Below are 124,619 nucleotides of genomic sequence, written 5' to 3' on the forward strand. Positions count from 1 at the left end.
GGTGGCAGCCTTACATCCAGCTGACATGAAAGACATTATCAGTGGTTATATTTATCATTCAAATCAGATGGTGACACAATCAGGGTCAGATTATTGGTCCACCGGACTACCGACCGGTTTCTCTCCATTGGATGGAGATGTAACAATTGGGTGTGCGTTCATTGTTTGCCAGAGTTTAAACTAAGGTGAGGTGTCAGGGTGAGGCAAGCAGCATGGAAACACTGGAAGAGAAAAAGAGGTTTGTGGCATTCTGACTATGCAGGAGGGGGTGAGGTTATGCTTTTCATCTATCCATCGTCTGCAGAGATCCTTCTGCAATATGTGTGGCTCATTATCCATTGTTAGCAGTGATCCTACTGGTATGTCTGGGTAATTATGGCTACAGGAGTGGCAGAATGCCGCCTCCCACTCCCTGTAGTCACATTATCCAGACATGCCAGTAGGTTATGGCAAAATAACCTATTATGGCAAAATTATAAATAGTTTTCAAAGAAAATGTTCTGATAAATGTAATAAAGGTTTAATTTCTGGGGTCAGTAATCTAACTGTGAACTTCAATAACATAAACCAGAGCACTGAAAAAAAAGAAAAAGAACGAAGTAATGGAAAGTAAGGCAACATTTTTATTAGAAAACCATATTTAGACAGTTGTAACTAAGAAGAAATACTTTAAATAGCAAACTCTGGTTCAGTTGCTAGGGTACAGAAGAAAGCTCAGCTGAAAGGACATATCTTCAAACTATACGTGGAAAAAGTGTGGGCAGTAGAGCTGGTCACTAACAGCACAATAAACCTATTGCTAGAAATGGAGGTATTTATTGAAATCACAGGTAGAGGGCGCTGATGAGATTTTACCACTCCATAAACAATCATTGGGAGGACATACAAGCTCAGAGCAGACAACTGTACACTGAACACATCTAATCAGATTTAGTGGTCTTTTGCATTCACCAATTCAGCTGGACTTTATGAAAAGGAATTAGGAGTCCGTCTGCGGAGAACAGCCAGACAGAGTGACTGATTGTCAGACAGGTGCCTTCTCTTTAGAAACACACAGAAATCAATAGATGTCAATACAGGACCAGCACTGGGAGGTATTTTATCTATAGAAAGATATTTGGATCTTTATTTCTCGGACAGATTCCTTCAACATGATTCACACATATAGTGTGGCATCCTGGGTCTGCCTACTTTATCATTCTACCCAGGGTGCCTTGTACTAAATGGAGATACCTATCTATGAGCACTTTAACACAATGACAAATTACATGGTTATGGATTGTACACTCTTTTTTCTATTAAAGGAGAACTAAAGCTAAAGAAGTAGCTAAAAATGTTGTACATTATGTTTTGGGCTTCTGTACCAGCCCAAGGCAACCACAACCCTTTAGCAGTAAAGATCTTTGTCTCCAAAAATGCCCCAGTAGCTCCCCATCTTCTTTTCTGCTGATTCACTGCACATGCTCTGTGCTGCTGTCACTTACTGAGCTTAGGGACCCACTCACAATATACAGTACACGTGGATTAGAAATGTCACAATATAAGGCTGATTAGTAAGTAATACAGATAATTATTACATGGCAGCAGTGCAATTAGCATCAGAATTTAATAATCAGCCCTGTAGCATCTTATATTACAGGCCAATCTCATCTTTTGCTGGATAATTAGTGACGACCCCTAAGCTTAACTTCTTAACAGCTGCTCAGAGCCCACTGAGCATGTGAGAGTCACAGACACTTTCCAAGATGGTGAGCCCCTGTGACAAGTTTGAAGTCCTGGATCATTGCTGCAATTGACAAGCTGAAACTTTTGGCTGTAACAATAAGTTCAGTATATAAAACATGCCATTTTTAGTCCTATTAATTTTTAGGGTTTCCTTCTCCTTTAAACTACATTATTTCCCTAACTTATAAACAGGCCCTTGTGTATCATTATTTTGGCCTAAGAATATCCAACCTGCAGCCTTCCAGCTACACCCCTAGCACCCCCTACTGTTTACACTTGTAATGCTGCAGGCTGGACACAACATTTGTAGGTGAATTTACACTAGGTCCGATGCCAGAACTGCTTTGCATGATATCATTATCATTTTATATGAAGGAATATGGACTACAGAACACAGAATCAAAAGGAAGACATTAAGAAAAATCATTGTTTGTAAACAAAGAAAAAATAATAGGCAACTGTTTGTTTACTCTGGATTTCTCAAGCCTGTTAATGCAGAGTTGTGATCTGAATGATCTTCGTAACAAACCATCAAACTTATAATGAATATCCATGTACTCTATAGAAAGAGGACATTCATCAGACAAGTCCTGCTTATCAGAAAACAGTGATCAGGTGAGAGAAGGTTAATGCACATCATTATTTCGAATCTCTTGAACAAGTAAAAATGCACCTATAGAGACACACACACAAACACACACGTAAAAGCTGCGCTGGTTAAGACTTCACAGGTCGGACAATATTGTTGAGTTTCACGTGATTCTAAACCAAGAGGCTTCCATTGACCTGGTGCTCCTGAGACACCCAATACCCTGTAGTGCTTTGTAAACAAGAGCAGTTAAACTGCACGCAGAAAGGTATTCATCTTAATTGTGTCCAGAAATTCAGGAAAAAGGATGGGTTTAAAGGGGAAACTACATTTTAGTCTAGTTATTAAATATACTCGTTTCCGCTAATATTTATAGTTAACCCTGCAATGCATCTAGCACAGACAAAGATCACTTGCAGATGACTCCCTGTAAATCAAACCTTGGGCTGGAAGCGTTTTCCCCACTGGCTGATACAAAGCTTTCGTTTTAAAGGAGCTGGAATACAAGGAGCGCAAATAGACAGTGACCTGAGGGGTGTTAGCCTGTGTGTACACATCTGTACATAAGGTGCGTTGTTTATAGCGACCGAAAGTCTTTGTGTCAACGAGGGGAGAAGCCGGTGGCCAAGCTGCAGCCCACTGATGGAGTCATGTCCCAGATCTACAAAGAAAAGACATAAAAAGGTTTATAAATAATATGAGGTGCAGAGTTTGCCCAACCAGTGGCTTGGGAGCAACATGTTGGCTTGGCTGTTGTTCCCAGTAACCTCAAAGCAGGTGCTTTATTTTTTTTTACTTAGCTTGGAGGCGAGATTTGGTTGCATAAAACCAGGTGTACTGCCAATCAGAGCTTCCTTTAGACTGTCATTGCACATAGGGGCTACCAAATAGCCAATCACTGCACTTATTTGTACCTCCCAGGAACTTTTTGCATGCTTCTGTTGCTCCCTAACTCTTTTTACAATTGAAGGTGGCTTTTAGGGAAAAAAAGTTTGGCACGTAGCATTTATTAACATCTTATTGGTATTCCATATGGGGGTTAACAGTCTTTATCAATCTTGAATCCCAGGTTATATACAGTATACTACAAAACGGGACAGAACAGTTACTTCTCAATTGGAAATTAGCCATCTTATCACACAGCAGCACATACTGATCAGAGTTAATAAAACAAATTCCTCTTCTGCAAATATTTTTACACGGACAATAAAATAAATCGTCGGTGGTTAAACATATGCGTTGATCTATTTTTTTGGTAAAAATAAAACTTCACTTCTTGCCAACCCCCCCCCCCACACACACACAAGTTAAAAAAAATGGCGGTCAGGGGCCCCTTATAAGAGCTCCTTTTGTGGCTTCAGCTTTGGCTCTTTTCGTGACTTTGTGTCTTCAGCTGGGGCTGGCATTAGTCTTACACTTTTCTTGTCCTTTAAAAAATGCATATGGCTTTCCCTTTGTAAACAAAACTTAATCATGTCTGTCATAGTCAGCACTAACAGTAAGGTAACACAGATATCCTGCAAATGTAATTTAGAAGAGCAGGGATAGTAATCATCTTAATTGGAACAAGAATTAGTTGAGCTAAAGCTAGATGGAGAGCATTTACCTTCACTAGGCGGTCAGTCCCACAGGTCACCATCAGCCCTCTTGATACATCCATAGTCATGTAATAGATGTTGTGCTTTCCTTCATGCAAAGTGGCCAGTGGTGTTCGACTTAAAAAACACACAAAAACACAAATATGTTACAGTAGGCAATAAACATGGCCTTACAGTACCTTAAGGTACCAAAATAGAAAAGAGAGAAAACTGAAGCAAGCATAGACATGTGGAAAGTATGAGGCAGTAAAAGAAGTAACAAACAAAGACAAGTTTACTGAGCATAGCAAACATGGCAGACGAGAGAGAGAGAGAGAGAGAGAGAGAGAGAGAGAGAGAGAGAGAGAGAGAGAGAGAGAGAGAGAGAGAGAGAGAGAGAGAGAGAGAGAGAGAGAGAGAGAGAGAGAGAGAGAGAGAGAGAGAGAGAGAGAGAGAGAGAGAGAGAGAGAGAGAGAGAGAGAGAGAGAGAGAGAGAGAGAGAGAGAGAGAGATTATCCAGGGTCTTCCTTTGTTAGGGCAGAGACACACATGGAGATTAGGGGAGATTAGTCACCCAACGACAAATCGCCTTTTCTTCAAGCGACTAATCTCCCCGAACTGCCTTCCCGCTGCTAGAATGTAGATCACCGGTGGGATGGCAACCAGAGCGCTTTGTTTTCCGCTGTCACCCAAAGCTGCCTCACGAGGAAACTTCGGGTGACTTCGGAAAACGAAGAGATCCAAGTAGTTTGGGGAGACTACTCTCCCTGAATCTCCATGTGTGTCTCTGCCCTTAGGGCCAGGGCACACGCTCAGATTTGGGGAGATTAGTTGCACGGCGACAAATCTCCTCTTCCAGAAAGTAAATCGCTGGCAGGATGGCACTTGGACCTCTTCGTTTTTCGAAGTTGCCCGAAATTTCTTCATGAGGCAACTTCGGAAAACGAATCGCTCCAAGTGCCATCCTGCCAGCGATTTACATTCTAGCTGGCGGGAGGCAGTTCGGGGAGATTAGTCACCCAGAAGAGGCGATTTGTCGCCGGGCGACTAATCTCCCTGAATCTCCACGTGTGTCTCTGCCCTTAGGGCCAGGGCACATGCTCAGATTTGGGGAGATTAGTCGTCCAGAGACAAATCTCCTCTTCTTATCTCACCGTACTGCCTCCTGCTGGCTAGAATGTAAATCGCTGGCAGGATGGCACTTGGAGCACTTCATTTTCCAAAGTCGCCCAAAATTTCCTCGTGAGGCAACTTCGGATAACGAATCGATCCAAGTGCCTTCCTGCTGGTGATTTACATTTTAGCCGGCGGGAAGGCAGTTCGGAGAGATTAGTCGCCCTCAAAGAAGAGGAGTCTTAGGCTTGTGACACATGGGAAGATTCGGGGAGATTTAGTCGCCTTGTGATTCCTCACAAGGAAACTTCAGAAAACGAAGCACCGCATGTGCTTTAGTGCAGCCAACTTTTCATTATAGCAGATGGGAAGACACACAAAGGCAGTTCAGGGAGATTGTCGCCCAGAAGAAGAGGCGACTAGTCGCCAGGCGACTAAATCTCCCCGAATCTGCCCGTGTGTCACAAGCCTTAGGAATCAAGAATCAAAGTAGCTATATTTTTAGACTGTAATCTCTATTGAGATTTACTGTATTGGTCAGTTGGTAATTGTGGTATGTTTGATGTATACACCCTTCAACTGTAAAGTGCTGCAGAATATATTGCTGCTTTACGAATGTTAAAAGGATACATGTATAAAAGGATACATTTTTTTTTTTCAAAATGCATCAGTTAATAGTGCTGCTCCAGCAGAATTCTACAGTGAATCCGTTTTTTAAAAGAGCAAACAGATTTTTAAAATATTTAATTTTGAAATCTCATGGGGCTAGACATAATGTCCATTTCTACACTGCAAGTTTGATTGATATCAGCCCCCCCCCTCCATCAACAGAACAATGGACAGCTAACCAGATAGCAGCAACCTGACACCTCTACTGAAGGATTTGTTTGCATGACTTAAACTCCCTAGCCCCACCTAGTGGTAGACATGAGAATAGCTCCAAGCAGGAAAAACCCTGAGCACAACTCGGGTCATGGTTAAAGAAACGGTAACATCAAAAAAACCAAAGTGTTTTAAAGGAATGACAATATAATGTATTGTTAGCCTGCACTGATACAACTGGGGTTTTTGCTTTAACAACACAACTATAGTTTATATAAACAATCTGCTGTGTAGCCATGGGGGCAGCCATACTACAGAGCTTATCCGTTGTTAACTGCTGTATATCCTGTGCCTTTTTTCCTTTTTCAGCTTTAAATGGCGGCCCCCATAGCTACAAAGCAGCATGTTAATATAAACCAGTGATCCCCAACCAGTAGCTTGTGAGGAACATGTTGCTCTCCAACCCCTTGGATGTTGCTCTCAGTGTCCTCAAACCAGGTGCTTATTTTTGAATTCCCAGCTTGGAAGCAAGTTTTAATTGCATAAAAACAAAGTATAGTGCCAAGTAGAGCCTCTTGTTGGCTGCCAGTCCACATAGGGGCTACCAAATGGCCAATCACAGCCCTTATTTGGCACCCCAAGAGACTTTTTCATGTTTGTGTTGCTCCCCAACTCTATTTACATTTGAATGTGTCTCACAGTAATAAAAGGTTGGGGACCCCTGATATAAACTATAGTAGTGTTTCTGATGGTGGCCCCCATAGCTACACAGCAGCTTGTTTATATAAACTACAGTAGTGTTCTGAAGAAAACACCCCAGTTGTATCAGTGCAGCACAACAGTACATTATATTTGTATTACTTTAATACACAATAAGTGCCTCAAAGCAGTTCCACATTAAAGTGCTGTCTCCTTCTAAAAGTTTAGAATCAGACAGAAAGCACCGAGGTGGCTGACTCCACACCAATATTACAGCTACAAAACATTCTATTGTTGGTTCAAGAATACAATTCTAAATGGTAGAGTGAATTATTTGTAATGTAAACAGTGTAATTTAGAAATAAAAAGTAAACTTTAACAATCATGACAGAATCCCTTTAGTGTGTCAATGCAAGCCCTAGTCTGTTTCACATATTCCAGTTATATTAGATAAGCTGTAGGTCTTGGCAGCTACAGAGCCTTTTGAATTAAATGCAAGTGAGATAAAGAGAATGCACAGCACATATTATTTCGGTACAACAAACTCCAGTTCCCTGTGTAGATATTATTTTTTCATTAAATACCAAAAGGACTTACTCTTCATCTTTGATGGTCTCATAACAGGAATCGCAGACCCGCACCTGAAACTCAAATCCCATAATAGGGTAGCTGGATCTCTTAGAGCTGCATTTTCCACACACAGCCTGTCCACACTTCCTGCAGTGGTGCTACAAATGATAAGAGCAAACAAAAGGCTGTGTAACTATACACTGACTCACTGTAGTGGATACCGAGAAAAGGAAAGCAGGATGAGAACACATGAAATGAAAAACCAAACACAACCTAGAAAAAGTCTAGGCAGTGAAAGAGAAGATTAAAGGAGAAGGAAACCCTTTTGCCGCAAAACCCCTCCCCACGTAGGCCCCCCTCCCTCCCCCCCGGGCAAATGCCCCTAAGTTGCTACTTACCCCTCGGCACAGGTCCTCTCCCGTGGAGTTTGCAGGCGCCATCTTCTCCCGTGTGGTCGTCCTCTTGGATTCCCCCGACGTTTGGCGGCGCATGTGCGTAGTAGCATTTGCTGTGCATGCGCCAAAAGTCACAAAGTTGACGAAAAAGAAATCGGAAAACTTTGTGACTTTCGGCGCATGCGCAGTAGAGCTGAACCAGCAAATGCTGCGTATGCACCGCCAAACGCTGGGGAATCCAGGAAGAAGACCGCACAGGAGAAGATGGCGCCTGTGAGCTCCACGGGAGAGGACCTGCGCCGAGGGGTAAGTAGCAACTATGGGGCATTTGCCCGGGAGGAGGGGTTTTGAGCCAAACGGGTTTCCTTCTCCTTTAAGGAAGCACAGAAAGAACACGAACAGAAGCAAAAGGGATTTACTTTCATTCCAAACTAACCTGACGCAACCCTACTGTCTTTGTATCCCACATCTGCTTTATATTCCAGAAGAACGGCTGGGAGCATTTCTGGCAGGAGTCACTCTCTAGCCACTGAGGTGCCTTAAACACAGAACATTCAACAACACAATCACAACTCTTTCTTTTAAGGGTCTGGTTACACTGGCAGATTCGGGGAGATTAGTCGCCAGGTGACAAATCTCCTCTTGTTTGCGTGACTAATCTCCGCAATCTGCCTTCCGCCAGCTAAAATGAAAATTGCCTGGGGGCATGCACACGGAGCGCTTTTTTTCCCGAAGTCACCTGTAATTGACTCACGAGGAAACTTCGGGCAACTTCGGAAAATGAAGCGCTTCGTGTGCCTGCCCCCAGGCGATTCACATTTTACCCGGTGACTGGCGACTAATCTCCCCGAATCTGCCCGTGTGGCCAGATCCTAAATCGTCTACTTTCTTTGTTTATTCATGGACTTCACCTTATTGTGCCGTGTATGCTTAGTAATAGCTCTAATCTGCATAACGGTCATTAAAATACTACTATCTTGCCAACAATGAACTGCATGTCTGGCAACATCGCCAAACGAGCGGATCTTTCACCGATATGCCCAGCAGGGATATATTGGGGTAATCCAAAAAATTCGGCCCTAGGGCCGAATGATCGGATTACAACGAGGAGCAATGAGCTCTGACGGTCGGCGGAAAAATGAAACCTTCCTGATCTATATTGTGGCCAGATATCAATCAGGAAGGCCCATCGGAAGCCCCCATAAACGGGCAGATAAATTGCCAAATTGGTCTAAAGGACTGATATCGGCAGTTTTATCTTATAGGGAGGCTCCCTTTCCTAGCAAATATATTAGAGCTCACTCAAATAACGGATTCCAGTACAAACAAACTCTAACAAAATAACTGCCCTTTGCACACATTCTACATGTAAAGAGACAGGATTTATGGTGATTTTAATAGAGTGAGCTCTAATACATCTTCTAGGCAAAAGGAACCACCCTACAAGATATATTGGTCAATGATTATCTGACACCGAACTGCTGCATGAATAGAAAGTGAAAAGAAACTAGGGATGCACCGAATCCAGGATTCGGCCTTTTTCAGCAGGATTCGGCCGAATCCTTGTGCCTGGCCGAACCGAATCCTAATTTGCATATGCAAATTGTGGAGAGGGCAGGATTTCACGTGACTTTTTGTTACAAAACAAGGAAGCTAAACAATTTTTTTCCACTTTTTCCTTTCCCGTCCCTAATTTGCAAATGCCAATGAGGATTCTGATTTGGTTCGGTATTCGGCCAAATCTTCCAAGATAGATTCGGGGATTTGGCCGAATCCAAAATAGTGGATTTGGTGCATCCCTAAAAGAAACAGATGCTGAGAGAGGGATAGTGAAGATAAACTTGATTATTTCAGAAACGGTACAGAATATTTAATTGATTGTATATAGAAAGTTTCTTATTTCAGTATGACGAAGCTTATATTAAATTTTCATTTTTGCGATAGTTCCCCTTTGACACACAGAGTGAATGGGAGCAGATCCACTCCCATCAGCTGCTTTTCCACCTATGTTTCTACTGGCAACACATAATATGGCAAGATCAAAGGGAAACTGGCACAGTAAGGGTTAAAAGGCTTCCATGTAATTATTTACATATGGAAATATGATAATAAAGCAAATTCCAATAAAGGCTCAGCTTACAGTTTTAAACTGGCCCCACATTCACATATTTTTCAGCATGCAAAATGCAGATGGCAATTTTGGAGGGGGAGAGGGGAGTGCATGTATAGAGTCATCAGCTAGTCTATAACTAAAGGGACTTTGGTCTGGTCATTCCAACAATTCCATGCCAATTCTGATTAGTGCAATTTGTCCATCCACAGGTAGAGCCAAACTGCAGTAACTTCCAGCTACGTGTCCTGTGGGACAGTGGATTGTATATTACCTAACGTGCTTGTGTTTGTATTCTCTTGGAAGCAACTGTTTATTAAAGGACATGGAAAGTTAAACTAAAGAAGTAGGTATAAATGTTGTACATTATGTATTTGCCTTCTGTACCAGCCCAAGGCAAAAACAGCCCTTTAGCAGTAAAGATCTGTGTCTCCAAAGATGCCCCAGTAGCTCCCCATCTTATTTTCTGTTGATTCACTGCACATGCTCTGTGCTGCTGTCACTTACTGAGCTTAGGGACCCACTCACAATATACAGTACACATAGAATAGAAATGTCACAGTATAAGGCTAAAGGTGGCCATACACGGGCAGATAAAGCTGCCGATATCGGTCGTTTGGACCGATTTGACAGCTTATCTGCCCGTGTATGGGGGCTTCCGACGGGTCTTCCCGATCGATATCTGGCCACGATATCGATCGGGAAGGTTGGATTTTTACCCGACCGACCCGTCGGAGCGGCTTGGCGCATCGTAATTCGATCATTCGGCCATACGGCCGAACGTTCGAATTACCCCCGATATAGCCACGCAGTTTAGTGGCATATCGGGGAAAGATCCGCTCGTTTGGCGATGTCGCCAAACAAGCGGATCTTGGAGTCTATGGCCACCTTAAGTAATTAATATGGATAATTACTACATGACAGCAAAGAAACCAGTGCAACTAACATCAGATTTTAATAATCAGCCCTGTAGCATCAGCTTATACTTCAGGCCAACCTAATTTTCTGTTGGATAATTAGTGGCGACCCCTAAGCTCAGCTTCTCAACAGCTGCTCAGAGCCCACTGAGCATGTGAGTGTCACAGACACTTTCCAAGATGGTGACCCCCTGTGACAAGTTTGAAGTCCTGGATCATTGCTGCTATTGACAAGCTGAAACTTTAGGCTGGTGCAATATGTTCAGTGTGTAAAACATGACATTTTTAGCAGTATGTTTAGGGTTAAGTTCTCCTTTAAAGTGAATATGAAAGAATTATAACAGAATAAGCAATCCATTTGTTGCCTCACATTGTGTTTTGTACAGGAACAGCAGCTATGCAAGAGCTGAGTTTATTACCCCTTTGTTTTTTATATCCCAATCGGTCTTCTCAGAAATTAACTGAAACAGTCATATCAATAGGCACACTTTTTTCCCGTGATCACACAACAGATATGTCATTCTCCAGAAGCATCAGGTTTACAGGAGAAGGGGTTTTATGTGCTGCAGGGACCAATGTATTGATGGGGGCAGGTGAATTTAACTGTCAAAGTGCTGCTGACTTAAATGTGCATCTTATCTAGTTTGCAAACACAATGGATGTTAACATTGCAAAAATGAATTTAGCTCTGTCATTTATATCGAAATCTTCTATGACATACATACATGACCCGGGAGATGTTCAGATTAGTTCCACTTCCATTCTGTAGATGTTCCTAGTTATCCCATTTCAAGTACAAGCAAACATAGTGGTTATTAGGAATAATAAACCTGTTGTAATCTGGAAAATGTGTATTCTGTAGAAGTTTCTCTTTTTGCCCTCCCTATTGTCCACTGGCATCCAGCCTTACCAATTACCTGGTTCAGCAGAGCAATTTTATACAGCTGCCATCCATTACCTCTTCTCTATCAATATCCATGTTCCAGACACAGATGCCGCCATCAGCCGAGCAGGAGACCAGCTGCCGTGTCAGCTGCACGTAAGTTACTCCCTGTACTTTGTCACTATGGAGAAGACGGTTACGAGACATCAGTTCAGCAAATACGTTTAAAAAAAAAAGAAAAACATAAAACTGTTCTACAAATAAAAAAAAATGTAAAATGGTGAAACAAAAGTATTAAATGATACCGGAAATCAATAACTGTTCAGTTTTGATTCCATTCATATTGGGTAATGGCTGTACATCTATATGTACAATGTTTCCACTGGAAAGTTTGTTTCCTCTATCAGGTCACGTATTAAGTGCACTACTCCCAGAACCACAAACAAAAACAATAAATATTTTTTTTTTTCCAAAACTCTTCCGTTAATAGTGCTGCTCCAGCAGAATTTTGCACTGAAATTCGTTTCTCAAAAGGGCAAACAGATTTTTTTATATTTAATTTTTGAAATCTGACATGGGGCTAGACATATTGTCAATTTCCCAGCTGCCCCCAGTCATGTGACATGTGCTCTAATAAACTTCAGTCACTCTTTACTGCTGTACTGCAAGTTGGAGTGATTTCACCCCCTCCCTTTCCCCTCCAGCAACCCAACAACAGAACAATGGGAAGGTAACCAGATAGCAGCTCCCTAACACAAGATAACAGCTGCCTGGTAGATCTAAGAACAGCACTCAATAGTAAAATCCAGTTCCCACTGTGACACATTCAGTTACATTCAGTAGGAGAAACAACTGCCTGCCAGAAAACAGTTCCATCCTAAAGTGCTGGCTCTTTCTGAAATCACATGACCAGGCAAAATGACCCGAGATGGCGCCTACACACCAATATTACAGCTAAAACACTTGTTGATTCAGGAATGAAATGTTATATTGTAGAGTGAATTATTTGCAGTGAAAACAGTGTAATTTAGAAATAAAAACTACATCATAAAAATTATGACAGAATCCTTTTAAGCTGTTTACGGAGCATTTTCTGTGGGCCTTACTATGAAAAACATTGAACATCTGCTAAAGGGAGCCATAAAAAACTTTGCAGAGTGGTATCCACCTCAATCTCATTAGCCATCAACTGGATAGCAGAATGCCTCCTAAACCCAGGTATAGGACGATGGAATCATAAGGAATAGTCAACACTTTACCAAGTGAATAGATTTTAAAACATGATACCCCTGATGGATGCTCAACCTATGACCCTTCATCAGTTCTTGATCCCCCCCTCCACAGACACAGGTTGAAAAAACTGTGAATTATTTTCAGCCAAGAGAAGAACAATTTCTATTCTGACGTGAATAAAGCAGCATGTTCTATTTTTTCTACATCACTAAAATTCTATGTTGCTATAGTGACAACATTTCTTAATGGATCATGACAAATACATCTATATCCATCGTCTATAAAGAATACATTTTGCGAAAAACTGAATTAGCCACAAGATTTCCTAATTGTTTTTTTTCCCCAATGGCCTCAGGTAGAACAGTGGACTTTGATGACGCATTAGACAGATAACTTTGTTTACGGTTCCAAACGATCCATCTGAAAAGATTAAATAAAATATTGGCACCAAGCCATAAGCACCTAAACACAGCCTTTAATGCCGTACTGATGTGAAATAAAACATATGGACTCTAGAAATCAAGAGTCTCATCAGAAAGGAGGCTGTACGTTTGTAAATGAACTTACTGGTGTCCTTGGAGGACCAGCGTCCGTCCTTGACGCCCTCCGATGTCCCACAGGATAATGCTGTGATCCGAGGATCCGGAAAATAGGTACCGCTGGACTGGATCCCAGTACATACAAGAAATGCTTCCTGAAGGAAATGGAAAGAATTATTTTCACTGCAAATCTCACTGTATTAATTCTCTTTCTTATTCATAATCTGCTATGTCAGCTGGTCTGTTTCTTCTTTACTTTCAAAAGCAAATATGCGATGCCCCGAGTTGCAATGAGGATATGAATTGAAAAGATGAAGGGACTGAGAGCAAAGACCAGTCACGTATGCTAAGCAGCTTTAAAAAGGACACTGTCATGGGAAAACATGTTTTTTACTAAATGGATCAGTTAATATCACTTCTCCAGCATAAGCCTGCATTGAAATGCGTTTTTCAAAAGAGCAAACAGATTTTTTTCATATTTCATTTTGAAATCGAACATAAGGCTAGACACGTTGTTCATTGCACAGTTGCCCTCAGGCATGTGACTTGTGCCCTGTTAAACTTCAGTCACTGTTTTTTTTTTTTAAATATAAAAATATGATACATGATAAAAATACACACACAGGTATATCAAACCTATCAATTGCAATTCGAATACTGACAGGATACAAAAGTGTAATAGTAGCAAGTCATATTAAAAGGACACTTTCTCCATTTCTCTTTAGTTACATGCAAGCAATACATTTTCCAGAATCCACAACTGCCATACTTTCATACATTGATCAGAATTATTTTTTCTTCTAGCAATTAGTTGTTCTACATTACACATGTTTTGAACAGACTTTTCCCAGTCCGCATATGGGGGGGGGGGGGGAGCTGAGATTTCCACTGTTGTGCTATTAGTCTACGTGCTTGGAATAATATTTTATGCAATATTTTTTGAGCAGGACGGGTCAGCTGGTAAGGTGGGTCCATAAACAAAATATACCCATTTAGGGTCAATTGGAAGCTCAAAACCTAGAATTTTGGTAATTCGCTTTTGTATTTTGGCCCAATACTCTGTACAGAACAAGACCAGAACATATGAATTAAAGTTCCCTCCGCTGCATTGCATCTCGCACAGGTTGCTGGGATACCAGGGTTGATTTTGTGCAGCCTAGATCTTGTGTAGTAAGCCCTATATATCAAATATAATTGCAATATTCTATATTTATATATGGGGGAAATATTCAATGGGGTCAATAACACCTGGGTCCATTGGTCGTCAGTTATAAAATCAATGGACAGTTCCCATTGTGCCCTTGCTTTTATTGTGTTTTTCCGTTGTAGGAGGTTTTGTAAGCCTTTGTAAAAGAGCGTTATTGAAAAAAAAAGGGAACCTGTATCTTGATGGGGGCATGCCACAGGACGTAAAGAATTTTTGGGGCAATAACCATTTTTATAAGTTGTATACGCCCAGTGGGACCCAAAGGAAGGAGTTCCCATGCTAGAAATTTGGCCCATTGAAGTAGGAGAGTAATGTTGAGAGTGTAATACGAAGAGATGGGCATTGCAATTTGAATTCCCAAATAAGTAAGTTTGTCAACCATTTGCAGTTTAGTACAATCCGGACTCAGTGGGTCAATTATGAGATCAATCCGAAAAAGTACTGATTTGGAGGGATTCATTTTTAGGCCCGAGATTTCCCCAAAGTCAGCTGCTATTGCCAGAAGTTCTGCCAGTGAATTTTGTGTGTCCCCCAAATACACTAGGGTATTTTTCTTCTCTATTCGCCAAATGCAGGCCAACAATACGGGGATTTTGCTTAACAGCGAAGGCTAGAGGTTCAAGGCCATGGCGAACAACAAAGGGGACAAAGGGCACCCCTGACGTGTTCCCCTTGCTAGAGCAAAGTTTTCAGTTGGGTTAGTGATGTAAATTGAGGGCCTACACCAAAGGCTTTAAGAACTCTCCATAGATATGCCCATTCAACCATATCAAATGTTTTGGCTATGTCCAAAGCAGCAACTGCTCTCTGACCCTTGTTACAGTGATCCAAAGATAAATTGAGCATCAGCCTTCTTATATTGTGTGCAGTGGTTTTTTGAGGGATGGCGCTTGGAAGCCAGAGCCAAATAAGTTGAATTACTAAGATCAGGCTACACTCCTTGCAACCGGAACAGTGTTACATTCTGGCCTAGCAAACTGTGTATTCTGGCAAATGGCAGAGGGGCTGCTGTAAGATGCCATAGACAGTCACTATATATTGGCCTTGTGGGGAGGTTGTTTGGGCTTTTGTTTGCCTGAATGCCAGGGCCTATTTTTGAATTTTAGTCCACACATGGTTACCTTCGTGACCCTTAAGTGTTGATATCACAGAACAGCTGTTTTGATCCAATTTGAGCAGAGTGATCTGGCCAGAGAAATCTCCCACAAAGGCATATCTTGTATCTTCGTCATACCTGGAGGCGACACTTGTTAAGGAGCTTACGCCACCTGCACTCATGATGTACAATACAGTACAGGTATGGGACCTGTTATCCAGAATGCTCGGGACCAGGGGATTCTGGATAAGAGATCTTTCCGTAATTTGGATCTTCATACCTTAAGTCTACTAGAAAATAATGTAAACATTACATAAACTCAATAGGCTGGTTTTACCTCCAATAAGGATTAATTATATCTTAGTTTGGATCAAATACAAGCTATTGTTGGATTACAGAAAAAAAGGGAATAGTTTGGATAAAATGGACTCTATGTAAAACGGCCTTTCCGTAATTTGGAGCTTTCTGGATAAAGGGTTTCCGGATAATGGATCCCATACCTGTACTTTGTTTTAAACCAAATACATTCAGAATATAAGCAACCAATAAGCATTAAAGTAAAGAATTTTTTTTTAGATTTATTTTTTTAATAGATGCAGTATCTAAACTTCTAATAAACAAAATACAGAAGGTCTAGATGGAATTTTATACACTTTGCTTCCTGTGTAAGAACTATAACCATTGTATTATAAACAACACACCTTCTATGTAAACATGACCTATAGTCTCTTTTCAGCTTGAATACACTGACTTATTTATAAAATTGAAGCAAAAAAAGTAGTTTTTACATATGCAGGGTAACAGTACATTAACATACATAACAAAATTAATTTTTGATGTTACTGGTCCCATAAGTATATTATACATAACGAGGTCTTTGCTCCCACTCCACACGTTTTTTTTTTTACTTACACTTTTTCCCTTCTGATACATTTTTTCCATGAACTTTGTATAGGAGTACAGATTGTAGCTTTCATTACAAAACTTTAGCCCCAAAATAAATATTTAAGTAACAGATTAATTATTTATTATTACTAGGGATTCACTATTTTGGATTCAGCAGAACCCCCAAATCCTTTGCGAAAGATTTGGCCGAATGCCGAACCGGATGGGAAAAGTAAAACATTTTTTACTTTCTTGTTTTGTGACAAAAAAGTCACGCAATTTCCCTCCCCACCCCTAATTTGCATATGCAACTTAGAATTTGCATATCCAAATTAGGATTCGGTTCGGCGGGACAGAAGGATTCTGCGAATCCGAATCCTGACGAAAAAGGGCGAATCCTGGTGGAATCCCAAACCAATTCCTGGATTCGGAGCATTCGTAATTATTACCCAATGGCACGTACTACTAAAAAAAGTATATTATGATGAAAATGGTTTATTTACATGAAGCAGGATTTTACATATGAGCTGTTTTATGCAATATCTTTTTATAGAGACCTACATTGTTCGTGGGTATAGTTTTCCTTTAACTCTCCTAAAGGCCTATAGCCTCTTTCGGAAACCAGTGGAAATGTTGATCTTTTCATCATTCAAGTAATTGCTATGACTACTGAGCTGTTTGCTGGATCTGTATGACTCTTCCTGAAGTGGAAACTTTGGCTTATGTGTGTGTGTCGGTGCAGCCTTTCACAGCAAAATGTTGGCTCTGTTTCGAGTCACCAGGATGTACTTAAATGCTCTCTGCCCTTCATACTGTGTACGTTCTTGGAAAATGCATCAACTTTTCTAGTTTTTGTCTCATAGCGAAGAACAGAAAAAGAATAACCATGTCTGGCACATTTAACACATTCACTAGATATTTGCTCTCGAATAAAACTAGGTTGAAATGATGGTAGGTTTGTGCCGTGCAATCAAGTACCATTCTCTATCTCTATCTCTCTTTCTCAAGAATTACATTTTGAAAGGATACTGCAGACAGGAAGCCCACGATGCAAACCCATGCCTGCCCATTTGTGACCCACTCTGAGAGCACATCCATGTGAGGAATTTATCATGCCCTGTGCTGATCACCCACTGGGTCCCCGGAGAGTAGATGATTTCAGTCACCCGATTCTGGTGCGCTGCCAGGAAGTAAGCATAGGTGGTCTTTTTAAACTGGATGATGAGACAACAAGGTGATCGAAAAACATGACAGGGATTCAGTACCTGGGTATGTCTTTATAAAATTCATTTTGTTGAAGTCTTCCGAGACATTAAACTCCTAAGGACAAGACACAAGTGTTTGACAATTACACCGTCCGACAGAGATACTGCAATGAGGCATTTGTTGCACATTATCAGCAAGGTAAAATACTACTGCTTGTAAGCGAATAAGCACTCACCACTACAGCACCAGTATCTTGGCCCACAAAAAGCTTCCTGCTCTCATGATGGTAGCGCAGAGCAGTGCAGGGAGCTATAAAGCAAACATATGCTGAGTGAGTCATAAACAGTAAATAACAGACTAAAAACACAAAGATCATATAATCCAGATGTTCTAACCCTGGGTTGACAGGGAGAGGTAGAATTTACATACAGCAAGGAAATGGTAGAAAAGAAGTGGGTTAAATATATCATGTGGGGCTGAAAGAGTATGGGTTAAATATAATTTGAGGAAGCATAAGAGGAAGAAGAGGGAGTTTATAAATATTTCCTTTTCCATCACCTGCAAGCTGTCTGGAAGTAGAGTGTTTATATAAAAGCAACACTGCATCTTTTCCACTGTCAGTACAAGGCAGACTCAAGACAGAAAATGAAGGGAGCTATAGTGGTGCTGAGCAACTCTGCTGGGCTTGTAGAGTGAGGGAACCAACTTCCCATTGTGCCAACAGTATAGGCTCACCCAATACAAAGTCAGTGTGCATCTCTAAGACTTTAGCAGAGATATAAGCCAGCAATTCTAGCAGGCCCGGACTGGCAATCTGTGGGTTCTGGCAAATGCCAGAGGGCTGCTATAAGGTGCCATAGAAAGTCTGTATTTAGTGGGCTGGTGGGGGCTGTTTGGGCCTCTGTGGGCTGATTGGGCTTCTGTGTACCTGAAATGCCAGGGCCTATTTTAATTCTCAGTCCAGACCTGAATTCTACTCTGCCAAAACTGCCAGGTGATGGGCCCCAATGCAGAATAATGGCTGGCCATAGTCACAACATTCATGGCCTGTGCCCCCAGAGCTCATTTGCTATTACACACCTCTGGTGGGAGAAACCATATTTTAAAAGCAGGTACCCTAAATATAACTGCCGTATAATTATGGGGGTAGCAATTAAAGTTGTAGCTAATGTTTTTTCCAGCAGTGGGGAAAGACCTGAAAATGTTTGTACCAGTTGTGATGAAGTTTGTTGGAACCATCTATCACCAATGGTAAAAGCAGCACCATTTGTAATGCAGGAGCTGCCTGAAGAGGCCGCAATGCCACCCCCTACTAGCGTTTATCTTTTCCTATGCCAGAGGGGGTCTGGGGGGGCTCATATATAGTTACTGCTATTGTGCTCTCCCTTACACTAGAAAGACAAATTTCCGGCCCTTACAGGTACAGAGAGCGGCCTTTTTGCCTCCCCTGTTAAAGGGAGAGTAAAGCATAAAATAGAATAATGCTAGAAATGCTGCATTTTGTATACTAAACATAAACATGAACTTATTGCACCACAAGCCTAATCAAACAAATGATTTATGCTTTCAAAGTTGGCCACAGGGAGTCACCATATTGTAACTTTGTTAAACATCTTTGCAAGACCAAGACTGTGCACATGCTCAGTTTGGTCTGGGCTGCTTAGGGCTCTTCATAAATTATCGAAACAGCACAAATAAACAAAGTCAAATAATATCTGCCAAAAGCCAATACAGCAAGACTGATTAATAATCAGAATATACAGACTGCGCTGGGTCCTGTGTTGTCATGTAATCGAATGTGGATTATAGTTTATGTATTGTTTAATACAAACTCTCTCCAACTCTGCAGAACCAGTGGCTGCAGCAAAATAATCCTTCAATGAGAATCCCAGTTTATCTGTTTAAATCTGGCTCCATGATCTTTGTCCCTGCAGCTGGACTTGGAAACAGTAAAGGGGATATAAAGGCAAAAATAAAATCCAATACAAATCTCAACACAGTCACCGACTGCTCTACAGGCAAACAAACAACATGGCTGGGAAGTAAGGCGGGGCTCCCCCTGCTGTTCATAAGTATTATTGTTTCCCTGCAGACCAATTAGGGACCGTCTGACAATTCCACTCCACAGCAGTAAATGAAGGGAGAATTTCACTGCATACAGTCAGGTTTCTTTAAAAAACGGTACACATTTTTTAATTGAAGTATATTGGAGGATGTAATTAAAATCAATGCAGATGGGGCACAGAGAATATCAGATCTGCTTCTCTCAGCCTGTAAAAATACACAGGCTGAGAGCAGCAGAGCCATCAGCCATAACCTTGTACCCAAACACAAGTGGTTTCGGGCATTTATCTACTGGTGGAAATAGGCCAGAAGAGAAACCGGCAAGTCTGACATTAGCCTTACATAGCTGTGGTAACTTAATACCATTTATTGATATAATAAATAGTCACCACAAAATTCTGAACTATGGGCATTACAATAACATAGCTTATAAAAGAAAAGTTTGTATACAATGAGTTAAGTTTTTACACAAGATAAAAAGGGAGAAAACTAAAAGCATGGCTAACTGAAGCATTATAAAATTAAACTCTTTCTCATATAAAATAGGACATTTGTTGACAGGAAATATTTATTTGTAGCTGCTGGAAGAACAGATACCACTTTAAATGGGGCGGTTCACCTTTAAAATAATTTTTAGTATTATGTAAACATAAAACAGATGGTTATGGGGCTAAATTAGTATGAAAAGTGCCATAAAAATCTCTTGGAAGCCCACATCCAGCCCCTGGCCACCATTTGCACAGGCCAGAAACATTTTTTGTTTTGGGGAGCAGCTTCCAATTAGGTTTTCTGCAACAAGGCTACACTAAACCAGAATAGGAGTAGGACTGTGCAAACACAGCACAAAAAAGGTCAAAGAAACCCCAATTTAAAGAGGGGCTGCTATCCCCCCTATTAGGGGATAAATGCCCCAGACTAACACAGTGTTGCAACTCTTGACAAAACACAGTAACTTGAGGCTCCTAGCTTTTGCAGAACTAGATCCACTATAGGTCAATGTGTCTATGACGATGATCACTTCAATTAAGAGCAGCTTGTAATAGAGCCGAACAATGGCAGAATAAAAAAGCATCCATATAATGTCCCACATATAGAATAAGAGTAAAGCATATGCAGTTGGTGCAGCCTCTATATACTATGTATTCAGTGCCTGTGTTTTGAGGAATACTACATTTCTGGCTACATTATCTTACTGGCAGAAATTTCCAGATCAGAGAAGTCATTGTGTACTTACATGACATTGTGTGATAGATGCTTGGCCAATACTGCCCACTGTCTCTCTTCAGCCATACTCGAACAGTCCTACCCCAAGAAGGAAAGGAAACATATTGTGAGATAGTGTATAATAAGAGATAATAACATACAAGTAAACCGCATATGCATGTTTATATATGGATATATCAGTCCGTCGATAAGTCCGTCGATAAGCCCGTCGATAAGCCCGTCGATAAGCCCGTCGATAAGCCAGTCCGTGTCTACGCCAGTCCGTGTCTACGCCAGTCCGTGTCTAAGTAAGTCCGTATATAAGTAAGTCCGTATATAAGTAAGTCCGTATATAAGTAAATCCGTATATAAGTAAATCCGTATATAAGTAAATCCGTATATAAGTAAGTCCGTATATAAGTAAGTCCGTATATAAGTAAGTCCGTATATGTCAGTATGTGCCACATGGAAAAATAGTATTTCAGTTTGTTTCTTTAGGTACGCTATGCAAATCTAGTTTGGAATAACAGTAAATACATCATAACCATCAGCATAATCTTTCAAGGGATTTTTCATCTTTAAGTTAACCTTTAGTATAAAAAATTATAAAATGGGTAATTTTAATCAACTCTTCAATTGCCCTTTTTTTTATTGTTTTTAAATTCTTTTGCCTTCTTCTGACTCTTTCCAACTTTCAAATCGGGGCCACTGACCCCATCTAAAAATATGCTCTGTAAGTTCTGGGTCATTGCTACTTTTTATCACTCATCTTTCTATTCAGGCCCTATCCTTTTCATATTCCAGTCTCTGATTCAAATTAGTGCGTGGTTGCTAGAGTAATTTAGGCCCCAAAACCAGACTGCTAAAATTGCAAATTGGAAAGTTGCTGAATAAAAAAAAAGCTACATAACGCCAAAAACATACATAATAAAAAATGAAACCAGCTGCAATTTGTCTCAGAATATCCTGCTCTACATTGTACTAAAAGTTAATCATCTCATACATTTCCATGCTACCTTATACTTGAGCGGTTCCCCTGATGTTTACATGTACTCAGTTGACCCATCTGGCATAAAAAGCACAGGCTCGGTAGAAAGCCAGAGCAGGATTCTAACAGCATTAACTAAAACCAGAGATTATGAAAGTATTATACCAGGACACAAATACTGACTGATTATTAAATGACTAAACCAAAATGTGTGTGCAAATGTACAGACAGAAATCCCAAACAAAATAACATCATTAATACGTAGACTAAACCACAAATGGCGATCCAATACCAAAACAAGAGCAACAAATAATCCAGTTAGTAACCAAAAATTCAAATATATCGAGGGAGAGTCCACAAAATATATATGATGGCAGGCAAAATATATATAAGTAAGAATTTAAGTAGGTTGTGAGAAAAGCCTGTGAAGCTTCTGTCGTTTGTAAAGGTATTGGTGGAAATGGGAAAAGCCTTGAGTACCCATGCGTACTGTACATGTGCGTATTTTAAAGGATATAAAAGAAATGTATAAATAATATTCACGTGGATCACGTCATGTTTAGCTTTATAAGTGCTATTAAATGCAAATGGAAGATGCAGCTTTGAAGAAACAACCAGGGGGAAAATCATGGGATAAAAAAATATATAGCATATGAAAGTGGCTAAGGTTTTCTAAGCCTTTCCTTTCATGTATTCCCAACTACACAGCAGTTCCTTGTTCCCGGGAAATGAATTACAAGCCCTCTTTATACAATACCCTCTGGACAGATCTAAGGTTTCTACAGGGCAGTCAGCACTGAAGAGATTTGGGGCTTATTTAGCAATGCATATTTCCCAGACTCCAAGCATCTAGCATTGCGTACAGTTCATCATGGTGGGGGAAACTAGGGGCACCACTGGTAAATTGTGCAAAAGGTTTTTTGTTTTTTTTTGTGAGCAAAGATGGCACCACTTCCAGGAGCATGTATAGTTACAAATATCTTTGTTACAATTTACAGTTACATTTTGTGTAAAAAATAAGAATGTACCAGTGCATTATACTCATTTAGATATAGAAGAATTGTGCTTAGAAAAGTAATGTTTCAGGCTGATTTATTGAATATTTCTGCAAAAACCCTAATAATCCCTCCCTTCTCTTCCACTTCCTGCTCCCTGAATACCCAGGCTGTGCAGCGGAGCCATCAGCTCACTGCACTGTAGGACAGGAACCAATCAGCAGCTAGCAGGACCTGATAGGGAACTGAAGCCTGTGAAGTCCGTGCTTGTGTGACTGCAGGGCTGTGATTGGCTGTCCCCCTCCTACTGTGCTTCTGGCAGGGACCGTTAGGACACGCCCACCCCTCATTTGAAACAGACAGGGAATAGAGAACATCTATAGGGAGCTCCAATAAAGGGGCTATTTTTAAAGATAATATTGATTTTTAGCACCATGTAAAAGCAACACCATATATTTCTCATAATTGCCTACAAAATTAGGGTTTTTTCATTTATCCTATATTTCTCATTTAAAGCACTTAATTTACACCTGTGCTTGCAATCGTAAACAAGACTTGAGGGGTCATTTAGAATCAGAGGGGCAGTTCCCTTTATGCAGATTTCCCCACAATCTGTTATCAGTAAAACCATATTTATTAAAGGTACTGCTTAAAAATGCACCCCTTGCACTTTCTTATTTTTTGCCCGTGCAGCCTTTGCCATCCTCCTGCCCCAAATCAAGTGTTGCTCAAGAGAGACCCTAAAGCTACAGCAAATTTTGGATTAGGCAGTAGCTCCAGGGTTACCACAGCACCCTATATCAATTGACTTCTAAAGAACTGGCTGCTCACATCACTCGCATGCTGAAAAAATGATAACAACCGGACTTAAAAAATATTCTGTGCATTTGCGTCCAAACTGTGACAAAGTTCAAGTGCAACTGTGCTAATTTTGACTCATCTACTGAAATTATGCCAGACGCAGCTCTCTCTGGTGGGTGCAACAGTGCTGGAATTGGGGGGGGGAGCATTAACGGACAAAAAAAACCATGGCAATTTCAGATTTGCACTTTGTAAATGAGCACTTTCATGTTAGCATCAAGTTACAGTGAGAAACACAGAAAAGCCGTATAAAGCACACATTGCTTTCTAAAAAACATAACTGGTCAGTATACAAGTTATGGTATACTTCAACCATCAGTAGAGTGTTTGTCGCATTCTTTATATAATTGTTCAATGACTCTGTTCCTTTGTTGTACTATTGCAGTGGTCCCCAACATTTTTTACCCATGAACCACAAGCTAGGGAGCAACACAAGGATAAAAAAAAACTGCTCAGCTAGGATACTATTGTGTCACTGATACAGTAAAATGCTTTATAACTGTAGCCCACCACACGTCTTTCTAGATACGCTGTCAACACTCTCAAAAATCACAGTACAGGTATCGGATCAGTTATCCGGAAAGCTCCTAATTACGGACAGGCCCTCTCCCATATACAAAAAAAAGGGGGGGGGTTGCAGATGCACTCCTAAGGCTAAGTTAAAATGTATTTATGTACAATGGAAGTGGTATTGATTTTCAACTTTATGATCATAACTTTGTAACAAAAAAAAACAAAACCCTGTTTTTGTAAACACATGTTAAGACAGGGGACCAAGGAATAAGCATTGATTAATTGGCCAAATCAATAGCACTTCCACTGTACTTAAAGGAATTGTTCAGTGTAAAAATAAAAACTGGGTAAATAGATAGGCTGTGCAAAATAAAAAAAATGTTTCTAATATAGTTAGTTAGCCAAAAATGTAATGTATAAAGGCTGGAGTGATTTGATGTATAACAAGTCAGTCAGAACACTACTTCCTGCTTTTCAGCTCTCTTGGTTTACACGGTTACCCTGGCTACCAGGCAGTAACCAATCAGAGACTTGAGGGGGGGCCACATGGGTCATATCTGTTGCTTTTGAATCTGAGCTGAATGCTGAGGATCAATTACAAACTCACTGAACAGAAATGTACCATGTGGCCCCCCTTCAAGTCGCTGACTAACTCAGAGTTATAGAGCTGAAAAGCAGGAAGTTGGATTCTGGCTGTTTTATTAGACATCTGTTCACTCCAGCCTTTATACATTACATTTTTGGCTAACTAACTATATTAGAAACATTTTTTATTTTGCACAGCCTATCTATTTACACAGTTTTTATTTTCACACTGAACTATTCCTTTAAACACATTTTAACTTAGCCTTGGAGTGCACCCACCATTCCCCTTATTTGTATAGGCTCTTTCCCATAGACTTCATTTTATTCAAATAATCCAAATTTTTAAAAAAAAATTCCTTTTTCTCTGTAATAATAAAAGTGTCTTGAACTTGATCCCAACTAAGATATAATGAATCCTTATTGGAAGCAAAACCAGTCTATTTGGGTTTATTTAATGTTAAAATTATTTCCTATTAGACTTAAGGTATAAAGATCTAAATTACAGAAAGATATGTTATCAAGAAAACCCCGGGTCCCGAGCATTCTGTATAACAGGTCCCATACCTGTACCTTTATTTAAAGTGCAAGTATAGCCTTGAGAAAATGCAGAGATAAAGGGGAAGTGGCTGCGTTTACGTTTACTCTTTATAGTCAGTGTGTTCTGGTGAAGAAAAGAGACTGAAATAAGTATATTTCTTAAAGGACCAGCAACAGCAAAAATTTTCTAAAAAATATTCGTTAGTATGCTACGAAAAAAAGACGCCAAAACAAACTTTAAAATCGCTATGTCTTTCTTAAGAAATAACTTACCGAAACTCCGCTTGTGCTCCTCTTCAGAAACGGCGACGATCCATCGTGCGGTGCTCGATTTCTCCTCCCTGGCTATCTCCTATAAGGAAGGAAAGGAGGAGAAATGGAGCGCCACAGGATCGATCACTGATCGCCTTTTCTGAAGAGAAGCACAAGTGGAGTTTCGGTAAGTTATTTCTTAATAAAGACTTAGGGACTTTAAATTTTAATATGTGTTGGTGTCTTTTTTCGTAGCATACTAACACATTTTTTAAAAAAAAAACATTTGCTGTTACTGGTCCTTTAATAAGACAATTGCACAACTGCTGCTGCACTGGATTGTTTTCCTGAAGACATGACCTGCTGCCGCTGACAGTTTGGAAACCTGTGTGACATAATCACCCAGTGGGACATTACCCTTTTAGTATGTCACCTTCCTGCTTTGTTCTGGGCAGCATTATGTATTGTCCCTAGCTTCCTGTCAGCTGCCAAAGCCTTGTTATTATTATTACTCCATTATATAACCCACACCTCTCTTTATTATTGCAATGCTGTGTACAAGCTCAATCTCTGACTTACTAGCATGCACCTTCAGTATACCTGTGCTCTCTCCCTTGCAATATAACCAGCAGCACTACACTAATACTGTGACGAGATCTAGGTGCCCAGCAGCAGCATTACAGTAATAGGGACATGATTTAGGCACCCAGCTGTTGTCTGTGCCCTGTACTTGTTCCCTGTCGCTGTAATGCTGCTGCAGGATATCTACAGAAGAGTCACCCAGTTCATAAACCCTCTCACTGTATTACTGCCATGCTGCTGGTATGTGAAACCTGTCCCTGTGTTATAATAATGTTACTATACTGCTGCTGGTACCCAAGCCCTGCCCCTGTATTACTGTAATGAAGCTGACACCTGAACCCTGCCCCTGTGTTACTGTAATACTGCTATGTACCTACACCATGCCCCTGTATTACTGTAATAATGCTGTGTACCTGAACCCTGCCCCTGTGTTACTGTAATGCTGCTGTGAACCTGAACCCTGCCCGTGTTACTGTAATACTGCCATATACCTACACCATGCCCCTGTGTTACAGTAATACTGCTGTGTACTTGAACCGTGCCTCTGTGTTACTGTAATACTGCTGTGTACTTGAACCGTGCCTCTGTGTTACTGTAATACTGCTGACACCTGCAATCTGCCCTGTGTTACTGTAAGGCTGCTAGTATTTGGACCTTGCCCCACTGTTATTGCAATGCTGCTTTGTACCTGAGCCATGCCCCTGTGTTACTGTAATGCTGATAAAAACACCTGAGCCATGCCATTGAGTTACTGTAAGGGTAGGACTACACGGGCGTTTTCTGTGCAATCCGACGCGCTGGGCAAAAATACAGGCGTCAAGTCGGATGCAACGGAAGTAAAGTAAGAAATACAAATGTCGGATGGTGTCACAGCGTTGATCCCACGTGTCACGACTGTCGGATGCAGACGGATCGCACAGAAAACGCCCGTGTAGTCCTACCCTAATGCTGCTGGATACCTCAGGCCTGTTCCTAAATTACAGTAGTGCTACTTTGTAGTTAAAGCCTGTTCCAGTGTTGGGAGTGCAATGGTGCCAGGTAGTGGGTACCTGGGCAAGGTTCCTGAGTTACAGTAAGGTTGCACGTGCCTATAACCTGTCCAAGTGTTACTGTAATACTGCCGGGCACCTAAACCCCCATCCCAGTGTTACTATAATGCTGTTGGGCACCTGAGCCCTATTCCTGAATTACTGAAATGCTGTTGGGTAGCCATGTCTTTTTCCCTATATTATATTAATGCTGTTGGGTAGCCATGTCTTTTCCCTATATTATAGTAATGCTGTTAGGTAGCCATGTCTTTTCCCTATATTATAGTAATGCTGTTGGGTAGCCATGTCTTTTCTCTATATTACAGTAATGCTGTTGGGTAGCCATGTCTTTTCTCTATATTACAGTAATGCTGTTGGGTAGCCATGTCTTTTCCCTATATTATAGTAATGCTGTTGGGTAGCCATGTCTTTTCTCTATATTACAGTAATGCTGTTGGGTAGCCATGTCTTTTCCCTATATTATAGTAATGCTGTTGGGTAGCCATGTCTTTTCCCTATATTATAGTAATGCTGTTGGGTAGCCATGTCTTTTCCCTATTTTATAGTAATGCTGTTGGGTAGCCATGTCTTTTCTCTATATTATAGTAATGCTGTTGGGTAGCCATGTCTTCTCTCTATATTATAGTAATGCTGTTGGGTAGCCATGTCTTTTCTCTATATTATAGTAATGCTGTTAGGTAGCCAAGTCTTTTCTCTATATTATAGTAATGCTGTTGGGTAGCCATGTCTTCTCTCTATATTATAGTAATGCTGTTGGGTAGCCATGTCTTTTCTCTATATTATAGTAATGCTGTTAGGTAGCCAAGTCTTTTCTCTATATTATAGTAATGCTGTTGGGTAGCCATGTCTTCTCTCTATATTATAGTAATGCTGTTGGGTAGCCATGTCTTCTCTCTATATTATAGTAATGCTGTTGGGTTGCCATGTATTCTCTCTATATTATAGTAATGCTGTTGGGTAGCCATGTCTTCTCTCTATATTATAGTAATGCTGTTGGGTAGCCATGTCTTTTCTCTATATTATAGTAATGCTGTTAGGTAGCCAAGTATTTTCTCTATATTATAGTAATGCTGTTGGGTAGCCATGTCTTCTCTCTATATTATAGTAATGCTGTTGGGTAGCCATGTCTTCTCTCTATATTATAGTAATGCTGTTGGGTAGCCATGTCTTCTCTCTATATTATAGTAATGCTGTTGGGTAGCCATGTCTTTTCTCTATATTATAGTAATGCTGTTAGGTAGCCAAGTCTTTTCTCTATATTATAGTAATGCTGTTGGGTAGCCATGTCTTCTCTCTATATTACAGTAATGCTGTTGGGTAGCCATGTCTTTTCTCTATATTATAGTAATGCTGATGGGTAGCCATGTCTTCTCTCTATATTATAGTAATGCTGTTGGGTAGCCATGTCTTTTCTCTATATTATAGTAATGCTGTTAGGTAGCCAAGTCTTTTCTCTATATTATAGTAATGCTGTTGGGTAGCCATGTCTTCTCTCTATATTATAGTAATGCTGTTGGGTAGCCATGTCTTTTCTCTATATTATAGTAATGCTGTTGGGTAGCCAAGTCTTTTCTCTATATTATAGTAATGCTGTTGGGTAGCCATGTCTTCTCTCTATATTATAGTAATGCTGTTGGGTAGCCATGTCTTCTCTCTATATTATAGTAATGCTGTTGGGTAGCCATGTCTTTTCTCTATATTATAGTAATGCTGTTAGGTAGCCATGTCTTCTCTCTATATTATAGTAATGCTGTTGGGTAGCCATGTCTTCTCTCTATATTACAGTAATGCTGTTGGGTAGCCATGTCTTTTCTCTATATTATAGTAATGCTGATGGGTAGCCAAGTCTTCTCTCTATATTATAGTAATGCTGTTGGGTAGCCATGTCTTTTCTCTATATTATAGTAATGCTGTTAGGTAGCCAAGTCTTTTCTCTATATTATAGTAATGCTGTTGGGTAGCCATGTCTTCTCTCTATATTATAGTAATGCTGTTGGGTAGCCATGTCTTTTCTCTATATTATAGTAATGCTGTTAGGTAGCCAAGTCTTTTCTCTATATTATAGTAATGCTGTTGGGTAGCCATGTCTTCTCTCTATATTATAGTAATGCTGTTAGGTAGCCATGTCTTTTCTCTATATTATAGTAATGCTGATGGGTAGCCATGTCTTCTCTCTATATTATAGTAATGCTGTTGGGTAGCCATGTCTTTTCTCTATATTATAGTAATGCTGTTGGGTAGCCATGTCTTTTCTCTATATTATAGTAATGCTGTTGGGTAGCCATGTCTTTTCTCTATATTATAGTAATGCTGTTGGGTAGCCAAGTCTTTTCCCTATATTATAGTAATGCTGTTGGGTAGCCAAGTCTTTTCTCTGTATTATAGTAATGCTGTTGGGTAGCCATGTCTTTTCTCTGTATTATAGTAATGCTGTTGGGTAGCTCAGCTCAGTGCCAGCGTTAGAGCAGTCAGAGCTGTTCCATCATTCTTTCTCATGTTAGTGTCTGATGCCCAGGCTCCCTGCACAAGTTATGAATATGAAGAGAATATGGCGCCCCTTATAGTCCTCCGTGCTGAGATTTAAAATACAACAACAACAGAGTGCAGAGCTTTCGGTTTCCCTCTAATTGCAATTACCTGTCCTCGCTGGCAGTGATAACGCCGTCCTCCCGCGGAATCAAACTCGCCGCAGCCACCTGTTCCCTGTGCCCGGGGATCTTAGTGAGGAGAACGGGCCGCGCGGAGACCGGGAACGGATCTCCGCAGCCATCTCTGATCATGTGACTCAAGCAAGCCCCTGACCGTAACTATTGTGATAGCCGCGCATTGGCATACTTAGTCCTTTCACCGTAATGTAGCGAATATCAGAGGGGACTAGTTCCTGGATGGTTGTACTCCCACAGAATTCCTCACATTGTGAGGAAATAAATTCCACAGAGGTGTTTGGACATTACAAAACTTTACAAAATAGATCCTTCATTGAAGTGTAGATTTTACAGGCCCAGCATATTATTTTGAGGCCCAGCAGCACCTCAAGGCCCACAATGACTAGAGCTGGTCAGACATGCCTATACCACACCAGTGGCTCTGAGCAACATGAACCCCTTCAATATTGCTCCCAGTTAGGATGGCTGGTCAAAATGATGGTTGATCCCAAAATTATTAAAGGAGACATTCAGCGTAAAAAATAAGAATGTACCAGTACGTTATACTCATTTAGATATAGAAGACTTAAAAAAGTAGTGTTTCAGACTGATTTATTGAATATTTCTGCAAAACCCCTAATAATTTCTCCCTTCTATTCCACTTCCTGCTCCCTGAATTCCCAGGCTGTGCAGGGGAGCCCTCAGCTCACTGCACTGTAGGACAGGAACCAATCAGCAGCTAGCAGGACCTGATAGGAAACTGAAGCCTGTCTGTTCATGTGTGACTGCAGGGCTGTGATTGGTTGTCTCCCTCCTACTGTGCTTCTGGCAGGCCTTGTTAGGACACGCCCACCCCTCATTTGAAACACAGACAGGGACCAGAGAACATCTATAGGAAGCTCCAATAAAGGGGCTATTTTTAAAGATAATATTGATTTTTAGCACCATGTAAAAGCAACACCATATATAACTCACAATTGCCTACAAAATTAGGGTTTTTTCATTTATCCTATATGCCTCCTTTAATAGGGAAAAAAGATAAATATATAGGAAGGCAGGTATTTTTTTTCCAGAAAAGGTGGCAAACCTAGTTGCCACCTGTTTGATTTTAACTCGAACAGTTTGGTTTTTCTAAGGCCTGTTTCACTCTTAACTTTCTGTGTGGTTTTCCTCAACAATAATCAGGCCACTAAAAAAATTAAACATTTAAATACTAAGTAAGATACTCACTGCAACATGGCTTAGTTATTAGGGATGCACCGAATCCAGGATTTTTCAGCAGGATTTGGATTCGGCCAATCCTTCTGCCCGGCCGAACCGAAACCAAATCCTAATTTGCATATGCAAATTAGTGTCGGGGAGGGAAATTGCGTGACTTTTTGTAACAAAACAAGGAAGTAAAAAATGTTTTCCCCTTTCCACCCCTAATTTGCATATGCAAATTAGGATTTGGTTCGGCATTTGGCCAAATCTTTCACAAAGGATTCGGGGGTTCAGCCAAATCCAAAATAGTGGATTCGTGCATCCCTATTAGTTATTATTAAGAGCAGTTAATTTCTTATTATTACAGAAGCAATGCAAATCAGAGTTACATAGTTGAGATGGGTTGAAAAAAGACCAAAGTCCAATCAATCAAGAATAAGAAATTAGTTTTTCTAGATTAGCATTTTTGTATATCAGAGCTTTCTGGATAACTCTATTTCTGTATAATAGATCCCATACTATAATTATTAAAGGATTGGGCTTATTTATCAGGCAGGATATAGATAAGGTTGCCACCTCTGTGGTTTTAAACTGGACGTCTAAGTTTTTCAGGACTGTCCGTTCAAAACTTTCTGTCCGGTAGAAAACATTGAGAGAACTGAACAGTAATCCAGCCAGTTGCATGTAAGTGATGCAATAATACTGACCGGCACCGCCTCTGATGTCATCATGCCCACCCCAACATCACTGCCTCATCTCCAATGCCATTGGTCCACACCCTATGTTGGGGTTTTGGAGCAGGGCCCAAACCCTGCAGATCACGCCCAGATGTAGTCGGCAGCAGCCGCAAAGAAAATCGGCACGGGGTGCGGGGCGGCTACACGGCCCACCCCCACTTAGTTACATTACTGGTATGGCCCCCTTAAGTGATGTAGCTGAGACCTAGAATGTGCCAAAGCTCCAAATTACGGCAAGACCGTCTCCCATAGACTCCACTTTGATAAAATAATTAAAAATGTTTGTAATTATTTAATTTTTATCTGTTATAATAAAAAAGCCATGTCTTTTCTCTATATTATAGTAATGCTGTTAGGTAGCCAAGTCTTTTCTCTATATTATAGTAATGCTGTTGGGTAGCCATGTCTTCTCTCTATATTACAGTAATGCTGTTGGGTAGCCATGTCTTTTCTCTATATTATAGTAATGCTGATGGGTAGCCATGTCTTCTCTCTATATTATAGTAATGCTGTTGGGTAGCCATGTCTTTTCTCTATATTATAGTAATGCTGTTAGGTAGCCAAGTCTTTTCTCTATATTATAGTAATGCTGTTGGGTAGCCATGTCTTCTCTCTATATTATAGTAATGCTGTTGGGTAGCCATGTCTTTTCTCTATATTATAGTAATGCTGTTGGGTAGCCAAGTCTTTTCTCTATATTATAGTAATGCTGTTGGGTAGCCATGTCTTCTCTCTATATTATAGTAATGCTGTTGGGTAGCCATGTCTTCTCTCTATATTATAGTAATGCTGTTGGGTAGCCATGTCTTTTCTCTATATTATAGTAATGCTGTTAGGTAGCCATGTCTTCTCTCTATATTATAGTAATGCTGTTGGGTAGCCATGTCTTCTCTCTATATTACAGTAATGCTGTTGGGTAGCCATGTCTTTTCTCTATATTATAGTAATGCTGATGGGTAGCCAAGTCTTCTCTCTATATTATAGTAATGCTGTTGGGTAGCCATGTCTTTTCTCTATATTATAGTAATGCTGTTAGGTAGCCAAGTCTTTTCTCTATATTATAGTAATGCTGTTGGGTAGCCATGACTTCTCTCTATATTATAGTAATGCTGTTGGGTAGCCATGTCTTTTCTCTATATTATAGTAATGCTGTTAGGTAGCCAAGTCTTTTCTCTATATTATAGTAATGCTGTTGGGTAGCCATGTCTTCTCTCTATATTATAGTAATGCTGTTAGGTAGCCATGTCTTTTCTCTATATTATAGTAATGCTGATGGGTAGCCATGTCTTCTCTCTATATTATAGTAATGCTGTTGGGTAGCCATGTCTTTTCTCTATATTATAGTAATGCTGTTGGGTAGCCATGTCTTTTCTCTATATTATAGTAATGCTGTTGGGTAGCCATGTCTTTTCTCTATATTATAGTAATGCTGTTGGGTAGCCAAGTCTTTTCCCTATATTATAGTAATGCTGTTGGGTAGCCAAGTCTTTTCTCTGTATTATAGTAATGCTGTTGGGTAGCCATGTCTTTTCTCTATATTACAGTAATGCTGTTGGGTAGCCATGTCTTTTCTCTGTATTATAGTAATGCTGTTGGGTAGCTCAGCTCAGTGCCAGCGTTAGAGCAGTCAGAGCTGTTCCATCATTCTTTCTCATGTTAGTGTCTGATGCCCAGGCTCCCTGCACAAGTTATGAATATGAAGAGAATATGGCGCCCCTTATAGTCCTCCGTGCTGAGATTTAAAATACAACAACAACAGAGTGCAGAGCTTTCGGGTTTCCCTCTAATTGCAATTACCTGTCCTCGCTGGCAGTGATAACGCCGTCCTCCCGCGGAATCAAACTCGCCGCAGCCACCTGTTCCCTGTGCCCGGGGATCTTAGTGAGGAGAACGGGGCCGCGCGGAGACCGGGAACGGATCTCCGCAGCCATCTCTGATCATGTGACTCAAGCAAGCCCCTGACCGTAACTATTGTGATAGCCGCGCATTGGCATACTTAGTCCTTTCACCGTAATGTAGCGAATATCAGAGGGGACTAGTTCCTGGATGGTTGTACTCCCACAGAATTCCTCACATTGTGAGGAAATAAATTCCACAGAGGTGTTTGGACATTACAAAACTTTACAAAATAGATCCTTCATTGAAGTGTAGATTTTACAGGCCCAGCATATTATTTTGAGGCCCAGCAGCACCTCAAGGCCCACAATGACTAGAGCTGGTCAGACATGCCTATACCACACCAGTGGCTCTGAGCAACATGAACCCCTTCAATATTGCTCCCAGTTAGGATGGCTGGTCAAAATGATGGTTGATCCAAAAATTATTAAAGGAGACATTCAGCGTAAAAAATAAGAATGTACCAGTACGTTATACTCATTTAGATATAGAAGACTTAAAAAAGTAGTGTTTCAGACTGATTTATTGAATATTTCTGCAAAACCCCTAATAATTTCTCCCTTCTATTCCACTTCCTGCTCCCTGAATTCCCAGGCTGTGCAGGGGAGCCCTCAGCTCACTGCACTGTAGGACAGGAACCAATCAGCAGCTAGCAGGACCTGATAGGAAACTGAAGCCTGTCTGTTCATGTGTGACTGCAGGGCTGTGATTGGTTGTCTCCCTCCTACTGTGCTTCTGGCAGGCCTTGTTAGGACACGCCCACCCCTCATTTGAAACACAGACAGGGACCAGAGAACATCTATAGGAAGCTCCAATAAAGGGGCTATTTTTAAAGATAATATTGATTTTTAGCACCATGTAAAAGCAACACCATATATAACTCACAATTGCCTACAAAATTAGGGTTTTTTCATTTATCCTATATGCCTCCTTTAATAGGGAAAAAAGATAAATATATAGGAAGGCAGGTATTTTTTTTCCAGAAAAGGTGGCAAACCTAGTTGCCACCTGTTTGATTTTAACTCGAACAGTTTGGTTTTTCTAAGGCCTGTTTCACTCTTAACTTTCTGTGTGGTTTTCCTCAACAATAATCAGGCCACTAAAAAAATTAAACATTTAAATACTAAGTAAGATACTCACTGCAACATGGCTTAGTTATTAGGGATGCACCGAATCCAGGATTTTTCAGCAGGATTTGGATTCGGCCAATCCTTCTGCCCGGCCGAACCGAAACCAAATCCTAATTTGCATATGCAAATTAGTGTCGGGGAGGGAAATTGCGTGACTTTTTGTAACAAAACAAGGAAGTAAAAAATGTTTTCCCCTTTCCACCCCTAATTTGCATATGCAAATTAGGATTTGGTTCGGCATTTGGCCAAATCTTTCACAAAGGATTCGGGGGTTCAGCCAAATCCAAAATAGTGGATTCGTGCATCCCTATTAGTTATTATTAAGAGCAGTTAATTTCTTATTATTACAGAAGCAATGCAAATCAGAGTTACATAGTTGAGATGGGTTGAAAAAAGACCAAAGTCCAATCAATCAAGAATAAGAAATTAGTTTTTCTAGATTAGCATTTTTGTATATCAGAGCTTTCTGGATAACTCTATTTCTGTATAATAGATCCCATACTATAATTATTAAAGGATTGGGCTTATTTATCAGGCAGGATATAGATAAGGTTGCCACCTCTGTGGTTTTAAACTGGACGTCTAAGTTTTTCAGGACTGTCCGTTCAAAACTTTCTGTCCGGTAGAAAACATTGAGAGAACTGAACAGTAATCCAGCCAGTTGCATGTAAGTGATGCAATAATACTGACCGGCACCGCCTCTGATGTCATCATGCCCACCCCAACATCACTGCCTCATCTCCAATGCCATTGGTCCACACCCTATGTTGGGGTTTTGGAGCAGGGCCCACACCCTGCAGATCACGCCCAGATGTAGTCGGCAGCAGCCGCAAAGAAAATCGGCACGGGGTGCGGGGCGGCTACACGGCCCACCCCCACTTAGTTACATTACTGGTATGGCCCCCTTAAGTGATGTAGCTGAGACCTAGAATGTGCCAAAGCTCCAAATTACGGCAAGACCGTCTCCCATAGACTCCACTTTGATAAAATAATTAAAAATGTTTGTAATTATTTAATTTTTATCTGTTATAATAAAAAAGTACCTTCTACTTGATTACAACTACAATATAATCAATCCATATTGGATTCAGCAATCTGGTGGCTAGGGTCCAAATTACCCTAGCAACCATGCTCTGATTTGAAAGAGAGATTGGAATACGAATAGGAGAGGCCTGATTACAAAGATGAGTAATAAAAAGTAACAATAACAAAAAATGTGTAGCCTTAGAGAGCATATGTTTTACATGGGGTCAGTGACCCTCATTTGAAAACTGGAAAAAGGAAAATAATTTAAAAACAATAAAAAATAATGAAGACCAATTGAAACGTTTATTAGAATTGGCCATTTTATAACATATTAAAAGTTAACCTAGAGGTGAATCCCTTTAAGGTTTAAATGATGTTTTTGTTGACATAAAGTATGGCGATCCAAATTAAAAAAATATCCCTAATCCCCTGCCATAAAGTCCCTGACCAGAGTACCCCTCATTTGAGAGCCCACATGTATTTGCTGAAAACAATCATAACCTGGGTGCTGCTTACACATAAACTGCATCCCACAGCAAAACCTTTTTATTGAGCCACCAATATTTGCACAGCAGTCAAAACCCTAAATTAAGATGGGTAAACATGATCAGATTTGTCAGGCAAACTGGCTAATTTTGACCATATACTGCAGACCATGCTGGTGGTATGTATACCAGGTAGGTACAGTATGCGGAAGAAAATCCTCTGATCCTGTAGGATTGCAGATGGTCTGACCGGTTGAAATGGCAATGCGCCCTTATTCCTTTGTTCCCCCTACCTCTGCAGGGTCAGTTGTAGCACAGTAACACCGCTGTAAAGGGAAGCAATTTCACTAGCATTCCTTGCTGCTTACTGTGTTATTAGCTGCCTTGTTTCCTAATCCTACCACTAGTGTGCTTTACTGTGGTTAGTTGCGGTCTAACTGTACTGAAGTGTTCAAAATCACAAGGTTCAGGATCTCGTGGGTTAGATTGCATCATAATTACGGCATGCTGTTGCTCAGGGAATAAAGGGAAGTTAAGTTGGACATAGACATGCAGATTTATCCTTATCGAACGATCGTCTGTAGCAATCTTCTGATCTACCACTAACCATTCAGATGAATTAAAGTAGTAAAAGGAACAAATCAGACGTTCTGGCCATGAATTGACAGGCAGCAATCGTACAAAAGTCATGCTGACGTATGAAACGTTGCTTTACCTCTATGGCCAGCTTAAGGTTGAGTTAGCCATTAAAGGACCAGTAACACCAAAATTTATTTTTTAACAATTTGTTTGTATATAACGAAAAAAAACACCAAGACATACAGTATATAACTTTAAAATCACAAAGTCTTTATTAAGAAATAACTTACCGAAACTCCGCTTGCGCTCCTCTTCAGAAATGGCGTCAGGGCGACGATCCATTGTGTGGCGCTCGATTTCTCCTCCCTGGATATATCCTATAGAAGGCAGGGAGGAGAAATCGAGCACCGCCCAATGGATCATCTTCCTGTTGCCTTTTCTGAAGAGGAGCGCAAGCGGAGTATCGGTAAGTCTTTATTAAGAAATAATTTACCGAAACTCAGCTTGCGCTCCTCTTCAGAAAAGGCGTCAGGGCGACGATCCATCGTGCGGCGCTCGATTTCTCCTCCCTGGATATCTCCTATAGAAGGCAGGGAGGAGAAAACGAGCACCGCACGATGGATCATCGTCCTGTCGCCTTTTCTGAAGAGGAACGCAAGTGGAGTTTCGGTAAGTTATTTCTTAATAAAAAATTTGCGATTTTAAAGTTAAATATGTCTTGGTGGGTTTTTTTCCTTATATACAAACAATTTTTTCTTTTAATTTTTTGATGTTACTGGTCCTTTAAGGGGTTGCTATAAACCTGTTGGCAGTTTATGGGCCCCTGTATAGGACCCTTCCAACAGCCTTCCAGACAGATATCTGACCAGTCTGAAAATCCTATTGGGCAAGGACATCTGCACTGGCCCATGTTAGGATCTGGTCAAAGTCCCCCGAGGCATTTTGACTATTTAGTAAAGCTGATTAACAGATATCAAAAATAAGTTTGAAATGTAATATATTTCTTAAATTCAGTCCTACTGCATTTACTTTCTGAGCTTTATTAGAAGCAACTCTTAAGGGGGGAATTCACAAAAGTGGAGGAAGCATTTTTTAGGTTAATTTTTTAGTGAAAGCAAGCAGTCTACTGACATTTTTGTGAATACACCATTAAAGCGACAAAAATGGAGAAGAAAAAAATAACTTTTTAACAACATTTTCTCCCAACATTTTTAAAATGAAGTAAAGCTCAAGGTAACTCTTCCACCTGTCCTCCACTCTGCGATCCTGGGGCTGCTGCCGCCTAGCGCAGAGACCACAATGCCACTGTAAAGTAGGGTATCCCAAAACCACAACTAACGCCAAGGACCCGGTCTTGGCTCACACTTCTGCCTATAGCAGCTGTCTTTGGCTTCAGGAGGAGCCCTCTGCTACTCAGATGCCGCCAGGTCTTAATGTGAGTGGACCAAGGAGAGAGTTCTGGGCAAGCTAGGAAACCGAACATTTAATAGAAGAACGGGGAACCAGAAGTGTAGTCGATGGTCAGGCTAGGTCAGAACCAATTGGGCAATACAGTACAATATCGGCAGGCCGAGGCATAATCGGGGTCACTGGTAGGGCTGCCACCCGGCTGGTATTTTACTGGCCTAGTAAAACACCTGCCAAAGCCGGGGCCGGTATTACAAATTTACCGGCAATGTAGCTGCCGGTAAATTTGTAATACACCTAACAAAAGCCCGTGGCCTGCCCGCAACTCATCTTTTTTGCCGGCTTCTTGCCAATTGTGCACTGAGGCTCCGCCCCCTTTGATGTCACCAATCCGCTCCGTGACCCCGTCCCTTTTTGACATCACGACCCGTCCCCTTTGACGTCACGACCCGCCAGTGGCGGAACTACCGGGGGAGCCCTGAAGGGGTGCGGGCCCTGGTCCGCTCGCACCCCTTCAGGGCCCCCCGGCAGCCCGCTCGCCACTGAAATCCGGCGTGTATGGAGGGGGCGGGGCCCGGCTGCGCGTCACGTACCAGGGCCTGCCCCCCTCTAGTTACGGCACTGCGACCTGCCCTTTTTTTCCCGCCCCCTCCACCGTCCGGTGGAACTTTTATTAAAAGGTGGCAACCCTAGTCACAGGCTGGAGTCAGAATCAACAATACACAGTACAAAATCAGAATCTGCAGAGTGGTCCGTAAACAGGCAAAGGTCGGTACAGGCAGCAAAGTAGAAGTTGTCAGGAACAATCAAGGATCAAGAACAGAATAAGCGCACCCAGGAGCTATGAAAATAGACCTTACATTGGGTTAAAAAAAATAATAGCACAGCAGGAATTGGCAGCCACCATCTTGGGCAGCTTTATGTCATTTTCCCAGCGATCTCGAACCAGGAGCATGCGCAGTTGAAGCTAATGTGGACCTGACCTTAACTGTGCATGCTTCTGGAACTCAAAGGATCGTCGGTAATTCTGTAGAAAGCAGGCTGGGATCAGTTAGAGATCAGTTAACAGAAACAAGATGAAGCAGAGCACACTCAAATAACTTCACAGAGAACGCCTGGTGCGCAGGGTGAAGGTACGGCAACCCCCAATATGTAGTAGAACGAGAAAAACTCTGGCACTCGAGGCAAGTGAAATGCAGGGTTTCCCCTTGCTTTTATTTCTTGTGCAGACGTGCAACGTTTCGGGGTGACCCCCTTTATCAAGCATGCTTGATAAAGGGGGTCACCCCGAAACGTTGCACGTCTGCACAAGAAATAAAAGCAAGGGGAAACCCTGCATTTCACTTGCCTCGAGTGCCAGAGTTTTTCTCGTTCTATCAGTTAGAGATCAGTCATATTGCCTGCTTAGCTCTCACAGTCACATTGTTCAGGTGATTCAAGGCACTTATGTAATCAGTGTGACCCATTTGCAGAAAGCCCATCTACATTGTACACATATATGCACACCCAGTACCCATATATAGTAAATATGCGTTTAAATGCTCACAGATGTTTAACTGAGAATGTATTGTTTTTTTAAAAAAAACTGTATTATATAGGAATGTATCAACTTTGCCAGCCTTTGGCATGTGCCACTACACAGGGTGCTATATGGAATGATGGGAGCCAGACTGATGATGATCCATCTATATAAAGATGTACAACAAACACAAAAAAGTAAACTTGAGTATTAAACCCTATATATACACTGCAAGGTACACTTTTACACTATGTGCACTGCTTTTTTTTAGAAGGGATTCCAGTGCAAAATGTTGGAAGGGGAACTGTCCTGTGTTAATTAGGGTATGGCGCCAAACTAATGCAGTAACTTGATTAATATATTGAAAATTATATTGCTTGAACATTCGGTGCAACATAGGAGGAATTTTATTTGCACTTTTGGACCGAACCATGGCACTAAAAAACATTGTGCTCTGAATGCTCGGGTATGATCACTTAACATACTATACACAGCTACGAAGAGTAAGTATTTCATTTAAACAAATGCCATCAGCCTCGTCACCCACAGGGGTTTTGGGAGTTGTAGTTCATAAGCCACAAGCATGACATTCCTGATTTATACTGTGTGTGACACAAGTCTGGCAGACATTTTCATATAAAGAGAAACTGTTACTTCCCTTATAAAGGAGGGTACTTGCAAAAAAAGGGTCTGGTATTTTCTGTTTTCCATGTATGGTTATCCAGTACTGAGCAGCAATAAATTCTTTCTGTGCATAATAGGCCATTGCTTCCTTGGAAAAGTGCTGATGGCACACATAGCAGCAAGATATACACAAAGCAATAAAGGAATCAAAACACAGCAGGAAAGTAAAGGCTAAAAATAAGGCCTAGGTGTCACAGATATAAGTACTTCAAAGTTTTAAGACTTGGTGGATTCCCAAAATGTCAAAAAGCTACAAGTGCCCCACTTAAATATAATAGCATGATATCTTCGTCTAAAGGTACCGAAAACATATAACCATAATAGCAACATTTCTATCCACACAGCAATCATCAGGGTCAACAGTGTATTACTACTACCATAAAAGATAGATAACCGACAGAGTAGATAGATAGATAGATAGATAGATAGATAGATAGATAGATAGATAGATAGATAGATAGATAGATAGATAGATAGTGAAAGGATGGATAGATGATAGATCAATAGATAGATGATAGACAGACCGATAGACAGACAGATAGATGACAGATAGATAGATAGATAGATAGATAGATAGATAGATAGATAGATAGATAGATAGATAGATAGATAGATAGATAGATAGATAGAAAGAAAGATAGATAGATAGATAGATAGATAGATAGATAGATAGATAGATAGATAGATAGATAGATAGATAGATAGATAGATAGATAATGAAAGGATGGATGGATAGATGATAGATCAATAGATAGATGATAGACAGACAGACAGACAGACAGACAGAGAGAGAGAGAGAGAGAGAGAGAGAGAGAGATAGATAGATAGATAGATAGATAGATAGATAGATAGATAGATAGATAGATAGATAGATAGATAGATAGATACCAATATACCAATATAAGAAACCATAATAAGAAACCATAAGAAAATATAAGAAACCAACACAATGTAAAATGCCAGGCTAAATGGTAAGGGCACCGATCACAAGTCCCTGCCCCCCCCCTCCCCAGAAATACCAATTATGGTATTTCTTATATACCCCCTTGCAATCAGAAACTAACAAATGGCTGGTGGTAAGTCTAAGACGTTGCTTACTTGCGGCAGAAAAAGCATTATTTTCTGTACTTTGGTGTGCTGGATTGCATTTTCTCTAGAGAAGGGAGAAGGTAAAGAGGACCAGTGTCAGCATCATAGGAGTCATTTACAATCACAGTTGCAGTGAACAGTGAACTATCTTGTGTACATTGACCATTTTTCCAATAAAGCCGTTTTTTCCATAGAATTCAAGTGTTGTTGTAGTTGCAAGGGGGCTTGTGGCTGCGTTGATGAATATTACAATATGACAGTTAAGTTAAAATATTAATGTTCATGTCTCTGGTGTTTCAGTCTGGCTGTAATTTGCAACACTAATTACAATTAGTTGATACATTTCTCAACAGCATCTCTGGAGTATTAGCAACTATTGTATCAATTCTAACAGCTGCCTGTAATGAAATTCTGGGATTCTGTTCAGCAGGGACAAAGATAAGAAAAGTATCAAATAAATGTATCATGTATCAATTGTAAAATGTAAAAAAAAATCAAATGTAAATGTATCAATTCTGAACAGTTTACAGGGTCACGACCACCCCCCTTCCCAGAGCTGCTTTAGAATGTGAGAAACAGGGCAGCCATCAGGGGGGGGACGGGGGGAGAGTTGTAGGGGGCCCCGAGGGTAAGGGGGGCCCGGCCACGTTGCACTTACTTGATTAGACAGGCCCCCCTGCTTTTTGAGAGCCGCTGACTTCGGGAAGGCAGGGCGGGAGCACAAGGGGAGGTATCTTCTGTCCAAAACTTCTCCTTATTAGTCACTGAGTTTAAGTCCCGGTTGAGCTGCTCAGGGATTGGATAGCTGAGGTTTGAACTTCTCCTCCAGCTCATCCAATCACCATGCAGCTTTACCAGGACTTCAAATTCTGTGACCAATAAGGGAAGAAAATGCTGTCACTGGAAGAAGATGCAGCCACCTGTGCTCCCCTCCTCCCTTCTGTAGTTGGTTGAAGTAAGTGTAACATGGCAGGGCCCCCCTAAAGGTAACCCTTTGTGGTCCCTGTTGTGTGGTGGGGCCCTGGGCACCAAATTGTTTTGGGGGGGCAAGTTTTTTTACATGGATGTTTAAGCGGGGCCCTGGCCACCAATTTTCTTAAAATGTGGGGGGGCCCTGGCCACCAATTTTTTTTAATGGGGGGGGCCCTGACCACAAGTGTTTTTGTCAATGAGGGGGCCCTGACCACCAATATTTTTTTATTTTTTTATTAACATGTGAGAACCCTAGCCACCAATGTTTTTTTTTTTACTGTGTGGTGGGGGTGGACCTGTGGGGTGGGGAGGGCAGACCTGTAGGTGGGGCTTTTGGTGGGCACAGCCCAGGGGGCCCAGGAAATTTTGTCGTATGGGGCCCTGCGATTTCTGATGGCGGCCCTGGTGAGAAATGACACTTTACACTTCAGTCTTAGAAAAAAGGTCACACGTAGAAAATAGAAAGTATATGAAAGTCTTTATTTCTGGTGATTTATCTGAAACCAACCGAACTAAAAAAAAAGTGTTGGAAGGTGAACAACCCTTTTAAATGACAGGGAATCTTTGGGAGCAGCAGCAAATTTCAACCCGAACCCGCCCAACTGGCAGTAAATCTGTGCATCATCACTGGTTTTGGGTCAACCCGTACATCACTTCTGCTGAGATAGACGTCTATTGTATGAACCTATGAAGTTGTCAAGGCAGATCCTTCAGTTGCCCTTAGGAAAGTGCTTGTTTAACTTTTTTCAGTTCAAGCCCTACTTCACTGTCCAAACTTTGGTCAGAATCCCACCTTACGTCATAAAGTGAGTACTGAGTATCAGTGTATCAGTCATTTGGCCGTATCTCCAAGAACATCCAGAAAAAGAAAATATATATTTACATTTACATTCTCCCTGAATCTCAGTGTGAGGGCTTGATACAAAGTGCAGGTTCTCCAGGAGCACAGGGCAGCAAGGGATTATTTAGCTGGCATTGTAAACTGCATTTAATCACTAACAGTGTCCTGAAACACTGCATATGAGGTGAAAGCAGGCAAGAAAAATCAGTGGTCAGTGTCTTGAATTAATGTATGTATAGGCTACAGGGGTGAAAAGCCAACTGTCAGTTCATAGTGTAGCACCAGCTGCTGGGAGACAGTGTACAGTTGGAACATATATACATATAGCATGCAGGACCTCTTACAATATTTTAATTGTAGCTTTTGACTATGTGGCTGTGTAGGAAGGTCTTAATAAAATAAATCTCACTGGCAATCCTATAGCTCATTGTGTCCACGCTTGAGTCAGACAGGAAACGAGTCACAAGAAGAGGGAGAGTTGATGATAAGCAAGGATCAAAGTCCCAAGAAAGGATGTTATTCCAATAGTTGAGAAAGCTAAATATTTTCATATCAGGAAGGAAGAAAGCATGGAGCACATGCACTGTGCAACCAGATTTCATAGCTTTCCAATTTGCACCACCCAAACTGAGTGCTATTTCTTTATGGAAACTTAGTGTCACCATGATTTTACTAAAGGCAGTGTGCTGGCTGCAAGGATTTGGAGCAAGGAGAAAGGCACAGCTATGGCAAGCAGCACAGTGGCACAGGCCACCAAATGTGTCAGATAAGTCGCACACACAAGGTCAGGACTTTTTAACAGCTGATAGGTTATTTTGGCCAATACTGGAAAGGACATGCTAACAGAAGTTATAGTATAAACATTTGTCCTTCTGCTATATGTATGTCTTTTGCTCCATGCATTGCAATTTACTAGAACTGAGCAACTCAGAAGATGTGACTTGTCAGACTCAGATAGGGAGTTTAAGGGACCGAAGTGGACAAAATGCAGGGACCATACAAAATGGTATTGGTTGGCTGCGCTTATGGACTTGTGTATGGGCTCTCAGCAATGCCTTCCTCCGTCAGTATTCCTTGTTTAGGCAGCCTGGCCTATACCTTTATCTGAGGACAGCATTTGGCGAGGATCAGATTAGGCAGTTGTCAAAGGTTATGGGCTTTCTGTCAAAGACCCTGCCACAGCGGGAGCCCAGATGATTTCTGGAGGCTGCCTTGGATTTGATCTGTGACTAAGGTTGCCACCTGGCCGGTATTTTACCGGCCTGTCCTGTAAAAATGATGGTTGAGCCCAATGTTATTTATAGTGAAAAAATATAAATATATAGGAAGGCCGGTATTTTTTTTCCAGAAAAGTTGGCAACCCTATCTGTGGCTAATAGGTCTGCATGGATTCCTTGTGATTAGATCATTTGCATAAAGGGCCGATGATTGGATAAATCTGATTTGGCTGATCTGGTTAGTTCTATGTAATATACTGTCTATTCCTCCCCTGTTTATCTGATCCTAATCTGTGTAATCTTGTGGCCCAGGATCCCTGTGTTAATCCTACACCAGCCCTTCATTAGATCATTGTACTTAACCCACTCAACAATTAGCTCCCTGTCTCCAAAATATCTAGCTATTTCCTCCCATACAGGCCCATCATAATCCTCAGCATTAACTTTAATTTCTACTACCCATATCCTTCTTATCTTTATAGCATATCACTCAACTCTGTGTCCATAAAGGGAAGGTAAAAAAAACTCAGTCAAGGCATATTTTATATATCTGTCCCCTCTATGTATCTATCCCCCTATGTATTTGCACTCCTAGTATCTGTTCTGTGCCCTTTGTATCTGTGCTGCTATGAATCTGTTCCCCTATGTACCTGCACCCCTATGTATCTTCTGCACCCCTATGTATCTGCACCCCTATGTACCTGCACCTCTATGTATCTGCACCCCTATGTATCTGCACCTGTATGTACCTGCATCTCTATGTATCTGCACCCCTATGTATCTGCACCTCTATGTATCTGTACCCCTATGTATCTGCACCATAATGTATCTGCACCTCTATATACCTGCACCCCTATGTATCTGCACCCCTATGTATCTGCACCCCTATGTGTCTGCACCGTTATGTATGTGCACCTCTATGTATCTGCACCCCTATGTATCTGCACCCCTATGTATTTGCACTCCTAGTATCTGTTCTGTGCCCTTTGTATCTGTGCTGCTATGAATCTGTTCCCCTATGTACCTGCACCCCTATGTATCTTCTGCACCCCTATGTATCTGCACCCCTATGTATCTGCAACCCTATGTATCTTCTGCACCCCTATGTGTCTGCAGCCCTATGTATCTGCAACCCTATGTATCTGCACCTCTATGTAACTGCACCCCTATGTATCTGCACCTCTATGTATCTGCACTCCTATGTATCTGTACCCCTATGTATCTGCACCCCTATGTATCTGTACCCCTATGTATCTGCACCCCTATGTATCTGTACCCCTATGTATCTGCACCCCTATGTATCTGTACCCCTATGTATCTGCACCTCTATGTATGTGCACCCCTATGGATCTGCACCTCTATGTATGTGCACCTCTGTGTACTTGCACCTCTATGTACCTGCACGTATTTACTACATTTTCACTGGTTTTCATGTTATCTGTGGATGTATTTGCTTTAGAAAGGGGTTCTGGTGGCTGACAGTTTGCAATTCTGTTTCTGACAGCCATCTGATTACTAGTCTTGAATTCTAGACTCTTTCAGGAGTGAGAACCAGAAAGGGACAAACTGCTGTCACTAAATCACTTTTACAAAAACGATGCCCCATTTCGCAGTCATATATTTTTGTCCTGTAATGATCGAGTCTGACGGCCCTCACTGCTGCCATTGGCAAAACGCTCCAGCTGGAGACTCAGTAGCAAGAAGCACTAAGATGTTGTGTAAATGGGGCGTCTTCTTGTTTCCCACACAGTCTAGTCATTTTCTTTAATTTGGGGAGTAGCTGAGAGCAGCAAACACCCAGTGGGTTAATTAACAGTGCTCATCAGTTCATGAATGGAACCCTGGCGAAGAAAAGCGCAGCATAATGGAAACAGCGCAAAAACGCCCGGAGAAGCCAGACAGACAGCAGGGTCCCACCATAAGATTAGCGATCAGTGAGGGGGCGGGGCTCACGGGCGCGTCCACTGATGAGTAATTCCCTGTGACTGTCCCTCCTTCCCCTCCCAGCGCAGTTGGATCAGTCCCGACAAAGAATCGCTCTGAGACTCCCAACCGGCCTGGACATGACTACAACTAGGTCGCAGGTAAGTACTGGCTGGAATGCCTTCCCTGGTTCTTACAAGCAGTATTCAGTATAGCCACCACCTTCCCCACTCCTGCCCCAGTTATTATACTCAGTTTTCCACTATCTGCCCCTCCCTGGCAACACTCCCTCTATTCACTATTCTCACTGCTGTAGAGGTCACAGGTACCAGCTCTGGAGTTATTGGGGGAACAGTATTACAGAAGAAAGCTGGATACTTTGATTAACTCCTAGTTTACCACACCTTATGGTACCCCCCTATCACTGTTAAAGGGTGCTTTGCTTAAGGTGGCCATACACGGGCCGATAAAAGCTGCCGACAGACCGAGTTGGCAGGTTATTGGCCCGTGTATGGGGGCCCCCGACGGCTTCCCCGATCGAGATCTGGCCGACTCTCGATCGGATCGGATTAAAAATCCCGTCGGATCGCGGCTGCATCTGTTCGTTGATGCGGTCCCGCGATCCGACCGCCCGTTCCCATTCGTTAGGATCCGATCGTTGGGCCCTAGGGCCCACGATCGGATCAGCCCGATATTGCCCACCTCAAGGTGGGCATATCGGAGAGAGGTCCGCTCGTTTGGCGACATCGCCAAACGAGCGGATCTCTCCGTGTATGGCCACCTTTAGTCTGTGGCCCTTTATTTTCTGTAAAGCTCCGACTTCCAGTGAGGTGAGGGGTAGTTCAGCAACAGCTGGAGGATGCTGACTGTGATATTCACCCATGATTAGAGGTACTGCCAGCCAGACAATTAGCCCATAGGCATCAATGAGCAGTGTCAGACTGGCCCACCAGGATACCAGGAAAACTCCAGGTATCAGGGGGCCCTTGGCATATTTCATGGCCATTTCCTATTTCTTTGAGAACAAAGAGGCTAAATAGATGGAATAATAGATTATAGTATGTAAAGAATAGAGACTGGGAGAAGAGGGCCCCTGGTCTATGGGTCTTTGGTGGGCACCTGGTGTCCCAGTCCAACACTGTCAATGAGTAGCTTGCTACACAGTGTGCTTGATTTCTCACTAGGTGCGTGATTCCCTTGTCTTTTTGTGCCCGGGGTACCAACTGTCTACTGTTCATTTAGGGTCACCCTATGGTGCGTTCCCAGGTCTCCACCACACAGCTTTTGCGGGAGCGCCAGAAGTTCTTTGAAGATGTTCTCCAACATGATGAAAACCTCTACTACCCCTCTTGCCCATTTCTGAACGAGGGCTGGCGACGTGAGTAATTCTCGGGCAATAAGGTGGTGGGAAATGGCTCATGTACTTACTGCATGGGCAAGGACAGTTTTGGAACATGTCACCAAATTGGCAAAACTTGACTGGTGGTGTGATAGGAAGTGTTAACTGCAGATAAAATACATGAGAATGCAAGTTGAAGGAACAGTAACACTAAAAAATGGAAGTGTTTTAAAGGAATGACAATATAATGTAATGTTGCCTTGTACTGGTAAAACTGGTGTGTTGTTTTACATAAATTATCTATAGTGTAGCCATGGGGGGCAGCCATTCAAGCACAGGATACATATTAGATAACAGATAAAGCACAGGATACACAGTAGATAACAGATACGTTCTGAAGAATCCCATTGTATACTGCAGATCTTATCTGTCATCTGCTGGGTATCCTGTGCCTCTTTTTCCTTTTTCAGCTTTGAATGGCTGCCCTTATGCTAAACAGCAGTTCGTTTATATAAATTTGAGTAGTGTTTCTGAAGCAAATACATCAGTTGCACAAGTGCAGAGCAACAGTACATTATATTTTCATTGCTTTAAAACACTTTAATTTTTTGATGTTACTGTTCCTTTGAAAACACACCCAAAACGCTCGATGCGATATTATCACAATGAGTTGGGTCATGCACAGGCCATGCAGTGCAATCAAACATTCCGATTTAACAGGACTGGAGTTAGAAATGTTGCGGCCCCTAGTGATGCAGGAAGGCTTGAGCCCCAATCTGAGGGGAGAGGATGTCCTGGAGGGCAGCAAAGCTGTTCATAGCCCACAGCATTCTCCCTCTCTGGATTACATGTGTGTGTCAGTGTTTGCTGAGCTCTAATTCTGATAGTGAGCCTGAAGCTGCCGGCAGGCGTTACAGGGAGCCCTTATACTGCTCTGTTATTATTAAGGTGCCGGAGATGGGTCTGTACATGCTACAAAGTGACGTCTGTTTACATAATGTGCTCAACTATTCTTTTGTTTAACGGAAAAGCTTGTTTTTGGGAATATCTGAGTCACAGGCTAGTGGCCTGCAGTCAGTGTTGGACTGGCCCATTGGGATACCAGGAAAACTCCCGATGGGCCCAGGTGTCAGTGGGCCTCTTGCTTCTAACCATTTAGCCTATTTTATGGTCATTCCCTATTTCTTTATGGGAAAATGTGTAATAATGTGTAATAATGGAAGAATATAAGTAGATATAAACAGTGTCGGACTGGGATACCAGGGGCCCACCAGAAAACCTTAGGTTGAGGGCCCACTTTCCAAACTATTATACCTCCTTCTCCTCACTCAACCTCTTTATTCTCCTAGTCTCTTTTCTCTACATACTATACGCTATTCTTCCATTATCAAGCCTCTTTATTCCCATAAAGAAATAGAGAATGATCATGAAACAGGCCAAAGGTTAGAAGCAGGAGGGCCCACTGACACCTTGGCCCACCGGGAGTTTTCCTGGTATCCGGGTGGGCCAGTCCGACACTGGATATAAAGAGGTTGAGGAGAATAAGGAGGTTGAGTGAGGAGAGGAAGAGTAATAGTTTGGAAAGTTGGCCCGCAGTCAGGGTCGGACTGGGGGGCCCGGGGCCCACCGGGGCTGCTGCATCAAGGCCCCCCTTCAGCCTGTGGGCCTGCCTCACAACGACGCGACGCCCTGTGTGTATGCAATGCCGATTCTGAAGAAGGAGACGTGCAGGGTGCGGATCTGGGCTGGTGGGGCCCGCGAGATCCGGGGGCCCCCCCGGGTTTTTTCCTGGTATCCCCCTCCGGCCCAGTCTGACCCTGCCTGCGGTCTAAGGTTTTCTGGTGGGCCTCTGGCATCCCAGTCCGACACTGCCTGCAGTTTGTGACCCTCCAGCTACACTACCAGAAATCCATTATTGTTAGTGCAGTTTATTGGGTCACTTAGGGGCAGTAGGATAACGAGAGACTTCAGTGGACCTACTAGCCGAAGTAATGAGTTGGCCTAAACTCCCTGCACCCACTATATCAATATTTCCTTACTATTGTGTTTCCTGGGGGACCCCCACCACTTCATTGGCATTAATGCAATATATATACTAACTTTATCATTTCTTTCTTGGGGGACTGTCCATTAACCTGATTCTCCCACTTTGAGGTGAATAAATGGAAAAGAATTCCAGCAAAAGAACTTTATCATCATTTATTTATATAGAGCCGACAAGTTACACAGTGCTTTACCTTAGTTTATAATGGACAGAGAACAAATGGTGAAAAAAAACAAGGGTTTACAGAGTACAATAGGATTAGAGGGCCCTACTAGCAAGAGTTTACAATAACTGAATAGAAACATGTTGTTGTTTATTCTAATAAAAATTATTTTTAAATTCATATTCAAGTTCTTTTTGAACTTGCACACTTGTTATATGATTTCGAGTCTTCAGGAAAGTAGCTGCCATGTCTTCTTGCTGTTTATTGTGAAACATCCAATAAAAATTTGAAATACAAGAGTTTACAATTAAAGGTTAGGGTACAATTGAGACATAAGGATTTTAGAAACAAATTTGTGATTTATAATATGGCAATGATAAGGTACATTGAATAAGCTTCCCTAAATAGATGGGTCTTTAAGGGGCGTTTGAAAGTTTGGAAAGAAGGAGACAGCAAGACAGCTGGAGGCAGAGAGTTCCAGAGACAAGCAGAGGCCCGAGAGAAGTCTTGTAGATGAGAATGGGCTGAACTGATGAGAGGAGAAGAGAGGCGAATGTCAGAAGCAAAGCGAAGGTTGCGTGAAGGAGAGTATTTGAAGATCAGAGATGAGCTATAGCAAGGGGCTTCATTGTTAAAGGAGAAGGAAAGCTATGGAGGCATTTTATTGCCAATAGATTAGCTGCAATAGTGCAAACTAGAATGCTATATTTATTCTGTAGAATGTTTTACCACAACTGAGTAAAAAGCTCTAGAAGCTCTGTGTTTGTTTAGGATAGGAGCTGCAGTATTATCTTGGTGCGACATCACTTCCTGCCTGAGTCTCTCCCTGCTTACTTATAGCTCTGGGCTCAAATTACAGCAGAGAAGGGGGGGGGGGGGGGGGAAGAGGAGAAAACTGAGCATGCTCACGCCCAGGGCAAGGAGGTTTAAGCTAAAAACAGAAAGTCTGATACAGAAGCCCATGTGTACACAATAGAAGGAAAGAAATGCTGTGTTTCTTTAGACAGACGACTCAGAGCAGCAATACTTTGAGGGTTTACTGGTATATTTAGGTGGACCTTTCTGATAAGCTTACTTAGTTTTAACCTTTCCTTCTCCTTTAAGGGCCTTGAATTTGATTCTAGAGGAGATTGGGAGCCAGTGAAGGGATATACATAGGGGAGCAGCTGATATTGAGCAGTGAGATAGATGAATGAGTCTAGCAGCAGCATTTAGAACAGATCTTTCATCTGCATAATATTTGCTGTCATAATGTTATTACTTTTTTAATATGAAAATCAAATAAAACATTTTCACAATAAATAAATAGAACAGATCGGAGTAGTGAATGGTGACTTGTTGGAATACCTGCGAGGAGTAGGTTGCAGTAATCAAGCAAACTGAGTGAATTCAGAAATTGGACTTTTCTAGAGATGGTGAATGGGAATTATTTGAGCAGATAGATAACAGGTTGCACTCTGCATCTAGGTGGTGATGGGAACTGTGCTTTGGCAAGAGAGCAGATCTGCAGATATCTGTCTCAGATTTACATCCTTTACTCTATCTGCCAGTATTCTTTTATATTTTCCAAGCTGACACCTATTTTCTTCCCATGACCTTCTGTTGTCATCAACCCCTTAACTACAGAATCACGTGACCCTGCTCAGTATGTTTCCATGCTGGTCCCAGTAAGATGGAATTTTCTGAAACCTCCCACCACCAGCATAAATCATGACTCACAAAACCCAAACGGACTGATAGCAGATTATTGCTGCCTGCCCTGGTTACTGCTTACTTCCCCAAACCATCAAACCAATGGCGGAACTACTGGGGGTGCAATCGCACCAGGGCCAACACCCCATCAGGCCCGCCGCGCCGTTTGCACGAATGCGAATCCACCACAAAGATGGAGGGGTGGGGCCCAGTTGCATGGCCTGCATTGTGAACTACAAATCCCACAATCTCAGTTTAGCACATTGATTGTACAGTCTCACCAAATTTATAGAAATTTATAGGAATTTAAGCCCACTCTTGGGGGCAGGATTTCTGCTTATGGGAAACACAAGTTATATGGCAGCCCCCAATGGCATGTCCAGTTTGGACTTATTATCGGGTTGCTACTATAGTCAAATTGCCACAACAACCTGATGGGGCTGACTGGGGGAGGGGCTGAATAAAGAGATAAGTAAAACATATAACAGCAATGAAGTTCCTGGTCTCACAATGAATGATTGCAATATCACAAATACATAGAAGCACAGTCACACATGGTCACACAATATCAGTTTCTGCACAGCAATTGTGAGATTAACTTAGTCTTAACCCCTTTAAATGAAGCATAATCCCTGTTTACGCTTGCAGACTTGTTTCCCAGAACTGTCCGTGCCCTTAACATGATGCAGGTGCCTGACATTACATCATACAGCAAAGAAATGGGAGCCCTCGCCTGGCTGCACATGGAGGAGGGAATGCCGTCCCTAATAAACACACAATCACATTACACTTAGCAACTCTGCTGATTTATTCACTCTCTTTACTGCAGTGATGTAATATTACTCCTACATTCCCATCATACCCATAAGAATGTAAGGCCACTCTTCTTATAATCTGCATTGCCAAGGTGAAGCTTAAGGAAAACATAAGCAGAAAGCAATATGGCAGTTCCCAATGGTGTATATGTATATATATTTGTTCTGGCAGCCAGGGTCCTTTACTGAGTCTTCCTGACTGTCCCATGGCAAGGAGGGGCTTGCTATAGGCTACTCCACTAGGTATAAAAAGAATAATTAAGAAGCTATTTAGCAGTCTAAAATGAGGACACTGTCCTTTATTCAGTCAGCTATTGTTACATGTTCTAAATTATAGGGAAAGTTAAACTTATTGTGGTAGACTGTAAATAAGGACAGGTTTACAGCTGATGTGGTTGTGTGTTTATTATAAGCTATCCAGAAGAATACTGCTAGTCGGTGGACAGGAGCACAGTTAAAAAATAGAACCAGAATCTGGAAGGAAAATAGAAGAAGGCTAAGAGTTTAAAATTTTAGAAAGTCTACAGAAGCTGTATAATAATAGTGGGTGCCTTTTCAATACTATTTCTACTATTAAAACTATTACTAATAAGCAGGGATGCACCGAATCCTCTATTTTGGATTCGGCCGAACCCCCGAATCCTTCACGAAGGATTCGACCAAACCGAATCATAATTTGCATATGCAAATAAGTGGTGGGAAGGGGAAAACATTTTTTACTGACATTTTTTTTGTGCCAAAAAGTCATGCGATTTTCCCTCTCCGCCCCCTAATTTGCATATGAAAATTCGGATTCGGTTTGAATCCAGATCCTGCTGAAAAAGGCAGAATCCTGGCCGAATCCCGAACCGAATCCTGGATTCGGTGCATCCCTAATAATAAGTTTCTTTCCAAACTTTCAAATGCTCCTTAAAGACTAGGGATGCACAGAATCCACTATTTATACTGAACCAAAGCCTAATTTGCGTATGCAAATTAGGGGCAGGAAGGGGAAAACATTTTTTACTTCCTTGTTTTGTGACATAAATTCAGGATGGCCGAATCCCAAAACTAATCCTGGATTCGGTGCATCCCTATTAAAGATCCCCCTGTGTAAAGAAGCTTATTCAATGAACCTTAATTAATCTGTCATTGCTGTATCAAAAATTGTTTCTATAATCCTGATGACTCAATTGTATCCTAACCTTTAGTTAGTAAACCGCCATTTGTTATAAACTAAGGTAAAGCACTGTGTAACTTGATGGCGCTATATAAATAAATGATGATGATGATGGTGGTGGTGGTTTCATTTCACCCAGCCCCTCACTACAGACGAATGTGCTTGTCCTTGTTTCTCATAGGTGGATTTCTTTCTGTGGTTGAATCCAAGTGGGTGTAGGTGGGGGGAACTGTTCCGTTGGGCCACTTCCTTTATGCAGATATTTGTAGAGCAAAGCTAGTAGCTAGCTAACTCACAACTGACTGTTTGGAAAGTCCCAATTTGGTGTATGTGAATGAATTTAGAGTCACGTACAGCTCCGTTTTTTTTATCTCTATGAGGTATATTTTTTGCCACGTCGGGAGAATGACTGCATAAAGAAAGATACTGTATCTCACTCCAGGGGTAAAATATAAAAATATCACAACTCTGTGCATCAGTGCCGAGAAGTAGTCCAGAAATACTAACATTGGAGATAAATATCTGGAGAGATTTCTGGAGATGTTGCCCATGGCAACCAATCAGCAATTAGATTTAAACAGCCATCTTTAAGTTAGAAAACAAAAGCAAAGATCTGATTGGTTGCTATGGGCAACATCTCCAGAAATCTCTCCAGATATTTATCTCCAATGTTAGTAAACATGCCCCTAATGGTAAAGCAAATGCGCCTGAAAGGTGGTCTCCTAAGTACTTTTGGAATATTTTATTTGCTTATAAAGGGAACAAAACCCATTTCCATGACCTGGTTTCCCTCCAGAGGTCTCCTGAACTGCACCACTGACCCATCCCAATATCGTCCCGTAATTCAGGGTTACAGGCAGGGCAACAAAGACTTTCTCTCCCAGGTTCTCTGGCCACAGTTGATAACCAGGATCATCACCAGTTGAATCTGATCCAGCCCTGACTTCAACTTCACATGCTCCTGGTCAGTAACCAGTGCCAGTGAACCTGGGAGAGGACTTCAAGCAGTTAGAGATGGTGGCGCTAACCCCACTGCACTATTCAGCCTGGGTTTTGTTATCCTATAGGCTTATATGGAGTAAACAGGCTTCAATTCTTTGTGACAGATCCAACTGGGCCCAGGGAATAGTTTCCTACACTGGAGGGTTCCTCTAACCAGAAGTCTCCCTGGGAAGGCTTCTGATTGGAAAAGGTGATGGGTAGGAGCTGCTTCCCTTTGCTCCAATGTTCCCTCTAATGCCTTCTCTGCTGTGTGTGCAAAAAAAACTATAGTTGTCCCAGTAGTTTCACAGTGTTCTCCAACTAAAAAAACACAGTTTTCTGTTATGTTTCACTTTATTAAAAATTGTGAGTATTGTAATGTTACACCGTTTGTATATTCATTCATTTCTGTTGTGCCTGCAGCTCCTCTGGACAGTGTGTCATCAATGGAAGTCAATATTGATTGTCTGGATTTATCCGACCCTCTGGACGTTACTGAGTTGGATGCCTTTCAGCAGTCAGAGGATCCTGACAGTCTGTCAGCTTCTCCTGGTAAGTGTATTTTTGTGCAACAGTCACAGATAGTTCCCCATTCTCTCAATAGTATTGTGACTGAACAGTCACAATCTACTGTGGGGAACAGTAGATTATTGTAGAATTATTTCTAGGGATCTGCTTCAATAAAAACATAAAATCCAAAATAAACGATTAATCGGAACAAATTAATGTATAGAGGGGTCAGTCACTTTATTTGGCTTCTACTTATAGTTAGGGTTGACACTGTCTGTTAAGGTTTATTAGTTTTTAGAACATTTACTTCTATATGTAATAAAAGGTGCAACTTTGCCCAGCTTCAGTGACCATAGCAACCAATAAAATGTTTACTTTTGAACAGATGAGCAGTGGTGGGCTAAGCCGACCGGGCACCCTAGGCAACCAGGCCGGCCACCTCACCCCCTCCCTCATTTGTGCAGTGATGTGAGTGATGTAGCGCATGGGGCGGATTACAAGCAGGGGACACAGTGGGGGCAAGTAAGCCCACACTAGGGGTAGGCAGACCATTCCCCCCCCTCAATTTGTCCTAGGCAGGTGCCTCTTCTGCCTTCCCCTAGTTCTGGCCCTGGGTGACTAGACCTGGAGCAAACTTTGCACCTTTTATTACATAACCCCATTAGGATCGTATTAATGCAAAGGAGCAAAGGCTTTTATTACATATTTAAATTGGGCCCATAAAGTCCAACCCCTCCAAATGAAACCCAGCGGGAATCAGCCCTCAAAACCACATTCAACAACCTCACTGTCCTCACTGTGAAGAACCCCCTACGTTGCTTTAAATGAAAGTTCTTTTCTTCTAGTCTAAAGGGGTGGCCTCTGGTACGGTGATCCACTTTATGGGTAAAAAGGTCCCCTGCTATTTGTCTATAATGTCCTGCTTGTATTATAGCCCATACCTTGATAAGGAGGCATTGCTTACTAATTGATAATCATTATGGAATTATGGATGCTGTTTGATAACTTCACTAGATTTACTAGTGGAGGGGGGGCTATAAATGTGACACTGTAATAAATATACATAGACCAGGCTGTCACAGTATAGAGGAACACCAGACCATGTTTGGTTGAATTCTACTTTAAAGGGGATGGAAACCTAATGGCGCAAAAACCCTCCCCCCCTCCCCCTCCCGTGTGTTGCCCACCCTCCCTCCTCCCCCCTGGCCTACCTGTCCCGCTGGGCAAATGCCCCTAATTTGTTACTTACCCTTCTGCGCAGGTCCAGTCCAGGGAGTTCACAGACGACATCTTCTTCCATGCGATCTTCTTCCTGCTTTGACCGGCGCATACATCGTGACTTTTGGCACATGCGCAGTAGATCCGTACCGGCGAAATGATCCTACTGCGCATGCGCCAAAACGCCGTTCACAGCAGGAAGAAGATCACGTGGAAGAAGATGTCATCTGTGAACTCCCTGGACTGGACCTGCGCAGAAGGGTAAGTAACAAGTTAGGGGCATTTGCCCAGCGGGACGGGTAGGCCAGGGGGGAGGAGGGAGGGTGGGCAACACACGGGAGGGGGGAGGGTTTTTGCGCCACTAGGTTTCCTTCCCCTTTAAGGAAGCATTTTCACAGGATTACACAATTCAGATGGTTAGGATTATGTGATTCTAAGGTTAAGCTGGCCATAAAACAGAAAGATATGATCGTACGGATCGAGGATTCGTACGATTTTCGGACCGTGTGTGGAGAGTCCCGGCATTTTTTGTCCAGCGGAGATCGGTCATTAGGTCGATCTGACAGGTTAAAAGATTTCTGTCGGCTGCCAATAATATCTCTGCATGTATTGCCGATCTTACGATTTTCAGTAGGAGACTGTCACTAGCTTTTGTCAGACATAACTATCGTACGATTGCTGTCAGGGGCAGAACATCGGCTGATCTGTTCTTTTCTACTTTATTTGATCGGAATGGTTAGTGGCAGGTCGGGAGATGGGAAATCAATGTACGATCGGACCTTTGCGTCTGTGGCCAGCTTTAGACTGTAGACTGCAACAAACCTGTACACCATTGTCCTACAGTGATCCTACAAATTCCTTTAAAATAATTTTGTGCTTTGTTTTTATTCTCAGCTGAGGTAGGCGGTTCCTGGTTCTTTGGCATCCCAGACTCTCCTGACTCTCAGCAGCAGCAAGCCAGCCATGATACTAATGATGCAAAAGGAGAGAAGGAATCTGAGGAACACAATGAAAGGGATGTTGAACCTGCTCACCCCAACCACTGTGAGACAGGGACGTCGGAGAGAGGCTAACCATGGTTTGGAATGGGCCAGTTGTTTTGTACTTCTTTATACATCATGATACCACTCAGCACAACTTCATACCCCATTCCTTGCCCCAATTCTTTTTCCAGAAAGAAGCACTGACACTGGAATACAAAGCCATAATAGCGTACAACAAACATGGGAGATTGTTCTAGAATATTTCTTGGTACATTACTCTTCTATTTTATATAATGTATTGTTTTTAGGGAACAGCTTTTTTTTTGCTTACATTGTATACAAATGACTAAGACTATTGAACAGACTGTCAATGGAATGTCCCAGTAGACATAGGTGCTCTATACGGTATAAGGGAATAGCAATATAAAAACCTGAGGTGAGGTTTTACTCACTTTATTATAGCTGCCTAGTTCTAGGGATGGCAGACTTTGGCAGAACTAGAAATTCCCATAAGCCCCTCTCCATCTTCACTGGAAGTGGGGCACTGGAAGTTCTAATTATGCCAGAGTTTGCCTCTTCCTGGCACAGCCTTAAAACCATCAGCACTGAAGCCTTAGCTAATAACAAGCAACAGAATATTTTTGTACCAAGTAAAATGTTTAGTTTTTAAATATGAATGATACAGCTTGCATGGATTTGAGGATGTACCACGGAATATGCATTGACTAGTGAAACTTTCCACTAGAGATTTAGTTTGGAAGAAGCAGCAAAACATAGACTAGAAAATCTGTATTCCCACCATACACTGTCTCACTAAGCCATGTCTTTAAAGGAGAAGTAAACCCCTTATTAAAAAAACCCTACCCTACATAGACCCCCTCCCTCCTCCCCCCCCCAGCCTAGCTGCTTCCCCTGGGCAAATGCCCCTAACTTTTTACTTACCCCTTGGTACAGATTCACAGCATCAGAGTTCACGGCAGTCTTCTTCTTCTCTTCAGTCTTCATTGGGAAGTAAGTTCCGTATCGGCGCATGCGCAGTTGGAGCAGTCTTTGGGTTTTTGTCAACTGCGCATGCGCCGAAAGTCACAAAAAGGGGGACGGGGGCAGTTAGGCAGGAGGGGAGGTGGGAGGGGGGTCTAGGTAGGGTAGGGTTTTTTTTTTTTTAAATAAGGGGTTTACTTCTCCTTTAAAACCAGATTATGCATGAATTCACGAATGGAGAATACAAGCAAGAGGTATTAGCTGGCAATGTGTAGAGAAGCTATCACACAACCATACAAAGAGGCTCTCAGACTAACAGTCTATCCCTACCAGAATCCCACCATACTGGGCTATAGTTTAGATCAGGGATGCCCAAAAAGGTAGACCGGGATCTACCAGTAGACCTTTAGCTGGTGATCAGTAGATCTCAAGACACAGCAAACCGCTTGTCTAAATCACCCTCCTGTTTCATGCTTTTCATTCAGATATTTATTATGTTACGGTTACACAAAAAATAGTTAAATATAGCAAACACAGCAGTTTTACCAGTGCAGGGCAACACTGCATTATATTTTTATTACTTATTGTTGCTTTAAATTTCATATTAATGGAGTGAATTTGAGGTGCCGCAAAATAGGCCACACCATGAGGGGAGAGAGGAGCTGGAGCATTCCCACTTACAGATACACAGCTTCTTTGCTGCCTTCCAGTATATTCTGTATGGCCGCAAACTTGCCCCTTCTTGATTAAGTTGGGAGTCTGTTTGTGGCTGGGGCTCATTCAGATATTGTCAGGACAGGTGGGAAATCTTTTTTGCAGATAACCACATTCTTTTCTGGCAGACAACGGTGTATTGGCCTCTGTGTGATGTCATCATTAGCAAAACATTCAGATCAGTTCAATTTGACCATACAGGTGGAATAAAATCTGGTCAACTGGTGATCTGTCTAAAAGAAGAGATATATTAATGCCTGACCTGCTTTAGTTGTACTATACTGGGGGGGGGGGTAGGTGAAGACTGTACAAGGCACTTTAGGTACCTGGTCTCCCCTTGGGTCTTATTAGGTCATAAACACAGTGTATACCAATAAATAGCTATGCTTGCTGCTGTACATTTATGGACAGATCTTACATTTTTAATAAAATATATTTTGAAACATATATATGCCTCTGACTTGGGTTTCTAGGTACTAAAAATTTAGTATCAACTCCACCTTCCCCTTATCTCCTTCACCCCCAATTACTAAGAGTATCCCTGAAATAGCTTGCAAACCAAAAAGGAATGTATAGGGAAAAAATTATATAAATATATAGGAAGGCCGGTATTTTTTTTCCAGAAAAAGTGGCAACCCTAGTTGCCATGATGCTGGAGATATTGAAAAATGCATTGTGGGAAATATGGCGATTTTCATCAGAAAAGTATATTTAGCACCATTTACTATGTTACAAATGAGCCTTTAGGTCTTTTAGTACTGTATAAAAAAGCCAATTATTATCAGTGGACAGTATAAATGACTTCTTCTGCATTGAGTTTGATACACAGTTCTCGTTAGTGTTTCAATTGGGTGGTCAAGACTGTCCTGACTGCTGTACAGTTTTGGTCTCCATCACTCAAACAGGACATTATTGTATTAGAGAGGGTACAGAGAAGGGCAACTAAGCTGGTAAAAGGTATGGAAAATCTTAGCTATGAGGAAAGACTGGCCAAATTGGGGATGTTCACGATGGAGAAGAGGCGCTTAAGGGGTGATATGATAATTATGTATAAATATATAAGGGGATCATATAATAATCTCTCTAATGCTTTATTTACCAGTAGGTCTTTCCAGCTGACACAAGGTCACCCATTCCAATTAGAAGAAAAGAGTTTGCACCTAAATATTCGTAAGGTTTTTTTTTTTTGTTTTTTTTTTACAGTGAGAGCTGTGAAGATGTGGAATTCTCTCCCTGAATCAGTGGTACAGGCTGATACATTATATACTGTAGCTTAAAAAAAAGGGGTTGGATGGCTTTTTAGCAAGTGAAGAAATACAGGGTTATGGAAGATAGCTCATAGTTGCCATTTTGGAGTCAGGAAGGAATTTTTTACCCCCTGAGGCAAATTGGAGAGGCTTCAGATGGGTTTTTTGCCTTCCTCTGGATCAACTGGCAGTTAGGCAGGTTAAAAAAAATAAATAAAAAGGTTGAACTTGATGGATGTGTGTCTTTTTTTCAACCTAACTTACTATGTTACTATGACTGGAGGCCCATGGGGCAGTTGTGTACATCCAAAGGGTTATTTTTATAGCAGATCTACTATAAATCTTCATTTTACTGTGACCGTTTAGGGTTATTCTCACACCAGTACAGGAGAACATCACACCATTGTCCTGGAGAGGGGGTCCATGGCCAAGAGAATATTGAATATACAGGTCAATGCATAATGAAACTTTATAATGCAAACTGTATAGAGCAGAGCCCTCTTTACCTCTCATATCGATCAGGTAGGCAGGCAGGTAATCCATATGTTCATTGTATACACACACATATATAGTATATTGCAGTCTGTTGCTGAACTACAGATCTTATAATCTCCTGATGTTGATACATTTGTAGTTTGGTACCCGTTAAAGAGCAGAGATTGGGTTATTTGGCAGCAGTGTCGGACTGGCCCACAGGGATACCAGGAAAACTCCCGGTGGGCCCAGGTGTCAGTGGCCCCTCATGCTGCTAAACATTTGGCCCATTTCATGGCCATTCCCTATTTTTATGAGAACAAAGAGGCTAAATAGTTGGGAAAAGAGAGTATAGTATGTAAATAAAAGAGACTAGGAGAATAGAGGTTGAGTGAGGAGAGGAAGAAAAATAGTATTAAGAGTGGGCCCCTGGTCTAAGATTAATTGGTGGGCCCCTGGTCAAAGGTTTTTGGGTGGGCCCCTGGTGTCCCAGTCCGACACTGTTTGGCAGGAGGTGATTTAGGACCCTATGCTTTTCCTAATGTTCTGTGTTAGAGAAGCATGCTCTTGAACCACAAAATATGACCTGATAATACCCAGAAAAAAAAAGCACCAGGCTACTTATGAAGGCACAGAAAGAATGCTGGTGAAGGCAAGCTGTGTCCTCTGCCTCCCAGAAATGTTGGATAAATGAAAAGGAATTATTAAAACTACAAAAAAACAGCTAATGAACTATTTGAAGAGCAAAACATGCAGATGTTTCATTCTCAAACAGACATTTACAGTATAAGTTATTGAGCAGGAATATACCCCATTTACATCCACACACTGAGATGTGCAGTAAGACGTGTGACTGTCCGTGATGAAGCTGGTAAATAATTAGTATTAGTACATGACAGATTCAGTTACTTTGGATTTCACAAACCAACCAATGAATGGTGCTCAATAGAACAGATATATAATTAGTAGGGGCACACCAAATCCAGGATTCGGTCAGGATTAAGTCAAGATTCAGCAGGATTCGGATATGCCCGAATCCTCGTGCCTGGCAGAACTGAATCTGTAAATTAGGGGCGGGAAGGGATATCACGCAACTTTTCATCCTAAAACATGTAAAAAAAATGTTTTCCTACTTTTTCCTTTCCCGGCCCTAATAGGATTCGGCCAAATCTTTCATGAAGGATTAGGTGCATCCCTAATAATAAATGAGTATAATGAGCTAAAGCAGAGCCCTTCCTCCCAAGAGAAGAAAGCACTGACGAGAAGAGGAGAAATAAAAGCCTCCAATACCTAATACATTTAGCAGCTAATTATTTTTGAAGGTTATAAATGCATGCAACAGATTTAAAGAACCAGGCATGTTTGTTATTCATTCCAGTTTCTAAAAACAGAAATATGGGATTTGGCAGATAGAACAGGTTCAGAACCCCCAGATAAAACAAACTGCCCAGTTTATTCCTGTCTGCACCACAGACAACACTTCTTTGGTCATTTGCTCCCTACAATACTCACTTATACAGACATTGTAAAGAGAGGAGAAAAAGAAGTGTCAGCATGCTTTATGGTGTAGACACCAGCCCTGCCAATTATTACTTTGATGCCCATGTCAACATAATATGCTTTTTATACAATATAATATGTATCCAGGTGTTGGAACGCAGCACTCTGTCCACACTTTGACCTATGTGTATAGACGCATACACATCCCAGTGGATTTTTCATATTCAGAACATGAAATAAGATTAGGCAGCTTTCTTTTTCATTGGTAATTCTTGCTCAGATTACATTCTGCATTGCATACAAAAACAAATCATTTCTTGACAAACTGTACACATAGAAATATCCATTTATATACTAGGAAGTGGCGGAAGGAGAGGATGCCAGCTCTGACATGAGAGCAAAAGTACTTAACATAAACAGAAGAAAACCGATGTGATGATTTCCGATTATTGTCCATGAGGCTTTTAATCTTTGTTTGACAGACATACGTTTCCAGTGCATCCAGCTACTGTGTGCAGGGTCACACAGCTCCAAAAGAGGCTCCTCTTAATAACAGACACTGCTATGGGGTTCCCGTATATAAGTCACAATATGTTTGGTCCAATATGGACTTGGAGGCCGAGGAGGAGAGAGTCATTTCACTGAATTGAGTAATTCCTACCGACTCCTCCCACCTCCACTGCTGCTGCTACTTCCCCTAGGACCTCCTCTCCATGACTGACTGGAGTTCATGTTGCTGTTTGCTCTAGAGCCCCCTCTTCCCCAGCTTCCTGTTCCGCGCGTACCCCTAGATGAGCCCTCTTCTTGCTCCTGGGAGCTAGAGCGACTTGGCCGTTGAGACCTCGATGAAGGGCCTGAGCTCTCACGGGCTGCTGTGAAAAGCAAAGAACTGGTTAAACATATGCCATTATACCTTCCATATTGCATCATTAAATTCAGTCTAAACAGTTACTTATTTTCAGGCATAAAAGGTATATTGTCATGGGAAAATGTTTTTTTTTTTTCAAAACGCGTCAGTTAATAGTGCTGTTCCAGCAGAATTCTGCACGGGGATCTGTTTCTTAAGAGAGCAAACATTTTTTTTTATCTTTAATTTTGAAATCTGACATGGGGCTAGACATATTGTCAGTTTCACAGCTGCCCTCAGTCATGTGTTCTGATAAACTTCAATCACTCTTTACTGCTGTACTGCAATTTGGAGTGATATCACCCCCTCCCTTTCCCCCCCAGCAGCCAAACAAAAGTACAATGGGAAGGTAACCAGATAGCAGCTCCCTAACACAAGATAACAGCTGCCTGGTAGATCTAAGAACAACACTCAATAGTAAAAACCCATGTCCCACTGGGACACATTCAGTTACATTGAGAAGGAAAAACAGCAGCCTGCCAGAAAGCAGTTCCATTCTAAAGTTCTGGCTCTTTCTGAACGCACATAACCAGGCAAAATGACCTGAGATGGCTGCCTACACACCAATATTACAGCTAAACAAAATACACTTGCTGGTTCAGGAATGAAATGTTATATTGTAGAATGAATTATTTGCAGTGTAAACAGTGTAATTTAGAATTAAAAAACAACATCATAAATTGCAAATTGTTAGTATTGCAGACACGTTTTCAGATAGTTAAAATCAGCCACTATTTTTGACGCATCAGATTTTGTGCTTCATTACTCTAAAATTTAAATGATTATGAAAGAGTTTCAGTTGCATTAGAGAAGAATGTGTTGTTTCATGCTCACCTTTTACAGGTTCTTCTGGTGCCCCCCCTGCTGTGTCCATGTCCCTGTGGTCAGGTGTACCAGGGCCATCGTGCCAGGGCCTTTTGCGTGGGGGTAATGAAGCCATGTCCATGCCCTGCAGTGAAGAAGATCGCTCCCTGCTGGCTGGGGAATGACCATCAGGAGTAGGAATGTCACGGCGAGGACTGTTAGGAAAGTGATCAGGTCCTGAGAAAAGATGGATTAACAGTAAGGAAGATGTACACAGCCAACAAGAACAACATAAATTGCCTGATACAGGGTGTACAACTACTTAAAGGGGAACTCCACACAAACAGAACTTAAGCTTTTTGAAAAGTAAACATAATTTTAAAGGGATCCTGTCATCAGAAAACATGTTTTTTTCAAAATGAATCAGTTAATAGTGCTACTCCAGCAGACTTCTGCACTGAAATCCATTTCTCAAAAGAGCAAACAGATTTTTTTATATTTAATTTTGAAATCTGACATGGGGCTAGACATTTTGTCAATCTCCCAGCTGCCCCTGGTCATGTGACTTGTGCCTGCACTTTAGGAGAGAAATGCTTTCTGGCAGGCTGCTGTTTTTCCTTCTCAATGTAACTGAATGTGTCTCAGTGAGTTTTTACTATTGAGTGTTGTTCTTAGATCTACCAGGCAGCTGTTATCTGGTTACGTTCCCATTGTGCTTATGTTATTTGTGTACTTGAAAAGCAAGTTGCTTCAACACATCTCTCCAATTTTACATTTTCCTGGATTTTTTGCATTTCATTCTATAAGTTAAAACAGGGGGATAATGGCAAATGTCCTATCACTTTGATGTCTGTTACAACCTGTAATTTTAATTTAAGTTTAAATGGGCACTGAGGAACCTACCAGCGTCTCTTGATTCTCGGGACTGATGGTTAGGTGCCCGGTCTGATCCAGTGAATTGTTCTGGGGTAGGAAGCAGTCCTTTTCTTCCTTCTGCCAGGGAAAGTGTTTTTTTTAAGAGCCAAATTAAATAAATCTTTTCAGTTAAAAACTTAACCTCTGGGGGGAGGGGGGGAAATAGTGATCAACATGCATCTAATGCACGGTTGTAACAGTTGCTATATAGTTACATACAGAATTACTATAAATCTGCATTCCAGTTAGGGGTATAAGAACAGGAAAAGGAAACCCTGTAGCTAAAGTGAAGAGGGTCCACTGGAGCCCTGACTGGTTGAACTATTCTATATATTTTGGTGAAATAATAGCAAACATACTGAAAATATGGGGTCCTAAAACTAATTAGCTGTGGGGCCCAGCAACATATAATTATGCTTCTGCATTTGCCATTATGCGATTAAATATCGCATCAAACTAAATGATGTTGACATCACGCTTTCTATCATGATGTCGTTCGCGTATGACTGTAAAACAAGCTCTCATAATCTTTGCATACTTACCCCTTTGGGAGCCTCGGCCACGACCTCTGCCTCCATCTCTGCCTCTTACTGGTTCATCTTTGGAGTCAAAATTGTCATCAGGACCAAATTCCTCTGGGTTAGCAAACCCTTCACTCCCTCGGGACCCACGCCCTTCACGCCTTTGTGGACCAGCCCTGTGAAAACTACCAAAATGTATTGTTTGAGAACCTGAAAAATCTCCAAACAATTCAAACTACATTCTCATGATTATTAATGCTCCATAAAATGTAGTGCGACTCCAATAAAAAAGCATCTCTTATTTCAGGGTTTTCATATGGTGGCCAAACTCACTTGCAGTATTGATGAGGCTGGTTAAAGGAAAATTATACCGCCGAAATGAACACTTAAGCAACAGATAGTTTATATCATATTAAGTGGCATATTAAAGAATCTTACCGAACTGGTCTATATATTTAAGTAAATCTTGCCCTTTTACATTTCTTGCCTTGAACCGCCATTTCGTGTTGGTCTGTGTGCTGCCTCAGAGATCACCTGACCAGAAATACTACAACTCTAACTGTAACAGGAAGAAGTGTTGAAGCAAAACACAGAACTCTGTCTGTTAATTGGCTCATGTGACCTAACATGTATAGTTTGTTAGTATGTTTGTATGCACAGTGAATCGTACGATCCTAGGGGGCTGCCCTTTTTTTTTTAAATGGCAATTTTCTATTTATGATTACCCAATGGCACATACTACTAGAGAAGTATATTATTATGAAAATGGTTTATTTACATGAAGCAGGGTTTTAAATATTAACTGTTTGATGCAATATCTTTTTATAGACACCTACATTGTTTGGGGGGTATAGTTTTCCTTTAATGCATTGAGACTTTCTATTAAAACAGTTAAGCCAAATAGATTTTCTCTATGTTTCTAAGAAACAATACGGCATTGCAACTGGTTACACATATGTTAATAAAAGCAACATAAACATAACATTTGCAGACACTGTAGTGTAACCCTAATTGTAATTTCAATATTGACGTTTCAAGGGGAATTATTGCAAAAATTAAAATTAGCTTCAGCATACTGAAATAAGAAACTTTTTACATACAAACAATTAAATATTCTGTACCATCTTATCAGTTTATCTTCACTATTCCTGTCTTATCTGTTTCTTCTCATTCTTTCTTCATTCAGGAATTGGGTGTCAGATGAATGATCCAATATATCTTATAGGGGGGGCTCCTTTTGCCTAGAAGATGTATTAGAGCTCACTCTATTAAAATCACCAGACATCATGTCTCTCTACATGCAGAATTTGTGCAAAAGGTACAAATTCACAGATTTTGTTTGTACTGGAATCTGTGAGCTCTTATACATCTGCTAAGAAAGGAAGCCCCCCCCCCTATGATATATATGGGATCATTCATCTGACACCCAACTGCTGCATGAAGGCAGAATGAAGAGACACAAATGCTGAGAGAGGAATAGTGAATATAACCTTGATTATTTCAGAAACGATGCAGAATTTATAATTAATTGTATTTAGAAAGTGTCTTACTTCAGTTTGAGGAAGCTTATATTAAATTTTAATTTTCATGATAGTTCCCCTTTAAGGATAATCTGCCACCTGGGAATATTATGCACTATAACATGCACTATAATATTATTTTATATTTTCCTGGTATTAGCCAGGCAGTGCCAGAGCTGAGGGTTTTAAAAAAAGGGATTCTGAGTTTGTCCTGAATCCCAGCCCACAGAAGATGGTTGCCAACTCATGTGCCCAAACAAAAAAGACAGGACATATAAGATATGTTTAATATTTTACATTATGGTGAACAAACATTCATTTTTATTTCAATTCTCAGTGTTTTTACATGTTATGGTGAAGGCTTCAATCATAGAATTTCACTCACGCTTCATCCCTTTGTCCTCGTAACCTTCCATCCTCTGATTCTCGGTTATATCTCTCCTCTGAATGCCTTCTACCCTCCCAGCGATTTGAATCCCTGTTCTCTCTGTCTGGAAAATCTCTGTGGTTAGAAGGAAACTGTGAAGCAGGTCCCCCACGTCTCCACTTGTCATCCTGAGAGGAAGAACCTCCACCTCTTCCATCAAATTCACGCCCCCGTGGACCATACCGATCATCTGGAGGAAAATCTTCTGGCCTCTCGTGAGAATCAGGGTGAGGGCCCCGTCTGTCAGAAGGTCCTCTGTTGTCTCGGGAATCACCCCACTCTTGTCCGCCATGGAATGGGCCATGGTCAGGGCTTTGCTCACGTCTTCGGTCTGGTTGTGCGCCTAACTGATGGTTTGGAGGACCACGGATGTCACCTATAGATACAAGTGTGCAGTGAAATATAAAAAAATAATATTATAAGTCCCAATACCATTGTACTAATTCCATTAACAATGTACGAACCCTGATGCCCTTTAAAAGAGAACTAAACCCCCATCCCCTTCTGTCCACTGGCCCCCTCACTGCTTTTTCTTTCCTTAGTAACTCAGTGGAAAAAGTTTCCAGGTCATGTACCTTGGCATATTCATGCAGAGTAGCGCAGGGAGCACTCCGGCGCCATCTTCTGTATCTTCTGGTTCCTCACTGAAGTGAGTGATGGCACGGAGCTTTTTCGCGCATGCACAGCTGAGACCATTCTGGTATTTGTGCCTACTGCGCATGTGCAGAAAGCTCTAAAGAGCTCCGCTGCGCTATAATTATACCAAGGTACATGACAAGGATACTAGATACTGAGTTACTAAGGAGGGAGAAAGCAGTGAGGGGGGCCAATGGACGGAAGGGGATTTTTAATTAATGAACAGTATCATAAACAAGTATGCGCTCTCTCCTGCAGGTGTATGCAATGATCTACGTTGGAAGGACAATAATTATGTATGTAGATCCGTAACCTGTAAATTCACTTATAACATGTGGATAGTGGAAACATTATAAAAAATAAATAAAATAAAAAACATATTTAATCCATACAAAAGTAGATGGTACCTTTGTTAGGGCTTGGACCTTGATGGCCACGTCCTTGTGAACTCTGTGATCCTAGGCCAGGGATCAGGGGAGGTGGGGCCTGACCTTTTCCACTCTACACAAAAAACAAAAGCATAGTTACCTTCAATGATGGATTTACAGTAGAGGTATGGGATCCGTTATGCAAAAACCTGCTATCCAGAAAGCTCTACATTAAGAATGGGTCATCTATCTCCCACAGACTCCACTATAAATAAATAATTGCATTTTTCTATGTAATAACATTACTTTGTATTTAATCCCAACTAACCACAGTTGAGGCAGAACAAACCTATTAGGTTTAATTTAAATGTTTGTTTAATTTTTTCCAAATTACAGTAAGACGCCCTGGAAAACCTCAGGTCCTAACCATTCTGGTTAACAGGTCCCATACACGTATTACCGATTATAACATTTTGAGATTAAAAACCTAGATAATCAACGATCCAAAGTGGATCACCGCAATGTATGCACACTTACAAATATGAATTTGAAGCATAGAGGAGCAGTGCTGGAAGTACTGTAATAATGATAAGGCAAATCTCTATGAATACTCATTCTTGCACAAGTAGGAAAGTTGTGGAGCAACTATTGCTACTTTATAAAAAACCCTTGGATATGTCTTGGATAATCTGAAAAGTTATTTTTTTCCTTTATCGTTATTTTAAATTGTCTCTTAAATAGTCCAGTGTAGGTTGAGGAATATGTATATTAATGTATATGTTGATACAGAAACTATCCAATTAGGAGAGATGACTCTTGGTATATATATATTTTTTTTAATGGTGGGCACAGATGTATCTAAGCATTACTGAAAGGATGCCAAGGTCAGCAGAGAAGAGGCCATCTGATTCATAGTAATAAGATATATCAACACCGGTAGTCATTAAGTGATTATGAGGACATAAGCTTCCTTTTCGGTGCCTGGGGAACCTCTGGAACATGTATGGTGCCATGTTTATTGCTTCCTTTTAGGACAGTGCGGTTATCCTTTTTACCAACTTGTCAGTAGCTGAGGTTCAGGTCCGGACTGAGAATTAAAATAGGCCCTGACATTTTAGGTACAAAGAGGCCCAATCAGCCCACACAGAGCCCCAAACAGCCCCACCAGCCTACTAAATACTGACTTTCTATGGCACCTTATAGAAGCCCCTCTGGCATTTGCCAGAACCCACAGATTGCCAGTCCGGACCTGCTGAGGTTTTAAACTTTAAAAGTTTATATACTTGTTTTTAAATCAAAGTAGGCAAACACACCCTGCAATAGCAGGAAGAAGTATTTTCCTGTGGCCTACATTTGTTATGAGAAGCAAATATCCAAGGCCTACCTTTGCTATTAATTGTTTGGCAGGAACAGTGTTTTTTTAGTGTGGACTCTGTCCCTAAAGATAAAGTATATCTCCAGCATTAGACTGGAATCAAAACACATGAATACATCCTCACTATAAAGGCATTGCCATTGAAATGAATAGGGTGCAATCTGAGGTACTGTCATCTTCCTTGGTACAAATCAGGTATATGCTTCAGATCCTTGATAAGCTGATGTGTAGCAATAGTGGCATCCATTCATACTGAATACAAGTGGCTAAACTGCATCACATTACTCCTTTATATAAGCTAGGGCAGGCGTCCCCCAACCTTTTTTTACCCATGAGCCACACTCAAGTAGAAAATAATGTTGTAGAACAACACAAGCATGCAAAAAGTTTCCAGGGCTTCCAAATAAGGGCTGTGATTGGGTATTAGAAGCCCCTATGTGGACTTGCAGCCAACATGAGGCTCCGTTTGGCAGTATACATGTTTTTTTATGCAACTAAAGCTTGCCTTTAAGCCACAAATTAAAAAAGAAGCACCTGCTTTGAGGCCACTGGGGGCTGAAGAGCAACACGCGGCCCTCTTATTTTTATAAGAAAACAAATGATGTATTGGCCCTCTATTTTCAGTATGTAAGTAAAAAGTGTATACCCATAAAACAGGTTATATTATTTATGGTGGTTCCTTTAGACTCCCCTTTATCAAAATGGTGCACTGCCTTGATATTATGAGAGAGAATTTTGCATATTCCAGGTGTCAGTGGTCATACTTTGTTACCCCATGGATTTTTCCCCACCAGCAGAGAAAACACCAGTCTGCTCCAATTCACACCCTGTTTAGAAAGCAAAATCTGCCCTATGTGAGCACTCACAGGTGGATGACTCTCTTCTTCAAACTGTCACACTCACAAAGGCAAAAGAAGGATTGTGGACAGGAGCAGCTTTGTGCACTGGGCCCCTCTGAAGACTTTTTTTTTGTCGGGGGGCTGGTGCGTTCTCATTATGCCACTCTGTCTGTAGGTTAAAGGGTAACTCCACACAAACATAACTTGAGCTTTTTGAAAAGTGAACAATTTGCAACTTTGCAATAAACATCCATTAAAAAATGTGCAGACTTTTCATGATTTTTAATGGTTTGGAACAGTTCCCTAAGCATGACGCTCGTTTCACCCACTAGCAGCAGGCTTTGTCTACGGCCGCTGCTAGTGGGCGATAAGTTAGATAAGTTTAGATAAGTTAGGCAGGGAGATTGAACCGCACTAGTCAATATAGGCCTTCGCTTCATGGCTGAACTGGGAGGGGAGCTCTGTCGGTGAAGGGGCGGGCGATCAACGGAGCATTTCCGTGGGGTAGAATTTACTTTATTATTCATCGTGAACCTACGGCGAGCACTTTCATAGACCTCACAAACCACTCAGATGGCCAAATATTGAAGCCACTATACCTACCGGTCTCTTTCCCTGCTATTGGGAGGGTCTGACTGAGGGTGAAGGGGTGGTTTAACAACTGTGGTTGGGGAGTGTATTATCAGCGTATTAAGGAGTCAGGTCTGTGATCCATTTCTGTAATCTGAGGCTAACTACCTTGGGTAATTGGCACTCAAAATACCCCTCTCTCGCCATGTCATTTGGAGGGCAAAACTGAGGGTGAAGGGGTGGCTGGATATTTTTCCAGTTTTTTGGACAATTGTCCTTGTTTCTACTCTGTTGTAACTTTAGTGCTTAACTGCAGATCTAATAGACTGGTCTAAGACTCAATCTGCGGATTTTACACAGCGCTAAACCCATTTCTAGTCTAATCATCTCCATGTTCCTAACCTAATTTTAATACTATCCTGGACTTACGACGCTTTTATGTAATTTATTAAAAGTTACGTTTTATTTCAATTTGTTCCTTGAGTGGTCGGATCTCATGTTGGATGGGGGGGGTGCAACTTTAAGGGTTAGTGCTGTTCTTTTCTTGATTTAGGATTTCAAATGGTGCAGAAAGAGAAGAACTGTTAAACAGCCAGATTTCAGCATAGAAAATGTCATGAATTCATACTTTTTGGAGGTAACTGTGATGGGTATATTAGGGTTTTTCTTTGTTATGTGGGCCTCTTTATCAAATTTTGGTTTGGAAGACAGGAGTTCCCCTTTAGGCATTCATTCTTTTAAATAACTGTGTAGAAAATGCCATGTGTGCCTCTCAAGTGAAAATCTCTGTGGATGGAAAGGCAGTTAGCATCTGTAACAACAGCAAGTGAAAGAAAAATCTTATCTTCTTGCACCTGATAAACAATGTGCAACTTTGGTAAAAAGGCAGTATAACCCTTTGTTCATCATGAGTGCAATGAAGGCTGAAACATACTTTTCACCTACTGTTCCAATCATCAAAAATGCATGGATTTTATTTCTTGAGCTAAACAGGGAAAATGAAGTAACTCCATGTTAGGTCATTGCATTGTAGATAATTAGACCCCCAAGTGCACAGATAATCCCCCTGCATAATGGACATCTGCTAACAAAACAGCCACAATGGGTAAAACGGGGGGGGGGGGGGGGAAGTTGCAAACAGGTAATTATCGATCTGATAATGAGCAAACTTTGAGTAGCATCAACCTCCCTGTTTAGCTCAAACTATAATAACCATTGTTCTTTGTGATTAAAATAGATAAAAAGAATTTTCAGGGTGTAAACCATCCCTTAAATGTGTTAACAATTTTAATTCAATGTGTAACCTACTAAGGCAAATTTGCTTGCAGAGAGAAATTCCTCATGTAACAGTTCAAAGAACTTATTTATAAAGCATTAGGCTCAAGTGCTAGAGCACTATTGTCTCTCTTGAATGGTGGATCTTAGAGCAGGGGAATATTATTCCCCATTAAAAACTGTGGATAGTGATGTCAGTGGTTTCACTTAAAAAAATGTATGTACCCTTTGCATAAAATATGAAGATATGAAAAGTCACCATGGAGTTCCATGACCTGCATAAAAGCAATCGGACCAAGGCCTTATGATCATGAATCTCCTCAGTGACTTAAAATATCCTTACATTTCAAAACAGGATGGGAACATTATAAATTTACAAATATAGAAAAGAGGTAAGGGTAACAATGCATGGCCTGTGAGGTAGATGAACTGGTCAAAAACACGTTTCAAGCCTACTTGCTCATGTTGTGTGGAAAATAAACACTTTTGGAGCAGTCAATTTGCCTCCATTCCTTGTAAAACCTGTAGGTTAAAAGAGCCGGCTATTGAAAGGAAAGATTTGAGTTTGCATATGCTGGATACTCATCAATAAATAACATTCAAATATTTCTTCTGTCCTTATTGATATCCAAACCTCTAATTTATTTTGTTATGAAATTCTAGAAGACCAGCCTTTGAACGTTCACTATACACCACACAAGAGATTAGCTTGTGCTTTTTCCCATTTAGAATCCCTAGAAAAACCTTCTAAATTCACCGCTTGTCTTTATTACCTGGTTAAAAGGCCTGGGTCCATCTCCCAGTAATGGTGCCTTTTGTTGTGCTGGGTGAGATGCTCGTGCCGTGTTCTGCTGGCTATGAGGTCCTTGGGAGTTTCCTTGTGAAAGTCCAGGTTGAGGGCCTCTTAAATCCTGGGGGCCACCAATGTCAGCAGGTCCCCTACTATCCTGTAGATTTCGCAAATCCTGAGGGCTTCTCAGATCAGGGGATGCTCTTATTTCTTGTGGTCCATGGTCTGGCATGCCCCTCATATTCTGAGGGCCACGCATATCATGGGATGCTCTCATATCTTTTGGTCTTCTCATCTCCTGCGGGCCTCTCATATCTTGATGGCGCATATCAGGGGGAACCCTCATATCCTGATGACCACGCATTTCAGGTTGACCTCTTATATCGTGATGTCCACGCATTTCAGGAGGTCCCCTTAAATCATGAGGTCCACGCATGTCTGGTGGACCTCGCAAGTCCGGACCGCCTCTTATGTCCTGAAGGCCGCGCATATCTGGGTGTCCACGCATTTCTGGATGACCCCTCATATCCTGAGGACCACGCAAGTCAGGTGGACCACGCATATCTGGAGGTCCTTGCATATCTTGAGGGCCACGCATATCAGGATGTCCTCGCATTTCTTGAGGACCACGCATGTCAGGTGGACCTCGCATATCTTGTGAACCACGCATATCAGGTGGTCCCCGCATATCTTGTGGACCACGCATATCAGGAGGTCCCCGCATATCTTGTGGACCACGCATATCAGGAGGTCCCCGCATATCTTGTGGACCACGCATATCAGGTGGTCCCCGCATATCTTGGTGGACACGCATGTCAGGAGGACCTCTCATATCCTGTGGACCTCGCATGTCAGGCATACCCCTCATATCTTGGGGGCCACGCATGTCAGCTGGACCCCTCATGTTTTGTGGGCCACGCATGTCCATAGGTCCTCTTATATCCTGAAGGCCACGCATGTCTGGGGGTCCCCTAAGATCCTGAGGGCCACGCATGTCTGGGGGTCCTCTTGTATCCTGAGGGCCACGCATATCTGGGGGTCCCCTCATATCCTGAGGGCCACGCATATCTGTGGGGCCCCTGATATCATGGGGTCCTCTCATGTCTTGGGGCCCCCGCATATCTTGTGGGCCTCTGATATCAGATGGACCCCTCATATCTTGGGGTCCACGCATATCATGGGGTCCCCTAATATCCTGAGCCCCACGCAAATCTGGAGGTCCCCTAATATCTTGAGGACCACCCATACCAGAGGGACTCCTCATGTCTTGAGGACCACGTATATCATGAGGACCTCTCATATCCTGAGGACCACGCATATCCATTGGTACCCTGATATCTTGAGGGCCTCGCATGTCAGGGCCCCCTCTCATATCCTGAGGGCCCCGCATATCATTGGGTCCTCTTAAGTCTGCAGGACCTCTCATTTCCTGTGGTCCTCGCATATCTGAGGGCCCTCTCAGTTCCATAGGGCTCCGCATATCTTGTCCATGTCCAACTATTGCTCCAGAGGGGCCTCTCATGTCTTGTGCTGGATGCACTATTGCCATACCTTGATTAGGGCCTGAGCTTTCTCGAAGTCCATGTGGCATCGGACCTTCCCTTGGAGTAACTCCCATAAGAGGTCCTTGAGGACCAGGTGCCCCTTGCATGCTATGGTGAGAGGACATTCCTTGAATAGGTCTAGGACCAGATGGCCCCTGAGGCCCTAACTGATTTTGTGGCCCAGAGTTAACTGGGGGACCTTGTGCACCAATTGGTCCATGAGGAACTGGTAGTCTACTTGCACCAGGATGCATTTCTTGAGACCTCACCCCCTGTGGACCAGAAACCATAAAATTTTGTGGACCTGGGGCTGCTTGAGATCCTTGTGGAAGAAACTGTCCTGCAGGACCATGTTGCACATTCATCTGCTGTGGGGGGTGGGGCTGCTGGAATCTTTGCGTTTGCTGTGGCTGAGGTCCTGGAGCCTGGAATGTTGAGGGCCCATGTGAAGGTCCACCCAACGGAGATGGGAGACCCTGAAGTTGCCCAGGTGTCTCAGCTTGCTTCTGTGCTATTCTTTCTATCTTTAGTTGCTAGAGGAGAGAAAATAAAGAAAAGCATAGTAAAGAAAACATTCAAACAGAAAAGAAACAATCACTGAAACACTAGAGCAACTACTGGATTGAACATTAAAATGAAAAATAAAATTGAATTCACTTGACCTAATCAAGTAACAATAGACTGTATGCTCCTCAGAACTAAGGTAAGTTAGGAATATAAAAATGCAAGTTGAAATAAAAAGTACATTTAAAAAGTAGCATTCTACAATTTGTAATAATGTAAATGTGTGCAATCTGAGTCTAATAATTCTCGGCGGATTTCACATAAGTAAAAGTAGTGTTTGATTAATTACAATTAAGCCCTAAGCTAAGCTTTATTTCCCTGTAACTCACAACAGTATTGCTGTAAAGCCCGTTAAATTGTAGTGACCTCAGTTTCCTGCATACAGTGTGGCTTTAATGGGGATTGATCCTCAGACCTCCTGGTTACTAGCTGTTCACTCTGACAACCAGGCCAGGAGAGCAGCCAGCAAGTTCTCAATTGCTCATCTGCAGAGTCTCAAGTTTAGTCATTTTACTGCAGCATCCTCATTGGTGGGTTGGGGTCAGCCAATCAGGGCTGACCCTGCCCTATATTAGGACATCCCTCTTTACCACCAGAACCAGTAACATCAAAAAATTTTCAAAAAATTCATTAGAATACATCGAAAACAAAACACAAAGACAAATTAAGCTTTCAAATCGCAAAGTCTTTATCAAGAAATTTACCAAAACTCCGCTTGTGATCCTGTTCAGAAAGCAATCGCGCAATCCATCGTGCGCCACTCGATTTCTCCTCCCTGGCTATCTCCTATAAGGAAGGTAGGGAGGAGAAATCAAGCGCTGCAGGATGGATCACCCAATCGCTTTCTGAAGAGGATTGCAAGTGGAGTTTCGGTAAGTTATTTCTTAATAAAGACTTTGCGATTTAAACATTTCATTTGTTTTAGTCAAATTTTTTTTGATGTTACTGGTCCTTTAAAGACTCACCTTTCCTATATCTGCCTCCTCACCCCAGACACATACATTGTGAAATCTAACAGAAGTCTGGTTCCAATACGCCCAACTGCTAGCACACTGTTGCTTTTTTTATACTGCCATGGCCGGATTTACATAGCGGGTGCCCCTAGGCCCGCTGCTATTCGTTGCCCTCGTCCCCTGCCTTTTATTTGCGCAAACTTTCATCATTGCGACCTGTGCTATGGGTGATAGCTATTCTATCTCCTGCAAATTCTGAACCAATGTGGGTGTGGTTGGGCAGCATGCCGCCCCCTAAAATCCTGCCGCCCTAGGCCCAGGCCTTGGTGGCCTTTCCACAAATCCAGACCTGTATACTGCAAGTTCCAAAGATCTGGGAACCATTTCATTAATGAATAGTGCATAAAACAATTAATGATAATACAGTAAAGAAAGCAAAATATTAATACAACTGAAACAAGCAGGAGCAAATAGTGCAACAAAAATACAAAAAAAAAACAAAACTGTACGTATACATCTGTACCCTGGAACCACGTTAATAAACTTTAATATGAATAATAAATCACCTCCAGCAGCTGAGGATTGGTATATTGTAAAGCTGCCATCTCCTGTTCAATCTCTGCCTGGTTCTTCTTCTTTTCATCAGACATTTTCTCTTCCTTACGGTCAGGAACTCCTTCTGACGGTGGCATTAGCGGTACTTTGTTTTGCATCCATGCCTATGGGACAGAGAGATTGACACTAAGCAATCGGTGTTTATATTTAGAAGTAAGGCACGCATTAACTGTTTTCTAGAATTCTTCAAGAAAAACATTGTACCACCAAAATGTAGACCATAAACATAAGTTAAAGGGATACTGTCACAGGAAAAACTTTTTTTTTTTTCAAAACACATCAGTTAATAGTGCTGCTCCAGCAGACTTCTGCACTGAAATCATTTCCTCAAAAGAGCAAACACATTTTTTATATCTAATTTTGAAATCTCTATAGTAGGTTTACACTCATTAGCCGCACTTTTTGTATAGCCAGACTATGTGTTTCCCTGGAAGCTCCGTCCCTGGCCTCCTCTTATAAATTACAGTTTTGTCGAAGTATGGGAATCACACGCTGTAGGCAGAATAACTGCATTTAAGATTTATTAAATTTCCACACAACATGTTTCGGGCACCAAGGCCCTTTATCAAGTGCCCGATAAAGGGCCTTGGTGCCCGAAACATGTTGTGTGGAAATTTAATAAATCTTAAATGCAGTTATTCTGCCTACAGCGTGTGATTCCCATACTTCGACAAAACTGTAATTTTGAAATCTGCCATGGAGCTAGGCATATTGTCAGTTTCCCAGCTGCCCACAGTCATGTGACTTTACTGCTGTACTGCAAGATGGTGTGATATCACCCCCCCCCCCCAGCAGCCTAACAATAGAACAATGGGAAGGTATCCAGATAGCAGCTCCCTAACACAAGATAACAGCTGCCTGGTAGATCTCAGAACAGCACTCAATAGGAAAATCCAGGTCCCACTACGACACATTCAGTTACATTGAGTAGGAGAAACAACAGCCTGCCAGCAAGCTCTTTCTGAAAGCACATGACCTGAGATGGCTGCCTACACACCAATATTACAAGTAAAAAAATACACTTGCTGGTTCAGGAATGAAATTTTATATTGTAGAGTTAATTATTTGCAGTGTAATTTAGAAATAAAAACATTATAAAAATCATGACAGAAACCCTTTAAGAAAAAGCAAATAAACAAGTTAACATATACAATATTATATAAGACAGTATTCATAATGAGAAGGTGTTTGGGTCTTCTACGTCAGGGAGCATATAACTAAACCATGGTTCCATATCTTCAGGTATTTCATTTATCTATGTTAATCTGCTAAACCAGTTCCTACACATTCTGGATATTAGGTCCCATAGCCCTAGGTTACATTTAAGAGCATGGGCCACAGTCATGGTTTACAATGACTACATAAAGCAAAATAGAGCTAAATTGAATGCATGCATTAAAAAAATAGGTTAGACAGCTCACTCTGGGCTGCAAACAGTTTTATTATTCGTTTTTACTCCAACTATCAGATCAAGAACACTAGCACCTTCTGATGGATGGAACAGATGAATGGTCACCTCTCTTATTTATTTGCAATTACATACAAATGTTTTTAGTAGGGCTCTGGCCCTAGGACGTGTGGCGGGTATTAGAAAGCTTTTGTAAAGTATTTTCAGTTTAATGAATCATCATAGAACAGAGGCACCCAGACTATATCCGCATGGAGTCAACTCGTAGTAATATCGCTTCAGGTTTCAACTGTTACACCGCAATTGAACCAGTATCTTTAGAGAAGAAAACATATTTTATGTGATATCTGAATAATGGGAAGTCCCCAGAAGGGTAATCAGTTGGAATCAAGTATTAAGAATGTTGGAGATGCTGAGTTCTACTGATCACCAGCTTAAGATCAATTATTAGACCAATCTACCTTTCAGGCACAATAAGAAAAATATTACATATGCTACATGTTTTGTTTTACAGTGATGTCTTTTCTCACCTGCTGGAACTGAGCCGGAATGGGTTTAGCATAGGGAACCTTTTTCTGAGGAACTTTCTTCTGGTCTTTTTGCATTACTTCTTCCATCCCCCAGTCAAGCCCTGGTATGGTCATCTCCACAGAACTTGACTCTTCTTTACCTGGCAAAAAAAACAAAATATTAGTGAACATTATCATAGAAACAACAATAAGAGAGTTACAACAGTCACATAAATACTTTCTTACCCATTTGTTCCTGCTCCATAGCCATTTTCAGTTGCTCAGGGATTCCCATTCCAGGGATAATAGCTAAATTATTGGGCTCAACATCATCTGAAGAGAAATAAAAAAAAAAAAAAGGCTAATTGAAATGAAAATAGTACAGTTTACAAAGGTTTGAGAAAGAAAAGGTGATGGTACATAAAGTATAGTTTAGGCACTTAGAACATGGGATGATTCTGAACATTTTGTTGGCTGTGTTTTTGTTTGTAGAGCCAAACCCACCCAAAATGCCCCATGCCACATCCTACTGTGGCAAAAGCTTAAAATGCATCAACGCTAACTACGAGTTCTGCACAGTGTGCGATAGGCCTAATAGAAAAGAATTGTGAACAAAGAATTTGACTACAAGTCTAGTATTGTTAGATACTACTAGACATGCTCCAAATCCAAAAAAACCTGTGTTAGTAAATTATGTCTGTGGTGGCACAGAAGGACAAAGAAAATGAAAGTGTTGCCAATTTATTAGCCCCCAAATGAATACATTTTTTTTTTTTATCACAGCCTATGGTACTTTCCCTTTTAAGTGCCATGCCATCTGGTCTACTTTTCCCAGGGTTCATTGCAAAATATAGTAAAGTCAGCCTTTTAAAAATATTTTTGATGGTGTTTATTTTGGACAGGTATAAAGGATATACGGGAACACACTATAATGGTCCTGGGAAAAGAAGCCAAGATGGAAGCTCAAGGAGAAAGAACCCTGAGCAGTGCATTTCTCACAAATGGTAAAAAGCAATCAACTTGTTTCAGGGAGACACATTGGCACCTCTTAGTGAAGTTCACTTTACTTGTCATTAAATAGAAAGATGAACACTAAAAATCATTATGTTAAGGGCACATAAATTCCAATTTTAAACGTCACTTACAAATATGTGGTTGCTGGGGTCACTGAACCTAGCATTCACATGGTAGTTTTAATTGCTGCATGGACTTGGAAAGAAAGTGATAATTCCAACCAAAATGATCTTGGAATGTAAATGTCTTTCTTTTATACTAAATAATAAATATAAGGTGAACGCTTCCTGTTTTAATGCCTCAATAACCAATAAGTCTAGAAGCAGGATATGTCCAACTGGAGAATTAAAGACCATATGCACTGCTTCATAGGGTTTTATGAAGCTCAGCTTGCCCTACAAACATGCACTGGGCAGCACTAGAGAAAGTGAATATATACCGTATTCCATTCCATCCTCTGACATGCCAGGGAGTAAGTTCAAATTGTAACGATCACGCATTTTATCCCCAGGTCGATTTCTTGTCCAGAATTTGCTTTAAAAAGCAAAAAGGAAATGTTAGCAAAAGGAAAACATCAACAGAGCAAGTAACCTGGGAAATACTTCAGGTTATTACCTGGTGTGGTCATTAGATCCTGAGCACAGAATATGCCCTAAAGGATGCCATGCAAGACTCCAGATCATTCCTTCATGTGCAATTTCCATGCCACCAACTTCCTTCTCCACTCTGAAAAAAATAAATGGGAACTGCCACTGAAACATACACCCAAACTGTACTCGGTGATTAAAATTTTATTTTGTGACATTGAACTGGTTTATTAGTGTGTATCCTGACACTAACTTATTTTTCTTACTAAAAACAACCTAACAATGCTTTGGCAGTTATGCATTGTAAATTGATGACTAGGATTAATGGTAAAACAGGGTCCCTTTTTGCTAACTGGGAGTTGCAAATTTAAGTAGCAACTAAAAAATGCACTGGTAGTGCACCCAGAAATGCTCCCTCTCCAAGAAGCTGTAACAAGTACAGGAGACTACTATGCAAGTTAATGGAAGAAGTTGCAAGCCCACTGGTTCTGTGGATTTTTGGCCTACTTAAAGGAACATCAAAAATGAAAGTGTTTTAAAGAAATGGAAATATAATGTACTGTAGTTATGCACTAGTACAACTGGTGTGTTTGCTTCAACAACTCTACTACAGTTTATATAAACAGACTGCTGTGTAGCCATGGGTAACAGCCATTCAAAGCTGAAAAAGGGAAAAAAAGGCACAAGACACACAGCAGATATCAACTGTGTATCCTGTGCTTGAATGGTTGCCCACACACCAGCTTGTTTATATAAACTATAGTTGTGTTTCTGAACAAAATACACCAGTTCTACCAGTGCAGGGCAACCCTACATTATATTGTCATTCCTTTAAACCACTTTCATTTTCTGGTGTTACTGTTCCTTTAAAAAAGAGACACAAATTGCCTGAGATCTTGCTAGATTCCGCAAATAAGGAGCATATGTGAGTGTGTGTATGTATGTATGTATGTGGTCTGCAGCCAGAAAAAAATATTGGAACTGAGGATCTAACAAATCCATAGGGCACCCATAAACTTTAAAAAAAAAATCACAGGAATAGTCATAAATCAGATTTTCCTATTTATTTTCAAGCCATTCATGGATTCACATTTTCACAGAAAACCACCCTACTTCCAATTGACTTTTTAGAAATCATTAAAGATTATTATAATTTGTGCAAAAAATAAGTTTGGTATTTTTTGTGATTTAACTGTTGTGACCATAACTACTTTCAAATAAGTGCCCCCACAGTCAAATATCTAAACAACTAAAGTTGTTAAACAGATTCATCAAACATACTCTGCAGTTTATAATATGGTTTCCATTTTACATTCAGTACAAATATATTGAGCAGTATTCATATTACGTACCCAACATTCCAGAACAGCAATGAGCCATCAGATCCTCCACTAGCAAACAGACCCTCATGCACTGGATGCCAGGCAACAGCTAAAAAAATACAAGATATATAAGACAATGCAGTCCTTTGAAAATACAATGCAAAATCAAATTTCAAGAGTAATTTCTCACCTGTGGCCTCTTTTTTGTGGCCTCGAAAAACCTGTAGCTCTTCACGAAGGTTGCGGATGTCAAAGAGTTTACAGAGATGATCTCGTGAAGCAGTGAGCAGCCAATTCCCGTTCAAGTTCCATTTCACTTCCATAACTGTGTTCTTGTGTGCATGTCTATTTTTGAATAGATAAAAGTTGAAAATTATTATTTTGACTTCACACTTCTGTTTACTGAGGCAGGAAGAGAGAGTGCCAGTGGTAACATTTTAATTGTGAGGTTGGACACCTTAAGGAAGTATCTGAAATAGACAGACACTTCTTTTGAAAGAAGAAAAAAGGCATACCTGGGAGTCTTGCATGTTGGGCCCCTGTTACTAGGAAATAAGTGGATAGCGAAGTGCAAACCCGCAGGTTTAATTAACTACATATCAGTGTCATAATGATTTCTCCCTTTAATCTTTGACAACATATAACTAAAGTTCATTAAAGCGAGTGTTATTTATAGCATGGCATAAAAATAAATTTTTAGAATTAATGATGGATTGACTAAAAGTTTACTTGTCTAACTAAAGAAGTGATATTTTTATGTTTATTTTAGCTGAATTGTGTGCGGTATTTTATAGCATGCATTATTTTGTGCGATATTTTAGGGCAATTGATATAATCACACATTATTGGAGCAATCTATAGCACCTAAGACATTCGGGATACCACTGACAAAGTAGAAGACTCTTTTTACAATATTATAGTCATTCCTTTCACTGGGAAACTTAATATAATTCCATGACACAGAACCTAGTGCATTCTGGATCTGCCCAAAGTATCATGAAAATGTGTTAGTGGCTGTAGGTAAGGCTCCAGTTCCTCATAAAGGTCTTTAAAGGGTACCTGTCACCCAAAAAAATTGTTCAAAATTCTATTTTATCACATTAGTCAAACAACATGAACTTTAATTACACTATAGAAAATATCTGAATCTTGTTTCCTTCAATCTGGGAATTTATAATTATAGCACACAGGCAGGAGCCATTTTGTGGACACAAGACAAGCCTTGCATCAACTCAGAATCTTGTTTGTGCGCCAGAATGGGGGACCCGATGTCCATCCCCATGCCCTGGCTACACAATTTAACGGTTAAGAGAAAGGGGGAATGTGTGGAGAGTGGTGACATCTAGGAAGTGCTAAATGGAAAGTCAAAGTAATTGTCTGCCCCACCTCTATGCCTAAGGCATAGAGGAGGGGCAGACAATATTTCAACTGGCAGCTGAGATGTTTAAATGAGCTTACAACAGCTATGAATGCTTTAATAAAAAATAGAAATTGGATTTCATGTTTAATTTGAAAAGGACTTTTATTATACAGCTTTTTGTGTCTGGGTGACAGGTCCACTTTAATTGCTGCCCTACAGCTCCTCACTACATCTTCCTCTATTAATCCATCTGATGTTGTTTAGTAACGCCTACTACTAGGAGGTGTTAAATTTCGTAACTATCGCACAATTATATGCTTTTATTGCTTTAAAGATGTTAGTAAATAATGCGTTAATTCTATTCCATAAGTATCACAATGCAATTAGAATACCGCTGTGCAGAAATGTAGAATTCACGCTTGCGATATGTCTATTAGCGCATGCGAAAATACTAGGGATGCACCGAATCCACTATTTTGGATTCTGCTGAACCCCCGAATCCTTTGTGAAAGATTCTGCCAAATACCGAACCCTAATTTGCATATGCAAATTATGGGTGGGAAGGGGAAAACATTTTTACTTCCTTGTTTTGTGACAAAGTCACACAATTTCCCCCCACCCCTAATTTGCTTATGCAAATTAGGATTCGGCTTTGGTTTCCGCCGGGCAGAAGGATTCGGCCGAATCCTGCTGAAAAAGGCCGAACCGAATCCTGGATTCGGTGCATCCCTAGAAAATACTTTGATTAAAAAGTGCGTTAAGGAATAATTACCTTTAGTGAATCGTCCCCATAGTGTGCTCAGTAGTACAATGCAAGTGTGGATAGGGAACAGGTTGAACTACCCGTTATACATTTTATAAAAACAGTTCCTTCTCCTAACACCACCTTTGAGGACCTAGGTGCACCAGGCTAAGTGTAAAGGTGTTGTGGGTCAGGTGTTCTGAAAAAAACTAGAATGTCAGGAAGGCTACAAACGTCCAAATTGGTCCCTGGACCTCTGCCATTGACTTATACATGAACTCAGCAGGTTTTAGGAGGCAAAAAGTCAAATTCTAATTTTTCAAGGGCTGCAGTTTGATAAATCTTGAAATTTGAATTTAAAGTCGAAGCGAGTTTGGATAATTCACAATTCAATTTTGAGATTTTGACCATAAAAAAAAAAATTGAAAATTTGAATTTTTAATTTGACTCTTATTAAATCCGCCCCTTAATCGGACTAGGTCAGCAATGAAAAATGCAACGAAAAAAACCATGGAAATATGTGGCTTAGCTGTGATTGAGCTGTGCAATGTAAAAAAAATTGTGTGACAATGAGCGATGACAAACAATGTAATTCAATAGCATTATTCCAACTGGCATTAATAACCTTTTTACTTATAAATTTTATTTAGTGGAGACAGAAAGCAAACTTACATAAGATGTGTCTGAATGACTAAGTTACAAAGTCTAATAGAAATAAAGAAACATTTGGTATAATTTGAATGTTGTTCCTCTCCCCTTTTAAGAGGTTATTTGTGAACTTACAGTGTTGCAAGGCTCTGTCCATTTTTGGGATCCCAGAATTTTATTGGCTGTTGGCTGTCTTTGCTTCCAGAGACAAGAAGTCCTTTAGTTGGGTGCCAGTCAACACACTTTACATCTGCACCATGTCCTGAATGTGAAAATATTATGTTGTAGTTGGAAAACACTTTGTTAAAAACAAAAACAATCCTTTCTAGTCTTAGAAGTATACAAAAATCTTTCCTCCGACATGTCATTACTTTGAAAGAAGTCACTTCTATCTGAGGAAAATATTCCAGTATGGTTACAGACTTTTCTTGGTCTGTTGTGAAGCAGTCATTAATTTTCCAACCTAGATTTTATTCTTCTCCAGAATTATATCCTACCATTGTATAATTCAAATATCAAATGACCTGTATCTTGATTTCAGATGATTTACAAATGGCAGATCCAAAAAATAGATTCATCCTAATTTCTAACTCGGATTTAAAACTCAGTTAAAAAGAACTGAGGTACAATGGATACACCGATTGAAGTCATTGAGCCCCCATGGGTTGAAAAAGGATTTTGATTTACATCTGTTCATTTGAGATAGATACATGCTTATTTGTGAATTCAGCAATAACTAGGATGTGAAATTTGACAGATCCGTATAGAGCTGGTTGATGTGTATGCTGTATAGATAAGATTACATTGCATTCTGTATTATGTTTTTGAATGTCTATTATATTTCGTAATCCTTTAGGCACCATGGAGCGAGTGTAACCATCAGTTATTAAAGGTGAGTTCTGATGTCATTTCTGTCACATGACTCACTGAAACTTGTGTACTATAATAAATAAAGTACCCCCAGTTGCAAAATAGGAGGATATCAGATGATACCTCGGAGTTCCATGACCTGTATAAAAACACTTGGCCTTCGGCCTCGTGTTTTTATATGGTCATGAAACTCCTCGGTAACTTATTACATATTAACCAGGTTAAGATATGTTATCAAATGGGGATTTGGAGGTATTGTTGCTGCATAAATGCAAATTTCTATGTATTATAAAATCTTTAACTGGCTTAATGAAGTGCCTTTATCTGAATGCTAAAGCTCTACAAGCTACTTAAGCAAAGCAAGCAATAGGCTATTCATGCTTCCAGTGGCAAATTCTTGGCAGTAACTTCAATCTTAGCATTTTTCATGCACACAACACAATAGGATACGTCCACGATTTCACAATACTTAGCATGTCATCTCTTTTGAATAATTACAACCTAACCGTAACAAATTAGCATCAACTCCTTTAATTTGCCATATACTGTACTCACCAACATCTAAACTAGCCAGACTGTAAATACTGAACTGGATGCTCATAACATCTTATCTTTTAATTATAAAACCTCATTCCAACATACCTGCCATGAAAGCAATCCATGGGGGCAATTAAATCTGAGATTTCCAGAGGTTTGCTGTAAAAGGGATTTCAAGTTCAGCAGAAGGGCAGCAAACACCAAGAGCTGCCCCTCCATTGCCTACACTAGACCATAAGATTGCCCTTGAAAGTTAGATGGTTATCACGCAGAAACGCTGATTTAAAGTCACAGACCTTAAAGTTCATTGGACAGTCCAGCAGATTACCATTAAAGTAAATGTAAGGGGCAATACAGAGTATTTTGCAGACCCTTCACTGTTCCAGACATGGCTCCAACAACAAACCCTGGGAATCTCCCCAGAGCTTGCTATAAGCCAGGGATCCCCAACCTTTTGAAGCCATGAGCAACAATCAGAAGTAAAAGGAGTTGGGGAGCAAGACTAGCATGAAAAATGTTCTTGGGGTGCCAAATAAGTGCTGTGATTGGCCATTTGGTAGCACCTATGTGGATTGTCAACCTACATTAAGGCTCTGTTTGGCAGCAAACCTTGCCTCCAAGTCTGGAATTCAAAAATAAGCTCCTGCTTTGAGGACACTGGGAGCAACATCCAAGGGGTTGGAGAGGAAACATGTTGTTCATGAGGTACTGGTTGGGGGATCACTGTTATAAGCAATTTTAGGACAAAAGAGTTTTATATCCCGCAACTGCAGTATAGGCTCTATTAGACTGCATGCCTGGTGTGTAAAACAATTTGTTGGCCATACACGATTCCCAACCGAAGTCCGTGTAATATAGATATTGGTGAGTATGTTTGACAATTGAATCAGCAAATGTCTCAGTGCATAGTTCATCTGCATATGAGGAGGAGCTACAACTCCAGAACATCAGAAAGGGGCTTTATTCAACTTGTTTCCTATCATGTTTTATGGGACAAAGGGACTGGTAGATAGGGGCAATTTGACTGCCACCGTTTCTACCTGATTACTGCAGCAGTAAAAATGCTCATGTAGCATTAGACTTTAGAGAGGAAAACCTATAGCCATGGTCCTTTTTGAGACCCATAAAGCTAACCAGTAGTGAGAGTAGATTTTTGTTAGTTTAATAGATTTTGAAACAGTTTCCGAGTCTTCATTTTCCTCAGTGATACCATTCCTATGACTATGAGTAAGTGCCCCAACAGTTACAAAACGCATCAGGATCATTTTTAGTCTCTCGTGTCATAATAAATGCTGCTGCATTTTTAATTATTTTTGCTTGATTTTTGGGAAACTCACATTATTCTGCTTTGACTATAAATTTGCACTGGTGTGAATTGTGCAACCCTTTACCCACCTTTATATATTTTTTCAATGGGACTGCGGTATTTTGGGCTAGTGCCTCCACTTGATTTTTTGTTTTGCTACATTGCATAATTTTTTGTACAGGTATGGGACCTGTTATCCAGAGTGCTCAGTACCTGTGGCTTTCCGGGTAATCGATCTTTCCATAATTTGGATCTTCATACCTTAAGTCTACTAGAAAATCCCGTAAATGTAAAATAAACGCCCTTGGCTGGTTCTGCTTCCAGTAAGGATTAATTATATCTTAGTTTGGATCAAGTACAAGTTACGGTTTTATTATTTCAGAGAAAAAGGAAATCATTTTTAAGAATTTGGATTATTTGATTATAATGGAGTCTATGGGAGACAGCCTTTCCATAATTTGGAGCTTTCTGGATAATGAATCCCATACCTGTTTTAGTAAATATTGCCCTTTTACATTGAGACACCACTTTGTGATGGTCTATGTGTTCCCTTGGAGATGACCTGACAGGAATTAATGGAGCCCTGTATAAGGTGGAAGTGTGGGAGTTAAAGACAGAGCTCTGTATATTCATTGGCTGAGTAAACTAGAATGTATGGGTGTTCGTAGTTTGTATGAGAGCTCAGTGCTACCCAGGAGGGTGCCTCTTAGTACTTAAAATGGTAGTTTTTAGATTTTGCTATGATACAATGACACGTTAGAACAAAAGTATATTTTTATGAAAATGGTGTATTTATTTAGATGAACAGTGTTTTACATATGGGCTGTTTTTATATTTTATTTTTATAGAGCCCTGCAATGTTCAGGGGGATAGTTTCTTTTAAAGACAAATGTATGATTTTTAATAATTTTTGAAGCTAAACATGAAAAACCAAAACTAGTTCCAGTTAGAAAACTGTTTGGAAGGCTAACTACCTCTAAGAAAATTAAAAAAAAGTTTTATATAAGTGTATACGGAGGGGTTTTTTTTTATAACACAATACAACATAAAAAATTAATTCAGTGCATGGAAATTAAAATATCACAGGAAACTGAATTTCATGGGAATATTTACAATTCAGTAAAATAAGGAAATTGGTTAAGGGTCTGAAATAAAATGTATGTATATCTAATATAACATTTATATAAAAAGATGATTCAACTTGATGTTATATGAATGAACATTTTGTAGCATTATTTTTTTCTCCAATATAAGTGTCCATTTCAAGGCACCTTTTATCACATTACATATTTTTGGGCAAGCCACAAGAATACCGAAGTGGACTAAGCAGCAGATATCAACTAAAATAAAACATGTTTATGTCATATTTCAATGGGAAGTTCAATTTCCAAACAAATTCTCTCAATTTTTCTTTTTTTTTTTTTTGAACAAAAATGACTTATTTTTCAATTGCTTTTGATTTTTGACCGTTTTTTCAATATTGAAATCTTAAGTTTAATTTTCTCCTTAAGCTGGCCATAGATGCAAAGATCTGATCGTACGAATCGAGGATTTGTACGATTTTCGGACCGTGTGTGGAGAGTCCCGACATTTTTTTTTTGGTGGAGATCGGTCGTTCAGTCGATTGGACAGGTTAAAAGATTTCTGTCGGCTGCCGATAATATCTCTGGATGTATTGCCGACCGTACGATTTTCAGTGGGAGACTGTCACCAGCTTTGTCGGACATAACTTTCGTACGATTTCTGTTAGAGGCGGAATATCGGCTGATCTGTTATTTTGCTACTTTATTTAATCTGAATGGTTAGTGACAGGCTGGGAGATGGCGAAATCAGATCGTTCGAGGATTCGAACGATCGGATCTTTGCATCTATGGCCAGCTTTAGAGTAGCGCTCTGAGTCACCAACTGTAAACTGTTCTAATTTAATACAGTAGTGGACACATTTATCTACTTCAGGAAGATCTAATTTATGAATTAACCTGAGTGTGACTAGTAACATTTGACAGTGTTGCTACTGCAGGCAAGCACCCACAATCCCTGTAAAGCACAGTTATCTACAGGGCAGCCATAAACATGTTTTGGGGGGACTGCAAAGAATCCTCTTTTCCATCTTGCACCGATTAGCAGCTGTTTCTGTGAAATCTTTTATTTGACATTTCTAGATCAGCTCTTGGTGGTTTAATATTACTATATATTACTAACTATATATATATATATATATATATATATATATATATATATATATATATATATATATATATATATATATATAGTATTGCCAAGTTGAGTGCTACTTGCAGGGCTATAGCTTGAAATCTTTCCTACCCTACCAGTATGCTCAAATGTTTTACAGTTAAACACGCTGATTAGGGCAAACTTGCATTTTATCTTTATATATAATTAAAGGGATCTAGATACACTTAGAGGCACAGTTACTAAATGTATTTATTTTTTTATTTATTTAAGGTTGAATTTCGATTTCATGCAAGTTTCTTTAAACGGTATTAAATTTGAATGTGCTTTAAATTCGACTGGGCGATTATTTATAAAAAAAATTGAATATTTAAAACCCAAAAAATTTTTATGGACTCGAAAATTCGAGGCAAATTCTACTAAACTCGATTCCAGTTTTTTCTCTGAAAAAACTCGAATGTCGGGAAGGCTACTAACGTCCAAATTGGTCCCTGGACCTCTCTCATTGACTTAACTTGGCAGGTTTTAGGTGGCGATTGGTTGAATTCGAGTTCTTAAAGGGTATGAGAGTATGAGAAATCTCGAAATTCAAATTGAAACTCAAATTGAGTTTGGATAATTCACAATTCGAATTTGCTAATTAAAAAAATCTCAATTCGACCCTTAATACTCCCTAGTGTACCAGTCTAAAGTTATAAAATCATATTTTTTTTTAATGATTAATGCATTTAAGTTCATCCCAATATTTATCTGAGGACTAAGATCTACTATGGACTTTGCACAGTTTGGGCATGCTGGCAAATCTGCAGCACCATATTTACCAATCTATGACTCATTGGAAGATGAAGAGGAGTTGCAGTTTGAACATTCATGCAACTGCCTGCACAAACTGGAACTAGAGGAGGATGCCATACCATGCATAACTTCTCCCATGTATGGCATATGGGGCTGACAGCTGTAACGCGTCCCTTACCATGTTTTATAACTCCTGGCTTATACAGGAAATCCCTTAACACCAATAGGACTCCCTAAGTTTATAATGCTCACTAAGGTGATCAAGTGACGTCTTTAGAAATATGCTGTTATTACATGGGGACAACAGCAGCTTGTAAAGTTACCCTATAAAAACAAGGAAGACAATTATTTGCCTGTTTCACTTAGGTATGTGTCACTAGCAAGGAAAAGGCCTTTAGTGGGGGGCTGGTCTCCAACAAATTTATAAGCCCTTATTGCCTATGTATCTCCAGCTAAAAAGGTTATCCAGGATTGATATCTAGTATCAGGATTGAGTTTAGGGTTCAGCTGAAACACTTTTTGCAGGATTTCGTTTCGGACAAATCTTCAGTATTAGGATGAACTAAAGCATTAAAGTCATGTGAATTTCAAGCCCTAGACAACCAAATGAGATAATTTTCTGTTGCCCTTGGGAAATCTACAGATGAAAAATTGTCTAAATTCCTTGCCATCAGTTGGAATAGGAATCGCCACATCTGATACTTAAACTGAATCTGTGTAATCACGCAAAAATTTGTGCTTCCGAATTCGTGCGAATTTACATACAAATACCAAAGGATGGCAAGGTATTTTCTGTTTTAAAGAGGTCAGTGACAAGACCAGGGACGTTTTTCCTGTGCTACAGTGTAGTGGCCTTTTTAAGCGTTCAACCACACAGGATTGAGAGACACTATTCTACCCTATAGAGGCAGTACAGGCTTAAACCACACTAAATACTGAATGAAGAACACTAAAAGCAGACACACTAGGGGGCACATTTACTTAGGGTCGAATATCGAGGGTTAATTAACCCTCGATATTCGACTGTCGAAGTTAAATCCTTTGACTTCGAAGTCGAAGGATTTACCAAAATTCGTTCGAACGAAAAATCGTTTGATCGAACGATTAAATCCTTCGAATGGAACGATTCGAAGGTTTTTAATCCATCAATTGAACGATTTTCCTTCGATCAGAAATTTGTTAGAAAGCCTATGGGGACATTGATGTTTAGGTTTTACTTGGCGAAGTAGGGGGTCGAAGTTTTTTTTTAAGAGACAGTACTTCGACTATCGAATGGTGAAATAGTTGAACGATTTTTAGTTCGAAACTTTCGATTCGAAGTCGTAGTCGAAGGTCGAAGTAGCCAAATTCGATGGTCGAAGTAACCAAAAAAAAAGTTTGAAATTCGAAGTATTTTTTATTCTATTCCTTCACTCGAGTTAAGTAAATGTGCCCCTAACTATACTAGAATTTCTTAAATGGAAAGTTCACTTTCAGCATGGGTTGCTGTATGCATAAGAGAGCAATGTTCTGGAAAAAAAAACAACTAACTGGTCTATTTTGTTTTTTGGCACCTTTTCTGTCTGACTAAAATATAAATGCTACCAGCCCCCTGCAACCATAAAACAGATTAATTTTAAGGGTGGACCTTAATTATTATATTGCATTATTAGCCATTGATATTGATACAGCTATGGGACCTCTTGTCCACAATGCACGGGGTCCTGGGGTTTTCCAGATAATAGATCTTTCCATAATTTTGATCTTCACACCTAGTTTACTAGAAAATCATGTAAACATTAAATAAACCCAATAGGCTGGTTTTGCTCCAAAGAAGCCTAATTGTATTTTAGTTGGGATTAAGTACAAGATACTGTTTTATCATTACAGAGAAAAAATTGGATTCTTTTGATAAAATGGAGTCTATGAGAGACGGTCCATTATTTGAAGCTTTTGGGATAATGGATCCCATACCTCTACCGTAATTCAGAAATAGAGAGTAATACTATCTACATCATACGGTCTATTAAACCTGTTGGTTACGCTCCACAAAAAATGGTGGTCATACTGTTAAGTTGGGTCACGATGCCTTTTTAATAGTGGGAAACAATATAATACATTTCAATTGTAGACAGTGGTAATTACAATATGTATTGTTTACATATATTTGGAAATACTTGGGCTGTAAAGCGGTCTACAATTGTGTTGAGACAATCACACAGACCAGCTCACCACTTTAACTAGGGATACATGAAACTAAATGCTATACAATAGCTCAGATAGGTTCTTTAAAATGCACTGACATAACTTTTATATCAGTAGAAAAGGAACATTTGCAAATGTTTTGGAACAGTTGATCTCCACCCTTATAAAGCTATGTGTAGGTTGGTATATTACGCTCAGCAGATATGTACAGCAATATATAACTTTAACTCTTGCCTGTTTGTATTTGCAAATACTACAAGTAGTCTGTCTTAGTCATCCATGTTTCTATTATTGCATTGTTGTGCTTTTCTACGATACAGTGAATAGCCCTATGGGAAATACAGGTTCTTAAAATAAACATGTCTTATTAATCATGAAAACTTTCCTATAAAACAATGTTGCTTTAATACTCAGACAATACTAGCAATTTCCCAGTGAAATTCTGTTGTATTAACTTTTTAATAGGACGCCAAATGTAAAAATCTAGTGAAAATGAAAGTTAGATTGAAAAAGTTAGATGAAAACACAAATATATCAGTATTTATTTCCTATACATGAATAATTTTTTTAAGCAAAAAGAAAATGATATTCCACTTTATTAGCTGGCACTACCTGTATTATTAGTGTCTGTACTGTGGTCATTAATATTGTTTCTTTGTATGGATCCTAATATTAACTAATATAAAAAATTTAATCACATATATGGACACATCCCTGTTTAAAACCAGGAATAATTTCCAGGGTAGTAAATACTAGTCTATTTATTTTTCAAGCAATTATTAAGATATTTCAGTTCATTAGGACTAGGTTACCTCAGCGTATGTTTTCAGCGGTGCCACCAGTTTATGCAGTGAAATATTCAACTTTTGACTCATTCTCTCAATTGCTTTGATAATAACTAATTACTGTACTTTAACAAACTTCCCAAGTCAGTTTCTTTCTATTCAGAAATGAACTCAATCTAGTAGACGTCTGCGGATACTTGATACAATGTAACTAAACACAGCAAATTTATTGGGCTGCAGTTTAGCGGTCATTTGTGGAAATGGGGCTCCACGATCAGCCAACCTTGTGTCAGCCAAGTCACTAAACTCTAGAATAGATTCCTGGGTTAAATGCATTATTGAAATCCCTTAATAACTAAGGTTTTAAACCTATAAATTGAGATCTAAAAATTAGGTCCCATGCGGTTTAGAGAGGGGTCTATTTTGAATATTTAAAAAAAAAAAAATCTTTGTATCGTTAAATCAATGGAAACAAGGAGGTCTGTGTTGGATTTCAAGGTTGTAGCCTTGAATAAATTACATGTTGTTCTTTCCACAGAGCAATGGCTTAGTGTTTGAAGGAATGTCTACTGTGCAGCATATACATTATATGTGTTACCATTATAGGGATGCACCGAATCCACTATTTTGGATTCGGCCGAACCCCTGAATCCTTCGCGAAAGATTTGGCTGAATCCGAATTTGCATATGCAAATTAGGGATGGGGAAACCTCTTTTACTTCCTTGTTTTGTGACAAAAAGTCACGCGATTTCCCTCCCTGCCCTTAATTTGCATATGCAAATTAGGATTCGGATAGGCCGGGTAGAAGGATTGGGCCAAATCCGAATCCTGCTGAAAAAGACCGAATCCTGGATTCAGTGCATCCCTATACCATGATAGGGTTGTGATATTGGGGAATCACAGTGCATGTATGGCAAGCACAGTTGCTATTCAAGGTGTATGTTTTGTGTTGTTGCAATATGCTGGTCCATAGTTCAACTTGCATGAAACGGAGTTTAGGCCCAGGAGGTTTATCCAAAGTTTCCCGAGAGAAGCAATTAAGAGAAAACATCCTAACAGACAGTGTGAAGTCAAGGAGGTTAACCCATAACCTTATAAAATAACATACCTCGTAGTATTCTCTCCTCATGGCAACGTAGAAAGTCCCATATCCTAACTGTCCCATCATCTGAACACGTGGCAAATTTATTATCCGTAGGTGAGAAACTGTTACATGGAAACAAGCATTATGGGAAAGATCAGAGATACAACAGCACACCAATCTTCTCCAATTTGGTAGCATTACAATGATTATTTACAGTATCTTTACTAAAGGGCAAAAGCACTGGGCTGAATCTTGGACACAAACATCTTGAGTGTATTATTTGCATCAGGTCCATTATTTCAAACATTTGCATATTTTAACACAAAAAATTTACAACATGCTATAATACGTGGTCTTATAGTGAGATTACAAATTAATATGTTTCCCAGACCAGATATAAGAAAACACAAAACAAATGCATAGAAATATTTTAAACCCTCACAGGAAATTGTAGTTATGGTACAATTTCAAAAAAGGTGTGTTTGGCAGTCCAGAATGGGTGTTCTTTAGCTGAACAGAACCTCTAACAAGAACAGATGGGCTTGAGACAAAATACAGATTTCTACAAATTTTGTTATAAATGTTAAGCAATTTTATATTTGCAGCAGCCCCTGGTATAATTACTTGTTTGGAATTCCATATATTAAATAATAATAATGATGATAATTATGTCAGCTGTCTTTTATTTATATGTTTTATTGATTTCCAAAAGAGATAAATTAGAAAACACTGAAGGTTAAAAACAATTGCTAGCACTATTCATTTAGAAATACTGGTTGGCATCCCCATATGCATCAGACTGGTCATCTCTCAAGAGTCAGTGCAACAAGCACTCAGTACAAGCACTCTGCCATAAATGATCAGCATTTTGCATACAAAAAAAACCGACAAACCATTGGATTCAACCAAGTCAACAGCATTCCTCTTTTATTAAATGCTCATGTGAGTTAAATAACCCCATGCGTGGAGACTTGCAGAATGGAAACTAACCCAGAGCGCATATATATATATATATATATATATATATATATATATATATATATATATATATATATATATATATATATATATATATATATATATATATATATATATATATATATATATATATATACACACACATACATACATACATACATATATATATATACATATATATATATATATATATATACACACACACATATACATATACATATATATATATATATTTTGAGTAAATCGGCACTCACCATTCATATAGTTAAGGGTCGGGTGCTAACCAAATTTGTAGATATGTAGAGATGTAGAGATATATATATATATATATATATATATATATATATATATATATATATATATATATATATATTTTTTTTTTTTTTATTTTATTTTGTGTTTGAATTACTCTTAAAGTTGATCTAAGGTTTGAAGTTTTCAATTCCATTTTATGAAAATCAGTTGTAATGCCTTTATTGAGAATGTAATCTGCATTTGCTGTTGAGCAGCTTTTCAAATGAAACATGGACAATTCCACTCAAACACTTTCTACTGACTGGGCCAGCAGTGCAAAGAATAGCAAAGGACTGAAAATACTGAAACAGCAATTTAATTTACAAATAACCTTTATAAACTATTTTATTTTTGGGTTTACATGCCCTTTAAACCTCAGTGTTTAAAAGGGAGAGCACACATCCCCTTGGTCAACATAACAATACAGAAACGTTGAATGTCGTTGAAAATATATTCTATTTTTTAATTAAAACAATCCTTAATTTTTATGTTTTTACCTTTACTTCATCCACACTTCCCCTGTAATCAGGACAATTTATTTAAACAATAAGCTCTGTCTAATCAACCTCCCCCATCTCCAAAAGTTATGTTTAATACAAGCCCCATTTACTGACCTTGTGTTAAACAAGATCGTAAGCTGGCTCTAACTGTAAACCAATTAAAACTTTCTAAGACTTTATATCAAATCATGATGGTACCAGTAATTATACGTAGAGACATAACGTTCATAAATGGTCAATCTGATGAAGAATCAGATAAAAACCTCTCAACTGCTTGCTTAGATTAAATGAGTATTATCATTACATTGTCTACTAAATAGATATTTGGCCAAAAATATTGGTGGGGAGGTCCAGAGAATGATCCAAGCAAAAGAATGAATAAAGGTGGCCATAGAGGCACAGATAATATCGTACAAAACAAATTTTCGTACTATATTCGGTGCGTGTATGCTGGGAAAAGAGCCAACCGATATTGGCAGAAGACTTGAATATCGCTCAGCTCGTTGATCTGGCTGGATGTAAAATTGTGATTGGGTGCCTTTGAAGGCACCCAAACATCGGTCATTGTTAGTGCTGAATCGTCAGATACACGTAGAATTCTATTGTTTCTACCTGTTTATCTGAAGATTCAGCTCTACACGTGTGTATTGAAACAATCTTTCTTGGAAATATCTTTTCCAAGAAAGATTGTAATTGTTATGTCTCTCCCTTTGCAGCCAATCATAAAAAATAAAAAAAATCATAACATTAGGAGGCTTAAGAGCAGGTGCTGACCCAACTATTTCCACTCCTCCAAGGTTAGGTTAATGGGGAACTCCATCCATAAATAAAATAAAAAATGACTCAAGCTTCGTACTTGAAACAATGTAGCAGAAGTCAGGTCTGTTAAAGAGTTGCTTCTATATTTATAGTCACTACTGCTCCACTGTTCCTGGAGCCAGACCCAGTTGTGCAGATAATATAAATATCCAGACGATTGTAATAGTAATTACATTTACAAAGAACATAACATTATTTATAAACAACATAGTATTGTAGTCATGACCTATAATTGAAGGGTCTCTGAGTCCTTGCTGATTATAATAAGGGCATCTCAGAACATGTGAAGTTGTGAAAACCTGCAGAATGTTGTTGTATAAGATTTACTGTCTTTGTAACTCCGAATTGGCAAAGAGATTTGGCATCAATACATGGTCAGCAGCTATGACCAGATATGGACATAAAGAAGGAAAACTAGAGGAAGAAGGGAGAGATGGACAGGGCAAGAAAAATGTGGTAAAGGAAGGAATTTTTCATTATTAAAAGTGCAGAAAAGGAAAGATAAGGAAAGTAGAGAATAAGTATAGGGTTTTGTGGCATATCCTGAAACTTTGTTAATAAATGTGTGATGCTAAATTATAAAAAAGGTGGTTTGTCCTATGTAGTGTGCCATAGGAATTTCTCCCTTTAGACCAATAATGTTGCAATGTCTACCTAAACACATATGCAATATTACACAGCTAAATGTTTTGGAAGCCCTCATACTGACTTTAAACTTAGTGGCCCTGCGTGTTTGTCACCTTAATTGGTTTGGACTGTAGTGCAGATCAAGCTATGAACAGTTAAAATACATCTGCAGGGACTTTTGCCGTTACTATGTAAAGCAGGGGTGTCCAAACTTTTGGCTCGCCGGGCCACATTGGAAAAAGAAAAATTGTCTGGGGCCACAAATGAAATACACAAACACGTTTGATTTGTAAAAGTAATGGAAATACACAGAAAAGAACTACAATGCCAGTTGGATAACCAGATGGAGCTATACACTGGAATATGGGACACCTGGATATTAAATAGACTTATTATTATATTATTATTATTACTAACTGGCCAATGGGCAGAGTCCCTCCTCCTCCTATATCCTTTGCAACATGATGTTTCCTCCGGAACCAAGCTGGGCCGCATTCATATGCATCCTGGGCCGCATGTGGCCCTCGGGCCGCAGTTTGGACACCCCTGATGTAAAGAGTCCTTATTGCTTCCATACGTTCAAGAGTCCATACTACCACCTCAGCTACAGTTCTCCCCTTGAGATTACACTACACAAAAATACAGCAAATACAACAGTTTTATTATCCTTTACTTAACTCCATAATGCCAACAAGTAGTAATCATTCATATCAGTCCCTGACCCAGGGGAGCTTACAATCGTTACCCAATATATCATACATTATATAAATATATTTTAAATATATATCATTTACAGAAAACACTGTCTGGAGAAAACCCATGTACACATGGGGAGAACAATTTCTTGCTTGTAGATGAGTATTTTCATGTGGGTGGGGGGGAAATGCAGTGCGTCTCTTAAAGGCTGCTGTAATATACTTTTCACAGGGGACGGTAGTGTAATTCTGCAAATATTCCCTGTGTGGTATATTTACAGAAGCACTACAGTTCTACAATTACCTATTAAAAGATTACTGTGTAAACAGCTGAGGAGGACAAAGTGTGATGTACACTGTAACAGAAACAGTCAACTGTGCAAAACAAGACAACAATTGGGGTCAGGCACACAAGATCAGGAGTTCACAGAGAAATCCAGAATGTGCAGCTTCCTGGCCTACAAGTAATATAGCAGAGTAAACAGTTCCAGCACATGTCCACTACTAACAAATTCTTTGGCACTACATGCTCTCTGCAGCTCATTTACAATGGACTTCCAAAGAAAAACAAGTAGAAATCACATTCACAATTTATGCAAGTTGCTTAACCCATGTACAATAAAAGCCACAGTGAGCAACAAGGTAAAAACATTTTTACGCATAACCTCCACTCATCTAATGAACGGTAGGTCACCCCCATAAAATATTATTCGTCTTGTCAGAGACTATGGTTCATAATCAATCAGATATGTTTTGAGTGGGGCTCCTATCTGTATTTCTTTGCAAGCCTTTGGTCTATCAGTCTCATTTAGTCAACCTTTTAGTTAGTCAGTCAATGAAAACGAGCAAGTGAATGAATCAGTAGTCATTAGGTTACCAGCATGACGTTTGTGAGTAGTAACAATCTGTTATTGTAATTTGGTTTCTTCAAGAGCCAAACTGTGGTGTAAACATACAATTAAACAGAAAATTATTAAATTGCCTCTTTACAAATCATTGGCAAGACTGTTTGTGAAAAAGATAATTAACAAAACAGAGAAATACAGAGATTACGAACAATGCTGGGGGAAATTAAAAATTGAGAATTGAAAAAAGCACCTCAAATGAATTGGTTTCTGTAGAGTAGGGTATAACATGATTATAAAGAAATACAAGTGACTGTCCAATATATAGTGACATTCAACAAGAAATTGTGTCAGATGTAAAAGTTGACCTGTCAACCAGACAAAAAGAGCTGTATGATGAGTCCTTTTCAATTAAACTCAATTTTTTTTAATTAAAACATCCGTACCTGTTATAAACTTGTTGATCTTAGCTGTCAATCATATATCATCTGCCCCTCCTCTATGCCTAAGGCATAGAGGCGGGGCAGGCAATTACTTTCACTTTCCATTCTGCACTTCTTAGATATCACTGCACTCTCACATTTCTCCTCCCACCTCAACATTTGTGAAGCCTGTTCATGGTCATGGCTATCAGATGCCCAATTCTGGCGTATAAACAAAATTTTGACATAAAGCAAAGCTTGCCTTAAAGGAACAGTTCAGTGTGAAAATAAAAACTGGGTAAATAGATAGGCTGTGCAAAATAAAAAACATTTCTATAATAGTTAGTTAGGCAAAAATGTAATGTATAAAGACTGGAGTGACTGGATGTGTAAGATAATAGCCAGAACACTACTTCCTGCTTTTCAGCTCTCTAACTCTGAGCTACTGAGCTAGTCAGCGACTTGAAGGGGGGGCCACATGGTACATTTCTGTAGTGAGTTTGCAATTGATCCTCAGCATTCAGCTCAGATCAAAAGCAACAGATATGACCCATGTGCCCCCCCCTCAAGTCACTGATTGGTTACTGCTTGGTAACCAGTCAGTGGAAGCCAAGAGAGTTGAAAAGCAGGAAGTAGTGTTGTAGCTCTTATATTACACAACCAGTCACTCCAGCCTTTATACATTACATTTTTGGCTAACTATATTACAAAAACATTTTTTATCATACACAGCCTATTTACTCAGTTTTTATTTTTATACTGAACAATTCCTTTAATAACAGCGTCCACAAAATGGCACCTGCCTGCTTGATGTGATTGTGAATTCTAAGACTAACATAAATTGCATATAAATAAGTTATATAGTTTAAGTGAAGTTTATTATGCTTGACTATCATAAAATAGGATTTTGAATGATTTCTTAGGGTGATAGGTCCCCTTTAAGGCCACTTTGTGTTGCCTGGATTTTTGGAACTACTTGAATCAGCATTCAAAGCCTCCTGAAGTTATCTAATATGCATTAAGCCCCAGAATAGGAGTTTTTGCCCCTTAAGGTGGCCATACACGTAGAGAGACGTCACCAAACGAGCGGATATCTCCCCGATATGCCCACATTGAGGTGGGCGTTATCGAGCTGAACCGATCGTGGGCCCTAGTGGCTAACGATCGGTTCATAATGTAGCCAACACGGGTAGTCAGATCGTGGGACAGCATCAACGAAAGAGTCCACGACGCGACAGGATTTTTAATTAATTAACATCTGGATGACTTTTGGCCAGATATAGATTGGAAAAAGCTCATCGGAGGGCCCTAAACACGGCCTGATAAGCTGCCGACTCGGTCTGTCAGCAGTTTTTATCGGACCCTGTTTGGCTAGCTTAAGCAATAAAGTAAAATCACGATTCTCATTATCCACTAAACATCTTTAAATGTTTACATATGCAAACAATAATTTAGCCATATTGTTAAGTTCCACAATTTAAGCATTTTTGTTGAATAAAAAAAAAAAAAACCACACACAAAACAATGAACAAATGTTGGTGTAGGATTTGTTATTCAATAAAATAACAGTTGGTAAAGGGTCTTAATACCATACTAGACAGTGTATACTTTCAGTTTGACATAACTGATCCAGCTACTCAGTAGGTACATTTGTTTATTAGCTGCGGTTTTATCATCCTCAAGTGCATGGAAAGTTGAATGAAAAGAAACTAGCCAAGTGCAGTTTTCTCACGCTACTGATCTTCAAGAAAGTGATGCTAAATATGCCTGAAACTTAAGGGATAAGAAGTAGGTGATATTTCTCAAAGTTAATTGTGGAAAAGTAATGCAAGAAAATGACTAAACTAAAAACACACAAGGCATACAGTATTGGTGCAAAAATGGATAGTAGAATTTCCGAAATATGCACCTTTGTTTTGCCTGTGGGTTTCCAATATACTGGGACTACAGAACGCAGAGATCAACCACTGCTCTTACTGAAGTGTACTAAACCGTAAGAAAGGAGAGGTTTAAAGGGGACCCGTTACCCAGAAAAATTATTCTGAAACCTATTTTATCACATTAGTCAAGCAAAATGGACTTTAATTACACAGTATAAATTATTTGAATCTTGTTTCCTTCAGTCTGAGAATTCCTAATTATTGCAAGCATGCAGGAGCCATTTTGTGGACACTGTTGTTAAGGCAAGTCTTGCATCATCTCAGAATCTTGTTTGTGCACCAGAATGGGGGACCTGCTGTCCATCCCCATGTCCTGGCTTGCTGGAGATTAAGCTATCTTTTGTGGAGAATTGGGCCAAATGTATGGCTTTGGCAAATCCCTACTTTTGTTTCATCCTTTTCCTACTTGTTGCTGGCTGCAAAATTTAGATTTTTCCCTACAGGCTTTTTTTCTTTTACTGACACTACTAAATATCTTACTGGTATCTCTCTTCCCAAGCCTTCACCCTGACACTTCACTGTTGTAGAATATAACACCCTTTATAGAATTTCTTTAATATTGTTGCTTTGATTCGCTGTATGGACCATTTTTAATATCAGCACTGCAAGACATGTGCAGAGTGTATTTTAAGCAGTACACATATGGAAGGTCTTCCACATCAATTTTTTATAAAGTGATCACTCTCCAAGTTACTGCAATAAAACCTATGCCTGTATTTCTGCTGTAATTTTTGCCACTTCTACCTGTCTCTCATTGTCTAACTCAGTTTCTGAAATGACTATACAGGCAGTATATAAATGCAACAAGTGCAAAATCATTTCACATATTAGCCCAACCACTGCTAGTACATTCAGACTTGGTGCACCCTACTGCTCCTTGTTACTTAGCCTCCTTTCCGCATCCATCTTTTTTCAGACCCATCCATTGCTGCCTTCCATTTTCAAAAAAAAACCCCTGCTGAATTTACTATCTTTCTGTCCCATTGCACTCACACACTTCTTCGTTTTCCTAACGTACCCTTCCTGCTCCGCTTGCACACACCATCTGCCCATCAGCAATCAATGCTGAGTCTTTTTAATCTTTGTTGCTTTGGCATGTACACTGCTGTATTGGCTCAATACATATTTCTGCTTTTCCTCTTTCTGAAACTGCCCACCTCTTTCTCAGTCTCTCCCTTAAAGACCCCAATATCTTGATCATGCTCACAGGGGATTCAGTTTTCTCTGACCTTTTCAATACCAAAGATCATGTACATCTACCTCAAAACCCCTCTGTTCTACCCACTTCTACCTTGCACTTTGCAACATGCCTGACATATTGCCTATTCAGTCACTCTTTCACTCAACAATGTTGCTCTTTTTAAAACTGAAAACACACCACTGGTGCATGTTCCTTTATAAAGAGCCTTTCTTTAACTTTGGTCTATTTCAATGCTTTCTCTTTCCGCTGGTGACTGCTTCAATTCAAACCCATGCCCACTTCTGGTGATATTCATTAGTTCTAGTGACTGAATATCCCATCACCTCTCCTGACAAGGGATATGCAAAATTCTCTCAGCCAGCTTTTGCCTATTGCATTTATCTTCCCAGAAGGTTTCCCCTAGACTACTGCCATCTACTCTCCCACCATTCCCCAGTCAGGACAAACCTTTTGTTTGTCCCTTTTTATCTGTCCAGCAGAACTGAATGATTAAATCTGTCTAAAGTTGCCTGTACTCTGTATTCTGTTACATCAACTGTTTACTAGATCCTTGTGTCCTACCAACTGTTTTATTTGTACAGTTTAATATTTGTGTTCATGTGAAGACAATCATTCAGGTATGAAGCTCATTAATGGTGTGATCAACGAAATCATCGATTGGAGATGCAGGAGAAACAATGCTTCCATAAAAAGCATCATCCCAGTGTTGATCGGTTGAGGTATATACATTTAATCGCCAGCGCAGCAATACAGTCCGTCACAGAAGTTCATTTGTATGTCAGCTTTCAGAAGGTGAAGGCACAGAAAGTATTAGATCAGAAATGCTGATGCCAACAGTGTGAGTCAATGGCATCTTTGTTGCATAATACCAGGTTTGTAGTATAGCACCAGGTTTTCAGTATACAACTGGCTTTTGTCTAATTTCCAGGAAGATGATTATATTACCATATATAAATAGGTCATGTGTATACATTACCCAAGTTACCCTAATCCATGTTCAGGTATCTCCTAACAGATTTAATATTTTAGAAAGAGGTAATTTATTTATTGCATGGTGCATGTACCATTCAGTTTTTATTCCTTGTATGTGTGCTTTATTTAGCAACTCTGGACTGTCAGAGGCACGGAATTCTTTATTTATAAAGAAAAAATTTTGCCATACACATTGCTTGCAAAAAACGATACAAAAGGCAGTGAGGTGGCAGGAAGGTGAACTGCAATGTACATGCAACTGAAGATTCTTAACCCTAGCTAAGCCTTTCTCCTCATGCAATGTTAAAGTATACCCAAAGCAAATTCTTAATATACAAACAGAGAACTGGGGGAAGATATAAACAGCAACTTTGGAAAAGGGTAGAACGATTATAAACCTGGCCTCTCTAATCGCCTCCTTATGCGCCTGGAACATCTTGACGTTGTTCATATTTGATTGCCAATACTTGACATAGCCGCTGTGATCAGCAGTCAGCATCCACATGTCATTATGGGACCATGTCATGGCTCGAACTGGGCTGTCATGAGCCTGTAGTAAAAAGCAATGGGAAGGAAATCTTGGTCAAACAACTAAAAATCAGCTAAGTAGCTAGCATAATGTCTACATTAGTTTATTAAATGTATTCTGCACCACCTCAGGGTTTGTACATACAGTAATACAATCAAACAACTTGTATTAATAAACCAACAAAGTGTTTTGTATCAGACTATACAGCTAATCACCTGAAGATCTGTGTCTTAAGGTGGCCATACATGGAGAGATCCGCTCAAGCGGACCTTGAGGTGGGCAATATCGGGCTGATCCGATCGTGGGATTTTCTGTCCCATCCGATCGAGATCTGGCCGACTTTCGGACAGATCTTGATCGGTGAAGCCCATCGGGGGGCCCCATACACGGGCCAATAAGCTGCCGACACGGTCTGTCGGCAGCTTTTATCGGCCCGTGTATGGCCACCTTTACAGAATTCTGACAATGCTTAGATATTGGTGCCAGAAGAAAACAAAGCACAGTGCTCGTTTTCCATGCAGCTGTTTGTACAGAATTCAGATATGCCAAATCATCATATCTCATTTGTTTGAAGAAAAACAATTTTGAAAGGCAAAAAAACATCCCAATAACAACATAGCTCTGTGAAAAACTGACCTGCAAAATAGTCTCAAAATTGAAGGTAAGCCCATTCCACAAAGTGAATTCTCCACTAGAGGCTCCAGTAACCAACCGTCGACCCTCTGGAGTCCACTGCAAACAGACCAAGTCATTATCAGCTGAAAAGGCACCCAGCATGAGACATTCACAATACATATACAAATAATACTCACCCTGACCACAAACACAGGGCATTTTACTTTATTGGTAGAAGTGCGAACAAACTTTGTAGTGACAGCATTCAGAGGATTATTAATCATCCCAATAGGTGGAACAAGCTGCAAAAATTTGAAATTGACAGGACATCAAAATAAATGAAGTAGCTAATACAAGAATTTGAATAATTGCTTAGAAACAAATACATGATGGGTTCTATCTGTAATGAGGTATGAAGAAGTCACGTGAGCATTTTAAAATGATAATCTATGTAACAACACAACTTGATTTCACAGACTGATTTGTTAGACAGCTAAGAACAAAATACATTCTCAGCATACTTAACTTTTGCAACGCTAGACAACTAGTTTCTACTGTACTGCCATGAGTAAGAAATAACATGACTTTTAGTGATGCGCGGGCCTGCTGGATACCCACAGGTCGGTCAGGTTGGGGACCACCACGCACCCCTATTTTACACTGCCTGCTTCTAGTTTTATAGCTGTGCGCCTGCTTGCCCCGTCCCTTTTGTGGCGTCATCGGCGGGGCAGCGCAGGTCTATAAAAGGAACCTGGAAGTGGGGCGCGGGAAGTCGATATTGGGCGGGTGGGGAAAAACCTGACCCGCACATCACCAATGACTTTTTATGTTACCTTTGATTCTGTCATGATAATTATTGTATGGTTTTTATTACTGTATTATACGCTGAACATTGCAAATAACTCATTCTGCCATTTAAAATGTTTTTCTTAAACCAATAAACCTTTTTTTGTTTTAATATTGGTGTGCAGTAGTAAAGTGTCAGTTTATCAGAGCACAAGTCTCATGGTTAAAGGCACCTGGGAAAAAAGGAAAATGTCTAGCTCTGTGTCAGATTTCAAAGTTACATTTATATTTAAAAAAAAAAATCTGCTTTTTGAAAATGAATTTTAATGCAGGATTCTGTTGGGTCTGCCATTAACTGATGCATTTTGTAGAAAACTGGTTATCCTGTGACATAACCCCTTTAAAAATACTATAGAAAATATCCAAGGACATAGCTGAGGCATAGACTAGATGAACAAGCATAGCATCACTGCACATCTATGAAATCAAAGATATTTGGCAAAGACTGATTTCTGTGGAGAAATCAGAGGGTGCACACATGCATGCAGACAACACACACACACTGAACAGGAGGTATGTAGCTAGTTTAAAAAAAAAAATCTGATACTTATTGCCGAATATTGCTGCCTGTGGCTCAAAGCAGTAATCATTGGATGAGAACAATCTGCTTGTACAAAACATAGGCCATAGGCAAAATATTCATTTTCAGTAAAACAAGAAATGTTAGGCAGTGACATTAGATGAAATGGACAGTTTGCAAAATGTGACACTGCTCTAAATGGGGTTTTGGCTTCAGGGAGAAGCACTAGCAGAATATAGTAAATCGGGATAGGCTTTGCTAAGCAAACAAACTGTCATTATGCATGGTATGGAGAGAATGTATATACAAAGGCATATGGGTCATTTTTATCACTGCTATCTATAGTTTTTTCATAAAAAACACACCAATGTGTTTTCTGCTGATAATTATGAGTCCAGAAGAAGCACCTTCAAGTGATATTGGTCTAACATAGAAAGCAAGCATCCTAACCCTATAAGCAGAATAATATGTTCATTTTGCCCTTAACACTCACATCATTGTAGTAACCAGCATCTGGCTGAATAGCTCTCATATCTCTCTGATCTCTCTGCCAAACACGGTTCTGGGAAGAGAAAAAAAAAGGGGGGGGGGAACCAGAGTGAAAACAGGTATTACGTAATCTTAATATACCCACAAACCAACTCATTTTAGTCCCACCCAGCGACAAATCTCTTCTTCGGCAACTAATCTCCCCATATTGCCTTCCAACCGGCTAGAATGTTAATCGCCGGCAGATGGCACTCGGATTGCTTAGTTTTTCCAAAGTTGACCGAAGTTTCCTCTGAAGCGATCAGAGTGCCATCCCGCCAGTGATTCACATTCTAGCCAACGGGAAGATTAGTCACCCTGAAGAAGAGGAGACTTGACGCTGGGCGACTAATCTCCACCAGAGCGCCACCAACCTTAAAGGGATACTGTCATGGGAAAACATGTTTTTTTCAAAACGCATCAGTTAATAGTGCTGCTCCAGCAGTCTTCTGCACGTAAATCCAATTCTCAAAAGAGCAAACAGATTTTTTTATATTCAATTTTGAAATCTGACATGGGGCTAGATATATTGTCAGTGTCCCAGCTGCCCCAGTCATGTGACTTGTGCCTGCACTTTACGATGGAATTACTTTCTGGCGGGCTGTTATTTCTCCTACTTGTTTTTAGATCTACCAGGGAGCTGTCATCTTGTGTTAGGAAGTTACCTTCACATCGTTCTATTGTTAGGATGTGGGGAGGGGGGGGGGAAGAAGAGGGGGACGAAATCACTCTAGCTTGCAGTACAGCAGTAAAGAGTGACTGAAGTTTATCAGAGCGTAAGTCACATGACTGGGGGCAGCTGGGAAACTTACAATATGTCTAGCCCCATGTCAGATTTCAAAATTAATTATAAAAAAAACAGTTTGCTCTTGTGAAAAATGGATTTCAGTGCAGAATTCTGCTGGAGCAGCACTATTAACTGATGCCTTTATGGAAAAAAAACATGTTTTCCCATGAAAGTATCCATTTAATGTATCATTCAATTCTTTTTTACTCTTTTATTTAAGGGCAGTAGCCGACTGGGAAATGTGTTGCCTGCGGAAAAAAAATGCAAAACTGCAAGCAACAAATCTCCAGAAAATGCTTCTCCAACACATTGCTTTGTTCTTCTGAAGTCGCCCGAAATTGCCTTGGGAGGAAACTTGAGGCAGCTTTGCAATACATAGGTTTTAAAACAGACATTTTCAGTTATTTCAAATGGAGAGGCATTTTAGGGAGATTGGTCATCTGCAGTCATGCAAATTGGGGATAAACACAGATGTGTGTCTTGGTGCATTACAGACTATTAAAAGGAGCAGTAAATAATATGTTGTTGTACACAGTAACATGAAACATACATTTAGCGCAATGACACAGGAAGGCACATTTATTAAGGATCGAATTTGTGTACGTTTTTTTGAACTTCCCTAACAGGCCATAAATTCGACTAGTCTAAATGTATTAATAAAATCAATTTTTTTAAACTTGAACATATTCAAACGACTCAAATTAAATTTAAAAAACCTTGAATGTCAGGAAGGCTACAAACATCACCAATTTGATCCGCTGAACTCTCCCATTGACTTATACAATAATTCAGCAGGTTTTAGGTGGCGAATAGTCAAATTAGATTTCTTAAATAACCAGAGTATTCTGAGTTTGGAGAATTCACAATTCACAAATTCTAATTTGAATTTTCACTTTGACCGTTAATAAATCTGCCCCATATTTATTAAAAAGACAAAACAAAACAAATCACTGTACAGTAGTTTTAGCAGAGATAATTCTCAGTATTTCTACGGCAGGGTATTTTCTGGCATTTTGTATCAGTGTGTGTCATTACCCAAATGACAGAATGGTAATTTGTTGTAAGAAGTGTTCTTGCTGGTGTAGAAAACATGTATTTATAACAACATTCAAAACTTTTCTTTTACAACTCATGTACAGTATTTAATGGGTTTAAAAAAATTTTAGATTATACTTTTGCTAATTATTTTAATACATAAAAAGTTGACAGCAGGGCTCAGATAAATACAAGGGACAGTTATTGGACCTATATGTATGAAGGGTTCCCTGAAAAGCAATCCAGCCAATAAAAGTTAAAAAAGGAAATGAGATGGTGTACACCTTTACTGGCCAGCTTTACAGATAAGCCAATCTGATCAACAGTGTACTACACATTTTATGTAAATGTTAATTTTACCTGTTTAATATTATGCATTGAAAGTTAAACTGTTGATGCTTCTTACCCAGAGCTAAGCGTAGGGATTTTTATATCCTTCACGGACTTGCTTCTATAACATAATACTTATAGGGCCTGGTCAGACTTGCCTGAAAATGCCTCCTTTCCCATTTTTAGGGCTCACTTCTCCATGCACTGCACTCAGGTGGAAGTTGTGCTATATATATATATATATATATGTAGAAGCATATATATATGTAGAAGAGAGCAAATCTGCTTCTCTCCACCTGCCTACAAAACACAGGTAGAGAGAAGCGGAGCCAATTCTCTGTCTGACCAGGGCCTAAATATATACCGACTGTTAACATTCTGTATATTTGATAAAATGTACATATTTGCACACAAATTTACTGCAACAAAACTAAACACTACACACTCAAAGAATGAGGAGCTTGGACAGTGACAAAGAATTATTGTAAGCATTGCTGTACAAACAAGTTCACATGAAAGCATGCAAGGTTAATTGCTCAGTCAATATAGGTATCACGTATCAGTGTAAAAGAAAACTGTTAAAGGTAATGCAGCAATAGCTGCTAATTAAAGTCCACATCCAATGCATGACTTTGGTTTCTTGCTTTGAGCAGATAAGGTTTTTTACCTCCAAGTACTTGATGACGGAGGGGTTGTAGTCTATAGTCTTGCGGTTCACAGCTTTTCGCATACGTTTGCCATCAAAGGTGAGCTGCTGCATGGCTTGTTGCTGGGCATAGTCAGGTCGCTTATAGAAGAGCTGTCTGGGAGCCTGATGCTGAAACCGAGGCATATGAAAGAAGCGAGGTGGGGATCCAATTTCTGTTGCCATTGTGATGTTAACTTGGGTCTTGACACAGAATCTAAATGGAACAGAAAATATAGTTCAAACATTCAAATCAATAATTACAGACACATACCACTGTCCCCTTTATTGGTCATTTTTTTGTAGCTGGTGTCTTTGTTAAGTGATACAGGCAACGTAGAGATCAATTTGGAATAAAATTAAGTATAAGAGTTGCCATGGGGAAGTAGGATTTCACATGATGGTATGGAGAGGAGAAAAGCTGCAAGCACCATAACTTTGAAATAAGTTTTGCATCACAAAGAGGACATGGAAGGCATTTCTAAGACTTCAAGTTCTTCATCACTGATGACTGGGGAGATCATGCTGAACTGATTGCGTGTCTACTGGGATAACTAAAGAACAGATGCGGGACCTGCAGTTCCATCAGCAGAAGATCATGTACACCTTATCTATGTGCGATGAGATTTCCAAGCCCTCTGAGCCCAGGCCAATACTATTTTCTCAGATAATGCCTTTTCAACTTAATCCACATGTATAAAGGTTTTTGGGACAGCTGACCACATAACAATCGGACAGATCAGAAAACCCTGGCAGATGAGAGATGCATCAGTGTACTGATATGGTCCTTGTGTGATGGATCTCCATAGACCTGCATCATCCAATCACAATTTAGGTCCATGCATAGACGCCAAATCGGGCAAAGAAACAGTTTGGCAACATGTATGGCAAGTGTAAGACTAACGTTTCTCCAGCTAATTTAAAAGTAACTGGATATTATGGGAAAATGTATTTAATAGAGTCCTGCATTAAAATCCATTTTTCAAAATAAACTGATTTTTTTAAAATGTTGAAATATGCCATGGGCCTAGGCATGTTGTTAGTTCCCAGGTGCCCTCAATCATGTGACTTGTGCTCTGATAAACTGGTCCCTCTTTACCACTGTACTGCAAATTGGAGTGATAACACCCCTATCCTTTTCCCCCAGCAGAACAATGGAAAGGTAACCAGATAATTGCTCCCTAACACCTACAATGCTAAACCTATGATATGAGAACAGCACTCAATTGTAAAAATCTAAGTCCAGATACCCAAGTTCAGAAAAATAGCTTCTGAAAATCTGAAAACAGTTCCATTGTGAAATGCCAGCTCTTTCTGAAAACACATGTCCAGATACAATGACCTGAGATGGCTGCCTACATAACAATGTTAGAAGTAAACATAAAATACATTTATTGGTTCAAGGAAATTTTAAATAGAATTTCTTGGAATGTACACAGTGTAATTTAGTATTACACTGTGTAATTTAGTAATCATGACAAACCCTTTAATTAGAATTGTCCCATCTTTCAGAACATATATTTAAAGGACAAGCATTTGGAAGCAATAGTTATGATGCACTTATTTCTAAGTTTTCACTAAAATACAGGCATTCAAAAGATACAGCATGTGCAACATTGCAAACATACCTCAGGTAAGCTAGAAATGACAGGAGGCCATATCCCATAGACTTATTTTAAGCGAATACATATTCCTTACAATTTTTTTACTGTTTACTCTGTAATAATAAAACAGTATGTTGTACTCGATATTTAACTAAACTGCACAAATCCATATTGGTAGCAAAACAAAAGTATTGAATCTATTCAGTAGATTCAGTAACTTAGTGGTGAAGAGAAAAACAAATAGCTAGGGTTAAACATAGGAGATGTTGATCTGATTTTATAGGTCAGACTACATCTGACCCAAAAAATCTTGTTATGCGACACCACAAGATTTTGTGGCATCCTATAAAATCTGATCCCCACTGCTGTAATGTTAAGCCTGGTTAGATTAAGTCAGATGGTGTTTTTGTTCATGCATCATCAGTAGATGTATTCCAATGAGAAGAAAGACTTTAAACTGCAGTAGGTGTTTAGGATCCCAGTACAACTATATCCCATATAGCCCTGAACTAAGGTGGCCATAGACACACAGATCCTATCGTATGAATCGAGGATTCGTACGATTTTCGGATCGTGTGTGGTGTGTGCCGACGGCGGAGATCGGTCGTTTGGTCGATCTGTCAGGTTTGATTTTGACCCGACCAATCCCGCCGGAGCCCACGGCACATACGGCCGAACAATCAGATTATACCTGATATAGCCATGTTTGTTAATGGCATATCGGGGAAAGATCTGCTCGTTTGCCGATGTTGCCAAACGAGCGGATCTTTGCATCTATGGCCACCTTTAGAATCGGTTTGGGTTTTTTTTACATAAGATAATGTTCTGAGGCAAGGAAATACAAAAGCATTGAAGAACACCAATATTTATAAGGGTAAACTAAATCATACTGCATAGCTGAGCTGGCTTACAATGAACAGTGCTTGTTTCAGAAATTAAATTCAAAACACAAATCCCAAATGTTGGTATTTGAAAGCTGGAAAGAGGTGGAAAACAATGCAAAAATATAAAAGAGCACCAAGTGAACATTGAACGTAGGTTATCTATAATTTAAGAGTTAAGAAATACATGAAATATAAGTGGAAAATGTGTATAATCTACAGACGCCAATAGATAATTATAATATATATTTTAATAAAATAGCCAACGTGTACAATGGTAATGCAGAGTTTGGGCTAACCAATAGAACACAGACGAATCAGAAATGAACAAGATGGTGTCTCAACAACTCCACCAGGCTAATGTCATTCCATAAATATTCTGCCCTGGCTGACAATGTTCCATCTAACCAGATAAATCAAACAACTGTCAAAACAGTAACCTGCGGGGCCAAGTCAGAGTTATAATCAACAATGATGTCCAAAGGTCTCCTTACAAAACATGCCCCTGGCCTTCATTCAACTTCCCAAATGCAGCATTGGCTTCACACCAAAAGGCAGAAATGGAGATGTCATCTATGAGAAGTCTGTGCTAACTGCGAGTGACAAATCTAAAAATACCTTAATCAGTGTGAATAACAGGCAGAAAAAAAATATGAAATCTTCTTTTGCATCTTCCGGTGATTACACAATTCATACATTTTACCTCAATCCATTACCCTAAAGCAGCAATCCCCAACTGACCCTTTGGATGTTGCTACCAGTGGTCTCCAAGCAGGTGCTTCTCTTTAAATTCCTGTCTTAAAAGGATACTGTCATGGGACATGTTTTTTTCAAAATGCAATCAGTTAAAGTGGACCTGTCACCCAGACACAAAAATCTGTATAATAAAAGTCTTTTCAAATTAAACATGAAATCCAATTTCTATTTTTTATTAAAGCATTCATAGCTGTTGTAAGCTCATTTAAAAATCTCATCTGTCAATCAAATATTGTCTGCCCCTCCTCTATGCCAGTGGCATAGAGGCGGGGCAGACAATTACTTTCCCTTTCCATTCAGCACTTCCTAGATGTCACTGCTCTCCCCACATTCCCCCATTCTCTTAACCATTTAATTGTGTAACCAGGGCATGGAAATGGACATTGGGTCCCCCATTCTGGTGCACAAACAAGATTCTGAGATGATACAAGGCTTGTCTTAATAACACTGTGCACAAAATGGCTGCTGCCTGCTTGCTATAATTTTGAAATCCCAGACTGAAGGAAACAAGATTCAAATAATTTATATAGTGTAATTAAAGTTCATTTTGCTTGACTAATGTTATAAAATTGGATTTTGAATAATTTCTTTGGGTGACGGGTCCCCTTTAATAGTGCTGCTCCATCAGACTTCTGAACTGAAATCCATTTTTCAAAAGAGCAAACTGATTTTTTTTTATATTTAATTTTGAAGTCTGACATGGGGCTAGACATATTGTCAGTTTTCCAGGTGCCTCCAGTCGTGCAACATGTACTCTGATAAACTTCAGTCACTCTTTACTGCTGCACTGCAAGTTGGAGTCATATCACACCCTCCCCCCCAGCAAACCATCAGCAGAACAATGGGATGGTAACCAGTTAACAGCTCCCTGGTAGATATAAGAACAGCACTCTAATAAAAACCCATATCTCACTGCGACTCCAGTTACATGGAGTAGGAGAAACAATAGCCTGCCTGTAAGCAGTTCCATCCTGGCAGTGCTGGCTCTTTCTGAAAGCACATGACCAGGCGAAATGACCTGAGATAGCTGCCTACACATCGATATTGGGTTAGGATAGAAATTTTACATGGTTGAGTGAATTATTTGCAGTGTAAACAGTGTAATTTTATATAAAAAAACGACACCATGAAATCATGACATTATTTTACACTTGAATGTGGCTCACAAGTAAAAAAAAGTCTGGGGACCCCTACCCTAAAGGTTAACACAAACAAAATAAATGGCCTAACAGCATTTATACACGAGAGTCACATAGGTAGAATTCTGGCAAAAATGTATAGAAATCTGAATACATGTGCTACAAACAACAACAGTTTAACATTTTCAAATAAAAAGGTTTATGTAAAAGGTTCACACTTTTTGAAAATTGTGTAATTTTCAAAAGTGCGGACTAAGAACATTATGGGGCAAATTTATCAAGGGTCGTATAGTAAATTCGCATTTTCAAGGATCAAAATTCACACATTCCATACCATGGCAACAGTCCAAATTCTAATATTCGCCACCTAAAAACTGCCGAGTTCATGTACCATTTGGAGATGTTAATAGCTTTCTTGACATTCTAGAAAGCTATTAATTCTATTCATACGAATCGAATACAATTCAAATTTTTCAGGTCAGAACCATTTAATCGATTAGCCATTCAAATTTTTTTCTTAAATAAACTCCCAGTCGAATTGTGAGTACAGGTATATGTGAATTGAAAAGAATTCACATGAATTTGAAATTCGACATTTGATGGATGGGCCTCAATATATAAAGACACTTCCAGGGCATTTTCCTGGTGTTCCATTCTCTTTTATTAATTATCATGGTCTACAATGCATAGAATATAAGAAATTAAGAAAATTAAGAACACCAAGGTTACTAGAAATAGCTAACTTACACGAAGAACATTCTTCCTTAAATAATGAAAAATTATAATTCTAAGGAACTTTTTAATTAAAAATTTTCAGCAGTTTTAAACTTATTTATAAATGTCTTTGCAATGGTAAATATGATTGCAAACTTCTTTTTCTGATTCTGGATCTTAAAACAATGCAGCGGAAGTCAGTTCTCTTGCAGGTCTGTTAATCAGCTGGATTCTACAACATTGATTCAAAGGTCAGAACCAGCAGTGCAGAGAAAAATCAAGGCATGGAGAGAAACTGTTTTCAATAAAATTACCTAGACGTATGTACCGTTTTATTATAGATGCATACAAATAAATATAAATAGAAAATGACCCAATACATACATATCCAAGAACACTAACATCTAGACCGGAGTAGTGAAGTTTAGAAGCGAAAATGATACCTATAGACTCTAATGGGTGAAAAAAAATTGTTGCTCATCAAAATAAATTGTAGCCCATAGACTTTAATCTATTTTTTTTTTAATTTTCGCTGTTATGCATATTTTCGGCAAAGCAAAATGGATCAGATTCGACCATTACTAGAACTGAGAACAATATGAAGCCTTGTATTATTATAAAACCTCACTTTAACAGAAAATATCTTACCTTCATCCTGAAACACCTACCGCCCCAGGAATCTGCTCTAACGGTCCCTGTAGACTATGAACTTTTAATTTGCATTCAGACAGCAAGATTTTTTTCTTTAAAGGAACAGTAACATCAAAACATAAAAATATTTTAAAGTAATGATAATGCAATGTACTGTTGTCCTGCAAACTCTACAATAGATTATATAAACAAGCTGCTATGTAGCAACGGGGGCAGTAATTCAAGCACAGGATAGACAACTGCTAAGCCCTGTAGAATCCCACGGTTTATCATAGAGCTCATCTGTTATCTACGGTGTAACCTGTGTCATTTTTCCCTTTTCAACTTTGAATGGCTGCCTCCATGGATACACGGCAGCTTGTTTATATAAACTATAGTAGTAGTTATATGAAAGATTAACAGTGACTGCAATATCACACAGCGCCCTCTGTTGGTTATATGAAAGAATAACAGTGACTGCAATATCACACAGCACCCTCTGTTGGTTATATGAAAGAATAACAGTGACTGCAATATCTCACAGCGCCCTCTGTTGGTTATATGAAAGAATAACAGTGACTGCAATATCACACAGCACCCTCTGTTGGTTATATGAAAGAATAACAGTGACTGCAATATCACACAGCGCCATTTGTTGGTTATATGGAAGAATAACAGTGACTGCAATATCACACAGTGCCCTCTGTTGGTTATATGAAAGAATAACAGTGATGGCAATATCAAACAGCACCATCTGCACATGGTAGTGGGACAGTGGGACAATGCACACAGTACTCCGTTTGGCAATTCTCTGTCACCATCAACTTTGCAAAGAAGTCCGGTTGATCGCTGGGGGGGTCGCTTTGGCAGAATGTCTGCTTCTGGGAGAAAGGACTGTAGTTGTGTCTAGGCTTATACTAGAGTCAATAAGTTTTCCCAGTTTTCGTAGGTTAAATTAGGTACCTCGGCTTATATTCAAGTATATACGGTAACATTATACAATCTCTGCAACATAAGGGCAGTAACTGTATGATCTGACTGTACTTAATACCCCCCCAATTTGTGTCTGGAAGCTACCCTTCCATTTAGACTGTAAGCTCAACAGGGAAGGGTCCCCCATCCTTTTGTCTCCTTTACACTAAGCACTTAAATCTGTATTGTAACTGTACTATTTATGTGTAATGTACTTTTGTACTTATTTGTATTTACTATTGCAATGACTCCCTTGTTAGTTATACTAGTTTTTTGTTCTGATGTACAGTGTTACAGTATTTTGCCATCAAGGAGCACTACACAAATAAAAATATACATACATACTTATTTGAACCATTATCTCAAAGCTACGTAAACTACTGAAACTAAGTTTACAAAAAAAAAAAAAGATGATGGTAGAAAGTGGCATAATGGAAAGAATTTTGATTGTAATGGTTCCCTCTGAAAGGCCTGCTACAATCAGAAAGTCTGAGTACAAGCTTAGAACTGAAGGTGGAAATAAGAACAGTATACTTTAATTCTTTAGGAGCTATGGTAAGCAGAGAGATTTTGGTGCCCACAATTTCTAGCAGAATTTGGCAGGGTCACTTCACCTACAGTTCCACAGAATTGGCAACAGCCTGAAAGCACTCAACCTGTCAAAGAAGTTACCTTGTTTGGTGAGGTTTTCTGGCGAACACATCTGGACCCAATTTGACCACCCACAAGCTGGGCAAAAATTAGGCTGAACTGGATCATAGGGGGAGTCTACAAAACCCCTCAGATGTGTAGCGTATGAACAGGCCAACACGGTCATTTTTGGCCTGTCCCTAACCCTCATACATGGTCCAATAAGCCGTTGACTGAAAGGACCAAGTTTGTAGCTTTTATCCCTTGTAAAGCTGGCCATAGATGTTAGGATTTTTAAAAGATCTTTTCGTTATCGTAAGACCAAGCTTATCTTGAAACGACTGTTTAAATGTATGATTTGAACATCAACTAAAAAGACCATTTCAAGCGATGTTGTCTAGTTGAAGCTACGAAAACTGAGGGTAGCTGCCTGCTTGGCCCTGCAAACAATGGCACAATGGATAGATTTCACTGTGCCTGATGAAAATTTTCTAACCTGGCCAATCAATTTTGTGACGGGTGGACGAAAAAACGTTAGATGCACAATTGTTTGATTCTCACTAACCTCACGATCATTTGATGGATTGGTTGGATTGCACTGAAATCAGTCGTTCATCAAAGAAAAATCTTTGCGTCTATGGGGGGGCTTTAGTGTAAAATTTGATCATTGCCATTCTTTAGTTACTGCTTGTGGTCTGTTTAATTCTGGAAATATTACCAGCTCACCATTTGGAACAAATAATGTACAAGTTTCAATAAACAGACTAAATTTTCAGAAGCTTCTCTGCAAACTTGATTTATTGTGCCGTCGTATACAACACCCCTTTTATCAAATGTGATGGTGGGAGGACTCCAAAGCAAGTGTAGGACGACACAGAAAACCAAATTTGCAGAGAACCGTCTTCAGGTCTAGTCTGTTTATTCAAAGTAGGGATGCACCGAATCCAGGATTCTGCTTTTTTCTGCAGGATTCGGCAGAATCCTTCTGGCCGGCCAAACAGAATCTGAATTTGCATATAGAAGCAGGGAAATCGTATGACTTTTTGTCACAAAACATGAAAGTGTTAGAGGGATGGAAGACAAATTATGAGGGTAGACGGTCAAGGTTGGTCTTGTTCTCTCTGGGAAAAAGGCGCTTGCGAGGGGACATGATTACACTTTACAAGTACATTAGAGGACATTATAGACAAATAGCAGGGGACCTTTTTACCCATAAAGTGGATCACTGCACCAGAGGCCACCCCTTTAGACTAGAAGAAAAGAACTTTCATTTGAAGCAACGTAGGGGGTTCTTCACAGTCAGGACAGTGAGGTTGTGGAATGCACCAGGTGATGGCTGATTCAGTTAATGCCTTTAAATGTGGTTTGGATGATTTTTTGGACAGACATAAAAGGCTATTGTGATACTAAACTCTATAGTTGGTATAGATATGGGTATATAGAATTTATGTGAAAGTAGGGAGGGGTGTGTGTATGGATGCTGGGTTTTCATTTGTAGGGGATGAACTTGATGGACTTTGTCTTTTTTCAACCCGATTTAACTATGTAATTTAACTATGTTTTCCCCTTTCCACCCTTAATTTGCATAAGCAAATTAGGATTTGTTCAGTATCCAGCCAAATTTTTCGCAAAGGATTCAGGGGGTTCGGCAGAATCCAAAAGAGTGGATTGGGTGCATCCCTAATTTAAAGCTATACATTGGTATATTATCAGCCCCTGTACAGTCATCTTTAAAGGGATACTGTCATGGGAAATACATTTTTTTTCAAAATGAATCAGTTAATAGTGCTGCTCCAGAAGAATTCTGCACTGAAATCCATTTCTCAAAAGAGCAAACAGATTTTTTTATATTCAATTTTGAAATCTAACATGGGGCTAGACATTTTGTCAATTTCCCAGCTGCCCCTGTTCATGTGACTTGTGCCTGCACTTTAGGAGAGAAATGCTTTCTGGCAGGCTGCTGTTTTTCCTTCTCAATGTAACTGAATGTGTCTCAGTGGGACATGGGTTTTTACTATTGAGTGCTGTTCTTAGATCTACCAGACAGCTGTTATCTTGTGTTAGGGAGCTGTTATCTGGTTACCTTCCCATTGTTCTTTTGTTTGGCAGCTGGGGGGAAAAGGGAGGGGGGTGATATCACTCCGACTTGCAGTACAGCAGTAAAGAGTGATTGAAGTTTATCAGAGCACAAGTCACATGACTTGGGGCAGCTGGGAAATTGACAATATGTCTAGCCCCATGTCAGATTTCAAAACTGTATATAAAAAAATCTGTTTGCTCTTTTGAGAAATGGATTTCAATGCAGAATTCTGCTGGAGCAGCACTATTAACTGATTCATTTTGAAAAAATGTTTTTTTCCCATGACAGTATCCCTTTAAGAACAATTGTTAGGTGACTAATAAACACAGCCCACCATGTTCTCCAGAGCTAATCACCTTAGAATCAATTACACAAGAGCTGCCATAGAGAGAAATAAGATGCAATGTTGGCTATTCGCTACATGTGTTGCGCTAACAGCTGGGAGTAAAAAAAAAAAATCGGTGTTAAAACAAATTGCGAGGTAGCAGTAATGTGGTTAAACAAAACCTCAACTGGAGAGACGGTGCTTGCGTTCCAAACAAGACAAGTCACGACTATACAACCAAATGGTCTAACATGTAAACCCCTCGCTCTTATTGAACGACATATTTGACATTCCTCGTACGGCCTTCGGTTCCTTACAGGACGGTCGCACCGTACGGCAACTACAGATTTAAAGAAAACAAAAACGTAAATGGTGGAGTCTAACACAGCAGTTAAGAGCGGCCGAGTGACAAGGTGTGTGGAGTGTTTTGAACTGTATCGGTGACCACCTGATCGCGCGGTTCTAACCCGGCACACTGTTCCTTGCCAGGCCTCCTTCTCACCTGAACAAACTGAGGCTGCACAATAAATGACTACATCCGTCTTTACACCCTCCTTAGGCTCCGACCAGCGGCTGCAATATTTAGACTCCGGTACCCTCGGGGGCAAAGGCCCTTGGTGTTGTTTATGTTTTACACGAACCCGCCGCTCCAGGCCTGAAGCCCGACCGCCATTTCCAAGCCGCACTCTGCGCAGCGCCGTCAGACGCACGTGACGTCATCACCTTGGCGCCACCAGCGCTAGGGCGGGGATTAGTTTGCGTCGGCTCTATAAAATAATGCCAATGATTTATTCTATGGAAGCGACTAGTTCCTATCCCTGGAAAGGACCGTCCCTCTAGTGCAGTGATCCCCAACCAGTAGCTCGTGAGCAACATGTTGCTCTCCAACCCCTTGTATGTTGCTCTCAGGGTCCTCAAAGAAGGGGCTTATTTTTGAGCCAATTATAGCCCTTATTTGGCACCCCAAGGGACTTTTTCATGCTTTTGTTGCTCCCCAACTCTTTTTACATTTGAATGTGGCTCACGGGTTAAAAAGGTTGGGGACCCCTGCTCTAGTGGATAGGAAATAGATGATTCATATGGCAGTGAGCTCGTTTCTATCTCTAGAAAGGTGGTGGGTGTTACCAGGAAAGTATAGGAATTAATCCAGTCTATAATGAGAAAGCTAAATGTCATCCAGTACAAGGACCTTCAAAGTAAGGTCCCAAATAAGGATAGATTTTAGTCAGTTCTAATAGAACTGGCTATTTCTCATCCCTATAAAGGCCCTCTCAATATAATAACCTTTTGGTATGATAAATAGATAGAAAACTATTTGCAACTCATTAAAGGACATATTTCTGCCATTTTTAGAGCTAGTACTTAGTTATTCATATATAAGATGAGTGAAATCCATCATCTGTGTTAGACTGTTTTACTGCTATTTCATATTGCATACCTCCCAACATTTTGGAAGTAAAAAGAGGGACAAAAAATTTTTTTCCTCATGTAGCGCAGCAATTTTTTGACCACACCCCTTTATGTGGCCACACCCCCTAATTACCATGTTTGTTTTACAAAATTTGGCAGGTTATGAAAGTTTGAAAATATTTCTCCTTATCTAAACTGTTTTTGTGTCTCAGAATTGTTACAAAGTATCTTATTTGCACCTGTTAGCTGTTCTGGGCTCTCTGCTAAAAGCCAATTAAGTGAGAAACTTTGTTTCTTTTTCTGGCTGTTCAGTGCAGAGAAAAGAGGGACTTTCCAGTACAAATGAGGGACTGCGGGTTGAGCTGTCAAAAGAGGGACTGTCCCTCCGAAAAAGGGACAGTTGGGAGGTATTCATATGAGGTCCAGTAAAGGGATAGAAACTAGTGAGTTCATACAAGCTAATTCTCATCCTGTCTATGGACCTTCTATAACAGTACAGGGACCATCTGTATTTGGCAAAAACCTGACAGGTAGAAACTAGTTCATATAAGAACAAGCTAATTTCTATCCTATCTAAGGACCTTCTCTAACGGTACAGGAACCATCTGTATTAGGCAAAAACCTGACAGGTTCAGTAAAGGGATAGAAACTAGCAGTAACGTTACTAGAGTCTTCCAGGCCACAGCGCAGGATGTGCACCCGGGCCCCTCCCCACCCCTCTAGATGTGCGGATTACTTACCACCGCGATTTTTGGCGGGACTACCGCACTGCAGCGTGATCTCCGGCGGGCCCTGGGGGGAGAACGGACCATGGTGCAATTACACCCCCTGCTCCCCCGGTACTTAAGCCATTATAAACTAGACAGTTCATATAAGAACAAGCTAATTCCTATCCTGTCTAAGGACCTTCTCTAACAGTAGAGAAACCATCTGTATTAGGCAAATACCTGACAGGTCCAGTAAAGGGATAGAAACTAGGGTAATTCTAGGTAATTCCTATCCTGTCTAAGGCTAAGGCCACACTAGGCGATAGCGCCGCGATTTGACTCGCGGCGACTTTTCGCCGCGACTTTTAAGCCGCAATCGATGGGGAAACTTTTGCGCTGGCGTCTATGGGGAATCGCGAAAAATCGCCAGCGTAAAAACACACGCGGCGATCTTTTCTCTACTGTCGCTCGAAATTGCCTCGCTAGGCGATTTCGAGCGACAATAGAAAAAAGATCGCTGCGTGTGTTTTTACGCTGGCGATTCCCCATAGACGCCAGCGCAAAAGTTTCCCCAGCGATTGCGGCTTAAAAGTCGCGGCGAAAAGTCGCCGCGAGTCAAATCGCGGCGCTATCGCCTAGTGTGGCCTTAGCCTAAGGACCTTCTCTAACAGAGCCATTGACATACACCATAGAACTGCTCCTAGGTACCAGGGTTTAGCAGTCTACTAAAAATATCCAATTCCAGGTTCCCTCTGCCCAGTTATGACTAAAGTTTATTGGTCCATACAAAATCCTTGAAATTCTAAGTCTGTCAAGGTTTGTTTAGAGCTGTTTTTATGTTTCCATAAACACTACTCTAAATGAGCAGATAGCTATGGTACTGGTTCACTTATAGTGCTATCCCTGAATTCGCAAGTAGGTATGGCCTGTTTCCCCTGTACCTTACCTGGACAAAGGTGATCAGTGGAAGATATTAGTCTGGCTATTTAATTTTTACATGATTTTCTAATAGAAGTAAGGTATGAAGATCCAAATTACAGAAAGATCCATTATCCGGAAAATCGCAGGTCCCGAGCATTCTGGATATCAGGTCCCATACCTGTACTATCAACTAAGGCTGACTTTGACAAGTGTAACATTGTGCAGGGTCTATTTCAAGCCAAGTAGGTAAAGATACCTTTAAACTTCTAAAAATTAACTGAAAAAGGTAATTTTATTTATAATTTTATTGAAAAATAAACATGTAGCAGGATCAGACAAATAATCCACATTTTTAAATATAATTTCCTTTTTCTCTGTAATAATAAAAAGTACCTTGTACTTGATCCAAATAAATATATAATGAATCCTTATTTGAAGCAAAACCAGCCTATTTGGTTTATTCAATGTTTACATGATTTTCTAGTAGACTTAAGGTATGAAGATCCAAATTACGGAAAGATCAATTATCAGGAAAACCCTAGGTCCCGGAGAGAAGAGACCTGAATATGCATAGGAGAGACCTGAATAGAAAGAGGAGTAATAAAAAGTGGCAATAACTATAAATGTGTAGTCTTGCAGAGCATTTGTTTTTACGTGGGGTCAGTAAACCCATTTAAGGCAAACAACCCCAAGTGGGATTTACAATCACTAGACTTACAAGACTTTGAAATACAAGGGCATACTTTGTTGCACAAAATGTTTCTCCATATCTGTGGCAGTTGTAGTCGGGTTTTATGGTAGGAACATTACATGAAGAGTATGACACACAGCTCTGACACGCATAGGGCAGGCAGAGTATGGCACACACAGGAGGCATAGAGCCGGCAGAGTATGGTACACCCAGGAGCATACGGAAGGCAGTGTATGGCACACACAAGGAGCATAGGGCAGGCAGAGTATGGCACATACAGGGAGCATAGGGAAGGCAGACTACAGATGGAGACAGGGAAACCTATCAGGACGACTCTAATATGAGCAGTTCACAGGCCCGGATTTGTGGAAAGGCCTGGGCCTAGGGCAGCAGAATTTTTTTTATCTCTCACAGTGAAAGCTGCAGGGGTCTGTTCTGAAGCACTCACTGAAGCACTTAGTTACTCGTGTCCAGAGAGTCGCTGACTAAAGGTGGCCGTACACTATTAGAGGTCGCCAAACGAACGGATCTTAACCCGATATGCCCACTAACGGCTGGGCGATATCAAGTTAATCCGAACATTTGGCCCTGGGGCCAAACGATCAGATTACAATGCTGTGAATGGGTGCTGACGGGTCACAGGACCGCATCAACTAGCTGATGCGGTCCTAGATCAAAGAAAAAAATCAAACTTGCTCGATCTATATCTGCCTGATTTTTGGGCTGATATAGATTGGGGGACCCGTTGGGAGCCCCCACACACAGGCAGATAAACTGCCGAATCGGTCTAAAGGACCCATATCAGAAGCTTTAATCTGGCCGTGTTTGGCCACCTTAACTCAGAGTTGGAGAGCTGAAAAGCAGGAAGTTGGGTTCTGTTCTATTCTGTTCGACATCCAATCACTCCAGCCTTTATACATTACATTTTTGGCTAACTATATTGAAAACTTTTTTTTATTTTGCACAGTCTATCTATTTACCCAGTGTTTTAATTTTACACTGAACTGTTCCTTTAATATATATGCTCACAATATTACCCACAAAGCAGTCTGAAGGTAAAGAAACAGACATTTGAACTGCAGATGCTTAAAAAAAAGAAAAGCTTAGGTGCTTTAGGTCGTGAAGCTGACTTCTGGTTCAGCACACAGAGGAATTCAAGCGCCTGTCGCCTTTTCACATTCTGTTATCAAGCACTTTGGAAGTCAGATTGAAGCTAAAGATTTAAAAAGAAAACCAAAGGGGAGAGTAAGCCTGACTTATATAGCAGTTTGGGGGGGAATTAAGTGTTAAGCTAACTTGGTGTTACTGGTCCTTTAAAAAGGTTTAGGGGCAATGATCCTCTCCTTAAATATAAGTCCCTCTCATGACCGTTATCCCATGTTCTATTACTTGACTGGGCGCTCACATTTTCCGTCAGCTCATGAAACACCAAGGCAACAAGTTGTCCATTACATTATTCTCCATTAAGGGAGACTTTCAGTACATGGCAGAAAAGCAAACCTGTTTATGGTTAATGAATATTATATTATTATAGCTGTGTCAGTATGTCTTGCCTTTCATTTTTATCTTGCCATTGTTGCACCGTAATTGTGCGAGAGTAATGGTAAAAAAAGCCCAGCTCCAACAACAATCTTGTAGCTGCATTTGGGTGTCTA

At 40.2% G+C, this 124,619-nt stretch overlaps 3 protein-coding genes across 6 annotated transcripts; 1 reads left to right on the plus strand and 2 right to left on the minus strand.

Annotated features, from left to right (window-relative positions):
• Window positions 1–2,465: 2,465 nt before the first annotated feature.
• LOC108718155 (WD repeat and FYVE domain-containing protein 1-like) lies at window positions 2,466–33,770 on the minus strand. 2 transcript variants are annotated; one of them, XM_041564963.1, is made up of 12 exons: window positions 33,578–33,770; window positions 20,865–20,932; window positions 17,802–17,875; window positions 17,626–17,680; window positions 17,390–17,540; window positions 15,501–15,613; window positions 13,201–13,327; window positions 11,476–11,581; window positions 7,927–8,028; window positions 7,123–7,253; window positions 3,921–4,029; window positions 2,466–2,975 (listed from the first exon to the last, which is right to left on the minus strand). In XM_041564963.1, the coding sequence occupies exons 1-12, from the start codon at window positions 33,709–33,711 to the stop codon at window positions 2,916–2,918; spliced, it is 1,230 nt and encodes a 409-aa protein (XP_041420897.1). In that variant the 5' UTR covers window positions 33,712–33,770; the 3' UTR covers window positions 2,466–2,915. The 2 variants fall into 2 exon arrangements, with proteins under 2 accessions (XP_041420897.1, XP_018121300.2); XM_018265811.2 differs by lacking the exon at window positions 33,578–33,770 and adding an exon at window positions 29,833–29,990.
• A 12,788-nt stretch (window positions 33,771–46,558) lies between these two features.
• LOC108718156 (dysbindin domain-containing protein 2) lies at window positions 46,559–58,366 on the plus strand. Its single transcript, XM_018265812.2, has 4 exons — window positions 46,559–46,709; window positions 47,791–47,926; window positions 55,165–55,293; window positions 57,364–58,366. Exons 1-4 carry the CDS (start codon window positions 46,689–46,691, stop codon window positions 57,540–57,542), a joined length of 465 nt encoding a protein of 154 aa, XP_018121301.1. The 5' UTR covers window positions 46,559–46,688; the 3' UTR covers window positions 57,543–58,366.
• A 3,936-nt stretch (window positions 58,367–62,302) lies between these two features.
• On the minus strand, window positions 62,303–119,982 carry wdr33.S (WD repeat domain 33 S homeolog). Of its 3 annotated transcripts, none has more exons than XM_018265815.2 (22): window positions 119,738–119,982; window positions 109,487–109,721; window positions 106,633–106,701; window positions 104,971–105,075; window positions 104,795–104,890; window positions 104,028–104,179; window positions 94,361–94,458; window positions 84,717–84,843; window positions 82,022–82,176; window positions 81,862–81,940; window positions 80,538–80,648; window positions 80,362–80,456; window positions 79,155–79,241; window positions 78,930–79,069; window positions 76,943–77,095; window positions 73,299–75,392; window positions 68,506–68,599; window positions 67,421–67,838; window positions 65,537–65,700; window positions 64,983–65,072; window positions 64,110–64,316; window positions 62,303–63,237 (listed from the first exon to the last, which is right to left on the minus strand). In XM_018265815.2, exons 2-22 carry the CDS (start codon window positions 109,688–109,690, stop codon window positions 63,026–63,028), a joined length of 4,950 nt encoding a protein of 1,649 aa, XP_018121304.1. In that variant the 5' UTR covers window positions 109,691–109,721; window positions 119,738–119,982; the 3' UTR covers window positions 62,303–63,025. The 3 variants fall into 3 exon arrangements, with proteins under 3 accessions (XP_018121304.1, XP_018121303.1, XP_018121305.1); XM_018265814.2 differs by having other exon boundaries at window positions 62,303–63,240; window positions 119,738–119,981; XM_018265816.2 differs by lacking the exon at window positions 64,983–65,072 and having other exon boundaries at window positions 62,303–63,240.
• Window positions 119,983–124,619: the final 4,637 nt, after the last annotated feature.

This window comes from Xenopus laevis, chromosome 5S (genome assembly GCF_017654675.1).
Source record: "Xenopus laevis strain J_2021 chromosome 5S, Xenopus_laevis_v10.1, whole genome shotgun sequence".
NCBI classification, from domain to species: domain Eukaryota; kingdom Metazoa; phylum Chordata; class Amphibia; order Anura; family Pipidae; genus Xenopus; species Xenopus laevis.

Bases quoted from the DNA above. Each gene is read 5' to 3' on its own strand.
- LOC108718155 (XM_018265811.2), bottom strand. From the start codon at position 29,975: ATGATCAGAGATGGCTGCGGAGATCCGTTCCCGGTCTCCGCGCGGCCC. The intron at 17,681-17,801 runs GTGAGTGCTTAT...TCTTGTCCTTAG, and splicing joins AAGATACTGGTGCTGTAGTG to GAGTTTAATGTCTCGGAAGA. The intron at 7,254-7,926 runs GTTAGTTTGGAA...TATCATTTGTAG, and splicing joins AGACAGTAGGGTTGCGTCAG to CACCACTGCAGGAAGTGTGG.
- LOC108718156 (XM_018265812.2), top strand. From the start codon at position 46,689: ATGACTACAACTAGGTCGCAG. The intron at 46,710-47,790 runs GTAAGTACTGGC...CTGTTCATTTAG, and splicing joins TGACTACAACTAGGTCGCAG to GGTCACCCTATGGTGCGTTC. The intron at 55,294-57,363 runs GTAAGTGTATTT...TTTTATTCTCAG, and splicing joins CAGTCTGTCAGCTTCTCCTG to CTGAGGTAGGCGGTTCCTGG.
- wdr33.S (XM_018265814.2), bottom strand. From the start codon at position 109,690: ATGGCAACAGAAATTGGATCCCCACCTCGCTTCTTTCATATGCCTCGG. The intron at 84,844-94,360 runs GTATGTTATTTT...TTTCACATTCAG, and splicing joins TGAGGAGAGAATACTACGAG to GACATGGTGCAGATGTAAAG. The intron at 80,649-81,861 runs GTACGTAATATG...TATTTTTTTCAG, and splicing joins TTGCTGTTCTGGAATGTTGG to AGTGGAGAAGGAAGTTGGTG.